Source organism: Equus asinus, chromosome 20 (assembly GCF_041296235.1).
Source record: "Equus asinus isolate D_3611 breed Donkey chromosome 20, EquAss-T2T_v2, whole genome shotgun sequence".
Classification (NCBI taxonomy): Eukaryota; Metazoa; Chordata; class Mammalia; order Perissodactyla; family Equidae; genus Equus; species Equus asinus.
The window spans coordinates 69,694,195-69,838,373 of NC_091809.1; the positions used below are offsets into that span (position 1 = coordinate 69,694,195).

At 36.1% G+C, this 144,179-nt stretch overlaps 1 long non-coding RNA gene across 1 annotated transcript; it reads left to right on the forward strand.

Annotated features, from left to right (window-relative positions):
* The first annotated feature begins 14,095 nt into the window (after window positions 1-14,095).
* LOC123278924 (uncharacterized) lies at window positions 14,096-111,835 on the forward strand. Its single transcript, XR_011496054.1, has 3 exons — window positions 14,096-14,323; window positions 49,097-49,201; window positions 109,437-111,835. It is a non-coding gene; the product is annotated as an uncharacterized lncRNA (long non-coding RNA).
* The last annotated feature ends 32,344 nt before the right edge of the window (window positions 111,836-144,179 follow it).

Here is a 144,179-nt window from a genome sequence, read left to right on the forward strand (position 1 = left end):
TGTGGGGGCAGGGAATATATGGGAAATCCATGTACTTCCCTCTCAATTTTGTTGAAAATGTTAAACTGCTCCAAAAAGATCATAGTAGAAAGCTTGGTACTTTGTTGATGATTATAAACCAGTATTTTAATGGGGAAGCGTGGTCTTGGAAAACAGATGTAATCTCTGTAACTCTTTCCAGAGGAAGCAGTCAAATGCAAAGACAAATACATGAATATATGCATTCCATCTGTATTTATACGCATTCCAGCATATATATGTTGGTTATTGATTTTTTTCTGCTATTTTCTCTCTTTAATCAATTACCTATTCTTTTCATCTTGAATTTTGCTGACTTTTCTCTGAGATAACACACAATTCTTTTGTCTTTTCACTTTTCTGATCTTGGCATCAGGCTACTCTTTACTTTCTGTCACATTCCCTTTCTTACCAGGTTGGAAATTTGAGTTTGAGGAAAGGGCAGAATTTTCTCTTAATTGGCGGATATTTGAAGTCTCCCGTATAGGACTTCCTGTTTGTGCTCAAATACAAATACAAGTATTTGTATTTATTATCTAATATTTGGAAATATTATATAAGTGATGAAATCCCACAGAGTAGATGGAATTTTGATTCTTGTGCCTAACTGTAAACAGAAAATTCCTTAAAAAGTGAGGAAAAAAATAGTAGACTCAATATAGTTTCTGAACTATCTTTTCCTAAACTCTAAAGTGTTAATTTGTATTGATTTAGTTGAGGATACAGAAGAGGATAAAGTTTCTGGTACTAATATGGCCTCTTTGGGATAAATATATTTTCAAAAGAACCCCCAGTAGGGTATAGGTTGCATTTTGAGTGTGAATAGCCCCAGAATTTGGTTTGAATGAAAATAAAACCTAGCTATAATATGAGCAACTTATACTGACAAACCACACATGAATTCTACACAAATATAATTATTAAAAATTCATATATGGCAATGCAGTAGTACTTACAGAATTTGAGTACTGGCTTTAATAATAGAGAGTCCTGGATGGAAATAACTTTCTGCTGTGTTCTGCAAATTATTTAACCTCATGTTCAGAGAAAGATTTGGCTGACTTTTCCTCTATGGGCCAGAAACCTCCTGAATATACACATACATTTAATGATATTTCCCTCTCTCTTGGTCAAATTTTGACTATTTATATTATTCTCCAGTAAATTCCCCCAAGCTCTGTGGTAATCTTTCTCAGAAAAATAAAATCTATATTGCTATATCAAATATAACATGTGGAGCTAGAAAAATATTTTTTAATATCATTATTCAAAAATTGTTGAACAGCTTGCCACTTATTGTTGCTACTGAAGAACAGAGAGGGGCTGGCCTATTATACTTTCTCAAATGAGGTAATGGAATTTGTTTGGGCATCATAATTGCAATAATGGCTGCCCCCAGAGAGATGACGAAATGGGTCAGAACACCTCCACCCTTTGAAGCAGCTTCCCCTGCGTGATTAAAACCCCCTGAATATGTCTCTGAAAAATTCAAGGTGACCCAGATCTGCTTGAATGTATAAAAAATAAATAAATCTCAAAAGCGAAAGACTGAAAAAAAAGAGTTGTTATATTTAAATGTTGTTTAATACCATTGGGAGTAATGAACAGGAGCAGGTCTCAAGTCTTTTATATTTCTTACAATTTTCTCATTAAGAAGATTATATTAGATAATATAAAGTGCTTACTACGACTCTGAGTCACATAATATACTTTAAAAATGTAAGAATTAGTTATAATAATTTGGAGCCATTCCCTATCACCCTGTAATTGCAAATTCCAATTTAGGCTCCAAATAGACTAGTAAATTTCCAGAACAGCCATCAGTTCAATGTGATGTCTCTGGGTCACAATACCTGTAAGTCAGGGGCCAGTGTCACTTCAAATTTCACCCCAGACCCAGTCCAACTCAATACGACTTGGGGAGTCCAGCTCTATACGTAAGTTATACAAGAAAGAAGCATCTCAGAAGTCCCAGTTTCATTGGAATGCAGGCATGGGGGAGCTATTAGCTCTACCTCCCCCTGCTAAATTAGCTTCTGGCTACACCATTTCTAGATTCCCCAGCTGTTTTATTAATGTTCCAGACATGCACTGGGCAACCATTCTTAGTGGGTGAAGTTCTTATGCCTTAGAAACAGAAATTTATCTTCTGTTCTTACTAATGTTCATCTTATTCTACTTTATATGTCTGAATAAGTATACTGGGTCTATGACCACTTTTGGACTCAGAGGGCCTATCATCCTTCCCTGATTCCTTGGGCCTGGGTGTATGAATCATTCCAAAGCTTGCTCATCCAAATCCCCTGACCCCAAGCCACCTGGTTTTCAACTTTCTTCCTCGTGCTACTGACTGGAGGGCATACATATTCCATGACTGAGATACAAAAGGAACTAGCAGGCTCCCCTGAGCTCTCCAGTTACGTCTGTGTACTTCAACTCAATCTGCTTTGCACTGGGATACTAACTCAGATTAATTAAAGACTACTTAATTCATCTACAGTCTGTTGTTTCATGTATACTTAGTATGGAATAACTCATGGTGGGGAGAGGTGGTGGATTATGTTTTGTACATCACTGTATCTATGACTGTATCATTAAAGATAATCTAAACCTCAATAAGCTGAATTAAAGAGGGGGGGAGGGAGTGGCTTGATATTTGAATACTCAGGCAGACCACACAGAAACCACTGCTGTGTCTTTATTGAAGATTTCTCTAGCCTCTCCAAGTTCTCTTTACTGGATGGCACTATTCCCAATGTCTGGATAGAATTTTACACACCTCACCAACAATATATTGTCTATGAAACTGAGATCTGGGAAAATAGAATTTTTCCTCTTCTAGCTAGGATAATAAAAAATCTAGCAAATAAAAGAGAGAGAAGAGAAGTAAGTTCATATTCACCAGTAATAAATCTATTATGTACATTTAATTCAATACAGACGTAACTCACAAATACCAAGGAAATTGGCTGACCATTTTTTGGATTTTGGGCTTGAAAAAAATTTCTCTTGATTTTCTTCTGATTCACTTATTTTCATAGTTAAAGAGAAAAGTCATTTGATCAAGATTCCAGATTGTCAATTCAGGACAGTCTGAAAATGTCATTCTCCACCTTAGAACCCTCAACCAACCTGGTTGTATCTGCTTTAGGAGCCCTGCCTTCTTCCTCCTCTTCCTCCTTCCTCATTGTTTCTCTTTCCTTTCCTTCTGCCGTTCGTTCTTTTCTCCTTCTTCGTTCCCTCTCCCTCCTCCTTCTCCTCCCTTTCTAAGTTATTCTCTCTTTCCTTCCTCTCCTCCCTTACTCATCTTTCTTTCCCATCTTTCCAACTTATTTTCCTCCACTTCCTCCTCTCTTCATCTCTTGCTTTCCTTTTTCTTTCTCTTATTTCTCCTCCTCCTGCTCTCCTGTTTCTCTAGAAAATCACTCACTTTGCTCTTGCTAACCTAACATTTTGGTCTTATCCAAAAAGGGATGTGAGCATCTGTCTTTCAAAGAAAGAATCAACAGCTGCATATAAATCATATAATACCCTCCACTAGTTTCAGTCGGTGAAATGTACCTGAAGCAAATACTAATGAATTTTTGGATGTTAATACGCGCTGTATTATGTTTCCAGGTGAACAATTTCTTAGCATCTGTTCGAGTTGAAACATCTCTAGAAACTCTTGCCAGTTTAATAAAGCAGTAGAAATGAATAATAATAGCACAGTTAGCTGACAGAATTAAGTAATATAGAAGAACTGCAAAACTCAGTCTGGATCATGTTTCTATAAAGCTCTATCTATTACCGGATCTTGTGGAACCACAAAATATAGGGAGACCGGCCCTGTGGCGCAGTGGTTAAGTTCACATGTCCCGCTTTGGCGGCCTGGGGTTTGCCGATTCGAATCCCGGGGGCAGACGTGGCACCATTTGGCAAGCCATGCTGTGACGGGCGTCCCACATGTTAAGTGGAGAAAGATGGGCATGGATATTGGCTCAGGACCAGTCTTCCTCAGCAAAGGGAGGAGGATTGGCAGCAGATGTTGGCTTGGGGCTAATCTTCCTCAAAAAATATATATATATAGTCACTGAAGAATCTTTTCTTTTTAAAAATAGTAGACCCTAATAATGACCTAGCATAGTTCCAAAACTGAGGTATGTTATCCATACATTATTTTTACTAATCTTTCCTTTTAAGACACAGTATTTTAATGGAAAATATTGGGATAATTTCCCAAAGATCCAAGCCTATGCACATCTTTAAAGAGGAATAAAAGCTGGAAAACAAGTCACCAAATAATCAATAACATGATACCATGTGAATGAAGAACTCAGACAATTTTTTTTTAATTTCCCATCTGATAGTAATTAACCAGAATCATGTTAAGTATTGCCAGGCATGAGCTTCAAGTCTAGGTGATTTGTTTAGTAGGAGAGTCCACTGACGGGTCTGTTGCCTACAAGTTTAAGTAAATCTGCATTCTTTATTTTCACAAAAATTTTAAACTAAAGCCAGAAAATATTAAGACAGCTTCAGTAAGTCAAATTTACCATGTAAGTTAGGGACTCCAAAGGGTTCAGGTAATTGTAGATTAGGCACTTCATTACCTAATAACCAGTTCCTATACAGCTAATAATAACCCGGCTTCTACCAGAGCACTTAATAGGCTTCATTGTTTTTCTGAGAGGTTTCTGGGCCCTTCCGTTTTGAGTATATTATCAAATGTTCATATTTGCAAAACTATAAGAAGAAAAGAACAAAGAAGTAAAGGAAGGATTTGTAGGCAAATAGCTCCTAACTACTTCTCTGTCTCTGCCACATGTTGTGTGGCAGGTGTGTTGCTGGGATGAGTGCATCCAAGTCTCAATGAGGAAAGACCTATTTGTGAATTCCAGGCATAGCTTTATTCACCATTTATGCCAGAATAAACTACTATTTAATTTTATCTAGCAACTGAGACAAGTGACAAGACATAGATGTTCCAAGTGTAAATCTGGCTAGGAAAGAACAACATGATCTTGTGAACCACAAGCAGCAATATTTTTCAATGGCTACAAATGACAGTGTAGATCAGTTGAAAAAAATCCTACTGATTGTTTTTCCCGTGTATCTTCTTTTCTCTGTTTCTTTCTTTCTGTCCCTGAATCTTTACCTTTCCTTCATCTCAATTTCATCTCTTTTTTTGTTGTGGCCCCTATTCTTTATCATGTCAAGTCTCTTTCCTTTCTTTAAAGCTCCTACCGCTAAAGTTGAAAGAATGAATATATTAACAAAATAGAGTATTGTTTTATTTTCTCAACTTGAAAAGTAGAAGATCATAAAAACCTAGAAGTTGTTCTATATTACTAAATTTTCTCTATTTACTTACACATATATGGAGCTACAAGAACAGAATCTGCCAAATATTCAACATAGCAAATGTTAATTTATTTCCCCATGGGTATGTTCCCTGGCTGATTTTTTTTTCCTTCCCAATGGATCTATGGCCTCAGTTGATCTTTATTTTTTCTACTCAGGGTTATGAGCACAAATAATCACGTTTACGCAGTGGTAAAAAGTATAACTTTAAGGTATTAAGTCCTACTCTGCTTCCTGGTTTGAAGAAGGCATCTATGCAACACAGTCATTGATTTTCAGTCGAAGTGCAAAACTTTATAAAGCTGACTTCTTATGTTACTGGTTTCAGTTTATAATACTATAAAAAATTTCTGCTCACAATTTCCTGAAGCTCACGTTCTAAAAATGTAGATCTTTAAACATCCCTACCCTGATATGTTTCTATTAACATTATATTGAATTATTTCAATTTGTTAGAGATTCAATATTAATTGTAAAATCTAAGAAATTATTGGAATTTTAATAAAAAGAAAATATATCTATTTGTAGGATCTCGATGAATTTATATTTTGATGCAGTATCTATATTTTCCCATCAATTTTTTAAAAAGTATTCACTACTAGAATCCCCATACTTTGGCTATTTTTTCATCATTCCAGCTCTTAGTGTTCAACAGGAGAACACTTACTACATTCCAGGTAATCTGTTGAGGCATTTACATTCATTTTGTCTAATCCCTACAGCAATCCTCTGACATAGGTACTATTATTTCCACTTAACAGCTGAAAAATCTGAAGCTCTGTGAAATTAAGCAACTTGATAAAATTCAAAGAATCATAACTTGAATCTGATTCTGTTTGACTCAGAACTACTTTCTGCTTTGTCTCCTTAATTTTGCATCTTGTAGCAACTTGATTGTGACTTAGATGTGGTTTATTATTCCTAAATCAATCACTGAAGGGTCAAATGGCATTGCTGTAATTATATTAGACCAGTAGTTTTCACCCAGGGGCAGTTTTACCTCCAAGAATACACTTGCCAATTTGATTAGGACAATTTGGTGTTACAATTAGTGGGGGCTGGAAGGGATCCTACTAGTATCTAGTGGATAGAGGACAGGGATGTTGCTAAACATCCTACAGTGTGTAGAGCAGCCCCATAACAAAAGATTGTCTGGCCCGCAATGTCAGTAGCACTTCTGTTGAAAAACGATGCTTTAGGATTTCAATAAATGTCTAGGTGTGCCCCTCCTTCCTAATTAGCCACTCCCTGACCGACCCCTCAACAGGGCGATATATGCGAAATGGACACTATATAAGAGAAAGCATTAAGAAAGAGGAGTCAAAGAGACTGAAAAAATGAACTTTGACTATTGACTTTTCCAAGGGTATATATTAATCAATCAATTATCTTATTTTCTGCCTTGCTTTCTCAGAAACACCTATAGTACGATAATCTCTGTGATCTTTCATAAATTAATTTAATTAATTTAATTTTTGTGGGTGGTATATAATCCCCTTTCATACTACTCCTGAGAATGTTTGAAATATAAGTGTTCTTGTCACAGAGCTTTATAAATACATGTAATTAATAGAAAATATAATACATATATCAGGCATGATGTCTTTAGGCCATATATAGACATTAAAAATTCCAGGGTGACTTCAGTGTGAAAAGTCATTCAAGTGATGCATAAACGTTGAATAGTATCTTGGGGAAAAGAAAAACAAAAAGTATCATAACTTTGTCTTCAATGTCTTCAATATGCAGCTCCTGGAATTTCCCGACAGTTCATTTCATATAGTATATTCAGAAAGTAGCCAGGAATTCCCTTTCAGCTCCACATCAGTCAAACTGCGAGTTTTCCTTTCCATCGGTGCTATCTCTTCTGCACTGTTGCATTTGATTTGTGATCCCTTCATCTCTTGTCATCCAAAGGGCAATGTCCAGGCAGTAGCATGTGACTTTCTAGCTTAATACACCAGAGGCCCTTAAATTACAGGAACAGCAGAGGTGGTGTGACCTTCTCTGGGATCTGAGGGCAGGGAAGAGCAAAATCAGAATCCTCTTGCTGGTTGTTGCCACCTTATTTTTCTTCTCTTCATCATTTTTCCTGTCTCAACCAGAGTCTTTCTCCACAGTCAGTTCACTCTCTGATGAACTCTGTTTAGTTTTCCAATATCCCTATCTATCACATCTTTGTATTGTCATCTTGATACACTGCAGTAACAAAGGCTTATATTGTGGATCTAATGAATGAAATCCTTTGTCTGGGAATTAATATCAAAACCATCTTCAGAGGGAAACCACAAAGTAAAACATTCAGACGTCCAGTTCATTACTTACCAGTAGGAAGATCTCAGAACCATATCCCCGAATTGCAAGCAAAATTAGTATATAAAAAGACTGTTTCACCCGTAATCACAGCAGAACACTATTGAAAATGAGTTGTGCTGATATTGCTGAATGAGTTCTAAGAGCTATACAAACAAGGCTTCAGGACCTGACTTCCTAGCAGTTTGCGTCAACACAGATGCCAAATATACAACTAATAGCATAAGTGATTCCAAATATTCTCGTAGAAAATTGGTACAGTGTTTAACCAACTACATTTATTTGTTGGATCATTAAAAGCATGAAGTATAGGGGCAATTTTAAACTGGTTTTATATCCAAGAAACATAATAAAAAAGGATTTAAGGAAATAATTATTAATTAAAACAATTTCAAACCTTATTTCACTAATGCGGTTTTATCTTTGAAATAAGCCAATGTATGCTATCAATCAGCAAAAAATATACGTATTAAAGTCATACTATTTACAATGCTATTTACTCTAACCTTTAAAAAATTTCCCTACAAATAGTAATGCTCCTACTCACTCTGTTTCTTTTTCCACATTCCCAAATTTAAATTTGTATCTGAAATTCTTAATTGTTCTCTTTGTCTCTTCTACTCACTTGGCTTGAAAAGCCTATATAGATTAGCCTTACTGAGCAAGTATATTTTCCATACAAAAGGAAGAGATCATTCAAAAGAGTGAATAATCAAAATGAGTTTTTATTAAATCCTTTGATAATTGAAGTTGGAAGATTTAGATTTGAGTTAATGAGATGTGTGTTATTCAGATGTATAATTATTTGGGGAAATCACTACACCAAATTTCCAGGTGCCTTAGTATTCTTGTTGGTAGATAGTAAAATATTTACAATATTATCTCTTTTCCCTTAGTTCAAGTTTATGGAGAAAAAAATTATCTAAAATTATGTTTTCTTGCTGGTTTATACTTAGTTTATTAGCATATAACAACTAATTTAATGGCAACTAAGATTGCAAACAATTTATTTCAACAACAGTTCATGGTCAAATAATTGTTTTTTCACTGTTTAATTAAACTGTAAAATGTCTTCCATATTCCTTCCCCTTTTTGCATCTGCTTTACTTATTGAGATCACTAGAACGTGCAGATAATAACAATTAACCTGTGTAAGCCAAGGACTGTTGGTAGGAGTAATAGTGAAAAGATTATCTCACTCCTTATAAATATGGAAGAAGACAGTAATATAAGAACAACATTAACATTTCCTGGTGGCAAATCACATGACAAAAACTTATATGTTAGAACATGAGTCAATTTTAATGAAAAGATTCAGTTGTGATCTATTCAATCCAACATTTATTGATTGAATTCTACCTACCAGGCATTAAACGAGATCCTGGAAATACAGAAATGTGGACAATACATTTTCAATTCTGCAAGGATTTATAATATTAGAGTAGTAAAAAGTAATTATTGGTAACATTTATCGAGTGTTTACTAAGTATTTTATGTTCTTCTAGGCAGAGAACTTTGTTAATAGAAAGAGTGAGGTACATTTGGCTAACTGTAAGTAGTTCACTGCGGCTGAAGCAAATGAAATTATTTGATTTAATTTGAGCGGTCATGAGTCAACATCACTTGAAGAACTAGATGCTGGTAGCATGTACTAACACGTATTACCATATCCATCTAAACAAACACTCACAGCAATGGTGGAGTCACATTTCAAATCACTATTTTTACTACCTGTTTTTGTTAGTGACACTTATCTATTTATACTTGAGTTAAACCAGAACCCAAAGTTCACATCCAGAATCATCAACCTGGTCTTCAATATTTGGTGGCATAAATTAGAATTATAAAAATAATATGTAAACAACAATATTTTCATATTGACACATGTTCCAAATTATACCTTTGCTGTTAATGAATGTTCCAATTCTGAACTGAACTTAATAGTCTTACACTAAAACAAAATGAAGAGCTAATCGGTAACTTCCACCCACAATGTATTTAACTTTGAGCTTTTCTCCTTTGTATAAAAGTCTGCTATAACACACTGACTCAATTCATGCAATCATGCATTTGTTTAATCTTTCACCAAGACTCTATTGCATACTTTCTCTGCATATGCCTCAGTACTCAGTCCAACACCTCAGAGGGAAATTCTTGAAAAAAAAACTTATTTTCACAAATCTTTTTAACAAAGCTCTGATTCCGGATACAAATGGAATCAGATCTATGAGGGGAGGATATTATATGAAGGGAGTAAGTACGTAAATTGTAGGGATAGTTAGAAATGACAGAAACTAGAAAGAAAGGGCAACATCATGGTCTGTTGGGAAAAGCACAGAGGTAAAATCCAAAGTTCATGTAGAATATCAATTAATGGGAACTCTGGACCAAAGAGGAAGTCTCCACTTCACTGAGGAGCAGACATATCACAGCTGTCCCTCATTAATGAGGAATTTTTGCCCTGGAATCAGTACATTTTCTTTAGAAAGACCTAAGTTGTATTAGAGGTGAAATGGAAGTAACTCCCACTCAAGGTTTGGGGAGGATATTTTTGTATCATATAATATGTGTGAGAACTAAAATATTTAGAAACTGTAACATGGTATAAATGAAAGTTTACTGACCAAAAACTAAGTGTAAAAAAAAATCATTCCATTTTATTTTAATTTGTGTCCATTGAATTTTTTAACATCATTTTGAAGTAGATGCACAAGAAGTTGCACCAATAGTATAGAGAAGCCTCTGGTACACTCCTTCAGTTTCCCCATTGGTTGCATCTTATGTACTAAAGTAAAATATCAAAAGCAGACAATCAACTGTGAGTATAGGATGGTGTCATTTTACCAGCTGTGGATTCATGTAACCACAATTCAAAATACCTGCTCAATGTAATTCCTATCCCACCATTGTATGATCACCAGGAAATCCCCCAGACCCCATCTTCTCCTTGGGGACAAAGTGTTGGACCACACATTCCGTGCTCCAACGTTTCTAGGGGCTTCCCAGAAGACTGGCTTCTGTGTTGCCTGTCTCAGAGCATGGATGGGACCTGGAATACTCAAGTTGGCTGGGAATCGCTAAGAACAAAGATGGCAGTTTGGGCTGGCATTAGCCATAGACCGTCTCCCTGGCTCAGTACAGATCAAGTGGATGAAAAACCCCAGCTGCCAGCTTCTCTTTAGGGAGGGAAGGAGCTGACCCTGCATCCAAAGCGCAAAATTTTCTCTGGGCTCATCAAATAATTGACTTCTGTCCTGCTTGTCTTAGAGCACTTATAGGACCCCAGCATACCCTTGCTGCCTGAGAGCCAGTGAGAACAAAGCTGATTCTTTGAACTCTTAACTGCCATAGTCCCTCTACCTGGCTCAGAGCAGAACAAGCTGGCAAAAACCAGTTTGGGGGAGGGGAAAATGGAGAGTTTCTATTTAACAGTATAAAGTTTCAGTTATAAAGATGAATAAGTTCTAGAGATCTGCTGTATGCCATCTTGCCTAGTTAATAATACTGCATATACTTAAAAATTTGTTAAAAGGGTAGAGTTGATGTTAAATATTATTATTACAAAAAAGAAGAAAAAACAACCAAAATCTATGCATGAAGGTATATAGTAGCTTCGTTCTTAATGGTCAAAAACTGCAAACAACTAAACTGGCCTACGTAGGTTTATGATTACTGTGGTTTACCATACCGTGGAATGATACTCAACAATAAAAAGGAACAAACTATCGATACATAACAACTTGAATGGATCTCAAGGGAATTATGCTGAATGACAAAAGTCAATCTCAAAAGGCCAAATACTATATGACACAATTTATAAAATATTCATGACATGACAAAATTGTAGAAATGGAAAATGGATCAGTGGTTTCCAGGAGTTGGGAAGAGAGTTGGGAAAGGGAGGTGGGTTTGAATATAAAAAGATAAGAGGTATCTTTGTGTTGATAAAACTGTATATTTTCTGAATCAATGTCAATATCCTAGTTGTGATAACCTACCATAATTTTGCAAGATTTTACCACTGGGGGAAACTGCATATCACAAGTACACTGAGCTCTCTGTGTTATTTCTTACAACTGTATTTGAATCTACAGCTATCTCCAAATTTAAAAAGTTCAGTTTAACAAAATGTATTGGGGATTAATCCCCCTCACGTATTCTTTGGAAGAGATTGTGTTGGATCTGTGTTAATTTTTCTTTATATATTTGTTATAATTCTCCAGTGAAATCATCTGGGCCCAGAGATTATCACCAGCACCCAGTCTGTGATAGAAGAGCCAAAGAGAAAAGCCAGAGAATTCACTGTTGTGTCTTTTCTTGGGTTCCAAGATCCCTAGCAGATCTGCCTTATCCTCTGCACCTTTCAGAATCTTCTTATGTTTGTCTTATATATAATGTCAAGGTTTTTAGCTGCACTTTTGAAGAGGTATGGGGAACAGTGGGTACACTTCAACTTTCTGGAAGTGAAAGTCCCAATCTCCTTTTCTTTCTTAAAAGCAAGAATGAGTACTATTTATCGGCCGTCTAGGGCTTTAGTGCTTTAATTACATCATCTTTCCTTTCACATTAACTTTATGGAGGTAGTAATTACATGAATAAAATGTGTCCATTTTAATGTATAGAGCTCAATGAGTTTTGACAAATGTACATATCCTTGTATCTACAAATATAGACTAGAAATAGATAATTTCCCTTACCCCCAATTCCTTCTTCGAGCACCTTCAAAGTAAATCCCCTACTTCGGGATGCAGGGACTCTCTGATCTGCTTTCTATAATTATTGATTTAATTTATCTTTTCTAGGGTTTCTGATAAATAGAATCGTACAATATATACTTTTTGTGCCTGGAGTACTTCAGTAAGAAAAATATTTTTGGGAGTCATCCACCATATTTCTGAATAGGATTCCATTGTGTGAATAAGCCATAATCTGTTTCTCCACTCAGATAATCATGGCCATTTGGGATGTTTCCAGTTCTTTTGGCTATTATGAACAAAGGTGTGCAGACATTTTTACATATGTGTATATATGTATATATATATATATATATATATTTTTTGGTGACGAAGATTCACCCTGAGGTAACATCTGTGTCAATTCTCCTCTACGTTTTTTGGTATGTGTGATGCCTCCACAGCTTGGCTAATGAGTGGAGTAGGTCCACACCCAGGATTGGAACCCTTGAGCCCAGGCCACTGAAGTGGAGCTCACAGAACTTTAACCACTTGGCTATGGGGCTGGCCTCCAGACATATATTATTTTACTCAAGTAAACATTTAGGTACATAGTTGCATCATTGTATGGTAAGTGTATGCTTAACTTTATAGGACATTGCTAAATTGTTTTCCAAAGTGGTTGTATCGTTTTACTTCAACACAGCAATGTACACGAGTTCCTAAAAATAAGCTTAATCTTATTTTTTTTTTAAAGATTTTATTTTTCCTTTTTCTCTCCAAAGCCCCCTGGTACATAGTTGTATATATTTTTCTTTTAGTTGTGGGTCCTTCTAGTTGTGGCATGTGGGACACCGCCTCCGCATGACCTGATGAGCAGTGCCATGTCTGCGCCCAGGATCTGAACCGTCGAAACCCTGGGCCGCCGTGGCGGAGAGTGTGAACTTAACCACTGGGCCATGGGGCTGACCCCTTAATCTTCTTATTTTAAAGATGTTTCTTCCACTCTCCTTAGGAATTTCTTCTTAACTGTATAATTCCTATCCTTGCTAAACTCTTTAGATTGGTAATTTGGTTATTTCCTAATCTTTTGTCTATGTGTATTCTGCCTATCTCATAGCCATTCCAATCATTCATTAGAAACTTCAATCACAAGTGCCAATCAACAAAATCAATTTATGTCCTCACTTTCTTTGTCAATTCTGCAGCCAATGGCTCTTTTTACGTGATGGCTGCTCCTCAGATGTCTTTCATGACAAGATTTATGAATCAACATTTGCTTACATAATATAATGTGAGGAGTGAAGAAAACTTTCTGTCAAAAGTATTCCTTACATTGAATATAAAGAATTGTTTTTGAATATTAAACCCTTTCACATTTCAATGATTCCATTCTAGAATGCAGATACATTTGGAAGAAATAACTAAGATGAATTAGAAGAAATCTTAAGGAGGCAGATTTTGACTCAAGGTAATTGTATTAGGATGGATTGTAACATTATCTTTTACTTCTCTTCTTTGGTTTTGCCAGATACTTATTTCTGGGACTTGTCATAAACCAAGAGATTTTAAAGAAGGAGCCACTTGAAATATTATTTATATCAAGGAAAATATATGGAAAACTTTTAATGTAACAACATTCAGGAGTTATTTAGTTAGACCCCAGAAGCCAAAGAGTCAGGATTATTTTTCTTTAGTAAAATTTTCAGCCTTAATCTGAATTTCCCTTTAATTTTGAACAGGAAAAAAAAAAATGAATGTCTGGAACGTGGTCAGAGAGTCAGGGTGAAATGGAATCCTGAGACTTCGGGGGAGCCACAGCGTTAAAGAGAGAGAAGTGTTCATGAAGGAATAATAAAGAAGCAACATTCCTCTAGAAAATGCTCTACTCCTCTGAGAAAAGGTGAAGGCTTCAAAAAGTACAAGTGGAACAAAATGAATAAAGCAGAAGCGCCTCTCCTTAGCCCTCTCTGAAGGTTAGTGTTGTATAAACCATAGTTTGCAACTTGAGTCTAAAGTGAAGAACTGTATTTTCTATCCTGGATTGTCTCTTGTGTGTTGGTTTGGCTAACAGTAACATTTTCATTTTTTGATGTAAGACTATATTAACAACTTAGCCTCTAGATATTGTGAGCATTGTTAAGTAGTTTCATGAGAAACACAGTTTTAAATTTTACAGTTCTTGGTGAGGAAGCGAATCCTTCACAGTAGTATTTGTTTTCAGGCAATGGGAGTTAACATGGATTAATGGGGGAAAAAAAACCCTTACATTTGTGGAAACTGTAAGCCATCCAAAGAAATAAACTTCTGAGTAATTTGAACAGGGAAAGTTATTATAAATGAATATTGACTGTAATAGTAGAGTTACTGTAATGGTATAAAGAAAACTCAAAAGAGTGTCCTAGGACTGAAGGAGAGTAACCAAAGAAGGGACCACATGGGACGGGGGCCCTCCTACCAGGCTGGCAATCTGACATTGTTGGAGAAGATATGGTTACGGTTCACTTCATAGTGGAGAAATTCAGTGGGTTCTTGTGCCAAAACTGGTCCACAGTTATTAAGCAAGGAGGAAATAGCCTTCTGGAATGAAGGAGGACCAAGATTAGTGAGCCACCATACAGAGGAAGTTGGCACATTGGGAGCATACATGCCAGTAGTTCCAGCTGAGATATATAGTGTCCATATTGCAAGGGCTGCAAGAAATAACCTCTGGGTTACAGGCAAGTGGAAGTTAAAAGACAGGCACATAGAAGGAATCAATGTGTCAGAAGCTTGCTCACTGGTAGCATGGCACTAGGTCTGGAGTGCACAGGGTCCACCTTGAGATGGTTACAGCAAGGTGGTTAGTGAGGGTGGGCCAGGGTCCAAGTTCACAGAGGTATTGTGCTCTTTGGTTGCATGGCTGGAATAAAATGCCTCTGATCAAGGGATGGCAGATTAAGAAGAAAAATCAGAGACACAGGAACAAAGAGAAGATGATCCTTTAAATTAATTAATTAGATTTTTGATGAGGAAGGTTGGCCCTGAGCTAACATCTGTTGCCAATCTTCCTCTTTTTGCTTGAGGAAGATTGTTGCTGAGCTGACATCTATGCCAATCTTCCTCTATTTTATGTGGGATGCCACCACAATGTGGCTTGATGGGCAGTGCTTGGTCTGCACTCTGGATCTGAACCTGCAAAGCCCTGGCCACCGAAGTGGAATGCGTGATTTTAACCACTATACCACCAGGCCGGCCCCCCATTTTTTTCATAATACTCCTCCAGCACCTCAACTGATACCAAGCTTACTGCAAAGGAAAAATGCTTAAAGGTCCCAGCCCATTATTACAAAGTAGGTAATGAAAGGATGGATTTCGAGCTGAGAGGCAGTAAATTGATAGCTGACACAAAATTAAAACAGCTTGCTTTTTACTAGGCATGTGATCTTTTGGCTTTGTAAGAGATATTGCAAAAAAAATGAGAAAGATTATAAAATGATTCTCACAGTAATGTGCATAATTTTTTTTCTCTTTAGCTTCCTTTGATCGGATATTGGACAGTATGTGAATCAATCACTGTGTTCTGATAGCAAAAGAGGACAAAAACATTACAAGAAAAGAAAACCACAAATCAATACCACTCATGAACGTAGATGCAAAATTCTAAATAAACAAAAAATGGCAAATCAAATTCATTGATACAAAAAAAGCTTAATAGACTATGGTCAAATGAGGTATATCCCAGGAAGTTTTAATTAATACTAGAAAAAAGATTCAATAGAAAGTTACCATAATACCAAGCTGAAAAGAAAACATAATCTCTTCAGTAAATACCAGAAAATAGCCTTTAATAAAATCCATGATTGTTGGTTTATAAAACCTCTCAGCAAACTAGAAATGAAGGGAACTTCTCGACCTTGACAAAAGGCATCTACAAAAAATCTTCATCTCACACCACACAATGGTAAGAAACTAAATGTTACTAAGATTAGGAAGAAGAAAGGAAGTCTGCTCTGATCACTTTTATTCAACTTTGTGCTAGAGTTTTTAGCCAATGCAATCAGGAAAGAAAAAGAAATACAAGGCCTACAGAGTGGAAAGGAAGGAAAATTTGTCTTTGTTTGCAGATCACATGATTTTCTATGTAGAAAATTCAATAGAATCTCAAAAAAACTGACTAGAACAAAAAGGTGAATTTAGCAAGGTAGTAGGTTACAAGAATGATGTTAATAATTCAACTGTATTTCTAAATATTAACATTTGGGAATTAAAATATAAAAATAATTCAACTTAAAAGAGGCTTAAAATATATATCCTTAAAAATCTGTGCATATGAATGCTCAGCAGCTTTTTTTTGTAATAGCAAAACCAGAAACAGCCCAAATGTCTATTAACAAATGAATGGATAAACAAACAGTGATATGTCCAAATAATAGAATACTAGTTAGCAATGAAAACTAATAAAGTACTAATATAGGCTATAATATTAAAGAATCTGAAAATAATTATGCTGAATTAAAGAAACCAGATGAAATAGAGCACATGCTGTGTGATTCCATATATAAATATTCTAGAAAATTCTAGCTAATATTTAGAACCAGAAAATAGATAAATGGTTGCTTGAGAATGGGGATACTGGAAGGATGTGATTATAAAGGGCCACAAGGAAACTTCTGGGGGATATATATGTTCATTATCTTGGTTGTGGCCATAATTTCACAAGTGTAAACATATCAAGTTATCAAATTATATACATTAAATACATATGGCTTAATGTATGTCAATCATAACTTAATAAAAGTGTTAAAGACAAGGAAGACACACTTTGCCAAAGAAGAAACACAGATGGCAAATAAGCATATGAAAAGATGCCTCACATCATGCACCATGCAAATTAAAACAACAGTGAGGGGCCAGCCCAGTGGTGCAGTGGTTAAGTTCACATGTCCCGCTTTGGCAGCCCAGGGTCTGTCGGTTCTGATCCCAGGTGTGGACATGCCACCACTCATCAAGCCACACTGTGGCAGGCATCCCACATATAAAGTAAAGGAAGATGGGCATGGATGTGAGCTCAGGGCCAGTCTTCCTCAGCAAAAAGAGGAGGATTGCTGGCAGATGTTAGCCCAGGGCTGATCTTCCTCAAGAAATAAATAAATAAATAAAAATAAAACAACAGTGAGATACCAGTACACACCTGTTAGAATGGCCAAAATCCAGAATATTGACATCAAATGCTGGTGAGGATGTGGAGCAACAAACTCTCCTTCATTTCTGGTGGGAATGAAAAATGATTGTCACTTTGGAAGACAGATTTGACAGTTTCTTAGACAATAAATATACTCTTACCATACAAGTCATCAATTGTATTTTTTGGTATTTATCCAAATGAGTTGAAACTTATGTCCACACAAAAATTTGCATGCAAATATTTGCAGCAGCTTTATTCACAATTGCCAAAACTTGGAAACAACCAAGAAGTCCTTCAGTAGGTAGATGGATAAATAAACTGTGGGACATCCAGACAATAGACTATTTTCAGTGCTAAAAAGAAATGCACTACTAAGCCATTAAAATACATGGAGGAAACTTAAATGCGTATTACTAGCGAAAGAAGCCAATATGAAAAGTTTATATGTATGATTCCAACTATATGACATTCTGGAAAAGGCAAAACTATGGAGACAATAAAAAGATTAGTGGTTTTCAAGGGTGGGGGTGAGGGAAGATGAATTTGCAGAACATAGAGGATTTTTACAGCAGTGAAAATACTCTCTATAGTATTATAATAATGGACATATGTCATTACATTTGTCCAATGCCATGGAACGCATAACACCAAGAGTGAATCCTAAGGTAAACTATGGATTTTGTGTTATTATGATGTGTCAATGTAGGTTTATCCTTGGTAAAAAAAAAAAAAAAAGTACCATTCTGATGAGTGATGTTGATAATGGGGAAGGGTATGCATGTGTGGGAGGAGGGAGTATTGAGAAATCTCTATACCTGGCTCTCAATTTTATTGTAAACCTAAAATTTCTCTAAAAAATTTGTCTTTAAAAAAATTTTCAGGAAAAAAAACAAAAACAAAGAAAACTAAGTATCTTTGTAGCTCCCAGAAACACCCTTATTCCTACTCATTCTTCAAGCCAATCCATGATACCTGCTTTTAGAATCCTTTCCTAGATTTCCTAGATAAATTTAAGTCCTTTTATCTCATGTTTTATTGTTCATTGTAGCTATCGAGTACTGCGATTGTCCTTGTCCTGCTTGCTCCAATGGCATTCTTGCTTTCCCTACCATATGTTTTCTTATAGCATTCAGAGTAATAAAATCAGATTATATCACTGGTCTGTTTCAAAACTGTCAATGACTTTCCTTAGCAAATGACTTAGAGTAAAATCAAATTCCTTACCATAGTCTGTAATAGTCTACGGGACAAGCTCTTACCTACATTTCTGAGCTCATCTCCTATATTTTTGTGGTGTTTACTAGTGTCAAACTTTCTTTTGGTTCTTCAAATGCTCCAAGCTTATAAAGCTTATATTGTCTTTAATGAATAGCTCCCAGAAGCACTGAAATAAGTGAATTACATTAAATATAAATTTTCTAATTTTATGGTGATTATTTACATATCTCTCTCTCATTGACCTTAAGTTTCTAAAAAATACTTTGTCTTTATATCTATAGCCTTATAAGTATCTCTACTAAAAATATTACTGATGAATACTTGAATGAATAAATATGTCATCTTTAATGTTTAATCTGTCACTTATCCTGAAAACTCTTTAGCATCCTAAAAATTGCCTTCTTGCTAGGATGATAGCAGGAATATCCAAATTCTAACCCAAGCTTTCACCTTCACTTCTTGGCACTTATAATTCAACTTCACAATTTCATCAAATTTAAGTCCTTTCTTCTGAATTGATAATTTTACTGGCTAATAGCTGTCACAGTTTCCTCTTTATCTAATTCTATATCTCTCATATCTTCATTTTTATGTTTTTAGGGATATATTTTAAAATGTCTTTAGAATTGCATCTATTATTTCTTCTATATGTAGTAACATATCATCTATAACTAGAAATATGGACCAGCATAAAGATTTTATTTCCCATTAAGGCATCTGTATAAATGAAATAAAAATAGATCTGTTTTATTATTCGAACTTTTTGGCTAACATGAACTCAATTCTATTTTGTTCTTTCTCTCCAACTTAGAGCAGCCTTTTCTGGCTTCCTTGTACTTTTCTTCATTTTCCCTCTTGCCAGCAAGACGTCTGTCTGTGATTCTTAGCGGTGTTTTTAATTTGCTTTAGGGAGAATTCTTTTTCTTTGACACAATAGGCATGCAAATTGCACTATCAGAAAAGACCACCTTTCCTGTTTCAAGATGACCCACTTGCTAACTGTCAAAATCCAGGAGTGGGGAAAGTAGTAAATTTCTCAACTAGGACCCACATCAAGTGTGGCTTCTCTTATTTTGAGAACTTATTATAATTTGTAACTCTATCTCCAACCCAGATGAGCCTGATAGCTTGCTATATTTTCATGATAGCTTCCTCTGTCAGATCTGTGATTATCGTGTACCATGCTCATTGATCTGCAATTGTAACTTCTCAAATGTCTTCCTTCTGACGGCTATGCCTACTAAAATTGATGTTTATCAGTCTGCTTTGGTCAATGACTCATGATTCTATTTAATTTTGTTTATTTATAGAAAATACATTATAAAATGCCCAATTATACAGAAATTTAAAAGAATGGTTTAATTAACATTCATATACTCATCATTTAGATCTTGAATTTATCAATATTTCCCATATTTCGGTCTATTTTTCTGAAATGTTTTAAATTAACTTTCAGGCATCATGATAATCAGCTATAATTATTTTATTATATTTTTCTAAACTATAATGAAAATTCAATTTAAATTTTCCTACATAAACATAATTTCATTATCACACAAAGTAAAATGAATAATTGTTCTTATCATAATTTAATAAAAACTCACTACTCAAATTTCCCCAGTTTTCCCTTAAATTATCACAGATGATTTGCCTTTGACTGTGGTTCTTAAAGTCACATTTAATCGAAAACAGATCCACAGTTTTCAAGACATTGATTTGTTGAAAACTAGGTGAGTTTTTCGTACAGGGAAGTTCCAACTTCTGAATCTTGATGACTGCTTTCTCATGGTGTGACTTAATTTGTTCCTCTGTCTCCTCTATTTCCTGTAAATAGGAATTAAATCTGAAGACTTGATTAGTTTCAGGTTAAACATTTTTGGCAAGAATAGTTAATAGCTGATTCTATATAGTTTGTTTTAAATTATGAATACACGTAATGGTTGACTAATCTACATTGCTTATACTGATGAGTGGGTTCAAAGGGTAGCTGTTTTATTTATTTTATTTTTATTTGCTACTTTTGTGTATTTTAAAACTTCAGGCAAGTTGTAAGAAAAAACAAATAACACACATATAAACCTTTTACCCAGATTGACCAACTGATTATATTCTGTGCCTTTTGTTTTACCCTTCTCACTCTTTATACATGTGTGCACACACACATATATGCACACACATATACACGCACACACATACATTTCAAACTTTTATCTGAGTCATTCGAGAGTAAGTCGGAATATCACACCACTTGACCCCTCAGTCTTTTACTGTGTATTTACTAACACAATGTCTTCCATATTTCACAATGACTAAAATCGGTAAATCTAACATTGAAGCTGTATTTTAGTATTTATTCCAGAGACTATGTTCAATTTTTGTCAGTTGTCTCTATGACGCCATTTGCATACATATTTTTCCGAGTCCAGAATCTACTCAAGAATATACTGCATTTGGTTGTGATGGCTCACTATTCTCTTTTAATCTAGAACAGTTTTTTTAGTCTTTCGTTATGCTTTATGATCCTGATATTTTTATTTTTAAGTCCTAGGCAGTTATCTTGTAAGGTGTGCCTTAGTTTCGGTTTGTCTGATGTTTTCTCTTGACTGTGGAGATTTAAGGAAGTCAGATTCACTCTTGAGAATCATGGATTGTTTTCAGGCTAAACTGAAACCCGGATTTTAAATACTTGGCACGTTTCATTTCCTTTTCTCTACTCCATGAAAGATATTGCTAATAAACAAAGGCCTTCTTCTCTGCTAAACCAGGTTTGAATTCAGAATCCTTCTCAAAGCAACACTTCCTACACCAAAAGAACTAAAAAAGAAATACCTATTTGACTCTTTTTCTTAGACTCTTTCTTCTACTCATATGGTAATTTTTATATGGCTTGCTTATTTTAGCTTATTTTATAGCCGCTGAATATATAAGACCCTGAACCCACAGGACAAGTGGCATTGCATTAAGCACTACTTAAATGGCGTAACTGAAGGACGATATGTTTCATAGGTTGTAAAGAAGCTCTGAAGTCTAACTGAACTGGATTTTTATCCTTTTAGGATTATCATTGTGGTAAAATAACTTATTTTTTTGAATCTCAATATTCTCATCTATAAAAGAAATGGCACTATCTTCTAAGATTAATGTGAAGAATGGAGATGTTGGACATGTCCCTAAACTACTTCAGGCATTGGGCAATTAGTAACTATTATTGTCACTTTTATTACTTGTTAGTCTATGTGCTAGGAGTTTTTACTTTGAATCCTATCTTAACATTTGCTGCTGTGACTGAGAGATGACGTTAAGAAAACCACATCAGAAAGCACATAGGAAACATACAAGCACAAGTAGCTATAGAAAAAATGTTGTAGACAATTGGAATGGTGTAGTACAGTAAACATACCGCTGACTGTGTATCTCTCCCAAAGTCTCTTACTCCCTCCACAGTTTCTTTGCTAAGCAGTCACAGTGGGGAATATTCGATGCTGCTTCTAACTCTCTCGAAGTAATAGGCATATTTCTCCTTTTATTTTCAACAACTCACTATTTTTTGCCACTTGCACCCTTTCAAACACACTGATAATATTGGTTTCCTAATCTTGAACTGTACATAGGATAAAAAAACAACTAGTAATAAAGCTGTTGCTAATATTTAGGAGCTTTAACTTTCCATTCCCTAATGCCATTTGCTTCATACGAGGACTGCCAAAATTTACTCATCCTAAAATCAATAATGAAATTTTATATCTATAAAGGACTCTATAATTCACAAAACTCTTTCACAGATATTGTTTCATTTAATCCTCAAAAATGGTTCTCTGAGGTGCTCAAGGCGAAAATTACTGTACACATCTTAATGATAAATAATCTCAACCTAAGAAATTTCAATGACTAGTCTAAAGTAACACGACTAACAAACTGATCAGGACACAATCTGATTTTCTCTAACTCCATACTCCTTGTTATTTCTACTGCATAAGGTTGTTTGACTGCTTTCTGGTTTCCTTCTTTAATTTCTTCAATGATCCATTGTTTGTTCAAAAGCGTGTTGTTTAGTCTCCACATTTTTGCACCTTTCTCTGCTTTTTTCTTGTAGTTGATTTCTAGTTTCATAGCATTATGATCAGAAAAGATGCTTGATATTATTTCAACTCTCCTGTATTTATTGATGTTTGCTTTGCTTCCCAAAATATGGTCATCCTTGAGAATGTTCCATGTGCACTTGAGAAGAATGTGTAACCTGTTGTTTTTGGATGAAGTGTTCTGTATATATCTATTAAGTCCATCTGGTCTAATTTTTCATTTAATTCTATTATTTCCTTGTTGATTTTCTGTCTGGATGTTCTGTCCATTGGTGTTAATGGTGTGTTGAGGTCCCCTACTATTATTGTATTGTTGTTGATGTCTTCTTTTAGTTCTATTAAGAGTTGCTTTACAAATTTTGGTGCTCGTGTGTTGGGTGCGTATATATTTATAAGTGTTATGTCTTCTTGGTGGAGAGTCCCTTTGATCATTATATACTGTCCCTCTTTGTCTTTCTTTATCTGTTTTGCTTTGAAGTCTACCTTGTCTGATATTAGTATAGCAACACCTGCTTTCTTTTGTTCATTATTAGCTTGGAGTACTGTTCTCCATCCCTTCACTCTGAGTCTGTGTTTGTCTTTGGGGCTGAGGTGTGTTTCCTGGAGGCAGCATATTGTTGGGTCTTGTTCTTTGATCCATCCTGCCACTCTGTGTCTTTTGACTGGGGAGTTCAATCCATTTACATTTAGAGTGATTATTGAGATGTGAGGGCCTACCACTACCATTTTATGTCTTGTTTTCCGGTTTTCTTCAATTTCCTTTGTTTCTCGTCCCATGGTTTAATCTGTTCTGATGAAGAGCTGCTACTCTCTGTTGTTGTCCTTCTACTTATCTCCTCTGCTCTTGGTTTTGTAGCCCATTTCCTTTTTTTGATTTTTTAGGAATGAAGGTTTTCCTGAGGATTTCCTGAAGAGGAGGTTTTGTGGCAATGAACTCCCTTAATTTTTGTTTATCTGGGAAATTTTTTATTTCTCCATTGTATTTGAAGGATATTTTCGCTGGGTAGAGAATTCTCGGCTGTAGGTTTTTGTCCTTCAGATTTTTGAATATATCATTCCACTCTCTTCTAGCCTGTAAAGTTTCTGCTGAGAAATCTGCTGATAGCCTGATGGGGGTTCCTTTGTAGGTTAGTTTCTTTTGCCTGGCTGTCCTTAGTATTTTCTCCTTGTCGTTGACTTTTGCTAGCTTCACTACTATATGCCATGGGGTTGGTCTTCTTGCATTGATAAAGTTTGGAGATCTATTGGCTTCTGTCAACTGAAGATCCATTTCTCTCACCAGATTTGGGAAGTTCTCAGCCATTATTTCTTTGAATAGGCTTTCTGCTCCTTTCTCCTTCTCTTCTCCCTCTGGTATACCTATAATCTTTACGTTGCATCTCCTAATTGTGTCTGATAATTCTCGGAGAGTTTCTTCATTTCTTTTTAGTCTTACTTCTCTCTCCTCCTCTGCCTGCAGCATTTCTATATTCCCATCTTCCAAATTTCTAATTCTTTCCTCCATATTATCGGCCCTACTGTTCAGTGCATCTAGATTTTTCTTAATCTCCTCTATTGTGTTCTTCATTTCCAGTATTTCTGTTTGGTTCTTCTTTATCGTATCAAACTCTTTTGTGACATAGCTCCTGAACTCGTTGAGTTGTCTATCTGAATTCTCTCTTAACTCATTGAGTATTTTAATGATGGCTGTTTTGAAGTCATCACCATTTAGGTTATATATCTCATTTTCTTTGGGATTGTTTTCTGTGTATTTGTTATTTTCCTTCTGTTCTGGAGATTTAATGTATTTTTTCATATTGCTTGATGTTGTAGATTTGTGCCTCCTCATAGAGATAGAGTTTAGTTGCTCCTTCCACTTGTTTCTGCTGGTGTGGTGGGGGAGCAGCTGTTTATACTGCACCAACCAGGAACCCTATCCACAGTTGCTAACTGGGCCTGGGCCCCTCCTCATAGTCACAGTGGTCCTTTGGATTCCCTCTTCTGCCGTGGGGGCCATCACAGGGGGGCTTCAGGCTGCTGGTGCCTACTGTTGCAGCCCACCTAGACATGCTCCCTCCTTGGGGTCTGCAATGGTGTTATGGGCTTTTCCAGTGGCCAGGGGTAGGATCACTTATATTTGCCGCTCCGTCACTGTCAGCACCCACAAAATCTCACTTGTCCACTATGGGTCGCAGCAGGGCTATTGGCATCTTCTACAGTCTGTGGTTAGCTCACCTAGCTATGCTACTTTTGTCCTGGGGTCTTCCAGCCTTGTGGCTCCCGGATGGGTGCTCTCTACTAGTGCTGTGCAGAGGCTTTCCCTGAGGCTGCTGTGAGCCTGTAGGGTTTCCCCCTAGGCTACGGAGCTGGGTTGCTGGAACTCTACCCAGCCCCAGTCCTGTTCCCCAGGAACTCGGGGAGCCCTTTGCCCTAGCCGGAGATCCTGATTTCAGTGGTAGCTGGTCAGCTGCTGCACTGCCTGATATTCTCCTCTCCGGGACCCTCCTGGTGTTGTGGATGCTGGGCGTTGCCCCTCCGCTAATAGCAGACAGAGAGTTTTGTCTGCTGCCCGGGCGGAACTCTGGAGCTTCCCCTCCGGGCCGCAGAGCCAGCCTCTGGAGCTCCCCCCAGCCCCAGTCCTCTCCGAGATCACCAGCAATCCCTAGCCCCATGGGGCGGGCAACGGCAGCTGGGGGTCACCTCACCCTCTGGGATTCTCTCCGGGACTTTCCTGGAGCTGTGAATGCTGGGAGTGGCCCCTCCGCTAATGGCAGACAGAGAGTTTTGTCCGCTGCCTGGGTGGAACTCTGGAGCTTCCCCTCCTGGCCGTGGAGCCAGCCTCTGGAGCTTCACCCAGCCCCAGTCCTCTCTGAGATCTCTGGCAATCCCTTTCCCCCCTGTGCAGGCAGTGGCAGCCGGGGGGCCGCCGTACCCTCAGGGATTCTCTCTGGGACCCTTCAGGGGCCGTGAACACTAGGCGGGATCTCCCCATCAATGGCGGGGCGAGACTGTCCCCGCGTGCTCAGGTGTGTAACTCTAGAGTTTCGCTCTGTGTTTAGGAGTAATTGCGGGGGGTTTAGGTAGGGTTCTGGTCACCTGTTTCCACCGTCGCTCCTCTGGTGTGTGCTCACTCCTGCCCTAGGTGTGTGTTGATCTTCTGTGGGCGTCCGTTGGAAGAAAGCCGCTTGCAGGTACTAGGCTGTTCGGTCGAGATCAGAGAGTTTTCACCTATCTCCACATCCTCCCAGAGGGAAGTCCGTCCGCCTTCCAATGTATAGTCACGTGGGTCTCTCAGACGTCCTGAGATGCTATCTGGATATCCTTTGTTAAGCGATGGGTGTCCAAATAATTGTAGACTTGAAGGGGGAGATACAAAGAGGACTACTCACGGCGCCATCTTGGATCCTCCCCATTGACTGCTTTCTGGTTTCCATTGGAGCTCCTGGAGCCCTAAAATTTTAGTGCCCATGATGCAATTAAACCTCTCACTGAGAACAGGTTTGAGTCAGCCACACCATTTGTGGGAATGAAAATAACAATTGGGGTTCCTTCCTCCTAATCCTTCTATCCCTAGCAATATTACATATGTATCTGTATTGTGATTTCTCTTAATCAGCTATTTCTACTATGTCTGAATCTTTGAACTCAATTCATTGAGTCATCTATCTTTAGCTTAATATCATTTCAAATGTAGGAAAGAGTTGATGACAGAAAAGAAGCTTATTAGATAAGACAGAAACTAATTCTATTTTTTTAATTTTTTTGGTGAGGAAGATTTGCTCTGAGCTAACATCTGTGCCAATCTTCCTCTATTTTTTTGTATGTGGGACACTGCCACAGCATAGCTTGATGAGTGGTGTGTGGGTCTGCACCCGGGATCAGAACCAAGGAACACCAGGCCGCTGAAGTGGAGTGCCCAGACTTAAACACTATGCCACCAGACAGGCCCCTGACTAATTTTTTTAAATCAAGAAGAAAATAACTTCTCTTACTACCTTGACTCATCATCTAGGTTACCACATCAGATCCTGAGGCTTTAAATATCATCTGTATGATAATAACACACCAAAGTGTGTCTTTACCCACAACACACAACAACTCCAGGCTTGTATGCTCAACTGCATACATGACATCTCTAACTGTATGTTTAAATGACTTCTCAAAACTAACATGTCCCAAAACCAAACTTTCAAAATATATCCACCTCCAAAACTACCCTTCTCCTCCTACTTTGTTGTACATCTCAATAATTGTCAATTCCATGTTACCACCTACTCAGGCCAAAAATCATAGGGTCATCCTGATTCCTAAATAATAGCCCATATTCAAGTTACCAGGAAATTGTTTGTCCTATCATGAAAATATTCAGTTCCCAAATCTACTTCTCAACAATACCAGTGCCACTCAGGTGCAAGTCGCCATCATCTCACTTTGTTGGAATAATCTTCTGAGATGTCACCCTCTTCCCACCCTTGCCCTCCCTGTTGGTTCATCTTCAAATCCAAACCAAATTGATCCTGTTAAAATAAAAATCTGATTATGTGAATTTTATATTCAGAAACCCCTATAGTTTTTCATTTCAGTCAGAGTAAAAGCCAAAGTCCTTAAAGTGGCCTAGAAGTTCCTCATAAGCTGTTCCCATTCCCAATACCTCTGTGACCTTACCCCCTACAACTTTTGTTCTGCTTAATTCTGTTCTGTTCATGAACATATCAAGCACATTCTTGCCTCAGGACGTTTGACGTTGCTCTTCCTTTTACATGCACTGCTCATTCCCCAAAATATGTTCAAGATTTGCTTCCTCACCTCCACGGCATCTCTGTTCAAATATCACCTTATCTGAGAAACCTTTCCTAATAATCCTACTCAAAATGGCTAATCTCACTGCCTCAACTCTCCCTATTCTTATTATCTCATCCTGTTTGTCTCCACAGCACTGTAAACTAACAGATCAATGATATTTTATTTATTTCTGGACCTGTGATCTGTTTCTAGCAGAATCATTAAAACTCCTTGAAGGAAGAATGTTTGTTCTCCAAAGTATTCCCAGCAATAGAACACTATCTGGCACACAGTAGGCACTCAATGCATTTGATTGAATAAATTAATGCAACATGATTGCATCCCTTTCATTATGAATTTTATCAGTGAGAATACAGACCAGAGATGAGTAGGTAACCTATTCAAGGGGGTAAAGGACAGTGACAGTGCCAGAACTAATAAGAAAGAAATCCTAGCTCAAAAGGACTGCTAGCTGAATCAGGCCGAGGTGTCCCCAAGCCAAAAAGAACTGCTTAGACTTGATTTAATCAGTGAAGGTCAGTGGTTAAGTATCTATTCTCATCACTTCTATTGGTTTTTTTATGAGCTGTGCTAAATTAACATTGAGTGGTACAATGGCAGTAAAAATGTTATTTGAGTTTAGTAGGTGATAGTTGCATATTAAAACATATAATAGTTGTTAAATTCCAAATCAGACAATGCTTACTCAAAGCTGACCACTATTCAGAGAGTTTGTTAATTTAACATTATTTAACCTTGAGACCATGCTGGCAAAGGAGGAGGGTATATTTAGCCTAATGATTTAGAATTTTATATGGGAAAATCTTAAAGCAGGAGACCACACACACTTTCATCTAAAAAATAGAAAAAAATTAAATTTCAAAAATCTTATGATTGCTGCTAGGAAAGGAGTACTATAAGGGACCGTATGGTGAAGTTCTCAGATGGTATAGGTATTTCAGATAAGCAGTTGTGTTCTCTTCCTGCCAGAACTTACTAGGCAAAGACACAGTGACAGCCACAGAATTCCTGACTAATCAGATGAATATGCAAATCATTTGTAGATCATGGTTAACTTGTTGGTGACCCTTAGCATCAAATATTAATTTATAAGAATAGCAAAAAGAAGATGCTATAGATATGAGAGTCAAAAATAGTTTATCCAGTAAAAAGTTACTAACCTTGGGATTTAGCAGATATAAAACTGAAAGACCATTTAAGCTACTAGTTGAAGATGGCCACATGAACTTATACAGTTTTCTCTTTTCTAACTTTAAGTTTATATTGATGGAATTTTTTTAAGGACAACAAATCTATAACAGAAAATAAGTGGGAGTGGAGCCATCAGGAACTAAGAGAATTTACTAAATGTGTGGAAGTTGAGGATAATGGTAGAATATTCTCAGAGGAAATGAAAGCCACCACCTAAAGGGTGGTGATGGAGGAAGGAGAAATCCACAGACTCTGGACTTGGAAGATGCCTGTGTGATGAAAGGCAGAAGAGAGAAGATGGGCTGAAAAAAGGATAGTTAAGTATCAACATAGCAGAAAATCAGATATTAATTTGTGTATATTATGTTCATTTGTAAAGTTGCATTAAGCAAGTTTCTTAGCGTTAAGAAATATAATCTTTCTCAAGCTGATTTAAATAGAGAAAGAATTTGTAGGAAGGGTACTGTGTAGTTCACAGAATTTCCAGGAAGGCTGGAGAACCAGAAAATGGGGGAAAAAAATGACACAGTAAAATCTTAAGAAGCCAGAACCACAGAACCACATCTCAAATGGTCTCTCAGAATAAGTTCAATCTTGCAGTAGCATCACTGAGCATTGGCTGCTGGGGCTGCATTGATACTACTGCTGGTGAAGGTTGATGATGACTCCAAGGATCATCTCTCTGCTTTCTGATTCCCTAAATCACTACAGAATCAAAACTTGATTATGGTGCAGCTGATTAGCTGAGCCTAGCTCACATGCTCTAATTGCCGGGTTACAGAGAAAATAAGATCTGTTTTTTATAGAGACCAGCTGTTTCTGCTATCAATATTTCTTTATTGAGCACAGACATTGGGTAAGCAAAGGAACAGAAAATTTAAAAGTTGAGAAACAACTAATAATTGTTAGAAGTGGAGAAGAAGTAAATGGGAGTCTATAGATAAAATTTATATGCATGTGTGTATTAACTCTATACATACATTAGAGATAATTTTATATAACTATATAATTTTATGTAATTTGATAAATATATATCTAATCAGAAACTAAAGCTAGAAAAAGGTAAACAGATAAATTTGGTTTGGTTGTTAGTCTAGGATGAAGAGTGGAGAGGAGGGAATGGATGCCCTTTCATTATAAGTGTTTGCCTACTTGACTTTGTCACATCCATGTTTTTGATAAATTTAATTAAAAAGTAATGCATTTTATCAGAAAATTATGAATTTACACAAAATTAAGGGAGATTGGACTAAAGGCTCTCCATTTCCAAGGTTCTGCTCCTGGACTTCCATGATTCTGTGGTACTATAACTCCATATCACAAGTGTAGAGTCTGCAGCAATTTCTGGAAGCCCTATCTTCTTATCTGACATTACTTGTCATCAAAGAAATGCAAATCCAAACCACAATGAGATACTTCTTCACGTCACTACTATAGCTATAATCAAGTAGTCAAACGATAGATAACAAGTGAGAATGTGGAGGAATGAAACTCTCTCAAACTCTTGTTGAAAATGTAAAGTGGTGCAACCACTTTGGAAAACAGTCTGGCAATTCCTCGAAGTGTTAAACAGGGTTAACATATGACCCAGCAATTTCACTCCTAAGTATATACTCAAGAGAAATGAAAACATATGTCCACATAAAAACTTACACAAGAATTTATACATAAAAACTTATACTATTATATGTTCACAATGACATCATTTGTAAAAGCCAAAAAGTGAGAAATCCGAATGCCCACCAACTGAAGAACAGATAAACAACCTTTATCAGTCACAGAAGGACAACTGCTGTCTGATTTCACTTATGTGAAGTACCAGAGGCAGTCAAGCTCTTAAGCAGAAAGCAAGATGGTGGTTGCCTGAGGCTGAGGGGAGGGAAAAATGGAGAATTGCTGCTCAAAGTGTTATAGAGTTTCAGTCATTCAAGATGAAAAGGTTCTAGAAACCTGCTCTACAATATGTGCGTAGAGTCAATAATGCTGTACACTTAAAATTTCGTTAACAAGGTAGATTTCATGTTATATGTTTCTTACCACAAGGAAAACAAACGTTATGGAAATACAAAGTGTTTTTTACAGAGATAAATTTGAATAGCTACAATAAAACAAAACAAACACAACTACTTGTGGTATGTCCATACAATTGAATATTTTTAAGCCATAAAAAAAGAATGAGGTATTGATACATGCTATTACATGAATGAACCTTGAAAACATTATCTTAAGTGAAAGAAGCCAGTCACAAAAAACCTGCATATTACATAATTTCTTTTACATGAAATAACTAGAATTGTCACATCCATAGACCAGAAAATAAATTAGTGGCTACTTAGGGCTTGGAGAGAAGGGAGTGCGGGTGGGATGTGTTATCTAAAAGGTATAGGGTTTCCTTTCTGACCTAATAAAAATATTCTAAAATTGACAGTGGTGATAATTGCACATATCTGTGAATGCACTAAAGACTATTGAATTGTACACTTCAAATGGATGAATTGTGTTCTTGTGGAGTGTGAATTTTATCTTAAGAATACTTTTATTAATAATAATAAATTAATTAAAAAGACAAGACACACAGCACTCTTACGGTAGGTAGTACGAACTACCTCACGGAGAAGGAGATAAACCAGCAGCCCCAGCACTTGAAAAGAAAGTTGAATGTACATGAGGATATAGACAAGGAAAAAGCAATCTGGGGAAATAATTCAGCAATTTATTAGTGATTTAACTCAAATGTGCTTGTGGTGAAAGCTGAAGATGGAGTAGCCATTGAGGCCTTAGAATAAACCAGTTCAAAGTAGCGTCTACCATCACCCGGGGTTCCTTGTTAAGAAACATGACTACCTAGAAGAGAGAAAAGTAGAAGGAGCTGCAGAGAGTTTTGTTGTCCAGAATGGAGTCAAACTGAGAACAATAAAAATATAAACAGATTATTTTCATAACTAAATAAACTGATTCTCAAGTTCATAAAGAAAAATGAAAAAGAATAGCCAAGAAAAAAAGTAATAATGGAGAATTATTCTTATAAGATATTGAAATGTATTACAAATAAAACCGTGGGGTTTTTTTTTTACAAGAAAACATCTTTATTGTGTTTCAGTGTTCTTGCATTATACAGATACCTAGTCATATAAACTTAGACTTCATGTTAAACATAAATTAAACACAAAAAACTATAAACAAATCAGCAAAACAGCTGGACAATCCCTCCAAGTATGAATGCTTATTGAAAATATGTGCCAGGACGATGAAACTGTCTTAAATCATCGTACTCTGAAAATTGTCAATTATAGCCAATGTAAAATGTTTAAAGAAGGAATAAAGGGCAAAGTGATATGGAATAAAATTCGTAAATTGATAGGTGAATGGAACTAAAGAGAAAATTTAGGGCAAACCCAACTATACAGGGATATTTCATTTTTTAGAAAATATTTTGTCAGTGTGGAAAATACATGGCATCCAAACAATTGAGTAGTCATAGAGAAAAAAGTAAGGTTGAATCTATTTCTCATAATTTCAATAGTATAAATTCCAGTTCGATTCAAAAAGTTTAAATGAAATAAAAACCAAATATATAAAAGTACAAGATGACACAATGAAATGCATTGTATTACTCTGAAGTTGGAAAGAACTTTCTAAATGTGATACTATATCCAGAGAAAGATTGATAAATTACATTATATAAATCTCAAATATATCCTGAAAACAAAAATCACCATCACTAAAAGAATTACAATACCCTGGGAAAATACTTGCACCTCATATACTTACATTCTTATATTACACTTTGCATAATACACACACACATATGCTTCATATATAGGGCTCCTTCTTGAGGTAATGGCTTTGAGTTTACTTCATCCTCAAAGATATGCAATCAGCATCAACCTACACTCACTGTTCTTAAGCAAAAAGGAAAGTTTGGGGGGTTTGGATTGGATTAGAAATACTACAAATTAAAGAGTATTCTGTTTGTAGGTTTTCACTCCTTATACAGAAAGATATTCATACATCCTATTCTTGTAATTGTTCTAGTTTATGGTCATATGTTTGAGTGGATTTAGTGCTGAATATGTTTCATTTTCCCCAATAACATAGCATAGAAATCTGCCAAGTAAATTATCCTAATTTAAAGCTTTTTTGACTTCACCCATTTTTCTCCAACGCTTAATAACTATGCTTCAAAATCTGTCTCTGGAACAACTAAGTGGTAAAAAATGCTACATAAATTTAATCAAAAATGAAATATTGCTTATTATAAAAGCAAGGAATGATTTTTGAAAGGCATGAGCTTTCAGTATTTAAGCCATTTTACCTCAATATGCATTTCTGTATTTCTAATACTGGAGCTGATTGCTAGTGGTACATTAAATGATTTCATATCCTATGTTTGTGCTCTTTTCCTGCTTGCTTTCACACCTATTTATGGTCAATAGGAAGGGTCTCTGAAAACTTGTCGTTACCAACTGAAGGAGGCTGTGGGAGACACCATGTCACATCATTAATGACAGTAGCATAGCAGGGGGCAGTTCACGTTAGTCTGAAGACAATTGTAAACCCTTAGAAGTAGGTATGCTAGACTCAAGCTAACGCTCTTCCCTTGCTGATACCCAGTTTTAGAGATGCTGATTAGTTTGACTCTTCTGGAGGATAGAGGTTAAGGATCTAGTACGTGAAGCTAGACTGACCAGCTCCAAAACTGCTAGTATTTGACCTCGAGCATATTAGCCAACCTCACTGTACCTCAGTTTCATCCTTTTCTAAATGGTGCTAATAAGTTTTTGTAATGATTAATTATGTCATTAATGTAAAATGCCTAAAATGGTGACTACTGATCATGTAAGATCAATAAATATTAACTATTTACATAAGAGAGAATGACAAGGCATTTAGCACCAGAAGACCAAGTATGAAAATACAGATTAGATTCAGAAGGTGAGAAAGTCTCTAGATTTTAAACTCTAGAGCTTGAGTTTAGATTGAAAAATTGTCATCAAAGAGGTAGCAGGTTATTAAAAGAGAATGATCTCGGGAATTACAGCAGCCTGATTTTCAGTTACAATTCTGACATTTACCAGCTGCATGGCTTTAGATGAGTGGTTTCTAACCAACAGATATTAACTTAGTGATTATTACAGTCCTAGCACATTAACAGATGCTGGAGCATAGGTCCTGTGAAGTACTTAGGATTACAATGAGCCTTTTGATTGACATTTGTAATCCCAAAGTCACATCCCTGGCAGATCTAGAGATCACTGAAATGCAACCCTAGCTACATGAATCTGTTTAAGAGCGCTAGCCATCTCTCTTGCCTTTGCACAGTTATGGGAGGGACTACTTGCCTATCACTCTGAGGTTCAGCAAAATGCAAAGAAAGAACAGCAAAAGGTGAACCAGAACCTAGGAGGGAAGATATTCATCTAATGACCATCAAGAAAAGAGAAAGATGCTACACAAACGGAATTACCCTATCAAAATATTTCATGCTGTGTTTAACATATGTTAGGGAGCTGATATACATAGAGATGGACAAGACAAGGCCTTCAATGAGCTCAGAGACTAGTTAAGTTATCATTTAGCATGCTCACCCCGGCAGACACAGGGACTAAGCAAAGTACTGTAGAAGCACACAGAGTAGAACTTCTCTTTTTAAGCAGAGAAGGCAGATGGGAATAACATGGAAGCTTATATGTGAGAAGGATTGCAACGGAAGTCTAGGGATTTTTCAGGCAAAGACAAGTAAGGAAGCTTTCAGATAGTAAGAACGAGTGTAAGGCATTGTACACAAATGGCTAGTAGTTTAAAAATGAGAATTTTCAGTGACCCGTACCTCTTCTTTTACTAAACCCCTGACCCCAGGCTACTCTAACGCTTTACAGCCTCATCAAAGGGGAATTATATGGATTTGGTCGAAACATAAGAGTGAGGTAGAGAATAAACAGCTAAATCTGAAAACCTAGGTTCGTCCAGATTGTGAAGGTCGAACATACCATTGTTTAGAGTGTGGCCTTGTCTTTTATGTGACAGGACATCATAGAAGGTACATAAACTGAAAAGTATAGCTATTATAACTGATTTGGGGCCTATAATCCTTACAGCAACCTGTATAATAGACAGTGAGCTAAAGCTTGAAGGCAGTGTAACCATGTCAGATGCTGATGCAATTGTTTAAAAGAGATGAATTCTCAAGAACTAAGAAAGAAAGGCTAGATTTAAGATAAAGAATAGATAGTAGGTCCTATTTCATTTATTCCACCCATATTCATTGAGCACTTACTTTGTGCCAGACATTTTCTAGTTTCTGGGGATTTAGCCAAATAAGACAAACACAATCTCTGCCACCATGAAACTTAGATTTTAGTGATCTGAAAGCTGAGAAAACATCTGGCACATGATAGGTGTTCTATAAATATTACTGAATGAATAGATGACTTGAATTAATTCAAAGAGATAGAGAATGACTTCAAGCTAGGGGATTCACTGAATACCGAAACCAATAACCCAGGTCAGATATAAACTCTGCATATTTACAGACAACAGAAAAGAAATAAAACTAAATAAATTCCTCTGACTCCCTTCAGATTATCCTTTAACTAAAAAACCAAGAGGGTGTGTGTGTGTGTGTGTGTGTGTTTGTGTGAGAGAGAAACAGAGAGAGAGAAAGAATTAACAACTTAAAGTACATTGAAAAGTTAGTACCAAATAAAGGACCTAGAATGTTCTCTGGTGCTTCAAAATTGGGAGGAAGGTCATTGTCTAACAAGGGAAGTTTCGAGAAGAAAATAGGATTTAAATGGTGATTGGGATCAAATGATTAAAGAAGATACAGATAGGGGAACAGTGTGATCAAAATAGTGTGGGGAATGTGGGGAATAGCCAAACACATTCTTGGGGCTGGAAAAGGAAACTAGTCTGGGGGGAAGAGGACACCAGAGAGACCTGAGAGATGCAGCTGAAAATGAAAGGAGGCGCATTGTAAAGGTGGTGTTGATTGAGAAGGAAGAGTTTTTTCATCAGGAACCTTGCTGAACTCCTTTGCTCTGTCGATTCTTAATGAAACTGACATATGGCAGAATGTGTCCTATAGGGGAGGAAAAATGTTTTCTTGATCCTCTTAGGGTCCCAGCTGAGTCTGAAAATTAAATTGACGAGGACAAATTAACAAAAGAAAAGCATATAAATTCATTTAATGTAAGTTTTATGTGACACTGGGGCCTTCATAAGGAAAGGAAGACACAAAGTAATGGTTAAACCTGAGTGCTTTATGCTAGGTTTGATGAAAAGCGGAAAGTCCTGGAAAGATATGATAGGACAAAGAATATGAGCTAAGTGTAGTAAACAGAGGGAAACTTAGCAGGGCCTGTCATTCAGATTCTTTTCCCTCCTCTTGGAGATTTGGACATTCTTTTCCTAATAGGGAGGGCACCTCTCACATGAGGGTCTTTGACCTGCTTCAGAGGAGAAGGGTGGAGGAAGGTCAGAGAAACCTTCTTGCTTCTGCCATTTCTCAAACTCCTTCAACTTAGAATATTAATCAATATGCCAAGGGGCCATATTTTTGGGTAGCTTGTGCTGAACCCTGTCAGTCTTAAATTACGTTGTGTCTCAGCTCTTGCCCTTCTCTGTTGTTTGGCAACCGCCACGCCGTTAATACCTAAAATGTTAGGGTCTCTCATTATTCTATTGCCAGAAAACGCTGGACTACAGAATGCCCAGTTACGTCTGAATTTCTAAACAATGGATGTATTTTTCATATATGTATGTCTCATGAAATATTTAGGACATACACTAAAAAGTTTTTCATTGCTTATCAGAAATTTAAATTTAACTGGATATCCTATATTTTTATTTGCGACATCTGTTAACTCCTAGAACTATGAGAGAAATTGGACTCTGAGCGGTTCTTATCTGTTAGTTCCAAGGATTTCAAATGAGAGGTTGAGTATCTGTGATATTCCTGTTTAAATTAAACCTACATAATGTTTGATATGGACTGCGTATGAAGGAAAAATTATTTTCTCTGTAGGATTTATCACTTTGTAACAATTTGTGCAGGGTTTTGTCTAATTGCAAAGGCAAGGGAAAAAATAAAACAAAAGAGGAGAAAAACAACTCAGACATTTCAGAGTGAAGTGATTTAAAAATGGCAACTGCCACATGTGACTGCCAATTCCTCTTCTCAGTGTGGACTAAGTACATGAAGGGGTTAAGTCTCAAAGCTCCCCTCAGCCTTTTGCCCTAGGAGTCTTATTTACTTTAATGGAAATCACTTTTCCAAGGCACCATGCAGGGTTCTGAAACACAGGGTTAAAGGTCATCCTGCAACTCCAAGAATAATAAATTTGCAATTTGTACTTTCCTGACCTCTAGAAATATTTTTAGGTGTTTGAGGCCAAAGAAAACAAAGCAGTGCTTTGAAAAGACTGGGGAGCTATCAATTGATCAATTTAAGTGGGATTATCTGATAATTGGGTAAATACATTGTTATTGATGTGCAGAAGGAGGAAGATGTGCCAAGAAAACACTAATGCTTAGGCCTAGATTTATCTGCTAATCCTTGAAGGAGGCAGTTTACTGAGGACATGAGTAATTGCTCTGCTAACAGATTTATTCTTCATTTAGGCCCCATTTGGGGCTTAAATCCTCCCCCTCTCTTTCAGCGGTTCAAAATGTGGCCTGAATCCCACTGCCCACAGTGTTACACTTTGCAGCCCTTCCTAGGTATGTTCAGACTCCAATTTCTTTGATTTAACATGCACCGCTATAGAAAGAGACTGGTGCTCTAGCCTGATATGCTTTATGTGAATGAACTTTCAGGAATTTTGCATTTGATTGAACTACCTGGAGAGACTTGCCTGTTCTCTTTAACCATATTTTTAACCCAATTATTTTTAAATAGAGCCCTAAGGACAATATGGCTTCATGGGAAGAGCCCAGGACTGGAAACCAGGAAATCAATGTCCTAATCTTGACTATGTCCCAAATTAGCGTTATGACCTTGATTAATCTTACTACTTTCTCTAACTCTTTCGCCTCTAATTTCTCATTTGTGAGTCAAAGGAGTACAACTGAGATTGCTTCCAGCTCAAACTATCAATGAAGGGATGAAATAATTGATCTTTATTTTATATTGAGCATGTAGACCCAAATACTAGGATTTTTTATGATTTTCACTTCTATCCTTCCTGATATAGACATATGTTATCTTTACAAGATGAACGGTACTTACGCCTTCTTGGAATTTCCACTGAGAGAAGTAAGACAATTGCAGAGAGCAGGACAATTTTATTTATCCAAAAAAATCTATATAGAATATTCCTGTAGATATTAAACTATTCTGAAACCTCACTCTATCCAGCTCACTTTAGAAACAGGGTTCTTTGAATAAAATGAGTTCCAAATCCAAATATCGAAATGCAAGTGTGCATATACACAAACAAAATATATATAAAATCTTCCCGTATATTCTCTCATGCAAACAGTAACGTCTTTAAGATTACAAAATAAATTATTCCCTAAGTGATGACCCTTTCTTTTCTTGAATTTTTTGATCTGCTTGAGCATATTTGATGCCTCAACTTCATAGCTGACCTCTCTAGAGACATCTCTGGTTATAGGAGGCAATACTCCATTGAAAACCTCTTCTTATTTATTTATTTATTTATTTATTTATAACTATGAGTCAGATTTACTAAATTTGAAATCTTTAAAGCCATCTTGATCGACAAGGCCAGATTGAGCACCACAATATTGAGGGACTTTTTCAATATATATCTTATTTGTGAGCAAAAATATGACATGACTCACATTAACTTGGAGAAAAATCAACAACAACCAACCAGACAATCTGTAAAAGAAAGAAAGAGTAATGATCTTAACCTCATTTAAAATACATTAGAGAGTGTATTAGTTATGGCATCAACTCAGCTTCTTAAGAAATATGAGAGAAGAAATGCTGTGGGTCAAACAAGATAGAAATTTCCCTCTCGAATAACGAGGTTAACAGGAAGCATAAGCAAAAGGCAGGCATGTGGAGAAGCAGCTAAGCATAGCAGGGAGCAGGTAAAGGGACACTTGTCAGAAGCCAAGTTGAGGACATCATTAAAAAGGAATCTCTGTTCCATGAGCTCATCTGAGGGCCTGTGTTGCGTTTGTCTCATTGTTCTGCATCCATTAGTGTTCCTCTTTCCCGCATAGTCAGTGCTGGCTTTCATTCCAGCCCCACATTTCTCCAGATGAAAAATGTAGAGTAGGCAGTTTTCTGATACAAAAGTGAGTCAAAAGTGTTATACATCATTTCTGCCCACATTGCATTGGCAAAATCTTAGTCACCTGGTCACTCCTAACTGTAAGGGAGCTCAGGAAATGTAATCTGACAGGATGACTGTGCGGTATACTTTTACCAAGAGTTCTACTACTATAAGAAGTGGAGAATGGATATAGGGGTCATATAGCAGTCTCTACTACAGAGATATGTCACAGTCTAATATTTTTAAAGATCCCTCCATCAATAGGCAAAACATTTTTCAATAATTCCATATGAGCTCTTCAGTCATCATGAAATCTTAGTGATAATGATAGTGTTTCAAACACTAGTTTTATACCTTCAGTTAATGAAAAGGCCAGCTAAGGACAAATACTTAAATTGAGCTCTTTCTTACCACCATGAAACATTCCAAACTAAAAAGAGGTTTGCTTTTAGGATAGTGTCTCAAATCTTCCCAGTGTCGCCAAATCTCTAATTCTTCTTGAATGCCTTTCCAAGCTCAGACACACATACTAGTATAATTGTGACTTGAGATTAATATACTACACCACAGCTGGGAAGATGTTAGACACATCTTAACCATTAGAGACTTACTGGTCCTTAGAACAGGAAAGAATCTAGCTCTAGAGATAAATTACTCTCATAGTCTTTCTCATAACATTCACGTTCCTTTCTATGCATCTGCTCCATCCGCCTTCTGTTCTCTGAGCAATCTTTATTTATATTCTATAATCCGAACTGTAGAAGGAGCTAGCCATGTTTATACAAAGAGTTAACATTCAGCAGAGCTCTTTCCTGGTGGCCATCTCATGGTAACCAGCCGAGTTATGGAGTGACCGGCTCTGGGTCAGCTGTAACTTTGAGAATAATTCAGAGCTGCTTCTGAACAAATGCAAGCTAATAGCAGAATCCCTGAACAGGCGGCAGTTCTATCTGGAAAGGGAGGTTGAACATTGAACGTACTGTGATGAGAAAAGCTAATACCGTGTTTTATCCAATATACTATTGATTTTAAAACACATTACTATTTATGTATTTTTAAGATAGAAAACAAATTCTGCTGTTTAAGACAACTCAATTTGACAGAGGATGCAGCGTGAAAATGTAGTACACCATAAGATTGATAAAACACTGTAAACACTTTATTGATAATAATAGAGATGGTAACTAGCAGTTGTGAAGTACTTACTATGTGGCAGAGATTATTTCATGTGATTTGCATGAATTAAACAATTTAATTACCATGACAATCATCTGAAGAACCTAAGATATTTAATATAACAAATTCAGAAACCTCACGTATTACCTCTCTGGTAGGTAATTATTCGTGCTTTAAAAAAAAGGTAAGGAAGCTATACTCCCTCACATAGTAGACCATTCATTTTTTTTAACACTGAATCCATTTCTTTATTCTTTTTCTCCAATTTTATTGAGATATAATTGACCTATAACATTGTATTAGTTTAAGTTGCACAACATAATGATGTGATATATGTATATATTTGCAGATGATTACACAATAAGTTAACATACATCACTTCACATAGTTACAATTTTGTGTGTGTGTGATGAGAAATTTCAAAATTTACTCTCTTAGCAACTTTCAAATGTACAATACACAACTGCTAACTATAGTTACCAGATTGCACATTACATCCTCAGAATTTATCATATAAATGGGAATTTCTACTTTTTGACTGCCTTTGACCATTTTCCCCAACCTTCCACCTCCTACTCCTGGCAACCACCAATCCTCTGTCTCTGTGTGTTTGTTTTTTTTTAGATTCCACATAAAAGTGAGATCATATGGTCTCTGTCTTTCTCTGTCTGACTTATTTAACGTATCATAACACCCTCAGAGTCCATCCACATTGTTGCAAATGGGGGCATTTCCTTCTTTTGATGGCTGAATAATATTCCATTGTGTGTGTGTGTATTTGCATGTATACACATTTTTTTATCCATTCATCTGTTGATGGACATTTAGGCTGTTTCTATGTCTTGGCTATTGTAAACAATGCTGCAGTGAACATGAGAGCACAGATACCTTTTCAAGAAAGTGATTTTATTTCCATTGGATTTCTTTTTTGCTATTGAGTTGTATGAGTTCTTTATATATTTTTTATATTAACCATTTATCAGCTATCTTATTTGCAAATACTTTCTCCCACTCAGGAGGTTGCATTTTCATTTTGTTGATGGTTTCCGTTGCTGTGTAGAAGCGTTTTAGTTTGATGTAGTCTCACTTGTGTATTTTTGCTTTTGTTGTTGTGCTTTGATGAGTCGTATGGGTCTGCCTGGGATCTGAACCTGCGAACCACAGGCCGCTGAAGCAGGGTGCATGAACGCAACCACTATACCACTGGGCTGGCCCCTAAGACTATTCATTTTTGAAGACTTTATTTCTTAGACAGTTTTTCCTCGAGCTGAACAATGATCCTCACCAATACCCTTTCAGTGGTCCCAATTTTATTTCTCTTTCTTACAAGTGAAATCTCTTGGGTAAAATACTTAAAATCTGCCATCATGCCACTGTTGGAACCCTCTTTACGATAATCTTTCCTAAGCCCTACAAACATTTCTGAAACAACATGGCAGCCTGAAGGATTGCGATTCTTTTTATCCTCCTCTACTTAGAATCCGTTGAAGCCTCCAGCTGGTTTCCAATGCTGGGTTTATAAGCCTTGTTACAGGGCTGGCTGACTACCTGTAAGACTAGTCACAGCTCAAGGATTCTCCTACAGCTCATTACTTAACCGTGTGCCACAAGGACACAAGCTGGATCCACGTGCCACCTGGGAATTTGTCTTTCGGTAACTCAACTTGCTTAAGTTGTAAAGGTTACAACAGTATCTACACTACATCAACCATCTCGATAAATATATTTCTAAATTTCATGAATTAGAGGAGGTAAAAGTAGGGCAGTGGCTATTACCTGTGGTTATCTATCTACATGGCAACGAAAGGCAAAAAACAAAAACATAACTTTGAAACTAGGCAATTTTAAGAAAAGATGACTTTTGAATTAATTAGAAGAAACTTATATAAGCAGATCCAAAGGTACCAGGATGCTTGGAAATGTTTTCCTTAAATCATTCTTACATGAGGTATCTCATGAAAAAGAGGATGATAATCTATCTATGTTTCAGAACAATTTGAAGTTGACAAAATAAAAAACCCAGAATTAAAATATGTGTTTTCATTTGTCCAAATAAATGCCACTCAAATGATTACATCTTTTTCTTGGCCTCAACTTCATAAAAGAATGATCAACAAAATAACTCTGCTCTGTCCCTAACAATTCCACAGTTAGTTAATGACTCCTTAAGATTTTATCATTTGAGTGGCATATTATTGAACCTGGTCTCCTCAGGAGGCTGGTTAGGTGATTACAGGAGTAACTAGCAAAATGCTTAATCACCCACTTTATTATCTCCCTATTAATAATAAATACCAGAAGGTAGATGTATATAATTACATTGCTAGTTTAAGAATGGCATAAGAACCTAAAGTTTGCAATATTGGAATACTAATTTAATCTGAACAGCATCACATTGGTACCTGGGACAACAGCTGTGTAAAAATATAAGAAAATATAAATCCCTGTATTTCAAACCAGGAAAACTCATTGATAAATTTGATGATGCTTAAATGAATGAAAGCTCCTCTTCACATAATCTGGAACCTTTCTAATGAGTAGTATTTCCTTAAATAAATTGTTGTACAATATTGTCTCTCAGATAATTCATGACCTTCAGTATTTGAGAAGTTCTTATTAAGATGGCTGGCTCATTTATGTCTGACACATAGGGGCTACAAACAAAGATTATTCCTCTAAAAATATCAATTTACTGGTTTAGTAATCTCAGTCTTCTGATTATTAAGTGTAGATACTACTAAGACTGAATTTTGAGTAAATATTCATGGTTCTTTCTACTGTCCTTGACAAAACAAGGCAGAATCATGTTTACTTTTCTTCTAATAAAACGAGTTACCACTAGTAATCTGTTTGAGAATGAAAGATTTCTGTAATTGAGTCCCGCCCTACCTATTCATCAGATATCCTTTTGGTCAGACAGCAAGTATTTTCTTGAACACCTACGATGTGTCAGGCACTGATCTTTGGCACAGAGGTTCTCAGCCTTTATAGGCTATGGCACACCTAAGAGAGAATGTTCACCTATGAGATATGCCTCCAATATGCAGTATCGTGAAATACCAACTGTTGCTCCATTTTTCTTGACATTCAAGCAAGAATACTTACATGTAACTGAGTATTAGTACTGTTATTATACAAATAATATTGAATATTGACCTTACGCTAATTTATATGACATGAATGTTGAGTATTTAAAATCATATTAGTGACAAATCACATGTAACACACCAAGACTTACCAGCATGACAGACACTGCTGCTCAGAACCAAACTTTTCCAAATCCGATAAGTCCAAATGTACTCCTCTTGGTCTCTCTATGTGTACCATTTCCATTCCTGCTTCCGTGACTTTGATCAATGTCACTCTTCCATCCTAAATCTCCTTCTTCTTTGTGCCAAGAATCTAATATCTATCCTTCAACTCCAAGTTCAAATCTTCTTTTATTTTCCCTAAACTTAGCCCAATTACCTCTGCAAGTAACAATCTGCTCATTCATTGACTTCCATTTTAAGAATTTATTATACGTCTATAACGTACACAGGGTGCTCTAACTGTCCCTTTGATTTGTACCAGCCAGCACCATTTAAATTGGTTTAATAGGATTTTCTTTATTCTTCTATTGAAAATCTAACTTCACTTTTTAATCACCATGATGGGAAGGATGCATACATGCCTTACATTTCTTTCTTTGATAGTAGATAGCATAACTTAAAAATATATAGTGCTGAAATTGGTGTGGATAGATTGATTTATGGTGATGCTAGTATTCTCTGTCCATCCATGCTGATATGTCTAGAAGGTAAATTAAAGGTGGGAATCCCAGCATCAACTGAGAGCTTATTAGAAATGTAGAATTTTGTAAATCACTTCAGATCTGCTTAATCAACTTTTACATTTTTAAAAGACCCCCCAAGTGATTCTCATGTATATTAAGTTTATGGAATATTGACAAAACCAAAGCACACAACTTTTTAATTTCATAGTATTCAAAATATACAGAATATTTGGTATTCAGGATATAAAATATTTACAGTATTTGGTTAATGGTATTATTCAAAAATAACTCTTTGCCTAAAAACAGAAGACAAAAGGGAAAAGGATTATTTCGTATTATTAATCCCACGTTTTGAACATTAATATGCAGTTCATATTAGCATTACACGTACACTATATAACATATACAATCCAACATATTCTTTTACTGATGTGGAAGTTAATGTCTAAAAACTGGTCAGTGACTTGTCAAAGGGCACAAAGCCTGTGAGTTACATGCTAGATTTTAGCTAGTTATTCTGTTTCATTATATTTAGTACACTTGGGAGACCTATTAGATAAATATTACTACTAATTCCATTTTAGTGACGAAGAAACCAAAGCTTTAAGTGATAAGAAACTTCCTTTAAATCATGGAGCAAATAAATAAATCAGAGATTCACACATACATCTCTGTTCTTTGACACCATGCTCTTCATTGTGCTGTTTTATGATCACAACCACCCATGGCACAGATTTCCAAAGGTATGACATAGAGAGGAAGCATGGAAGATTCAAGGAAGGTAAAGAAGTTTAATTTGGAAAAAGAAAGCCAGGAGGAATGTAGTATACATTGATGCTGAAAAGGAGGCAGGCTTCATTTCACAGGCCAAGTTGTAAATTTTAACTTTTCTCAAAATAGTACGGAATCATTTTAAACAAGAATGTGATATAAATAGTTTTGTGTTTGAACAGACTACTCTTATGGCATTATGGAGAAAATATTGGAAAGGAAAATAGTATGGATGCAAGAAGACTACTATTTCATTGCTGAACTCTAGCAAAGATTAATGGCAGCTTGGACTAGGGGATCTGGCATTGAGAAGGTGGAGACAAACAATTGAATTTGAAGACTAGAATTAAATCAGTAGGAACTGGAGATAGATTTGGTATGTTGACTAAAGGTAAAAAGAAGTCTCAAAGAAGAGTTTTAGGTCTCTGGTTGTCTATTTAAATGAATGAAGGTGTCCTTCCCTGAGATACGAAGCCCTAAAAGAATAATTGGTAATAAACTCTGAGACGACAATATTAATTTTGAAGTACATTTGAACCATTAAAGTTTGGAAGATACTTGAAAATGTAGGTCAAGGACTCAGAGGAGGCATTGAGCTAAACACAATAGTTAGTGAATTATCTGTGTATAAAATGAAAAGTATTGTGGTCCTAAGATTGAGGATTGAGTAAAGCCAATACTAAAACATTGCAGCAGAGATGAAGAGGTAGTAGACATGGAGGAAAGAAAGGAGAACATGTTAGTTCAGAGCCAATGGAAAAGCAACTCTTTTAATAAGGAAGACCTGAGTGAAGTAAGCACTGAAATATGTCCATTGGATTAAACAATATGGAGGTCATTGGAAATTGTACGGAGAGCTGTTTTGGTGGAACACTGGGAACAGAAGCCAGATTTGAATGGGTTTAAAAGTTAATAAGTGAGTAAACTGAGATATTAAATATGGAAAACTCCTCCTAGAAGTTTACTGATGAGAAAGATAAAAGGTATATTGGGGACCGGCCCAGTGGCATAGTGGTTAAGTTCTCATGCTCTGCTTTGGTGACCTGGGGTTCGTGGGTTTGGATCCCAGGAGCGGACCTACATGTCGCTCATCAAGATATGCTGTGACAGCATCCCATATACAAAATAGAGGAAAACTGGCATAGATGTTGTCTCAGCAACAATCTTCCTCACCGCCACAACAACAAAAAGATAAAAGGTATAGAAGTGCGTAAAAGATTTGAAATAAAAATGGGATTGATTTGTTTGATTGTATACATACAATGAGAGACATTTGGGAATTTCTAAATGTCTATAGGAAGGATTCAGTTAAAAGAAAATAATATTAGGGTATATAAGATAGAAAAAAAGTTTATTTTGAGTGATTCCTGAAGATAGACAAAGAAGAGGAAAAGAAGCATAGGTTTTTTGGATCCTTTGTTTTACCTGAGATGCTACCTGCTGCCACAACAATGGTTACTAGCTTGATATTGCTTGTAAAATAATTTGGTTGAGCCTCAGTTGCCTCTGTAATTGTTGATGTGTCTGATTTATGAAAAGTAACTATTCATTACAACATTTCAATGTGCCGGGCTGCAAAAACACACACACATACACACACCACATACAACTTTTCAGATTTTTAGAATAAGCCCAAATTTGGCACAGAGAATTCCCATATACAATTCCTTTGGCTTCCCCTAATGTTGACATATTACATAGTGATATTGCATTTAGCAAAACTAGGAAATTTGCATATACGTTATCATTTACAACTCATAAAAAGTTGTGTGACACTTTAGAGGTCAAAATATTGATCCAAAGTTCTGCAATTAAAAATTTGTCTTAACTAAAAGGCCTGGAATTGCAACCCCTATGTCAACGTTTTTCAAGTGTCTCTGTATAGACTGGTGTTGGTTTTTGATGATGTTTCCATAAAAATAAATTTCTTCTATTAAAGGACTGATCTTGGGGCTGGCACAGTGGTGTAGTGGTTAAGTTCACACGTTCTGCCTGGCAACCCAATTTGGGTTCAGATCCCAGGTGTGGACATACACACCATTCATTAAGCCATGCTGTGGGGGTGCCCTACAGACAAAATAGAGAAAGACTGGCACAGGTGTTAGCTCAGGGACAATCTTCCTCATCAAAAATTTAAAAAAAAGGACTAATCTTTATTCTGAAATGTATTTGTGTTCCCTCCTTTTTGTACACACATACATACATACCCTTACACACATACTCAAATGAAATAGTGCTGAGAATAGATGGTGGTTTCTCTTTGACATTCTTTCATTGATAAAATAAATCATTGGCAATAATATGCTCAACAGATTCACATTTTTTTATAGCTTTGAAAATACCCATAATTTAGACAGTATCTGCTATAATTTATCTTCTGATCCAGAATCATTTCAGAGTACAAAATGACTCTAAAATGTGGTTCTGGGTGCGATTGTGTATTTTTGTGCAAGCATGTGTTTGTAAAGAGAAGACATGTTATATAAAAATATACTTTAATGATATTCCAGAGGACCTTTAAGTATGATGTCAACTTACTGACTCTCCTAAAACTACAGGTTATGAAAACCAGAATTTTGCCTGTACACGGTAAAAACTCAGCAAATATTTACTTAATAGATGAATAAATAGAAGCACAATTTTCAGGTATTTTGTGCACTGGAATGGAGAGTAGCACAAGGTGATTAAATGTCTTCTTTTTTAATGGATCAGGAAAGTTTGTCCAAATTACGTCTCTGGAAAGGTCACTTATAACACTCTCCAGGAGGAAATAGGGAATGAGGAACATTCGTCTATTAACATCTAGTACAATACATTTTAATTTTTTGCATACGGGACTCTATTGCAGGTAACAGGAATATAGTAAACTTCAAACAGAAGAGTGAGTTTCCCAGCAATGACACATACTGCAGCGTGAACAGATAAACATGCTCATAAGTTTCCCTTAGTCCATCAAATGAAGCAGTGTTACGAGGTTAACCTTTTGGACTTTAAGAAAGGAAAGCTAAAATACTCTTGCTTATTTACCATTTTTGCTACGTTTCTTGGAAATTCTCGGAAATATATCATTCTTTTTATCCTATCAAAATTATGGTGCTTTACTTATCTCTGAAGCATTGCCAATAGCCTGAAAAGATGGTGGTTTGCTATAGTGAGAACCGATTGTTCAGTTGTTACATCTGGGGCCTTTGGAAAGCTAAATTATCAATTTCCTCTTCTTTTTATATCGTATGATCATTAGACTCCCTTTTATGGTGTGCTTTCGTTTTCCATTAAACTTTCTCATAATTGATGATTACCAGGTTATTTGTATGTGGACAAGGAGCCCTTTGTTCCACAATCATCTTTTCCCTCCAGCCTACTTTAGTTGGTGTTTGCAATATCACAGATTATCACCATGGAGATAACTATAATGACAGATATCGGAACAAATCAAATGGGAAGAGCATGGTTAGAAAGCAGAAGTGATTTTGCTTTTTAAGTGAACAGCCTCACAGTAATCAGCAATATGTACATATTTATTAAAAATATTTATATAAATATATAAAAATATTTTACATATATTTATCTCAATAAATATTTCTTACACTTTTAACTCTTTCACTAAAAGAGACTTTTGATTGTATGGCATTAACATGTATCCAAGTATACGTTCCTTTTTAGAATCTCTTTTGTATTTTTTTTTTTAATTAGTGACACAACTCTACTTGTTTAGCAAAGATAGTCTTTTCTTAAAGATCTTCCTTTATAATTCTAATTAAAAACAGAAAGTTAAGGGGCCGGCTTGGTGGTGCAGTGGTTAAGTTCGCATGTTCCACTTTGGTGGCCCAGGGTTCGCTGGTTTGGATCCTGGGTGCGGACCTACACACCACTTGTCGAGCCATGCTGTGGCAGGTATCCCACATAAACTAGAGGAAGGTGGACACAGACGTTAGCTGAGGGCCAGTCTTCCTCAGCAAAAAGAGGAGGATTGGTGGCAGATGTTAGCTCAGGGCTAATCTTCCTCAAAAAAAACCCAGAAAGTTGACATGTAAGAGTATATTTGATATTACTTCTTGCCCAGCTGAGGCAATGTGATATATTGGAAAGAGAAGATAAAGGAAGAGAGATTTGGGTTTCATGTTGGTTCCAACATTTACTAGATTTAGTAGTTTTGTAACTTTCAGAAAATCCTTTTGTATATGAAGATGAGATTAAGCTATCTGATTTTATTTATATATATCTCACAGAGAATATAATTCTCATAAATACTGCATTACGTATATTTTACTTCCAGAATGAGAGAGCAAAAACATTCCAATTATGATCCAATTATGGTCTCTCTCTGTTTCCTGCCACAGAGGTGGTAAATGCCTATCAGCCTGAGCCATTGGGTGACCATGTAGATCAGACCATCACTGGACAACTGGGGAGAGTACTTGTCAAACCATCAGTGGACATGTAGGGTGAGTAAGAAACAAATCTTTGTTACATTGTCATTGAGATTTGGGATTAAATTTTGTTATTTTTTATAACAACATTAGTAGTTACTACCTATAGCATTACATATCCCATTACATTTATAATGTACAATATAAAAAGTACATTAAGTATATCACTCATATATCTGTGCCTGTTCTTGGCTCGCCTCACTTCTTATCTCTCAGTTTTCTCAAGAGCTTTTCCTTTTTCCACGTCAGTCTGGCTGCACATTCCTGTGAAGGAGATTCTATTGACTACAGGGAGATGCTAGAAACAGTAGTAGTTTTCTTCCACTTGTTTCCCTATATAGCTGTAAAATAAAGCCTTATTATATTTGCCTTTATCTTACCAGTCAATAAAATTTATTTGACTTGCACCCATTTATTACAAAAGAGAAATAGTTTAGTCATAAATTTTATATCATCCTATCAATTCAAATGCATCAGCAAATTCTACTCCTTCAACATAAAATTTTCATTTGATGAGTTGCTCTTACTGCGGAAAATATTACTGACAAAACTGGTTTTTACTCTGCAATACTATAAGTATTAATTATCACATCTATAGGTTTGACAAAATAAAATTGTTTCATAATTATCCTTTAAATAATATTAGTAAGTTAATCTTTAGGTTAATGGATTAGCAGTACCAAATAAGGGAAAATGTTATCAGTAAAGTTTAACATCCCTAAGCATTTTAATATACCATCAAATAGTTTTTTGTTTGTTTAATGATGTGTCTAATATAACAGAAGTGAGCACTGACTAAAATAACATATGCTGGGAGCGCTCAACACTGTAAACAATGGATGGTATTGATATTATTAATAGAGTTTAAACGTTAAAGTCTTCATTGAAACATTTTGGAGTAAAGAAAGCAGCCATGGTTAACTCTCAGTGCAATCTGTAATACAGAAGTTCCTTTTGTGTTTGCAACAATGTTTGCAGCAATAAGACTGTTACACTTATCAAGAATCACAGAGAACTTGGTCTTTGCTTTCCAGTAATATCTGGTCAGAAAAAAAGACAAAGTAGTTCAGAAAGCAGAACTCATCAAATAGCTAGTTTTAGTGACTGTTTAACAAACTTGTAATTGGGTTCTCTCTTATGGAACAGAATTAATACTTTTATTTACTTCTACTCAATAAATCTTTAACTTGGAACCACTTTCTGTCCCCAACTAAGTTTCTCTGTTTACTCTTAATTCCAGAAAATACTTCAAGTGGATTTGGTTGCACATAATTTGCTCATAGAAACACTGTACTTAGGGAAGGGAGCAAGGACTGTTCCTTTATTTCACTCTCATGGTCTCATGGTTGTAAACAGTATGTGCTCCCAGGTGACAGGAGGACTGTGAGAATGTATGTACAGTTTGCTCAGGATAGTCTTCATATATACCTTTTGCTACAAGGTGTAGCATTTGTCCTAGATTTTTCACTTGTTTAAGACAATTATATTCAAGACTTCGTATTGGAAAGGAAACAAAGGAAACACATAAATAAGAATGATTCTTAAATCCAATGAGTCTATTCTTGCAAGAAAGGTTTTATGCATATCTGATAATGTCTGAATTTATCCTTACCCCGACTCAGAGAAACTAGGTGAACTTAACTGGAGAAAGTGGCAAAACAGATTAGATTCTAAAGAACAAAAAAATCCAGAATATTCTATCTGGGATATTAGTGGGAAAGGCTCTTGCTATGTCTTTTAAAAGAACTTGAGTGTTCTACATGACAAATCTTGAAGAGAAGCCGGAAGGTGATAAACATCAAATGGATTCAGAAGGTCAACACTCTAGCAGACTATATATAGCAGACTATATATAGATAGTAAGCAGGACTATCATTCTGCATAACAGTGAAGCATTAGTGTCTGAAATTTATGGCTCATGATCTATAGTTTGGCTTAAAGGGTGAGTGCCAGTGAGACAGAGAAGCAGTATGTGGAAGGGATGGGATGGGTGCAGAATCTCAGAGTGTTTAAATCTGGGATTCTAGAATCGGGTAGAACTGTTTACTTAAGGGAAGTGGTTATCAGCTACATGACTTAGGACAAGTTATTTAATCTCTCTTAGACTTTAGTTTCCTCATGTGAAAAATGAGTATATAATAATAATCCTTATGTGAGGCTTAAATTAGATAAAATACTTACAACATGCTAGGCACTGTGTCTGGCACTACCAACTATTTAATAAATGTTAGTATTATTATAGAGGGGGAAACACCATGAGATGGGACAATATATCAAACCAGTCATTTTCATGAAAGATTGGCCTATCTATGACCTGAGAAGTTCTCATGAAATTCACCTTTATGAGAGCAGTAAGTTTGAAGTAGGAAATATTTGAAAGATGAGGCAGAGTGACTCTGGTAATTAATGGAATAAATTCAAACAGAATTCAGCAGTAATTGTATTTGGTATTTAAATGTAGATCATCTTTCAATTTCTTTGCCTTCTCACTAATTGCCCTCTGGTATGTGTAAAGTATTGTAAATCTCAAGAGTTCCAATGACTCATATTGTGGAAAGAAACTTAGGATTTAATTTGGTTTTAAATGGTTTCTGAAATATGTATCTGAGCAGAGGCATAAATCAAACTCCTGTTTACCTAGACCCGTCAGGGAATACAATGGTCTAATTGATTGACTATTTAGGTTAATAGTTCATTAGAAGACGTACATACCATGAGCTAATTGCATATTTCAACACTTCATACTAAAACTAAAGGGAAAAAATTAATTTTTGAATGTTTATACGCCATTTGAAGATCTTACCGTGTCTTATGTTCTTCACATAAATGTCATGTATTCCTTTTCTTACTCAGACCTTTTCCAAACTGAGCTAACATAACCTCAATTGATTTCCCACCTCTAACTGCAGACTCTGCTTGTTCAGAAATTCTCCAGCATCGCTGCATCAATGTAACAAAGCATACCCTTTGTGCTAACCTCTGGTTGCTCAGCACTCTTGCAGGAAAAAAGCTATCAGGAAGAATACCTTTCAGTGCACATTGGTGGTATCCAGTCATCAACATACCCTCAATATTACTGATTATTTTTATTTTAATAATTATTACTTTATTATTAGCAAATAAATAATGATATTCATTACTTTACAAGAGAGAGTTTCTTCTCCATTCTTCTCAACAGTTATTCCAAATGTTTCTGGAAGTCCTCTGCATTTCCTCAAGTCCTCTGCAGCGTCCTGCCATCATCTCTCTCAAACGGTCAAGTGGCATTGCTACCTGTTTTATAGAGGAAGCAGAGATTATGCGACAAGAACACACATCACCTCCCAAATCCACCTGCACATTTACCTGCAATTGCCCCTCTTCTTAAACAGCTGTCTTACAGGGAGAGCTAACCTTCCTATTTACCCGCATAAATAATTCTCCATGCTTGTCTGTAGTCTCAACCAGGCAAGTCAGCAACTTACAGGTTCAGCACTAAAATATCTCGGGCATTGTTGACTAAATTTTGTTCCAATAGATTCACATCTCAATTTTTTATGTTGCTCTAGGTTTCCAATCTCATTTCGATGAAGATTTATTTAGGAAAAGATTAAAATAACCATGTTTTTAATCATCCTCCTAGTGTACCTAAAGTTTTATAATTACTTATCCCGATAAAATAATATTTATTGTGGATGGATAAATTATTATTGCACTCACTAGTTAATTAATATAAACTTTTGGAGCTATGTATATTTGTATTATATATGTATTTGTAAAAATCTATTAACATATGCAATCATTTATAAAAGGAGTTATTCTCTGTCCTTGAAAGAGGATCAAATATGTAAAATGTATTCATTAAAAAAAAGAAAGAAAGACAGGAAAGGAGGGAGGGGGGAGGAAGGAAAGAAATAAAAACCTTTCTCTTAGTTACCTTATTTGCAGTTACATGTCTGTCTTCCCCGTCCTTTCCTCATTAACAAATTAAGAACATTCTCAAATCTAAAGATTTATTAAACTTTTGTTAAAAGTGAATTTTCTTAAAAGACACACACCTTTGTAAATAATTTCACCATACTTTCATCATTCAAAAAATGCCTTATATAAAGCTAAATAGTACCTTCCTCATATAAATATTTCTCACATAAAAATTACACAATAGGATATATATGAATGATATAGAAATACATATCAAACAGCAGCAACTACTCTTTTAATTAAGCCTAACCATACATAAATGGCAAAATAGAAAATATTATTGGATTTGGGGAGAGAAATGTTTAGTATTTCCAAAAAGTTACTCATCAATAAAATTAGTAAATCTGATTTTTATATTTTGGTTGTCAAAAAATTCTTATAAGTTTTTTCTTATTGGAGTATGACTCATGACTTGTGAAAATGGTGATATAGGAAATGACTTCTGTTTCAGAGATATATAACTATTAAAATTTATAGCAAAAAGATTAATTATGTTAACAGTTTGAAAAGTTTATTGAGTTCTTATTTCCATGACCAATCTAACCTATTTATGTAGGGGAAATATATTAGCTGTTATGATCTAGGAATTCTGTTTCTCTTTATAGTTAATACATACTAAATACTTCATTCTAAATTATGAGATTCTATTTGTGTTTACATGAAGCAGCTTCTGGCTTTTTCATTTTATTCAGGTCAGACGTATTGTAAGATCCCTATTTCTTATACCCTTGGGTGCCATCAGGAGAGATTGATATCTGGGACCTCCATTTTCTTTATCTTTTCAAACTAATGAAGTGAAGATCTTTTGAGTTCTGAAAGGGAAATGTTATTTTAAAACCTCATCAGTTTGAAGTCCCAAAACCCTACTTATAAATAAGTATGAGGGACATAGTGTTATGAAAACAGATTCCTAAATTAACGTCATTTTGATTACTCGTCTGTAGTGGGTGTTGAGGAGAGCCACCTGAATCCCACTTCAGGACTGAGGAACTCAGTTTTTCTGCTGCCAAGGGTGTTGGCTGCTGATGCAGCACTTCTGAGTCCCTTACCAGTAAAACCATCCTCTCCATTAACTGATTGATGGGGCAATAGAAAGGTCCAGGCCATTGCTTGATGTGGGATGGTTCGTAGGGCCATCCCAGATCCAGAGCTCCCTGTAGGATTGATTGAGATCACTGTTACAAATGCATGTAGTTCAACTTTCCCTCTGCCAAATCTTGCTTTCCTCACTCCCTCACATGGTTATTTCAGAGATAACTCCCCAACAAAAACTGCTGCATGAAAATCTCAGAATCTCACAGTCTGTTTCCCCAGGAACTCAACCGTTTGTTACCCAAGGTGGTTATAGGAGGCAGACCCTACAGTGACATTTTGAAGTTGGATGGTAATTAGGAAAAAGATTTGTTAAAACATTTACAGTTGGTGAACTTGGATGGGATAATGATGAAAGAAAATGCACTGGTAAGTGTAATATCTTAGGCGACTGAGAAATACTGAAAAGTAGTAATTATAAGGACCATGGAATCATACAGCTGCTGCTGAGGCACTTGATACATTACAGAAAGACAATAAAAGGTTGAGGGTAATTAATCATTAATTTAAAACTCTTGGTTTTCCTTGGTAGGAGAACTTCCTTGGCAATAAATAAAGATATTTTTATCTCCTTTGGCCAAAGGACAAAAAGCATCAGATCAGGCCCAGGAATTTTTTATAGTAGTAGAACAGTTATGGGAGAGGTTGAATTCTCAACCTCCAAAAATTAGACGCAACCAAGGTCAGAGACTTGATGGGGAAGTAATCAAGGGACTTGGGTGGGGATATCCGGATGAAGACACCAAAAAATCTTAAGTCCTCAGATTCTCTTGAACCCTTTGAGACTGTCAAAGTCTCTCACTTCTTGTTGCTTAAGGATGATTAATCCCCGTGATATTCTGGTAAATGTTTAACAACCAGCTGAGAGAAAAATCAAACAAACAAGTCAGCAAAGCCCTGACTGGTAGCATTTGCTGATTTGCGTGATGTGAATACTCACACCATGATTGGTTTCATAACTGTTGGCTTACAAAATTCCTGGAATGTTTAACAATTGTATCTTATGAGCTGAAACAAGCCAGCTCCAGTACATCACAGGGCCAGATTATGTATCCCATCCATGATCTCTTCTCTTGACCACCAGAAAAAAACTAGACCATAACACCAAGTTAAATCGTAATATAACCTGGCTTTGAAAGTGTGTGGCTAAGAGAAGAAAGAGACTTTATCCCACATGATTTTGTCACTATATACAGTCAAGCACAGAGACTGACTGAATGTGCACAGACTAAGGGACTAGATCTAAGGATGTCAGAATGCAGGGAGATGGTCCAGAACATAAAGTTGGATAAAGGAGAAATGTATTGATATGGGAGCACTCTACAGTGATACATAGTTGGGTATCCTGGAAAAGACCTCAAAAGATGATCCTAACACATTGCTGGCATGGTCTTAGAAGTTTGGAGAAAGCGAAGACCCATACAAAGTGAAAAAGAAACTCCAGAACTGCCATGGCAGACAGGGGAAGAAATGATCAAAAGACTCAAAGAGATGGACATACCATACATATCACACTAAACGCAGTAAATTTTTATGTCCTATGGAAAGATCCAGAAGACATTCTATTTAGCAAAGTGCTAGGAGTGCACTCATGAGAGGGGCATGTGTACTCGAGAAACTGATTGGTGACTCTTCTCTGGAGGCCAGGGATAATGACAGGAGATGCTTTTACAACAGTGGGCTCTCTGATAGCAATAAGGATCAAATAGGATTTCAAAATAATAGAAGCCAGATGATGATGCTTAATTGACAGAAGCAAAGTTAATGTAATTATTGAAATAAATGGCAAATACAGATTGGCAGCCAGGGTGTCAGACCCACAGAAAACTGTGGAAATGCTTTACGGAAAGCATGGTAAGTACAATGGAGGCCTTGAAAAGACACGCACTCTAGGGCTGGGAGCTAGAGGTGGTGTTGATAAATACCAAGAAGATTCAGAGGCCTGCCATATCAAGGAAGGTTTTGGAGGTCCAGTGATCTGGGACTTCATAGAACATCATCTTCAAAATAAAGCACAATGCCTAACAGACCTTTTCACATTCTGGAGACACCATATTCTACCCTTTGGAATCTTTCCCAAACCAATTTACTGGGAGATATGAAAGACTGCCTAGGTTGAGTGTGAATATGGCTCTGGACACACCTAGACTGATGCAGTCTACCTCACAGGCCGTATGACTTGGCCGCCTGTATAGTGTTAAATATATTTGTTTATGGGGAAAAACATCTTATGGAACTTATGGCAAGTACCAGCAGAAGAATCACAACGTAAACTTTTAGGCTTCTGGAGCAGGACAATGCAATCTGTAGCAGATCATTTTACACCACACAGAAAATAGCTTGTGGCATTGATTTGGCCCTGATAGAGATGGAGTGCTTGACCATTAGACATCAAGAAGCCATGCAGCCACGCTGTCCATCATGAGACGGATTCTGTCAGACCCACTAAATCGTAAGTTTGAGCAAGCCCACAAATATCCTTCATAAGATGGAAGAGTACTTCTGGGATGAAGATCACACATAGCCAGAGACCACAAATAAATTGCGTGACTAGGTAGCTTGAACTCCCCTATTATCCACCACAATTACATCTGTGCCTTTCCTGAAATTCACACATTTGGCCATTTGGGAAGAGGATTCCTTTATGAACAGCTAATAGAAGAGAAAAAAACTAGATGTGGATCGTGAAGGGTCAGCTCAATAGAAGACTAAGCTGAAAGAGACTGTGGCTGCACTTCAGCCTGATTTATGGATGGCTTTGAAAGACAAGGGTTTTAGGGAATATCTTCTCAATAGGCAAATCAGCAAACCTGATCAACCAAATTGTGTTGAAAAAGGAATACTCTGAGGTAACAATATATGAAAACTCATGGACGGTGTGCAACATCTTGTCTAGTTACTATAGGGCTTGGAAGCAGAAAAATTAGGAGGTTGAAGTAAAAATGTTTTGGAGAAGATGCATGTTGATGGGTCTATGGGAGTGGGCATGAAGCATCTATCATGGAAAAGGTATTTAATATCCACGTAAACTAAGTGTCTCAACCAGTTGACATCAGCCAACTCTGACATCTGCCACTCCAGTGCTGGCACACTAAGCTTATGAACAGAATAGCCATCATGTCAAGAAAGGAGGATATTCATAGGCCCACTAGGATGTGCTCCCACTGACTAGATTTCTCTAGCTATCCTGCAGCTGAACATCCAAACTTCCAACAAAAAGGAACAATGCTAAACCCTACAAATGGCCCCATTTCTTAATGAAACCAATCAGCTATGTTGTGGCAAGTTGATTAAATTAGATGATTTCACCCTTAAATGTCAATAATTCATCTTGACTATATTCAGCATAGGTTTGTGTCTGCCTTTCCTGCCCTCCAGTCTTCAGTCAGCACCACTCTCAGACAACTTAAAACATGTTTGATCCACAAACAAATGATACCACATAAACTCATATCAGACCGAAGGATCCACATTACAGCAAAAGGGATGTGGCAGTGTGTACATGACCAGAACATAGCCACTGGTTCTATCTATGCACACTGCACCATCCAAAAGCTGCCTAATGGAACCTGATAGAACGATAGAATGATCATTTACAGGTACAGGTGAGGTGCTGTCCTGGAGATGGCACCTGAGAGGAACAGAAGCCGTCTCCTGGGATGCATAATTCTTCCTAAATTGATAATTATTGGATGGTGCTATATCCCCAATATGTAGACTCTATGTTCAGGGAATAAATAGATATGAGTAGGAATAGTCTCACTTATCATGACTCCCAGTGACCCACTTGGGAAATCTGTGCTTCACTCCTCCACAATTCTAGGCTCTGTGCCCGGAATAAAAATAGTCTGGGGACAGAAAAAGAGTCCCACTAAACTATAATGTATGGAACTCACACAGTTACTTCAGGTTCTTTATGCAAACAGACCTATAGGGAAGGAAAGGATAGGAGTTACCATCCCGGCATGGGAAAATAACTCTATCATAAGGAGATAGAACTGGTATTAGGAAGGGAAGTTTTGGTTTGTCACTGTATCAGCTGGGGTTAAACCAAAGAAATAATACCATTAGGACATATATATTAAGAGATTTGTTGTCAGGAATTGCCTTCCATGTTTGTAGGGGCTGGCTAGGATAGACCCAAATCTGCAAGGCAGGCAGTCAGGAAGGGCAGGATGAAAATCTTGGACAAGGGTTGAAGCTGCTGTCCACAGGTGAAATTTCTTCTTCCTCAAGGAAGCCTCAGCTCTGCTTAAGACCTTTTAAGTGATTGAATCAGATCCACCCAAAATATTGAGGATAGTCTTCCTCACTGAAAGTCAACTGATTATGAACGATAATCACATCTGAAAAATACCTTTACAGTAATGTCCAAAGTAGTATTTGAATAAAGAGCTGAGGACCTTAGTCAAGTCGACACATTAAAAAGACCATCACAGCCACCTTCAGTCCATTCAGGATTGAAGAAGGGATTTTGGTAATGGGTTCAAAGCCATGGATGAGAATTACCCTCAGTCAAGGGAAGCTGCTTTGTCCAAGGCTGTGCTCCTTTTCTGGGGGTAGATTTCATCCAGTGACTAGTCCTTGTGGGGATATATGGTTTTGGAAATCGCTGTGTGCAAGAATTTTGAGGAAATCCTCTGAGAAACAATACGACTAGGAGACAAAGGAAGTAGGATTAGGAAGAGGGAGAGGTTGAACTGCCCTGCAGTGACAACAGTGACCTTAGTCACTGAGTCAGGCTAAATAGTGGAGCATATGGATATGCTGATTGTAAGGAGTTATTGAAAAAAAATCATTTATTAAATGCTCTGATTTTGGTGAGAATTGTAAGCCTGTCCACGAACAAAGCCTCATAGGTTTATAAATTTGCTCACCATTCTTAGAATCTTGGCCAGTAGATTCTTAATAAATAAATAACTGGTCAAACAGTAGGTAAGGATGGTGATGCTCTAAATGAAATAAAATGATATTCACTTTCTAAAAACCATTTTAAGACTCTTACCATAATTCCCAATTTGAACTTGAGAGCAAGCCATAGGGTTAGTGTTCGTGGAATACATACCAAGTAAGGCAGACAGGTCATAGAGGAAGAGTCCAACCAAATGGTTTCCTCAGTAACAATCTTATCTATAAAAGCAATATTTCCCCTGCCCTCCTCTTTTTCTTTGACAAAAAATAAATGTAAGCTACAATACTTTGAAGTTAGCAGAATCTAATCTGAGCTTGATTCGTTATGACAGACAGTGGGTGGTATAAATACCAGGAAAGATGCGATAGTCATGTAAACTGACAAATCCTTAGCTTTGGCTCTAAACTCAGATGTCTCCCAGCTGACTGGCACATCCCTGCACTGGGATTTGAATCATATGTATCTCTCTTCAGTAAGCTCAGGAGAAAAGCTGTCCTATCCTTCATGAATAAAGATAAGCACTTTGATACAATTTCCTTCCCCTAATGCAATTCATTAGGCCATCCTAAACAGAGTAGCCACCTATTGTGTTCTTAGAAAACTATTGACCTGTTCCATGAATTATATGTGCATTCTTTCTGCATATGGCCGTGTCTTTTAGTTTTCATAATGTAATGCCATATTTCTCTAACTCAAATAAATCAGAAAAAGGAACAGAGAGGAAATCTTAATTTAAAAATCATTATTAGGAACAATTTAATCCACTTGAATGGTTTGCATGGCATAGGATTTTTCTCTGGCTGAGCTCTAAATCTTAGACATCTTCAAAGTCATCATCAATGTCTTCAGGCTACAGTTGTAATATTTTGAGGTCACCATTCCATAATAGTCCATCAGGACAAGTAAGTAGGTGCTTTCCTGGCAAAACACACGAAGAAGCAATGATTCACCACTGTCAAGAAGAGCTATAGAATATCGAGAAAGAGGGTGCTCTTTTATTTATTTTTGAATGGTGTTTAGGTGATTTTCAGGAAACCAATGTTAACTTCCATGAAATACCCATAAGACTTGTCAGAGAAACAATACTATTAAAATTGCTTTAACTGTGAGGAGCTCCTAAGAAAGAAAAAGAAAATTATAGGCCAATAATTAATATTACATGGGGAAGTTTCAGGGAACTATAAAGTAGATTTTATAGAGCTTAGGGAATAGCTTCCGCCATGACAATTGCTATCAAGAATTTTATGACAATATGGAACCAAGTTGTAAACTCCTCAAAAGCAGAGACCTTGAAAAGTCTCCGAAGTGCTTCTCAAATTGCTTATGCTGAGCTGGGTCCCCCATTGTTCTCAGAGCAGTCACCATAAAGCAATGTCTTGTTATTCACAGGTGACATATCTCCCTACAGTTTTGGTTATTTCCAATGTGAGCAAGATTTGACCAAAGACTGGCATTCCTTCGCCTGTAAGCAATTGCCCTATAAAGAGAGACTCTCCTCAGGAAACTTTAGCCACTACCTTTGTCAACCTCAGCTCAAGGGCATAACTCTCCTCTGACCTTCATAAACCATACTTCGCAAAAATCTCCTTTCACATGTAAACCAAAACTAATGTACAGAACCTCTCCCTCTGATGCACGACACATGAGACAATTCTGTCCACCTCCTCCAGAGTAACCTGGGATTCACGTGCAGCCCTTATGCAAAAGAGTATTTTGTTTTGTTTTGTTTAATGCCATCTTGATTCAATTTTGAAGCCCTGGTTAGAGGCTCGTCAGTACTCTTCTTGAGCAACTAATTAAGTCCACACCCAATCCCTTCCCTCCCACAGTCCAGACCACTGTGTATCACCCCAATCTTCCCAAGGCCAGGCCCCAGACAACTAGGGAAAGCCCACACACCCAGGAACCAGAGAAATTATTCAAATTAGCCAATCCACAGGGAGCCTGAAAAACCTACCTAACCGCCTCCACTTGCCATGTATAAGCTGCCCCTACAATTTCAGCTTGCTGTTATCCTGGCCCTGGGTAGAACTTCCTGGGCGTATGGTCCCGGTTGGTAGCCTTCCCTCCTTGTAAGTAACTAGCCATCAAAGGAACCTTTACATCTTGTAAAACAGCCTGCCATCAACATCATAAACCAAAATTCAAAGGCAGCCTTTACCCTGCCCATAATGCACAGACACATTCACCCAGTCCTCTGCTTCCAACCTGAAACGCCATTATGGTAAATATGTTTACATTATTTATAAGATTTTCTCATATGAAATTGCTTACTTATAGTATACCACTGATATCTATTGATCCTATTCATTGTTCTACCCATCATCTTCCTGTGGAAACTATATAGTTTCATGCATCACTAAAGATAACCTTCTGGATAAATACCACAAAGTTCTTAACTTTGGTCTCTTTCTTCAAGACTTAACACTCTCTTCTACTCTCTTATCCTAAAATTATTACATGGCACTGCTTTATCCTAATTCTCTTTTCTCTAATTTCTGTTCCTTCAATATATTTTTCTGTTATTTCTTCTTAATTCTAATAGGTGGATATCTGTGAGGTTTTCCATAAATTGTTGAGTATCATTCTCATGCAACAAATAGTTACTAAAAATTTGCTACGTGCCAGACACTTTACTAGGCAGAAGATATGGCATTGAAAAAGAGAGCCAGAGTTTCTGCAGTTCGCAGTCTGATGAGGAAATCAGGGATTTACTATCAATGCCCATTGCTTTGGCAATAGCGTCTCTCACACCTCTTACCTTACTTCTTTATAATTCCTAAGCATCTCCATTTTATTTTCCCCCAAGTTATATTGTATACATTTGTTCACTCATGCATGCATTTACTCATCATTCCTTCTCTTCATCAGAAGTTTTTGTAATCCTTTTTTTCATACTCACAAATAAAGCAGCGCTGCTTTTTTACTTTTGGCCTTTGTGAACTTACTGTCCTGCCTATACATCCTGTGATGCCCTTTTTGCATATCTTTATTCGCTCCTCATTCATTTTTTTCTGTCTGAAATTAGCTTCCCTCTGTCTTCTATCTCCCCATGTTCAAATTCTACAAAACCTCAAAGGTTTGGTACGAAATGCCTTTCCTTATAACTCTTCACATTTGGTCAAATGCTACACACACTTTGGGACTTATCTCTTCCTCCTCTGAAAACCAATATTATGCTCTAGATCATTCATAATATACTAGTTACTTCATTTTTAATTAAGGCGAGTTTCCGTTTGTGTGAATGTGGGTCAGTCGATGTGTACATGTCTTTCTTGCATATCTGTCTCTAAGAACAAGATGTATCTGATTCTTCTTTATTCGTCCTCTGTGAGAGATGTACACAGTGACAGATATTGAATATTGCAGATTTAGTTGGTACTCAGTACATATTTGTTGAGCAAACAGATACATGGTTCTCATTATTTTTTCACTTTATTCCAAATCAAATTGAATTCGCAAATGAGAATTGGCTCCTATCAATCCTTACAGCTATATTTCACACAAAAAGAATTTGTCATGTGAGCAATGTTGGTCACCTATGTATGTTGCACTTATTTTGTTTTACATCTTATGTTACAGAAATCAGATAAAATAAATTAATATTTTAGCTTGTTTCAAAACTCTTATGCTCCTCTTCCCATTTCCACCAAAAACTTTTCCAGAGAGGCCAATCTCCATTTGAAATTGTAAAATTATGATGTATCTACCCAGTGGAATGTTATGTGTCTATTAAAAGTGATAGTTAGTAAGCCTGTGTATCATAAACCCGTGACACATGTTTATGGTATTATAATCAAGGAGATATATGTACAAATTTCACAGTGTGCTATATTACAACTATGTAAAGAAAATGTCTAAAAAAAGGTGGATTTATGTGTAGTTTTTTATGTCCTTTCTTATGTTAGCATATTTATGATGGGATATTACTTTTATATGTAGAAAAATAAATGTTAAAGTAATAGCAATGCATTCTCACTGTGAAAATAGACCAATTGTACTTTTCAACACACCAAACCTTTCCCATGGTAAGCTCATGTTTCAGAAAAGAATAAAGCAGTAAGTGGAAGTGTTGGGACAGAGATGTATTATTAGAACCTTGAAAATGAGTTGGGCTTTAACATTTTCAAAGTGCCCCTTTTTTGACCCTCACAACAACCTCCCCAGGTAAACAAGACAAGTGTTTATAAAAGTTCTTAGTCTACAAATGAGAGAGCAGAGTACTCTGGACAGACCTCTCAGTTGCGGTTAGAAGATTCAGATTCTTGTCTTGATCCTGCCATGAACAAGTTATTTGAATTTTTGACACCAAACTAATTTTTTTACTTTTTCTAGAGTCTCTTTTTTCCTTGTTTGTGACATGTGGGACAATGGTTCTTCAAGTATGGTGTATGGACCCTTGGGAATACCCAAGACCCCTCTAAGGGGTATGCGAGGTCAAAAGTATTTTCCCAATGATGCTAAAATGCTATTTTCCTTTTTCACTGTGTTGACATTTGCACTGGTGATACAAAGCAATGGTGAGTCAATCTGCTGGTGCCTTAGCACAAATCAAGGCAGTGGCACCCAACCATACTAGTATTATTGTATTTATCACCATGTTTTTGACGAAGCAATAAAAATTAATAAAGTTTTCAGTTTCTATCCCTAAATACATAACTTTTAAAATATTCTGTCTGATGAAATGGTAAGTACACATAAGACACTTTTGTTGCCATACCAACGTTTGAGGACTGTCTTGAGGAAAAGCAATTGGGCAAGTGTGTGATGTGCAAGTGGAAGTAACAGCTTTATTCATGGCACAACATTTTGGCTTGAAAGAAGAACTGACTTACAAACTATGTTTATTCAAACTTAGGCTTTTGGTGGATATTGCGTTGAAAATGAATAACGTGAGATTGCCACTTCAAGGAAAACCGTGGACAGTGTTTGTCTGTGATAAAATTAAGATTTCAAGCAAAGATTAGAATATTGGAAAGGGTGTATCTGCTACTGTGATCTTGGCACCTTCTCAATGGTTAGAGACTTTTCTGATGAGATAAGTGGTGCTATCAGTAAATGTGATTTTTAAAATATTGTATAGTTAATTGTGTCAATATTTGGAAGCTATGCATCACTACACCAAACAATATTTTCTAAATGACCAATGCAGGAAGTTACAAAATCATTTACCATGAAAGAAAAGCCAATGGATTTAAGGTAAAAAGGAAATATTATATGCATATTGATGTGTATCATATTCCACATTGCAACTATTCTTTAAAATCAACTGCCACTCCAGTTTTGGTGTAGCATCAAAGGAGAATATCCACAATTATCTCAAAAAGTTCTTAAAATATTCCTCACATTGCCAACTAGATATTTGGATAAAGCTGAATATTCTTTGTATCTTTTAATGAAAACAACCTTGCAATAAAATTAACACAGAAGCAGGTATGAAAATCAAGCTTTCTTATTAAACCAGACATTAGAGATTAACAAAAATAAGAAACAATGTCTCTTTTCTCACCATAGTGGAAAATGTTTATCATAAAGAATATGCCATTTATACTAACAAGTTTACCAGGTTAACAGGTTTATGTTAATGGCTTTATCAGGAGCTGGCAAACTACAGCTCATAGACTAAATCCAGCCTGAAGGCCATATCTAGCCTATTGGCTATTTTGGTAAATAAAGTTTTCTCTTGACTAGAGTCACACACATTGGTTTACATATTGTCTATGGCCTTTCGAGCTACAACAGCAGAGTTGAGTAGTTGCAGGAGAGACATTGTGGTCCACAAAGCCAAAAGTGTTTACTATAGACCCTTTACAGAAAAAGAGTGCTGATTCCTGAGTTTATTATTGTTATCTTTAAATAACTGAATACATATCTTTTTAAAATTTGTTTTAATTTCCAAAATCAAGAGATTTAACCTCATGTAAATTAAAGTTCTTTAAAGTTCTCAATAATTTTTAAGAGCATTAAAAATTGAGTCCCCAAAGGTTGAGAACCATTTCTGTAAGCAAACAGAATAAATCTTATCTTTCAGAAACACCATAGGTACTCAATAACCACGAGTTTCCTTTCCAAAATATTTCACAGTCCTTAGACTGACTGCGGACAGCCCTGGTAGTTAAGATCTGGCACGCTCACCACTGCGCCTGGATTCATTTCCCAGTCAGAGAACTACAGCAACCATCTGTTGGTTGTCACACTGTGGCCGCTGTGTGTTGCTAGGATGCTGAAAGCTATGCCACTGTATTTCAAATACCAGCAGGGTCACCCATGGTGGGCAGGTTTCAGCAGATCTTCCAGACTAAGACAGACTACGAAGAAGGACCTGGCCACACACTTCCAAAAAAATTGGCTGTGAAAACCCTGCGAATAGCAGTGAAGCATTGTCGCAAAGATCAGGCAGGGTTCTGCTCTGCTCTCACTAGGAGTAGGATCTATTGGATGGCACTAACAAGACTGACTGTCCCTTGACAGAGGCCACTGCTCCTCTCTAGGTCATAACTTGTTTCTGATTCCAGAGACCCCTTCTTCTTTTCTCTCTTAGGGTGGTGACAGCCCTGCTGTTATTTGCCCTGAGTTCCTGGACTATCCCTGTAGTTCCTTCAAACTCCACCTACGTCTTTGATATTAATCCTTTTGATAGTAATCTCTTTCTTCGATTCTCCTAATTTGAATTTGCCATATATATTTCCTTTGGCACCAGAACTAACTAACTAAAAAAAAATATATATATATATATATATATATGTTTACATTCATCTTATTTAATATAACAGCTATGAAATATGTATCTTTTAGTTCTCATTTTACAGAAATGGAAAATAAGGCATAAAAAGCTGAAATAGTTATCTCTAGGACATTGAGTTCGTACGTGAAGCCAGGATTATAATGCAGGCGGTCTCACAACAGAGTTTAGGCAATCAACCCAAATAACCGTCACTCTATTAAACAGAAATTTTACTTATTTTTATGTCATCCATATTATTACCCTTAAAAATAAATAATTGGCTTTTTTCATGATCACAGTATTAGCATCAGCAACATACATCAGCAACTCATAACTATATTTTTCAGTATCTGGATGCTCAGTGTTACGACTTTGCATTTTCCTTGTATTACTGGTAGTATAATAGAGCAAGAAAAAAAGAGCTACTGAACATAAGTTACTTCAGCATGAACTATGGCATCTGCGATAGCAAAATATTTGTCTTTGTGATCTGATATGGCTCTCATGGTTTATTACTAGGCCTGAATGTGAACTTTTCTACTTCCCATATTATTTCAACTTCTATCTGCAGTATTTGCATGCTACAGCAAAGCATATTTCACCCCATCAGTGTTTTGTTTTTATAAGTATAACTAACATTGCTCCATAGGGTGGAGGGAAAGATGAACAGCTTATTGATTTGTAAAACACAAGGGATAGCGTCCCTTACTGCACTAGAAAATGAAAACTCTTGAGCTGATTAAATGCCTCACCATAAACCAAAAGAGCCATTTATCATTTCAACTGGTGTACTGCCCTATACCAGAAATATGTGTGCTTCTGGAAGCTAAGGTGTAAGCAGCGTGTTCACAGGGAAATCTCTGTGCTTTCTCCTGACAGCATCACGACTTTCTTCTTTCCCATTACATTTTCAGTCACAGTCATTTTAAAGTATAAATTCTAAGTGAACACCTGAATGTCTATAAAATATGTGATATTCACAGAATCATTCTTCATATCCTCAATTTAACTCAAAATACTTTTAAACATAGGGCTAGAAGGTTGCCTTTCCTCTGCTGTGATTTCAAGGGTCCTAAAATAGCTCCTTATTAATTCCTCCCACATTCCTCACCTGCCAGTTTTCTGAATATTTCATTCTCTAACCATAAGGCAAAGCCTTTCCTCCCACATCCTGAACTAAAGCTAAAAATGCAAACTCCTTAGAAGAAGAAACACTATAAATTAAATTCATACTCAGGTGTCAATGACTGATACAAAACTATTTCTTGGGGAGTGAGTTTTGACATGAGCAGAGTCCTAAAGGAATCCTCCAAAAGGGATGGAAAGTAGAGGGCCACTGAGTAAACAAAAGGCTCATAGGAAGGGATGTCTGGGGTCACCTCCATATTGTGACATGCCACGGTATTTCTAAAACTTGAGCAGTGATAAAAAGACCTAGTATAAAGTTTGTTAAAATCCCAGATTCCTGGCCTCACTCTAGAAATATCAAATCAGAGTTTCCAAAGGAGAGGCCTGAGAATTTTATTTTTAAGTTGTGTCCAAGAGGATTTATTTAATCAGGCAATCTTTGGAAATGTTGATGAAGTGAGAAGGATGGGAAATGTAACTGTTCTCACTCAGCCATGTGGTTTTGATCCTGCTGCTTAACCTCTCTTTGCCTAAATTGTATTACTAAAACATATTGGTAAGAATACTGACTTCGCATAGTTGTTATAAGAATTAAACAGGGGCTGGCCTGCTGGCGCAGCAGTTAGTTTCACATGTTCCACTTCAGCGGCCCGGGGTTCACTGATTTGGATCATGGGTGCAGACTTATACACCATTCACCAAGCCATGCTGTGGCAGGCATCCCACATATAAAAATAGAGGAAGATGGGCACAGATGTTAGCTCAGGACCAGTCTTCCTCAGCAAAAAGAGGAGGATTGGCAGCAGATGTTAGCTCAGGGCTAAACTTCCTCAAAAAAAAAAAAATTTAAATGAAGTAATACATATAAAAGTGCCTGGAATCCAGTAAGTACCCAACAACAATTCTTTCCCTTTACCTCTGTCATACTTTGTCACAAATTAGTGTATTTACCAGGGCTGGGCCTGCTTCTCCAAATTCTGTGGAAGCTTAAGCATTCATAAGAGGCTCTCCAAGGCCTTAAAATACCAAAACTGTTCATTATTAACTTGTTACTTGAGATGAACAGTATCTCTAAGTGCCAGCATCTACGTGATCATAACACAGTCCCGCCGGCTTCAGTTGGCCATTGTAATATGCTTTCCATCTTATTTTAGAATAGGAAGAAGCACAAAATAACAGCATGTGAAATTTGAGTCACAGTTGATCGACTCTTTGAGGGTAGATTCAATCTATCACTTCCTTTTGTATTTTCTTCGGAAAAATTAAATGAGAGCTTCAGAGAACACAAAAGAAAAATCTAAATAAATGCAGGTGAAAGTCCTGCCTTGTGTGACTTAAGAAAAGTCCAGCACAGCCAAAAATAAGCTCTTGAGCTTTAGATTTAGAAATTGTTCTAATCCTGGCCCTGATGAGAAAAGAGGCAACATCCTTGAACCATTGCTTGCACAAAGCAGGTATTTGGGAAAGTCTATTGATAGATTGAACAGACAGGAGGAATACTAATCAGTTTGTCACAGTGGCCCATTCTCTTAAGAAATCCCATTTGACCATGTAATATATTTAGTTATATGCACTTCTTCTATTCCTTAGCAGATTTTAAGCTCCTTGAAAGTAAAAATGTTGAATTCATCTTCGTATCATCAATTGTAGCATCTTAGTCATAGTAGATGCTCCATGAACTTTGTTGAATTGATTCAAAGTAGCCTACATAAATTTATTTTTTCTTTCCCTTACTGATTTTTACAAACTGTGCATTGTATCAATTGTGTTTAACAGGCGCAGTTTAATTCAACAAATACTCTTATCTGGCCTAACTTTTTTTGTTTCCTAACTACAAACAGAAGCAGTCAGGGGTGTTCTGTTTATAACACAACTTTCCAAATGAAAAGCACATTATGCCAGATATGCCTCCTGTTGGAACCTGGTGAAGCTAAGGTGACGTCTCCAGTCTTCTGATATTTATTCCACTGTGATATTTATTTCATAATGATATGAAGCATTGAGATAGAAAACCCTCTGGAGAGTTTGCAGATGCTCCCTCTTTAGAAGGGAACTGGAGGAAATAAACAAATACGTGTGCCTGCCACATTCCATACCCTTTAATAGATATTTACATATATATTATGATGTTACATCTTCACTCCAATCCTAAAATGTAAAAATGATTATCCTCATTTTGCATTAGAGAAAATAGAGGCTCAGAGAAGTAACTTGAATCAAATTACATAGTTAACACTACAGTTGAGATTGGACACTTGATCTGCCCTGTTCCTAGAACAAATCTCTTTCCCCGCAGGACGTAACCTCTAAGTACAGATTCGAATCACACCGGAGGCAATACACAACCTTCAGTAACTCCGCCAAGCCTTTCTATCTCCAATTCTCATTATTTTCATAAGCAACTTGTGTCAACTCATCTAATAGGTTAGCACTTCTGCTTTTATAACTTCCCTTTCATCTGACCTTCGGTTTTTGAAAAGCACCATTGCCAAGCCTTTAGACTATCTTTCCCTTTCCTGTCTCTTAGCTCCTATTCCTCTAGACTTTTGATGCCAAGTTAGAGTATGTAATTCATTGAATGAGCACCTGAATGTTATCTATTTTCAAATATTTTAAATCCAATGTGCTTAATTTGCTTTAAGCAACCTAGCATTGTTGAGAAACACGTCTACATTAACTGTAAATGAAGAGATATTATGTAGACTTCCTTCGGGTTCCTTTTTTCCCATTTCAATGTAGTGTATTTATCTTTGAGGACAGATTTGCTACTTTGCGATTTCGTCAGTTCTTTGAAATTGAATCTACTTGTGAACCAAATGTGAATTGCTTGACTAATAGCCCATTTGGCCAATGATATAGTCAATTTTGGCATTGAAATAGATTTCAAATATCAGAAAATGCATTTCCACAGTTAGAGAAATAAATAGGATGGCACACTTTTTTGCTAGTAATAAAGTTCAAGAGGTATTCACAGAACCGCCTGAATATAAAGCAGGGAGAGAGTACCTACATTTGACAGTTAACACAAGGTAAATTAGAAATATTTTCATGTATAAATAGAGTAGAATTACAATGTAAAACACAATCAGAATTCCATTAAAAGTATGTTTGTGGTAATAGTGGGTGGAGTGGTGTTGAAACGAAGGCAGTTCCTTTCCAGATTTTGTTTACTGTAAGAAAAAAATCTTGATTCTAATGATTAGTTAGCTTTGGAATTTATAAATAGTTTCTATAGCTATACCTGATGGCTTTTCCCCCCAATATTTTATATAAGAAAGATGAATTGAGACTGATAAGAAAATAATTCTGTATACAATAGTATTTTTATATGCCATCTACCATAGTCAGTTTATGCCATAAAATAAAGCATTTTCACTCAACTTCAAAGTTTTCAGCTCCTCTTTGATAATGACGCTTGAACCAGGGTGCTGAAGAGAAGAAGCTCTATGAAGACTTCAAAAAGGTCCTCTCTTGGGGGAGGCCATGTTGCTTTTTCCCATATAATCTTCCCTGCATCCAAATCACTTTTCTAAAGAGCCATAGGAATTTATCTTTGTTTATATGCTATAGCTTTCTGCCTTATTAATCAAAGAGTTCCATTGCTATAACTCTCCAACCAGCAATATTCTTTCTTTGGAATCTGTATTTTTATGTACCCAACACCTGTTAGACTCAATTTCTTTGTTGGAATTATCATTTTTAGGGCTATAAAAAGAGTTTTTGAACTTTTTTTGGTGGAAGGAAGCAAGCTGCTGATTTGAACCAGACTTGAAAATAGATCTTCCATTTTATTAACACCATAATACTTCCCCTATAGCATTGTTAAGCATCACTCGAAAATACAATATGTTGGAATTCCTTATTTATCACTTACTATGTAAGTTGACTCAGGTTTATCTGTGAATATGACACTGTGAGGAGAGAGTGACTTCACCCAACTGGATCTTCTGGTTTCAGGAATATGACTTTTTAAATGTGGCATTATATTTCACGTAACAAAAACATAGTCATAGATTTACTTTTGAACTCTGTGCTCGGGAAAAAGAGACAATGAAGAATGTGCCATTAAACATCTTTCTCAATCTATTTAGAAACATGTTCCCTCCAAAATATGCCCCAATATTCCATGCTATTAAACTTCGATAAAAATACTGACAAGTGAAGCAGGAGAAAATCAACAGCAAGATCTTTAATTCTGCTTTAAGCACATGAGCAGATGTAGCGGGGAGGAGTCTAGACTGGAATAAGTTCCAGATGGGGTGCCTATGTTAATAAAACTCTCTGAAGAATCAGTGGTAAGTGAAATCCCAGCTCTTGGAGACTGAATACTTTCAATTACTCTACTAATAAAACAATTGATAAGCTCTAAGATTTTGACTGGCATGGGTTGTTATTTGTAATGCAATTTGAGCCATGAGAGCAATTAAGAAACTCAAAATTGGCCAGAGAACAAAAGAGTGCAAAGTCATTAGAGTTTAAGGAAGTTAAAAATTTATCCAGTAAAGTAATTTTTAAAATGACTAAAGAAATCTAGAAAACATGTGACTTCATTATATCAAACATAAGTTAATGTCGAGGCAGGCCTAGAAATTACTGCCAGTTCCATGGCGAGGATTAGACGTTCTAGATTCATTTTAGATAAATAATGTGCATGTATAATTAATTTTAATCCCAAAATAATCATTTACTCTTTGATTTACTTATCACATCTAAACCCTAAGTATTTCAGGATGAAATAATATAACAGGTAATACACTAATTATTCATCAGTCTTATTTACTTTGTATGTCATTGAGCTTTACTTTAAGCATTTTGATAGTTTGATGCATCATGGACCTCAAAGGATTAATTTTTCCCCAAAACATGAAGTTTTGATATTTTCTAACTATTTTTGCCTTGAATAGAAAATAAAATATGCATTTCCATTTGATGACATTGATAATTTCAGTTTCTACAATACTATTCTGTCGTATCAAAAAATTAAGTAGCTTAAAAGTGAGCCTGGGGGATTCTTTTTAATTTTATCTCCAACTATGTCACAAATATTTTCTATACTTGCACAGATCTGGCTGCTGCCTTTGCAGCCACATATACACACACACTCACCTCACACACACACACACACACAAACCCTACTGCTCCCTAATCTTTCCAGTGGTAGCCCTAACATTCTTACCCAGATATATTTATTGTGATTAAAGACGTTGTCTTCATGTGGTACCTGCTGTAATGAATGTGTGTTCCCTGAGAAGGCTTGGCATGCTGAGTTGTTAGAGTATGTCAATATAAAATGAATATTTTGCAAGAAATCGAAGTCTTGGGCCTATAGCATGAGCATAAAAACTATCATGGTTTTCTGTGTTGAGGACTGAGACTTGTGATATTTTTCTTGTTCAGGGGAATGTTTTAGTTGGGCTGGGCAATGTGAGGTGGGCCCCACTGGAGGAAGCAATAGGCTGTTTAAGTACAAAGAATGTGTTGAAAGGAGGGGCCACAGCAATGACTCTGAAAGAAGAGTACAAAATGTTAGGCTGGTAAATGGTGCTCTAACAGAGGCAAGCCCCTATTTCACAATTTTGTGACAGGCTGGTTGTGGCAGATACTGTTCAGAGCCTTAAGTCTTTAACCTCTTCTGACCCTAAACTGCCTGGAGGTTTCCCACATCTACAAATACAAAACCTCATAGATTCTCTCTCTTTAAATCTTCCACATCTGCCTATATTTTTTCCATACCTATTGCCAAATCCTAGTCCTGAATATCATCAAGTTTTAACAGGATTATGCCAACACAGTCCTGAATGGTCTTCCTGCTTCTGTTTTACCAAATCTAATCTATTTTCTACACTGTTGTCTCCTCAAATAAACTTCTCCCTTCAAGACTAACTCCCAAGATGATCCATGAGTGTATGGGAAGAAAATATTAGAAAGTCACTTGATTTAATTTTTACAAGCATATAAGAAAAATATTATATTTACTACTATTTGATGTCCACACTGACCTGGTTCTCCCACTTGGTTTCTCACACTGTCATATGTCACTTGCATTAAGCAGGTATTCTGCAGAGAGGATAGACATTCAACATTGAGGAGTCCCTGGAAACACAGTGCCTTCATTCTTATTTCCCTTTCATTGTGTTGTCACTAACACAGTATACATGTTTCCATTAAATGGTTACAAGGCTTCTATTGCCTAATTTTACGTAAAAATATCACCAGATGTGGACAGATGGTTTAAAGGGTCTTTCCCCAGAGCCACGTTGTATTAATGAAGTAAGCAGAAGCAACCACAAGAAAAAAAATAGTGGAGGCACTTTTATTACTCCTTGTGAGCTCTTCCTCAGCTATATTACAAGATGGCATCAAACAATGGTAATTTAATCATCTCTGAAAAAATGAGTCCAAAAGACCCCAATATTAGTAAGACTATTTTAAATATGACTTAACCTTCATGTTCATTAACAAGGAACCTCACTACAAGTGTATAATTTGCCTTGAAATACTAGCGACTAACAGGAAGAGGCCCAAAGGATTAGCAAGACATTAAAAATTATTATTTAGTTGAACTTTATCTCATTCTTTGTTAATGCACACTTTAAGTGTTTTATAATGTATGCATTTGTGAAATGATATATGTGTAGACACATACACACACACACAAGCTATTTATTGAGTGAGAAAGGTCAAAATGTTTTACTCATTGTGGTACATGATCAGAAATATTTAAATACCACAGTCAAAGTTAGAGCGATGTTTCTAAAACACAATTATGATCATATCATTTTTTGCTTAAAATATGTACATGCTTATCCAATTTTTCGGGATGAAATCCAGACTCCTTGCCACAGCATTCAAATCCCATTTCATGGCCCTGTCCCTGCTTACTTCTCCACCTCTATCTTTCACTTCACACACCAAATACTGCATATTTTCTTATCCCTGCACATCATCTCCCAATGCTGAGCACACACATTTTCTACACTTTGGAGGTACCAAATTACACTACAAGCTTTTGTATTTGATGTTTTTGAAATATGTATTTGTTTAGCTAGTTGAGTCAGTGGACACAAATGGCCTTGGTATAGTAAAGAATAGTTTGCTCGCTCTGAGATTTCAGCATAAAAGTGGCAGAATATTAGCAATAATATTAAGTGATGGGAGGCTAAAGGAGTTTCTACTGAACTTTCAGTTCCCTTCAGCCTCTGCGTTCTCTTGATCCAATGCTACTGTTCCCTCTCCTTCTTTTCAACAAGTTAACTGCTATCTCATTTTCAGATCTCAACTTGCGTGTCACTTTTTCTAGGACGCCTTCCCTGATTTCCCCAAGACCTCTCTTGTGTGTTCCTCTGGTGCCTTCTTCTTACGCTCATCATGGCACTTGTCTCCAAATCAGGCTGTGAGCCCCTATCAGACGGTTTACACGTCTGATTCACAATTGTATCTCTAGAACCTAGCATAGCGCCTTGAACATAGTAAAGGATTAATTAATATTTATTGAATGAATAAATAAGTACAAATTTAATTTCAAGATTAAGCAGGGTCAAAAATGAGAATACAAAAGTATTAATTTTTCCTGCCACCCCCCCCTTCAAAAGCCCTTCCCATTTCCAAACACCCCCTTTTTCTTCCCTATGACTTCTCTTCCCCACAGACATAAACTCAAATCTAACTCCAATTCAGAGGCCAATCAACCACCTGTAGTTATTTACCAATAACAAAAGGAGTACTTCTTCTGGCTGTTATTTGACGAAAATAATTTATACAACATTTTCTATTTGCATAGCACTTCATGTGCACTAAATGTCAAAAGGAATGTATATCCGTGAGAGTGGAATGGCAGGTTACAGGACTGATATCTCCAGACGTGTACCCCTTCCTGAGATGCCTGCAGGAAGATGTTCACAGTGCTTACTCACAAGCCTGTCCCTGGCGAGTAATCTGTGCATTCTGAGAATGGGTTTTGTCTGAAGTAGGGCAATAACACTAAATAACCTTTCACATTTGTAAGGCATTTTACACTAGTTTTTCTTGGTAAGTGTCTCATTGAATACTAATTACAAGTCTTTCAAATAGGCTGGGAAGATTCTTTCTCCCTGTCTTCTCTTCCTCTTCACGCATACACACACACACATACACTCACACACACGCACATACACACAATTTAAAGTTGAGGGAAATAAGGGTTAGAATTTAAGCCACTTGACTCTACAAACAGTAAGAGTTAACACTGCGATCTTTCTGCTTCCTAATCCAGGGTTCATCTCTACGCATCAGACAAGCGAGTCATGGCCCCTTTCTCTTCTGAGCCAAGCAGCTTATGCCACTAGAACTCCTTTTCCTCCCAGCTACCATATGAGCGTGAGAAAAGTAGGACAGTGCACAGAACAGCCAATGTCAACCATGCTCTATAATCGCAGAGAAAATGTTGTGCTGATTAGTGGGAGGTGGCAGCTTTTCCACGCTGCTCTGTCCACGCTTAGATGTTGTCCCACAGTGACAGTGAAAGCCTTGCTCTAGAGAAGAATAACCGCCCAATCTCTAACTTGTGACAGTCCAAACAAGCGCAAGCTGTGACATGCTCATCCATTAGAAACTCTTCTTACATCTTAATCAGGCCAGGAAACTGCACGGAAGTTGTGAAGACATTAGTATAGTTACCCCTTTGTAATTTCAGAGAGAATGAAAACAGCAGCAAAACCTACAATTTAGCATCTTCCAAAGAAGGAAAATAGCTGCAGTTCTTTTTCATCAACTGAATCGTATTAGCTCTGTTGACTAAAGCTCACTAGCATATTAATCATGTTTTAAAATATCAGCCCAGGCACTGCCCTATTCATTTTTTACACATTTGATTCATTCTCTAAGTAATTCTGTGCATGTCCATTTCACAAGTGAGAAAATTGAGGTACAGTCAGGTTGTCCATTGAAATTTAGCTAAGAAGTAGTGAAGATTCAAACTCAACTCCCTCTGACGTCCAAGCCCATCCTCTTAAGTGCGCTTATATATCCTGTTTTACATGCAATACGATCATGGACCTGATTGTAACAGGGAAAATTGTTTGGCCCAATTGAAAATTGTACTCAATGGATATATTCACCCTAAACTAAAGATAATTCTAGGAGTCATTTCTTTCCTCAAAATTAAGTATTCTAGCCTGTGAGCAGACTTCATGATATAAAGTGTGTACCATGAGGGTCAACGGTTTTCTTTTGGTTCTGACAGTTGGATTTTCTACAGTGACACTGGCCCTGCCTAACTGAGCTCTTCACCTTGCCCTCAGACATCCAAGCCCTTTGTCTTGAAATATTCATCTTTCAGATTTTATTCATCCCTTGGCTACAGCGAGTAGAAGTGGCACACAAAGGACACAAAGTCAAAGGACTCAGTCCAACTTTCCAGAGCAAAACAGATTTTTTTCTTCTAATTCTTACTGCCTCTATCATCCTGAACACCTTAGCACCTGAGGATTTCTGGTCTATTCTCTGATGGTGTTTCCTTCACTCTAGTTCAAGACTTTTGTGTTAAGACTTCTATCTAGCCCCTGGCCCTTTGCAGTTTTGGTCACTAACTAATATATCTAATGCAATTCCTAGATTTCCATTTCCCCTTACCTCCTACTTTCCTCCTGCGTTCTTCTTGATGAATCAAACTCAATAGAAAAAGCAGAGAATGAGAAAGATATTTTGAAGGCGTAATAGTACACAGAAAATAATGTAATGAAAGTTGTTCAATATTAGAAAAAAGAAGCTTTGTGTTTGTTATGTTTGCTTGTTTTTGTCTGGTAGATCTTTCACCCTAAAGGTGCTAATGGATCTAAAATGCCTTCTGAGAAAGATCTGCATCTGTTTACAGAATAGATATAGGAGTGAGACACAGAGCCCTGAAGTCTTGTGTTTCTCTGCTAGACTGAAGGCATGATTCAAGGAGAGGCTTGAAGTAATGAAAGAAAGAAAGGATTCTGAAAAATAGGGGAAAAAAGAGAGACAAGAGAAAAGAGCTCATGGATTTTCTTCTGAGATGATTCAATGGAAACAGTAAAAAAGGTGTTTTGTGCCATCTCCTAGAGTCTAACTGTATCTGTAATTGCAAAATAGTACAATTATTATTTTTCAGGTAGAGATCTAGTCACATTAAATATACTCTAAATATGTAGGCCTCAATCATTATGCATAAATTGTACATTCCTTATCACATTTTGGAAATGAAGAAACTAAGTCTTAGAGAATTAAAAAACAAAACAAAAAACCCAACACATAGCCTTTAAGTGGTAGACTGAGGTTTGACTATACCAATGCTTGTCTCTGAATCATTATTCTACTCAGCCACTCCAGTTAATCTCCACCATCCGTTTTTTTATACAACACAGATATTCTTTTGTAAATTTTATCCTTATCTACCACTTTTCCCCAGTCTCTTCAACTTAGAAATGATTGGTATATATCATCATTCTGGGTGTTTTGTGTGCATATGTGTATGGAAGAGAGGAGCATGGGGAGAGAGACAGCACACATGCCTAAGTGAATGGGGAATCCCTGGAGTTGTCAACAAAGTGAAAGTCATATCCAGGAGTCCGGGCCAATGTAGAGGGAAATGGGAGCCACGGTAAATTAATCACATGCTTAGACAGGCTGACTCTGTAGTAGGGACTGACGGATATTAGGAAGTTGTGAGAGCATTTGCAAAGATTTTCAGTGTCATGTTTTTATTTCCTAGCTGCTTGTAGAAAAGGAAAAGCCCAGAGTTGAAGTGCCTTCTCTGTATCAAAAAAGTGACCCACTTGTATTTTCTTCAGAATAGGGTGAATTTTGCTATCCACCTCCCAGAGGAAAGAATAAAGCACTAGCAAAACAATTTTACCTATTCTTCTACTAAGTGTTGTTCTCCTACTAAACACTGGAGGAGACAATCTCTCTATTCAAACCTGTGTATTATTGCTGATTTTGTCTTTTTTATGAAAGGCCTGACTTCAACCAATCCAGGTAAAATTAAAGACGCATTCTATATTTTCTCTGTATTTCTTTTTACTTTAATAATCATATTTTCTTCTGAAAGAGAGCGAAACAAGTGTCCCTTTCTTAGTCTCCATCATTTCAGTTTCAACTTTTAGGTTAATAATTCAAAAGTGTTTCTGTGCTGACTATAGTTTTACTGTGTGTGTGATAAGATAGGAAACATCACAAACATAAGACCAACTTGGGTCATTCAATTTATTTCCAGAAATAGCAAGGCATGACTATCTTACTATGGGGATCAATCTTTGGGTTCAGGTTGGAATTTTACTGACTCTCTTTAGCAATGTATTCCACTTTTTTTACTAAAATGTCAAATATCATCCTTAATATCTAATTTCAATGTTTTAAATTTAGAGGATAAATTACATTTTGTTTCCAGCTTTTAAAATGCTTCATCCACTCTAATTAATCCGAGTCTCTATTTTATCACTTTTTTGAAGAGTGAATACTTGGTACTAGATACCAAAATAACAAATACATTTAATGTCTAAAAAACCTAATTTTTATCAGAAATATACCTCTTTCAGCTTATTAATCAATCTCTACATCATTATCTAATACACGGTATATTTTACTTAATTATTTTTCATATTATCTGAAAATAAACTCAATGACATTAGGAAATTTTTGTACGAGTTGTCTACTCTTGTGTCCCTTGAGCAAAGAATAGTGCTGGGCACATAATAAAGTAGTCACTCCATAACGTTTTGATAGAAGAATTGATAATATTTATTGAGTCCTCACATGTTATGTTAATTGATAAGGCACAAACAATGCCATAGATTGTTTATATTCATGAAGAGAAAGCACGTAATAAAGATTACTTATAATCAATATTTACTGAGCTTGCTGGCGCTTTACTTGTATTTAATAAATTAAAAATTAATTCTCAAAACAGTAAAAAGGCTATTTTTATTTAGTAATGTCAAGTAGCCTCTATAATTCTTACTGAGTCTGGCCTGCTGTGCCATATGGTCACACTTAGATGCTACAGAAACTAGGAAATGTAATTTGCTATTGTTGTTGTGGCTGTGGTTGAAACAGAGCTCACTGCTGCCCCCGGCAATATTCCACAAAAGTGGAATTGGGTTAGTGAGGGAGAAGAGGAGGCTGGATACCCAATCGCTCAAGCCCTGCCTCCTCTAGAAGTGTTCTCCCCTTACTCTAGCTCATGGTGACCATTCCATCCCTTAACTTCTGTGTGGATCATACAGATTCTTACTTTATCTCACACTGTCTTGTAAACACTATTAGTTTTGTAACAGTTTATTTCCTGAAATAGACACTATTTGAAGCTTTTGCAAAAGAGATGATACTTGAGTGCAGCCTTAATTGCAAGGAAGGATTCTCATGAAACAGACAGTGTAATGGCATGCTTACCTTGTTATGTCAGAATTTCTACCGAAGGCCCAAAGATGAGAATGTTAGTCTATAATTACTCTCACAAAGGCACCGAAAGATAGGTCCCCTCAGGACTCAAAGCTATGCAGCCGATTGCTCCTTTGACCCTTACCCTGCCCCATCCTGCTGTCAGACAAACAGGCTAGGTATTTGAGGTAATGAGCTGTTAGCCTAAAAAAGTGCTTTGTACAGTTTCCTTTTCGACTTTGTAAGAAAGGAAAGAAAGACTCCTTAAAGCAAGTGAGAGGACTCCAAGAGAACCCATCAAAGATCCTAAGTACATGAAAGAAGAAAAGTTGGGCAATTCAATCCCCTTCTGGATGCTTGTTTAATTACTCCAACTTGGACAGTATTCCTCATTCTGTCACCAGAGCAGAACATCATAATTTCCTAAATGAGCTTAGCATATGTCTGCCGGAGTTTGAGGGGCATACATAAGCATAAAAGCTAGTACCTGCTTCCTTCCTGAAGGATTTGGAAGCAAGAATTTGGCCTGACAAAGACATGAATTTTCATTGATGAAGTGGATCTATAAAAGTGGCTAAGCTTAATGCAACCTGCTCAAAAGTGTAGCTTGTGGGGATGCCAGGAATAAAACTGTTACGTGTGAATTACCAGGGGCAGGTGGTAAGTGGAGCTTGCAACAGGTCATCAGAAAGTGCATCGCATGTCAGGAAAATAACTACATGTATAATGAAGAGGTCCATGTGGAGCCTCCAAAGAACCTCATCAAATGTGCCTCATCAAAGTGGCAACACTGAGACTATGATCAGTTCAGTCATTATTACTTAAGAGAGAACTTCAGCTGCACCAATGGTGTAAGACTTCTTGCCTTTGCCATACTGCAACCTTGGAACAGTCAGAAAATGAAGAAGGGGAAAAGATGGGAAAAGAATGAAAGAATATACACCTTTACTTTCCCCAATGAAGGATTGCAAACAATAGGTCAGATCTGATCTCAAGGGAGTGTATAAGCTCTGAAATAGATACAAAATTGAACTTTTGTTTTGAGTCTAAATTTTGTGATGCCTATCAATGAGTCTTAACAAGGGAAATGAAACTGTTGCTATAACTAAAAGTTATCAGAAAACAATGGGAACTGTCTAAGATATATCACTGAATGTGGAAGGATTATTCGACAGAATGTATATGGTTAATGGAGGGAGAAAATGAAGGGGTCCTCTATTTCCACCTCATTGAGTTCTACATTTTCAAAAAATGGCTACATGTGTATATGAATAAATTGACACTATTTGTTCACCATAAAAATGGATTTTCCATGTATGCCCAAGCATATGCTTTCCTCTCATGCTTTCTGCTTCACTTGAGGCCCTGTCTCTAATTTCATCACCTCCCGCTTATTTATCTTATAGAGTTCATCTCAAACACCACTTTATTCCTGAGGGGGTCCTTGATTTCTACTACTCCTCACCTCGAAACTTTTACTTATGGTATCCATCATTTCCTTCACAATTTATCACGCACTTAGTTTTATAATCTCCATGAGGTGTAACTTTGAAATAAAAAAGAAGTAATCTCTGTCATTAAGGAGCTTGCAGTCTAATGAGGAAGCATGCGTATAAACAATTTCAACGCAGTGTGAAAGTGAATACACACGAGGTAAAGTGTTGACCTACAGAAGTTATTCTTCTTTACTGGGGGCTGGAGGAGTGTGATCTCACAGGAGGCAAAGAGTCAGCATTGAAGAGAGGTTCAGATAAGAAGATGCAGGATGTGGATTCTGATGGATGTCTTGAACTAATTAGAAACTCCCTCTTGCTTTAACTTAGATCCTGTCTTTTGAATAAAAAATTTTCTCCCTACTTGAAACTATTGAAACAGAATATAGAAACAGAACATAATCACATGGAAAATCCTTAGTAATCCAAAGCCATGTAATGCAAATTTTCAGCAGCGTAGAAGATGTGAAGGAAGAAGGGGAAGTTACTTGGCAGCAAGGCAGAAGAAAATTAGACATGAGAGGTAAAGTTAATCCACAGGAATAACAGAGCACTGGAGTTAAGTTTTAGAACTTCCTTTTTCTAAGAACCGTAGAGTGGTCTCGAATGCAGAACCTCACTATAGCTCCTGTCCCTATGCAGCCTGGTATTTTTCCCTCACCTACTCTTGAGTACTTTGAGATGTCTCTAAGGTCTTCAAAATTTGTCCCTCTTCTTTAGCTGTATCATGTAGGTTCTGTTTCTTGGGTATAGAATACAGTAACAGAAACGTAAAAAACTAAATTAAATTGAAAGTTGCATTTGAAAATAGAGATCCAAACTGTATGTTGGTAGAAAAGAGAAAGCTGATATATTTTAAGTATTGTGAGGATCCGTAGTGTCTTTTTCACCTTTATTTTTTTATCCTGTATGTATAGAAAAGTATCTTACAGATTATAGTTTCTCTATCCATGTTTATTAGAGTTTAAGTAAAACTATTAGTGAACATATTTGTGACCAGGTGCTATAGAGGAAGTGAAGATATAATAACAAATAAGATGGAATCATTGTTTTCACAAACTTACTATCTGTCAGGAAATAAAAACACAAAATAGATAATTTCAATGTAGGGCAAGCGCAGAGCTAGTAGTAAAATCTAATTTAACTTCTAGGGAAAATAAATGTCTGCTGCAGAAAGATAAAAACCAGTTCTAAAAAGGTAGGCTTTCATTTATTTGTTTAATGCTGATTTCTGTTACTTGTGAATTTTTCTCAATTATCCTTCTTACTCACACTTTTTAAGGAGAAGAGTTTACTTCCTCAAAGAGTAGGTCATACAGCCTCAACTAGTGGTTGCATGATCTTGTGAATACATTAGTGAGAGAATTTGAATTTCCTTAAGAGATATATGAATAACAAATTGGGTAAATTACTTTCCATCTGTGATCAATCTAGCCTTATCCATGTGGAGGAAATGCATCAGACTTCTGTTCTTCCCTTGGGCTTGCTCTCATGATCCTGGAGAATGGGAGTCAAACCAAAAATGTCCATCAATTTCATAATGCCCATGAAATCATCTACAGAGTAGTATGAATATTAAGAGTAGACATAGAGCAAAAACTGACCTCAATCAGGGTCTCATTATGGGGACATGATACAAGTATTAATTTTGCCTCTGTTTGGCTCTCAAGAATTCAGAATAGCATAATTGCTTTAAATACAGAAATAGTTTAATATGGGTTGTGTTAATATATCTTGTAATTTGAAGGCTTAACTAAGTGACTTTTAAGTCTCATTCTAGCATGAAATAAACCTATAAATGCTAGTTAATATCTTTCAAACTAGATTTTTGGGAGGCTCCAGGGGCTATTGGTTATTTTTTTAGAAAACACCAAGGAACGTGTTTTCTTTCTTAAGGGCCCAAAACAAGTCGATAATAACCTTTCTTACATTTCTGCTTTTTATAATGGTGGACATTTCTGTATAAATTTATGAATTTAAAGTTGCCAGATTAACCCACAGATTTTATTCATAAATCAGATGACAAAGGATTATTCACAGATAAAATCCTCTTTGAAATCAGCTGAAAAATGGATTATCTTTGCTTTTTAACAGTTTTTCAAGGTATAAGTGGTACACAAATAACTTCACACATTTAATGTCTCCAATTTGATGAGTTTGAACATATGCAAATACCCATCATACTGTAAAGCATAGTCAAAGTAATAGACATATTCAGTACGTCTTAAAGTTTCTTTGTGTCCCTTTGTTTTTTGTTTTGTTTTGTTTGTGGTAGAATGCTTAACATGAGAATTACCTTCTTAACTTTTGAAGTGCACAATACCATATTATTACCTATAGGCACTATGCTATACAGCAGATTTCTAGAATTATTCATCTAGCACAACTGAAACTTTATACCTATTAAACAACCAAGAATACACAATGGAAAAAGGATTGTTTCTTCAATGAATGCTGCTGGAAAAACTGGATATCCACATGTGGAAAGAAAAAAAAAAGAAAGAAAGAAACTGGAGTCCTACCTTATACCATATACAAAATTCAACTCAAAACAGACTAAAGACTTAAACACAAGGCCTGAAAGTGTAAAACTCCTGAAGGTTACTTTTGTTTCTAACTTTATTGCAAACTTTTAATTTAATTTAATTTATCAATAGAAGGCCCACCAGGGGAAATAGCTATCAGCAGGTTGAGGGTACCATTCCTTAGCATATTTTCCCTTTGTGTGTACAATACTGAAAGAAAAGTTTTTTTCTACTTAGCTTTTTTTTAAAATGTAATTTTAAAATTATGTTTATTACAAACCTAGTTAGCTACATGGATAGATCCCCAAATGTCCAAACATATATCAGCTCAGGGAGATAAAAGGAAAATGAGGTATATAGAACATTAATTAAAGTTTGGATCACTTGAAGGCTCTTTTTAATCCTCAATTTTTATTTAGCTTCCATTCCTCCATGGCTTTATACATTTTGGGTGGGAAATGGTTATTTTTTATGCAAGTCAATTAAGCTCAGTTTAATGTTCTTCACAATCAAAATCAGATGATAAAATATCATTGGGGCATTTACAGTTATGATACTGTATTAAGCCATTACCAGCGAGGTCAATTGTTAGAGTTTCTCTCCAATTATAAAATATTTCGGACCTAAAATAATTATCTTTCTCTTTTTTACTGACTTATACCCATGTCTGTACATCTGATTAAAGTATTCTAAATTAGAAAAAGAGACATAACTCCTTTGATGTGTTCTTTGAATTTCTCAGTAAAGTATAAAGCTAAACTCTTTAAAACCTACCATGTGACCTACATAAACTAAAACATTTTGAAATTCAGAGAAATCGGAGAAATAATTATTTGAGACAAAAAAAATAGTTCGCTCTCCTTTGGGAAGCTATAGAAACTCTGTTTCCTCATCAGAAAAAAGTTGTACATTTAACAGATAGAAGATATTTATAAAGTTTTCTTTTCTGAATACCTTTCAATAAAAGATAGTTGGTCTTCTCTCCAGGGTGGAAAAGTTCAGGTTTTCTAAGTTTCACAACATAATTATATCAGCTGAATTGCAATTGGAGACTGGAAACATTGGAATTACTCTTTCTGGTTGTTATAATGCCATTCTCTGTCTCTTATAAGTATATCTCAGTACATAATTTCAAAATATACATCCAATGGATATTAAATAAGATATTACAGATGGAATAAAAAAAGTTTCTGGTCAAATAATGTTAAGGCAAAAACTATGGTTCATTATTACAGCATTTCTCAGAGCCTTTGATATCATAATATAGTATGTGTCCTACAGTGGGAGTGGCAGAGAATAATATACTGGTATGCCATCTTAAACTCTGTTAACCTGGAATAAATATTGACATTTGTCTAAAAATACTACTCTGGATTTAAGATCTAAAAAAAAACTCTAATTATCATATATACTCTGATACCCTCTACAACACTGCCACTGAAACCCAAAGAAAAAGATAGATCTTTTTAAAAGTCCATTTGGAAATTTTTCAATACATTGCTCTATTGGCAAAAAAGTATGGCATCCACAGACACCCCAAATGAAGGGAAAGCAGGAATCCTGAGGTGCAAACCAGCACTCAGGGTAGCTTTCCACATGGTACCTTCAGTTTCAGCTTTAGTGTCAATACAAGACATTGATGAAAGAATGTTAAGCCTTAAATGTGGAGTATCATAGAAGATTCCCACAAAAATCTGTTGAAGGAGGCAGTAGGATATTGGATAGTCTCAATCTTTATGTTGGACACAATGGGAAAGAGTAAGTTCTCATGGGAGGTAACAATATCAAGCTAGTCCTTAAATGAGTTTTTATCTGAAATTTGGAGTATTTATAAGGGTAGGAGAGAAAAAAAAGATAAATTATCTTAAGGTAGTTTCCCCAGTACCCTGGAAAAAGGAAGGGAGGAAGGAAGGAAAGAAGGTCATTAAAAATGATACAGATAATTACATCAAAGTAATTTAATCTCACAATCAAAAGCCACCAAACGAATGAAGAGAAAAAGCCACCACAAGGAAAGAAAAGCAGAAAAAACAAAGACAAAATATGAGCCACAGATATTTTAAATATTGAAATTATCAGTCATAGGATAAAAAATAGAAATGTTTAATATGTCTAGATAAATCAAGCTTATTGAAAACATGAATATGATACATGAAGTTTCTAAAATGATTGGACATGTTTGAAATAATTTCCAAGAGAATTTATAAAAATAAAAAAATTGAAAATCTGGGGCTGGCCCCGTGGCCGAGTGGTTAAGTTCGCGTTCTCCACTGCAGGCGGCCCAGTGTTTCGTTGGTTCGAATCCTGGGTGCAGATATGGCACTGCTCATCAAGCCACGCTGAGGTGGCATCCCACGTGCCACAACTAGAAGGACCCACAACGAAGAATATACAACTATGTACCGGGGGGCTTTGGGGAGAAAAAGGAAAAGATAAAATCTTTAAAAAAATGTTGAAAATCAAAATTTAAAATGATATGGACAGTTTAAAATAATACATTTCACTGAAGCGTGAAATATTTATTTGGAAAATATAGCTTAACTGTTACATGGATTATATCACAGAAAGATGAAGAACTTAAAAAATTTAGTTTTAATATGAAAGAGTGGGTAAGAAACATGAAGTAGAGAATGTGAAAGCCCAATATATATATAACTGTAAAAGGCAGAAAAAGAGTGGAAAACTACAATAGGAACAAAGAACAAGGGCAACAAATAGAAAAATAATGAGTATGATGGCTGTTAATTCAACTATATCAATAACTACTTTGAACATCAATGGTCTAAATGTACCAATTAAAAGACAGACATTGTCTGAGTAGATGAAAAAGCAAGACACAACTCTATGTTGTCTATAAGAAATCCACTAAATACAAAGACACATATAGATTAAAAGTAAATGGATGGAGAAACATAGTCTATGCTTACATTAAGCAAAAGAAAGCAGAAGTGGCTATATTAATTTTAGAGCAGATTTCAAAGTAAGGAAAGTTATCAGGGGTAAAGAAATGCATTACCTAATGATAAAGGGGTCAACTGTCCAAGAAGACATAAGAATCCTTAACACGTATGTGCCAAAAACAGAGTGTCAAACTAGGTAAAGCAAAAACTAATAGAACTGCAAAGAGAGATGGATGAATCAACTATCATAGTTGGAAATGTTGACAGCCCTCTATTAGAAATGGATGGACCTAGAAAGCAGAAAATCAGTAAGGACATAGTTGAGTTCAACAACACCATCAATCAACAGGATATATTAGACATCTATATCTATAGACTATGTCTATAGTTTACTTCATACAACTACAGTGGAATACACGTTTTTGTTAAGTTTTCATGGAACATTCACCAAGGTAAACTACATTCTGTGCCATAAAACCTATGTTGACAAATTTAAAAGAATAGATATCATGCAGTGTCTGCTCTCAGATTACAATGGAATTAAACTAAAAATAATAACAGAAAGATAACTGGAAAGTCTCCACATATTGTCGAGATTAAACTACATATTTCTAAATAACACATGAGTCAAAGAAGAAACCTCATAAGAAACTAAAAATATTTGAACTAAATAAAAATGAAAACTATCAACAATTACAGGATGAAGCAAAAGCAGTTCTTAGAAGGAAATTTATAAAATCAGAAGCATATATTAGAAAAGAAGAAAGATCTAAAACAAACAATCTAAGTTTAAAATATAAGAAACAAGAAAAAGAGCAAATTAAATCCAAAATAAACAGAAAAAAGGAATAATAAGAACTAGAACAGAAATTGAAAACAGGAAATTGATAGAGAAAATCAATGACCAAAATCCAGTTTCATGAAAAGATCCATATAATCAATAGGCCTCTAGCCACACTAAAAAAGAAATAAAGAGCGAGGACATAAACTTTACTAATATCCAAAATGAGAGGGAGACATCACTACAGATCCTATGGACATGAAAAGGATAATAAAGGAATATTCTGAACAACTGTATGGTCACAAATTTGATAACCTAGATAAAATGAACCAATTCCTTGAAGGATATAATTTGCCAAAACTCACAGAAGAAAAAATAAACAATCTTAAGAACTTGTATCTATTAAAGAAATTGAGGGGCTGGCCCCGTGGCCGAGTGGTTAAGTTCGTGCGCTCCGCTGCAGGCGGCCCAGTGTTTCGTTAGTTCGAATCCTGGGCGCGGACATGGCACTGCTCATCAGACCACGCTGAGGCAGCGTCCCACATGCCACAACTAGAAGAACCCACAACGAAGAATACACAACTATGTACCGGGGGGCTTTGGGGAGAAAAAGGAAAAAATAAAATCTTAAAAAAAAAAACAAACAAAAAAAAGAAATTGAATCAGTAACCTTCTAAAACAGAAAGCACTAGGCCCAGATGGCTTCATTGGTGAATTCTACCAAAATTTAAGGACAAAATTTATGGACAAAATTATACCGATACTATACAGTCTCTTTCAGACGACAGAAGCAGAGGCAATACATTTCAACTCATATTATGAGGCCAGCATTACCCTAATACCAAAATCAGAAAAAGACATTATAAGAAAACTAGAAACCAATATTTCTCATGAACATAGATGAAAAATTATCAACAAATTATTAGCCAATCAAATCCAAAAAATGTAAAAAGATAATTATATACTACAACTAAGTGGGATTTATCTCAGGTATTCAGGACTAGTTCAACCGTCAAAAATTAATTAATGTAATTCATCACATGCATACAAAAATTGCATGATCATGTCATTAGATGCAGAAAAAGCATTTGAAAAAGTCCATCACTCAGTCATGATAAAACCTCTTAGCAAACTAGGAATAAAGGAGAATTTTCTCAACTTAATGAAGGCTATTAGCAAAAAATCTACAACTAATATCCTACTTAATGTTGAGAAACTCAAAGCTTTCCCACTGAGATCCTGTACAAGGCAAGGATATTCCCCTCTCACCACTTCTTTTCAACATAATACTAGAAGGCAAATTTAATGCAATAAAACAAGAAAAGGGAATCAAAAGTGTACAGATTAAGAAGGAAGAAATAAAACTGTCTTTGTTCACAGATGACATGATCATCTATGTAGAAAATCTGAACAAGTGGACAGAAAACTCCTGGAACTAATTAGTGATTACAGCAAGGTTACAGGATACAAGGTTAATATAAAAAATTCAGCTGCTTTCTTTATACCAGTAATGAACAAGAAAAATTTAAAAGCAAGAATACAATATTTACATTAGCATCCCCCAAAATTAAATATTTAGACGTAAATCTAACAAAATATGTACAAGATCTACATGAGAAAAACAAAACTCAGATGAACAAAATGGAAAAGGAATAAATAGAGAGATATTTCATGTTAATGGATATGAAGACTCAAAATTGTCAAGATGTCAGTTCTCCCCAAGTTGATCTATAGATTCAATGCAATCCCAATCAAAATCCCAGCAAGTTATTTTGTGGCTATTGAGAAATTGATTCTAAAATTTGTATGGAGAGGCAAAAGACTCTGAATAGCCAACACTGCATTGAAGGAGAAGAACAAAGTTTGAAGACTGACACTACCTGACTTCAAGACATACTACATAGTTACAGTACTCAAGACATCGGTGAAGTACTCAAGACATTGGTGAAATACTCAAGATATGGTAAAAGAATAAACAAATAGATCAATGGAACAGAATATAAAGCCCAGAAGTAGACTTACATAAATATAGTCAACTGATTTTTGACAAAGGAGCAAAGGCAATATGATGGAGCAAAGATAGTCTTTCAACAATTGGGGCTGGAACAACTGGACATCAGCATACAAAAATATGAATCTAGACACAGACCTTACACTCTTAACAAAAACTAACTCAAAATGAATCACAGGCCTAAATGTAATAAGCAAAACTATTAATCTCCTAAAGATAACATAGGAAAAAACCTAGATGACATTAGGTATGGTGATGATGATATACAATAACAAAGTCACAATCCATGAAATAAATAATTGATAAGCTGGACTTCATTAATATTAAAACTTTCTGCTCTGCAAAAGACAATGTCAAGAGAATGAGAAGACAAGCCAAAGATGGAAGAAAATCATTGCGAAAGTCACATCTGATAAAGAACTTACATGAAGAAATCTTAAAACTTAATAATAGAAAGCAAGTAACCTGATTTAAAAAATAGGCCGAAGAAATTAATGGACACTTCACCACATAAGATATACAGATGGCAAATTGTTATATGGAAAGATGCTGCACATCATATGTCAGGAAAATGAAAAATAAAACAACAGTGAGATATCACTACACATCTGTTAGAAGGCCCCAAATCCAGAACACTGACAACACTGTATGCTGACAAGGATGTAGAGCAGTAAGAACTCTCATTCACTGCTGGTGGGAATGCAAAATGATTCAGCCATTTTGGGAGATAGTTTGGCAGTTACTTACACAATTGAACATACTTGTGCCAAACAATTTGGTAATTGTTCTCCTTGATATTTACCCAAAGGAGTTGAAAACTTATGTCCACACAAAAACATGCATACAGATGTTTATAGCAGCTTTATTAATAATTGCCAAACCTTGGAAGCAACCAAGATGTCCTTCAGCAGATGAATGGATAAATAAACTGTGGTACATCCATACGATGGGATATTATTCAGTGCCAAAAAGAAATAAGCTATCAAGCCACAAAAAACCATAGAGGAACCTTAAATGCCTATTAGTAAGTAAAAGAAGCCAACCTGAAAAGGCTGCATACTGTATGATTCCAATTCTATGACATTCTGGAGAAGAAAAACTATGGAGACAGTAAAAAGATCAGTTGTTGTGGGGGTGGAGGTTAGTTGTGATGGTAGGAGAATAGATGGAACACAGAGGATATTTAGGGAAGTGAAAATACTCTGTGTGATACTATAATGATGGACACATGCCATTACATATCTGTCCAAACTCATATGTACATCAACAGTCAACCCTAATATAAACTACGGCCTTTGGGTGATGATGATGTGTCAGTATAAGGTTCATTAATTGTAACAAATGTGCCACTCTGGTGGCAGATGTTGATAATGGGAGAGGCTATACATGTATGCAAGCAGGGGATGTATGGGAAGTCTCAGTATTTTTCCCTCAAATTTGCTACGAACTTAAAACTGCTCTAAAAAGATAAAGTCTTAATTTAATAAAATTAACTCTGAAAGAACAAGGATAAAGGATGATAATTTGCTAGAAAATCATAAAACATCAATCATGAAAATCAAGAAGCCCAATGAATTCTAAGCATGTAATTATTAAGAAATATGTCTGTGTATTAATCAAACTGCATAACAAAGACAACAGTAAGAATTTAAAATCAGTAAGACAAAAGGATAAATTACAAGCTGACTTCTCAAAGGTAACAATATAAGCTAAAGAAAGGGAAACAATATCTTCACGGTGCTGAAAGAAAGTAAGTATCAACCTAATATTGTACAACAAACAAAGCTAGTATTCAAGAAGGTGGGTGAAATAAAGACATTTTCCAACCAGTAAAAGCTAAGAGTTTATCATCAATCAATTTTCGCTAAAGAAATGTCTAGTAGATGTTTTCAGCTAAAGGGATGAGGATCAAAGGTAGATCTTCTGAGAAGCTAAAAATTACATTGAACAAAAAAATTGGTAAATGTGTGAGTAGACGTAAACAACGCCTGTATTAATGCTTTTTTTGAGATTGAAATTAATGAGAAAGCTAAAATACTGGATAATGTTTGGTAAGGTAGGTATTAGAGTGACAGTGCTCTTATTTCCTTGTAATATTTTATAGAAGAGTAAAGAAATTTGAATAAACATTAGAATTTTTTAGGTATATAAAATGAAATATCTAGAATAACTAACAAATAAATAGAAAGAGAATGTAATGTTAGACTACGAAATGGAAAAGAATGGAATAACACTGCCTATCTCCCAAATAAAAAGAAAACAGGGTGGGGAGAAACATCTTTATCATCCAAAACAAGGCAAAATGAGACAAAATAAAAGTGAGAAAACAGATAAATTGAAAGCACAAACTAAGAAGGTAAAAATTAATTCAAGTATATCAGCACGAAAAAGTGAAACTGAACTAAGCACTCTAGTTAAGAGACCATTGGCAAATTATGTGGCAGGTTTGAGTTCACCAAGAAGAGAATTTGACATGGTGTTTATCACAAAAGATGTTTATAATGGAAAGCCCTTGGGGACAAGAGCCCTAGAAAGAAGAAAGCAGGATTGGGCACAGCAGGAAGTCAAGTTCAATGCAGGCCCAACGACAGCCTTGGCTAACCCCACAGGGAGCACCGGAGCTAGGACAGCCCTTCTGAGTTTTCCTAAGTTGGGTGGTGATATCCAGGACTATACGAGCAGTCACAGGAGGCAGGCCATCCCAGAAAGGGGCATCACCTTAGGTTCTCTGCCACCTAAAGGACTGACAAAATGAATGTTTAGAATATTATTAATTGCAAGGTATGGTTTTTATCTAGAACCTAGAAAAAGAGGAGGAAAAAAAGTAGCAGAAAAAGCAAATAAGGGTAAAAGCAGAACTCAGTAGAAGTTAAAACAACAAAAAGAAAGGGCAAATCATAATAGAACATCAATGAAACAGCTGGTTCTTTGAAAAGATCAATAAAATCGATAGACCTCCACCAAGATTGAGAAAGAAAAGAGAGAAGATGCAAACCACCAATATCAGGAATGAAACTGGAATATCACTACAGACTCTGCAGACATTAAAAGAAAATAAGTGAATATTGTGAACAGCTCCATACACATAAATTTGACTAGTTAAGACTCTGTGTGATTGGTGGAGAGACAGACACACAAATCAGTGGAATGGAATAGAGAACCAAGAAAGACAGCCACATAAATATGCCCTGATTTTTGACAAAAGTGCAAAAGCAATCCAATCAAGAAGGAATATGGTTTTCAACATGGTGCTGAAGCAATTGGATATACACAGGGGGAGAAAAGAACATTAACCTAAACTTCATACCCTATACAAAAAATTAATTCTAAATGAATCACTAATTTAAGTGCAAAATGTAAAGCTATGAAATTTTCAGAAAAAATGTGGAAGAAAATCTTCAAGATCTATGTCTAGGCAAAGAGTGATAGACAACATCAAACCATGATCCATAAAACCATGATCCATGATATACTGGACTTCATCAAAATCAAAAAAGAAAGACTTGGGCTGTGCAAAAGACCCTGTTAAGATGATGAAAACCAAGCTACAGACTGGGAGAAAATATTTGCCAACCATAAATCTGACAGAGGACTAATACCTAGAATGTATAAAGAGATGGACAAAACTGGGTAAAATGAGAAAGTTTCTCACTCTGGTGGCATTATCTACTTGAATCTATGACGTCGTAGATGTACCTAGTCACAAGCAGGGCACACTGATGGTTTTGAGTCTCTGGACCTCCTGGGACTCACACAGCTCAATATTTGCAGTGGCTTCCATCTATATCAGTATTAATAGCTCTCCCTAGTTGGCAAAAGGTTTTGATTATTGTTTAAAACCATGAACTGCTGTGAACAGGAAAATAGGTCCATATAACAGGACAAGAATATGAGGTATAATTATGCATATCTTTGAGGCAGAAGTAGCAGTGGCAATGACAGGAGAAAACTGATGAGACTTTATAGAATCAGTTATTCAGAAAACTTACATAACTTTATGGTCTGCTGATAATATAGGTAAATGTATTAAGATAACCCTTTGTGTTGACGTAGAAAAATGAAGAGACCACTATGAATGGACACAAGAAATGACAGGTTAGGTGTAGGGCATGCGGGTATATCAGGGAAGCTTAAATTGGATGCAAGACATGCAGAGCAATGTAATCAATTATGTGTGCTGTTTCTTGGGTTTCTTGGGCCTTGCTGGCTTAGACATAACTTCTCATCCTTTAGTCTGTAAACGATACAGAAAAGACCATAATAAATGCATTGAACACTAACTAGTAAGCTTACATTTAAGATGGGAATCCTCCTGCCTTCTCAGGCTGGCCTGTAACTCAGGGAATCACTACAAGTGGAAAGCTAAGTTAAAGTTATCATGGTAAAGTCACCCTGCTCTGCGACTTTCAGGGTAAGATTGGCCCCTGGAGAAGATTATTTACAATAAAATATCTACTATAAAATTTACAATAAAATATCTGAAAAATTCCATATCACAACCTTCTGTATGGTGACCGTGAAAGTATGAGGGGTTAGAAGGATTTGCTGCACTCATGATTTTTGTGTATTTGCTTCTACTGTACTTTGCAGATATTTTCCTGATAAAGAATAAGAGCCAAATGAGCCAGCCCAGATGGCCTAGTGGTTAAAGGTCAGTGCGCTCTTCTTCAGCGGCCCGAGTTCAGTTCCCCGGCACAGAATCACACCGTCCGTCCGTCAGTAGCCATGCCGTAGTGGTGGGTCACAGAGAAGAACTAGAAGGACTTACAACTAGAATATACAACTACATACCTGGGCTTTGAGGAAGGAAAAGAAAAAGGGAGAGAGAGGAAGATTGGCAACAGATGTTAGCTCAGGGCGAATCTTTCCCAGCAAAAAATAAGGAGAGCCAGACAAATAAAACATATTATTTTTCTTGATCTTTGTTATATTCAAGCAGAAAGCTTATTCTTATAAAGCTTATAAGGCTTATTCTTATAAAGATGAGTATAACCAAAATTCTAGGACTAGCCTATAAATAAAGCTGAAATGTTTTTCAATACTCCCATCATCATTCATTTATGCATCTAACACATATTGAGGACTTGCCATGTGCTAGGCACTATTAAAGGCACTGGAAGTTATTCAGTGAGCGAAATAAAGTACTCCCGTGGACTTACATTCTAATGGGGGAAGGTGTTAACAAAGAAATATATACTATGTCAGTTGATAGTACCTGCTATGAATAATAGTAAGAAAAATAATAGTAGTATTAATAAACACTCATGTAACACTATACTCCGGATATTGTTCTATGAGACAGACACTATTAGTATTTTCACTTTATAGAGGAGGAACATGAGGCATAGTGTCTTGGCCAAATTGATAGTTATTAAATGGCAGAGCTGGAAATCCAAGGAGATTGGCTCTAGATTTTGTGATAGAAACAACTAAACCAGATTAAGGGGAATCGAAAGAGCTAGAGTATGTGCTATTTTATATAATGAGATCCCTAGTGACAAGATATTTGACCAGAAATATGAAGGGACTGTGACAGTAAGCCACACAGAAGTGGCTGGCACACAGGAGTAAGGGAGAAAAACGGCAGGAGTGAAAGTCAAAGAGAGTGAGTGGAGGCGGCAAGAGTCAGATCATGTGGGCCTTAGAGGCCATAGCAAAGTGTTTTGAATGAGAGGGGGTCTTTAGAGTTTTGAAGAGAAAAGTGACATAATCCAGCTTAAGCTTTGAAAAGACTGCCTCGGGAGATTATACAGTCAATAAACAAATATAGAAGTAGTGAGACCGCTAAGAAGACTAGTAGAACCATAATTCAGGTAAGAGATGGTGTGGTTTGGACTAGGGTGACAGCAGTGAAGGTGGTAGGTGGGAAGTGGTCAGGCTCTAGATAAATTTTAGAGCCCATATGAATAGGATGTGTTGAAAGAATGGCTTTGGTAAGTGAGAGAAAGAGAGCAGTCTAAGAAACTCTAAAGGTTTTGGCTTGAACAAGTGGAAAAAAATGGAATGTCATTTACTGAAATGTAGAATAATAGGTGAGGAAAGAGGTTCAGGAGTCTTTTTTGGAAACATCGAGACTGATGGGATTATTGGGTGTGCAAGTGGAGATGTTGAGTGGGCTGCTGAATTTTCACATCTGGAGTTCAGAAGAGAGAATGAGGTTGGAGTTATAAATTTCGAAGCTATCAGCATATAGACCCTATTTAAATCCATGAGACAGGAGGATATCACCTAGGAAGTAAATGTAGACAGAGAAAATTTAAAGTTTTGTTGTGGTTGATGTTGGGTTTATATAGAAAGAACTACACCAGTTCATAATTTAGGGACCAGGCCAGCTGGCAGCAGGGTGCCCATGTCTGAGCATAAAAAGAGAATAAAAGCACCTTCTTCCTCTTGTTTCAAGACGTACTGAGCTACCACAGCACCTCTAATGAGGGCACGTCGGTGGTGGTATGAACAGGAGAGAGTCTTCCACCCACCGAAAAAGAGAGTGGTGGTGGTGCTGACTGCCACACAAAACGATCTTTGCTGGAGAGTCAGATCTATTTTAATAGGATAACACAGATCGATTCAAGGATATAGGCAAGAAAATCTGAGATTCTCAAAAAGATTGGGGAGATAGATAAAGTCGTTTCTCGGGACAGACTCCACTCTCTAAGAAATTGGCAAATGAACATCACACAAAAAATGGCTAAAGCCATTGTGATTTAGAATATAATGTTAATGTAAATTCAGTAATAATCACAGCCTATGTGATCTCTAACATTGTTTGCAGTTAACACAAACTTGTTAGTGTCTTTAATTTCTACAATTCAAAATTCTCATTTATAGCAATTTACATTTCGTGCCTAACTTTGTTTGTATGCAGTTTTTCTAACTCATTGTAGACAATGTAGAAAGATATAAAGATATCATCTGATTTTTTTTTAAGATTTCCTAAATTGGTATGTGTGATACATTGATACTGCTGTCCTCTTTAAATATTCCCTTTGATCTCCCATTCATTGATTCATTTTTCAAATAAAATAGAGACCCAGTAGTAGAATAATTTCCTGAGTTCATTCTGTGTCACGATGACAGCATACAATGGTAGAAGATTGTTGCTGACGGTCAGTGGGTGAAGGCAGGCAGGGGAAGGGCCAGTCGCAGACCTCTACTTCCGTCCGCCTGCACTGTTGCAACGTGCATTGCAAAGAAGCTTTGGCTTCACATTTTTATTTTTAACTCTTGCAAAAGAAGTGAAAGAGCTGCAGGTCTCTGGGCATGTAGAGTTCAGTGTGATGGTTCTCTAGTAAGAGGTCCATTTACCTATACCCACCCAAGGAAACCCTGCGTTACATAAAACCCTTTCGTTTTAATGGATCTTCAACTTGTTGAAGGTTTTTCTCCAACATTCTCTTTTTGAAGCCCAGGCAGTGTTACCGATGAAGGTGTTTTCTAGTAGTGATAAATTAGGATAATAAAAAGAAAATAAAAGGTGAAAAAAGAGGAAGAATTCAAAAGCAAAGACAAGGAAGAAGCTAATACGTATAAAGGCAGAGAGTCCTAGAACTCAAGAAAACTGGTTTTCTAGTACCTGCTCTGCTGCTAATTGTGTGACAATGAGCAGGTCAGGAAAGCCCATTAATTTAGTATAATCTGCCTAATGAGGTAAATACATGAAATTTGAGAGACTTTATAAAATTTTTTAATAATATGGAAATGCTAAGTAGATTTATTCAGGGCATAGCATAGTAATACAGGTAAATTACTGTCTTAAGAATAAAAGCTAAATATTTTTAACCAGCATATTATCTACTTCCTTTAAAATTGTTAAATAAGTTAAATATTTAGAACAGCCTTGTTCTGTTAATTAGCTCATTAACCAATCAATTAGTAAGAAAAGTCATTTGTTTTTTAATTTATGTATGTTTACTTGTATCTTGATAAATGAAGTGCCCCTGCAGGACTTTGACCATAGATAAACATCTCTCAGCAGCATAGCCCTTTCTCCGGGATGTCACATCCACTAGGACACTGTTATTCATTTTGTAGGTGGCCAATTAGGATTTCTTTAATTAGTGAATAAATCAGTAATCTATAAAGCACTAACAACAGAAGAGTCTCTTTATTGACAATATCCTAAAAACATTGCAGAGCCGCTGCAAACTGTTCAGAATCCCCACGTTCAACTTTTTATTTATTCTATACATTTCTTCATTTTTAACTACATAATAAGCTCATCAAAAGCAAATGAACAGTAAAAACAGATTCTAAATATTATTGACTAAAAATTACATTTTATGAGACTCAGACTATGACAAATACAGACAAATATAGATTATGACAAAATATAAATGCCTATGAGAACATAGAAACTCTCCCTTAGGTAAACATATGTGTATTCAAAAGTCTGTAATTTTCACTTTCTAAAGTATATTTTATCACTTAATAAGAACTAAAAATTCTATGTTTCATTTAGAAAATGCGCCAAATTTTAGAACTTAATTTCAAATGATGTCAGTCTGTGTTCAGAATAAATCAAATAAAGCTGATTGTGGCTAAACATATACATATATATATATATACATACTTATATATATATTTTTTAGTCTAGCTATGTTATTAGTAAAAGCAGAAATGTCCATGGAAACTATTAACCTGTTTGTTAAAAAACGGTGAAAGAAGACAATTTAGGTGGTACAAACAAACTTTAACACTTCATGAAGTGAACAGTCTCCTTTTGGAGAAGAGCAAAATGGGGTGGAAGAGAAGAAGCTTCTGTGGGAGAAAAAGTAACGAAAAAGGAAGAGAAAAATACAAACTATCTGTTTGGCTGGGGCCACCCAGTTGACCTCGTTTGGGGTGAGAAGGCCCAGAGTTGGCTTGGTGTTTGGGCATAGGCTGACTGGTTCTACCATGTTTCTGGTCAAGTGGAACATTTTCAGGGACACAGAAGTTATCTAAGTTTCAGTTTGCTGACGTGCCACCCTGGGTAGGAGTGGCTCCATCTTGGACCTAGAAATTTATTTCAATATATGCATATGTATATAATATATATCTATGGCACCTAAGTAGCTTTTTGAAATTGGGACATGCAGAAAATATTCCAGGTGAGAATCAATTTAGCATTGCATTGAGTCCCATAGTGGACAGAAGGAACATGATAAAATTCTTAATTATTGCATACTCAGAAACTCTATTCTTTTTCTTTTTTTGTCAGATTGGCACCCGAGCTAACATCTGTTGCCAATCTTCTTTTTTTCTTCTTCTTCTTCTTCTCCCCAAAGCCCCCCAGTACATAGTTGTATATTTTAGTTGCAAGTCCTTCTGTTTGTGCTATGTGGGACACTGCCTCAGCATGACCTGATGAGCTGTGCCATGTTCACGCCCAGGATTCAAATTGGTGAAACCCCAGGCCTCAGAAGCGGAGTGTGAACTTAACCACTTGGCCAAGGGGTGGCGCCTATTCTTTGTTTTTGATCTTCTTTAGAACGCATGCTTAATCGTTCTCTCAACTACAATATCGTTTCGTCAACTTCTGTCCCAACCCCTTTTATTTCCTTTTAGACTAAACATCCCTTACTGCCCCTTTTAACATTGTAACCACAAAGATGGAGAGGTCATGGAAGTTTTGCTTGCGAAAGGCAGGTTTTGTCCTGGAAACTAGCCTTCAAGCTGGGAGATGACCCACTTGCTGGCTTCAGTAGTCATACATTCTCGTTTGAAACTGAGGATTTCTCTTGGCAACAACAGAACACTGTACAGTGATACAAAAGATATTATGGGTTAATTAGGCTTATATAGGCCAGCTGGTCACCTAACTAGACTTTATAAAATTGATTTCATGGGTAAAATATTCTGGGATTTAAGCCTATTATTTTCAAATAAATTCTTGTAATATCACACATTTTCCTGATGGGGTCTGCTGTGTTGGCATTATACTGCCACTCCCTTTTATGATAAAAAGAAGGTTAAATTATAAATTCTTACCAAGTATAGAAAAGTATATATATGGAATCTAACACTTTTCATAAACACTAATTTGCTTATCAGATTTTTTCATTGCTTACCTGATAAGGAGCAAATATCTGATGGAATGGAAAACAGGACAGCTGATATTTGAAGAATCCTGGAGAAGGGGATATAGAAAAGAAAGGAATAAATTTTGTATGGGGTACGTTTTAAGAGGATGGAGTTAATGTGGCGAAGTTGTAGCAGAAATCACTGGGCCAAGTAAGAAGAGAGGCTAAAGGAGAGAAAATGAGTGAAGCCTGGTGAAGAATACTTTCACTTGCTTAAAAATCTTGTCTTGAGCTAGTTTTGCTACTTTGTGTCTAGTCTATGAAGCCTAATATTAAATAAATATGCAGGCTGGTATTAGGTGTGTTTTTTTTCGGGTTTTTTTGGTGAGGAAGATTGGCCCTGAGCTAACATCTGTTATTGATCTTCCTCTTTTTTTTTTTTTTGCCTCCCCAAAGCCCTAGTACAAGTTGTAAATTCTAGTTGTAGGTCCTTCTAGTTCTTCTATGTGAGATGCCACCTCACCCCAGCGTGACTTGATGAGCACTGTGTAGGTTCACACTCAGGATCCAAACCGGCGAACCCTGGGCCAACAAAGTGGAGCATGCGAACTCAACCACTAAGCCACTGGGCTGGCTGAAGCCTGGTACTAAACAGCTAGTATATTCTTCCTATGATTCTACCAGCCACAGAAATATCTCTTATATTGTCAAAGCATTTTCTATCTTCAGTTATTTTCCTCGATTTCTAAACTTAAATATCCCAAGTTAATTTCTAGGCTGATGATTTCTATGTTGACTTTTCAGATCACGAAAATGCTGTATGCATTTTTAAAAACAAATTGCTAAATTAAATGTTCAAAATTTGCTTTTACTTCTTTGCACCAGATGATGAATCTGGTAAAACTACGGGAGCAATTAAATCCTATTAGACTATTTAATAGTATCTCAGTGAAAGTGTTTCTGGCTTCATCATTTTAGTCATTTTAAACTCATTTGGACAAATCACCAGGGAATACACTGTGAAGAGCTGCCTCCTGGCAGTGGACTAAATGGCCAACTGCATCAGGACTTTCTTTTCCGTGATTTTGTTACAAGTGACAGCTGTGTTCCTAGTGCAAAAATAAGAACTTAAAGCCACCCACAGAGTTCTCCCCCAAAATAACCTATTTCCAGGAGATCTGAATCTGAAATATAAGGGTTTTTTGTTTTTTCTTATTTTTTGTTTTCTAAATGAGCACTGAAATAGACATACTTTGACATCCCAATGTTTATTCATATTATAAAATACACATTTCACAGACTGTAGGATGGAGAGAATCAAATCCTTGGGATTTCTAGTAGCATAATATGCCCTGCTAGTGGTTGTCACCTAAATCCCCTGGCAATTCTCAACTCAGATGACCAAGGGAAGGTGTGTCAGAATCTGCGCATGCGTCTCTGTGAGGAGGGGTGGCCGTGTGGGCAGTGTCTTGTCTGCCAGCCCCACTGCAGGTTAATAATTATTGCTGCAGATTATACAACTGCCAACCAAGACGGCTGTGGTGACTTTCCCTTAATACTATTTGTTTCCAATTCTTTCATCTGAACTTAATAGAATATACGATTGCTTCTGATGAGCACAGTTATTAGAAAAAGAAGTAGATTTTTTTTAACTGGCATTAAATCTTGAAACACACAATAGTTTTAAAAAGCTAACATATTAAAGCATCTCAATGCAATTTACAAATGATTGAGTCAATACCAGCTCTTCTACTGTTTTTCTGAACAAATTGAGCCGCCAATGTAAGCAGTCAGTAATACTTCAGACACAGCCTTGGGAAGCCCAATCTATCTTCCTCTGATAATAGGAAGTTTGGAGGTTGGTATAAATCCAGAGTACCTCCATATGGATTGGCTGGTACCAGATAAAATGTGTCTTTAAATAGATGTTTTTATGGTGGAATTGCTGGTAAACGCTACTAATTATGATTAGCTCCAATATTTCACTGCTCTGTTTCAATATTTCCATATTTCATTGTCCTGCTAATCTGGTTTCAAATCTCTCTGTGTCCATCTGCTAGTTCCTTCCACACCTTTCTTGCATTACTCTGGCTCCCTTAACCCTACTCCAAAGTATCAATTTGTTTCTTGACTGTCATGGCAGGGAGTGAGATACTTAATCTCTGTAAAATGGGGATGTGACTAGCACTTGCATCATTGGGTTGTTATCAGATGAAAGATAATGATGTGCGTTAGGTACTGTTAAAATTAAATACAAATTGGAGACCAGACTTGAAAATTTCCTGAGCACACAAAACCATTTAAGCCACATAAGTGAAACTTAATTTAGCTTATTCTGCAAAACAAGCAAAACTTAACTTGGACTACTTCTTGCAAAACGCCTTGATAATCATAAAAGAAACATAAGTCATCTTCCTAAAAATGACACAAGATAATCACTTTTAACCAATCCCCTGCCATCTAGAAAGCCCATTGTAATAACCAATCGTTGTAAAGGTTAAACAACTTCCTCATTTTCACTTTATAAGCCATCCTGTAACGTCATGCCCCTGAGCTTCATAGCGGTCTTTGAATTTGAAGGCTCCTACTTTGTGCACTGATTTTTGTGCAAATAATAAGCTTTTACTAATTACTATTTCAATGTGCAGTGGTTTTACTTCTGGTGTTTCTAAAATGTTGAAAGTGCTTAGCACAGCATCCTGCCACTGTAATTGCCACAAACAAATGTTTGCTGTTATTAATATTATTTTTGGCACAATAATACTATTCTCTGTGCATCTCCATCCTGGCCTTTGCAGCATTCACTCTGGCATCCTCTCCACCTACACTCTTTGTGGTGTCTCTGCTGAGCAGACCTCACCAAGGTTCCCACCATTGCCCCCTTGAGTTTCTAATCATCTAGCTACCTCCTGCTACCTGATTCTTTCTTGGACTTGGCAGGATTCTACTCATAGTTCCACTGTTAAATCTCACTTGTTTGAGAGGGAAATGGTAGGCAATATCTAGCTTTTTACCTAAATGACAGGCATGCAAATGATATAGATTTTAGATATCATTTCATGATTAATGGTCACCGTTAAATGGAGTACATCTCTGTTTTTGAGTTTATATTCTTGTCAGGAAAGCATTTATGCAATCAAAAGATATATTTTGAATGTCTTCTTGGAACTTCAGACCTTATCAGAATGTAATCTCAAATATAAAGAATAATCTGTTTGTTTAATTGAAATTCTATTTAAGAGAGGTTTAATGATTCTTGAGCTGTGCTGTCCAATATGGCGGCCACAAATGGCTATTTGAATCTAAATTTAAATCAAGTAAAATTAAATGAAAACAAAAATTCATTCCCTGAGTCACACTAGCTACATTCAAGGGTCAAATCACCACATGTGGGTAGTGGCTACTGTAGGGGAGCAGATTTTGCCACCCCATATGTATCTATTTAACTTGATTGTTTTTAAGAAAAAAAGATTCAGGAAGAAACTTTGACCTCCCCCTAAACTGCCTAAAAGAATTTAAGATAGAAGGCCTGATCCAGGAAGGAGCTTTCACTGTAGATAACTATAGTATAATATGAACTGGGTGTGGTGGACAGGGAGGAACCTAGCAAGGCCCATTTGATCAGAGTCCTCTCCAAATCTCTTAGTCTTTGCATGACAAATATTTGTTTATGAAACATTTGCTTTTCCATCTCCACATGAATTGCCTTCCTGTCCTTTGAATTCCAAAACAACATCCTCCTTTGTCTTTAGCTGAAGATTGTATTTAAGGTGGTGGCTTCAGCCATTGTGGTGAGTTATTCAGTTTTTCTGGGATTCTCACATGTATGCAATTTGTTAGATTTCTTTGATTTTCTCCTGTTATTCTGTCCTATGTCAATTTAATTCTTAGACTAGCAGAAGAACCTAGAAGGGTAGAGGAATATTTCTCCCTCCCCTCATTCCACCCCATATTAAATAGCACAGATAGATATAGAACATTTCCATCATCACAGAAAGTTCTATTGGACAATGCTAGTCTAGAGAAATGTAGCCAATATTCTATTCTAATCTATCTAAGGTAGAGACCTAAAAACTCACAGTATAAAACAGACATATGGCCAAACGTAAAAGAAACTGGACTTAAAGTTGCCTGTGACCTAGCAGCCAGAAGGGACACCAAGTACCTATGCCTCTAAGTGTTTGGGTATTTATTTCCCTGGGGAAATCAATTGAGTTCGAGCCATTGAAGAATTCCCTGTCAAGCTTATGCTTCTTGATTATGAGGACCCCCACTTATCTGTGTCAGCAAGCCTGTTTATGGCAAAAATTAGAGACCTTGAAAAGGCATCCACTTTATCTGGAGATTTGTGGTCTGGATCAAGAGTTCCTCCTTGTTGGCACTTCATTGCTGCAAATACTGCCTGAATTGTAAGCTATAAGAAGAGGTGACAGCTGTCCCAACAAATCCATCAATACTGGAAAAACATGGTCTCCTCAACCTAATTACTTAAAACAAATTTTTACGGAGTGAAGTGTCTAATGATCATCTCAGTCAACCCAGAGAGCCTTGGTGATGCTTCCCAGTATCAGGGTGGTTATTCAGCCTTTAAGGAATTATGGCATAGGTCTGCTCTGTTTGGTCAGTGTTCTTGCCATACTGGTCATTAAATATCATCATCTGAATATCATCCTTGCTCAACAGCCAGTTTGTAGAATCCTAAGTTGATTCCTAGCTTTCCTAGATTCACTGATGTAATAATGTGGATTGGCCTGCTTTGTTTTGGAAGTCTGGAAATCAAAATTGATACTTAGAAAAATTGAAGACATTCAATCAGGTTTAAAAATGTCAAACTTTTCCAAAATAAGATAAAGAATGAATGCCTTTTCTTAGTAATTTAGAGAAAAATAATGCTATTAAGACAATGGAATTGGAAAACAACATCATGCAGGGTTTGAAAAGTCTAAAAACCGTGCAGCCGATTAGTCCTCCTTTGAAAACTCCTTTTTATTACATCCTTCTGGTTTAAATAACTTAAAAGGAAGTGCACTCTCTAAAAACTATATTCTCCCAATTAAGAAGATAGTACACTATATTGTACAAATTTCAGAAAACGTAGAAATGTGGCAGCACCATATATTAAGATGTTAATTTGCATATTGTTCTTAAAATATTTTTCCACGTCTTATTTCAAGAGAGCAGTTAGAACTCTTTGTTCTTCCTTACTCAGAAAAGATTTCTCTTACCAAGCTGAAAGCAGAAGTTGTTTGCAGATAATTTTCTTTGCTGGATTTAATTTTTGGAAAGTCTGAGTTCCCAGGGCAAGAAGTTACTCTTGGAAAATATGACAGATGGGTGCTTTTAAGAAGAAAGAAGTGGGCTCAATGGGCCTAAGATTATGTAAAATGGGAAAACAAATGCAAGATCTTGGGATGGCAAGGGATTGGGCCACCTGACGCAGTTATCTGCAGCACCTGAAGAAAAGGCAGCAGGTCTAGGGTGGTGCGGGACATAAATGAGATGTTACCATAGTTTAAAAATCTTCTGAAACCACAGGAAAAGGTGCTCTCAGCATTCAAAAGACTATGGAGACTTATGCAGTGGATGTCTCACCGAAACCTGGGACCAGAAGAGATTCTCAAATTTGTTATGCCAAATCTTTTACTCCTACCTTTGTATACTAAACTCCATAGGATCTTCACACGACTTGTGGTAGGAGAATGGTGACAATTAGGGGAAAAAATTGAGATAGAATTTCCTTTTTTTTTTTTTTTGAGGAAGAATAACCCTGAGCTAACTACTGCCAATCCTCCTCCTTTTGCTGAGGAAGACTGGCCCTAAACTAACATCCATGCCCATCTTCCTCTACTTTATATGTGGGACGCCTACAACAGCATGGCTTTTTCCAAGAAGAACCATGTCCGCACCCGGGATCCGAACCGGCAAACCCTAGGCCACCGAGAAGTGGAACGTGGGAACTTAACCACTGCGCCACCATGCCAGCCCCTAGATAGAATTTCTTATTAGCCAGGAATGGGGCCTGGAGTTAGATTCCATTTAATTAAAATAAATGATATAACATTTTTTTCATATTTGCATTTGTAGAGTAAAATTTATATACTCTATATACATACAGACCAAAAATCTAGATATTCGTGGGTCTAGTTCTATTCCAAGACTAAAACATAATGAAAAGAATTGAAAATGATAAAGAGTTGTATTGTAGAGATGGATATAAACTGAAAAAATTAAGTGCAGTTCCTTTCATAGAAATGTTTCTCTTTTAGTTGTGTAATGAGGACAAAAAATATATGGCAGGACTAATGCGTGAAGAATCTCTGTCTTTTTTACGTATCCTTTGGCAGCTATTAATAAATAAAAGCAAGTTTGAATTTCAAAGTATGCTCTCCCAACCCAGCTTGCATTTCCATATTTTTATATGTATAACAAGGAGCTACTTAAATAAAATTTTACTTAAACAGTTAAGTTCATTTTTGTGGAATTATTATTACTTGAATAATTCATAATTTGGTTCAGCATAATGTATTTAGAGAAAAATGCATATAATTCACGCTTTGTTCTTCTTCCTTTTCTGTAGGAAATAGCAGCTCTAAACTTCTGGCAAACTCCCAATCCTTCCAATTGGTGTTCCAATTCTGGAAATATTAAAAAGTTCAGTACTTGGTTCAGACATCATGTAAAAAAAATCTATCATGGGATAAATGTATATGTTAGCAGGCTGAGGATGGTTCAAGCTGAGTAAACTGGAGAGTCTCTCACATGCATCCATCTACATCAGTCTTTTAAAGCTAAAGGTCTGTGCTCTGACTCATTCCACACTGAGCAAAGAAGGTGAAACCTCTCTTCCTTTGCCCAACAGAAAAAAAATAAATTTCCCTATGTATTAGTAACCTGCAATAAAAAAAGTCTGTGCCCTTTAAAGTAAGTTAACTTTTCTCTTTTGATACTTAAATACTTAATTTCAAAATGAAAACTGGACTCTGAGCAAAATCAGAACTCCCTCTAGTGTTCAGAGTTGCTCGGCTCTACTATGAAAAAAATCTAAGAGCAAGCTTAGAAATGTTCCCTGTCCTTCCAACTGGACAACTAGCTTAGTTTCCCTATTTGGCTCTATATTGCAAGCATGTGGGGAGACCCTGGCAATTAGAGACTGACGAAGAGGCTCCCAGGCAGACTCTCCTATGACCTTGAGCCGAAAGCACCAAAATGCCAATCTTGGCTCGTAGAAACAACTGCCCTTCTCTTTGTGCATCTTGATGCAAATGGAAAAGGGCATGTTGGTTCCACTCCAAAGAGCAAGTATTAATGCTATATAGCTGGCAGGAATTACCTTCCTTCTTGAGACTTTGAGTTCCCTGGTAGCATATGTTATTCATCTAAACACAGCTGATTTCGCATGTTACAATTATATAATGAGCATATCAGCTAATGATGCCCCCCATAACTCCTGAGTTAGACGAACAAAATTCCCATCCTCCTTTGTCTTTTTTCTGCTTTGTTCTGAACCTATTCTCAAGATAGCCCCACCGTGTTTTTAAAAGGAAATTCCAATTTAGACTTGTCTGCTTCTCCAAGCCACTGTGGTGTTGTGACTTGTCAGTGCTCACTATGAGGGGAGACAAGGCAGAGAAATTAATAAAATCATCCACGAGGAAATCTATGCAGATGTATTCACCTTGAGCCAAATGCTGCTGCTGGGTTTCCTAGGAGCTGAGTGTAAATTGCTTGAGGGGTGGGCAAAGTGGGAGCTTTTTGAAGGTAAAATGATGTTGATGGACTAGCCCCCCTCAGGTTTTTGGCTATGGTTTTCCTAGGTTCATTATCAGGGGCATCTCTGATTTTTCTCCCACAGTTGTTCCTTTGTTTCCCTGCAAGCAGACATTAATTTTCACATCTCTAGTTTCTTAACATCAGCAGGACATAATGGTACCAGATATTGACACTTCAGTTGAAATTGCAATGATGCTTTCTTCCTGAACCATGTTTTAAGAGTTTGGGTATTTATGTATTGGTGGAAATGTTGTTATGCCCGATTTTTATCTAAAAGCATTTAAAAAATCTTTAATCAGATGATTCTAAAGTTTCTCCAGTGTGCAACGATATAGATTTGTGTTATTACTTATTTAGGAGCAATGATATAACGGGCACTAGGCAGAATATTAAGTGAAATAAAAACTATTCAGCTCACAGAAAGCAGGGCAAGAGAGGTTTTGGAATACATGTGGCTTGACAAAGAATCATTTTAAATAATTAAAACTGGCAAACAATTTGATTTCCAGTGAGCATGAATCTCTTCTCAGGAAAGTTAGCAGAATGACAAGCATGAATTAATATTCTTAGTGACCGTCTATATCTTTCTAGGAAGTCTGGATTTTGCTCTGAGGTGTCCTGAGTAATCTGCCTTTCTAAACCTTTCCATGCCTAGGAAATATAATTCAGATTGGTGTAAGTTTTTCCAAGTGAAGCAGGGTCATATTAATAACTATCCTCGAAAGACAAAAGGAGCTAAAGAAACTTGAATTGAAGACCAAGGGGAAATGTTAAAAAGAAAGAAGAAATTCTCCATGCTTTGCCTCCAGTGTGAGCATAGGGTTGTTGTGAGGATTAAATTAGATAAAGTGCTTAGCACGATGACTGGCACATAAATTTACAATAAATGCAAGCTGGAATATTAGAATGTCAATACAAATCCCTTTTCCCCTTTGTACCTTCTTAATTTGGAACCCGTGTGCACAAAATAAGTAGGGAAAAAATGTCAGCTATATTTCTGATAAGCTAAAAGGTGAATGTAGCTTTGACGTGAAGGCAAAAGGACTTGCAAGCATTATCTCCAGGCCCTCTACGAGTGGGTACTGTGGAAGCACATTCAAGGAAAGTTTAAGTGCACAGAATAGATCTCCTTACCCAGGAAGGCTGTCTCACACTGGTCTGGGGCAGATAGGAAAGGAGTAAAGAGTATGGATCCCCAGTGATTGCAACAGTTTAACAAAATGACTCACGAACATGGATCAATGAATTTCACTCACCAATTTGCTGGAGTGTAACTCTAGTCAAAATTCATCCATATAGAAATGTCAGGCTAAAGGGAAATAAGGTCCACTCCCCAACATTAACTATTGTTATAATTTATTATTATTACTTACTACAAATTTACAATGGCTGTTACTTGCTTATTGAGCTAAAAACTTAGAAGTAAAGAAAGCAAAATATGTGAACTCAAGGAGTTTAGTAGGAACTATCCTTGGAAGCAAGGAGGATCTAACGTTCCTGTTGCATATATTTCATTAAGATCATTTTTCACACCATTTGCAAACAAACTTTTTCCTGCTTGCTGTCTTCCTAATATACCCGTCAGCTGCATGCTGCCAAGATTCATGGTCCCGTAGGAATTGGTCCCCACCAATGTGAGTGAGTTCCCAGAGCAAAACAGAGTGGACCTTGCTTAACACTGGGGAGACCTTAAAGTCAACGTGTAGAAAAATGGCCAAATGCTTTCATTTCAGAGACAAGAAATTCTTACCATTGACCCCTTTTACGTGGGGATATTCAATTCTATAGCAGAAGGGTAGGGAGAGTCGCTGGTAAGAGTAGGAAAACCACACTGTTCTTCAGTCATTAACGCACAAGGAGATTCTGTTTGTAGTGAAACTTGAGTGTAGGAACTTAAATAAGCAAAGTATTTAGAGTAATTTGGGTTAAATGAGGAAGAGAAACACATGGAGTGGAGGATTCTCTAAGAAAGTGAGAGAAATACAGCAAGGAGGCAAGAAGCTGACTCTAGGCTTTGTGGTAGGGAGGAAGTAGGAGGAGAAGGCATGTTAAAGTGGGTGGAGCACTCAAAATGGAAGATGAATCTGTTTAAGTGTGACCAAGGGAAACAAGAATAACTTGACTTGGCATTCATTCATTTACTCATTATTGTGATAAAATACACATAACATAAAATTTACCATTTTAACCATTTTATACTACACAATTCGGTGGCATTTAGTACATTCACAGTGTTGTTCAATGGTTGCAACTATTAGCTCCAAAACATTTTCATCACCCCAGAAGAAAACTTCCTATCCATTAAAAAGTCACTCTCCATTCTGTACTCCCCTCAACCCCTGACATCCATGAATCTATTTTGTGCTTCTATGGATTTGCCTGTTCTGGATATTTCATCTAAATGAGTGTATGGATTGAATTGTGTGCCCCGAAAACATATGTTGAAGTTCTAACTGCCGGTATCTCAGAATGTAAACTTCTTTGGAAACAGGGTCCTTGCAGATGTAATTAAGATGAAGTCATTCTGGAGTACAGTGGATCCTTAACCCGATATAACTGTTGTCTTTATATACAGGGAGAGAATGCCAAGTGATATTACAGAAGCAGAGACTGAAGTGCTGCAGCTGCACGCAAAGGAATGCTGAGAATTGCCAGGAAATCACCAGAAGGTGGGAAGATGCCCAAAAGCATTCTCCCCTATAAGTTTCAGAAGGAGCATGGCCCTGTCAATACTTTGATCTCAGACTTCCAACCTCCAGAACTGTGAAACTATGCCTGTTGTTGTTTTAAGCCACCCAGTTTGTGATACTTTGTTACGGCAGCCCTAGGAAGCTCATACATGTGATTTACAATGTGTGGTCTTTTGTGTCTGGCTTCCTTCACTGAGCATAATGTTTTCAAGCTTCATCCATGATAGTGCATGGAGGAGTATTTCATTCTTTTACACGGCTCACTAGCATTCCGTTGTATGGACATACGACATTTTGTTTATCCGTTCACTAGCTGATGGACTAACCTGACTTTTTAAAAAACTACTCTTTAAATTGCACGCATGTAATAACTTTAATTAATATCAAAGATATGATGAGGTATAAAAAGTCTGAGAGTTAAAAATCAGTGCACGTAAAAACTAAATCCTGGCCGCACTAACTAGAATTTATTTGAGGTAAGGCATTTCATCATTTTGATACTCTGTATTTTATTATCACAATGGAAAAAATACCTGCCATGATTCCAGAATTGTTTTCAAATGAGTCATCTTAATAATTCTGCTTAAATCTAGTGCTTCTTAAACACAGAGCCATCCTACATATCAGAGTTGGAACACTCCTACTCGTTCACTCTATATGGAGCTCTGTCTTAGCACTCACCACAGGATATTGTAATTGCTTGTATATTCCTATCTCTTCCCTTTAGACTTTGAGAGTAAGTAGGATGTCTCATTCACTTTTTATCCCTTTGTATGCATGGCACATAGTGGGTTCTTAATAATTGTTTCCTGGTTGAGTGAATAAATAAATGAATTAGCCCAGTCTGCTTTCCTCCCTTAGGAAGAATATCATTCAACCATTTTCCTGAGCATAACATCACTTGACAGCAGTACAAACCTTAGACCCACACTAGCCTAGGAAGCATTAATGGTCAACTTCAAGATTGAAGGGGCTGAGCTGTGCTCACTTCTTAGTATTTATGGCTACAAGAGAGAATGTCTAATTAACTTTACCTCTGAGTTTTCCCTTTGTACCTCCGCATCTCTGCTTCAGTTTGTTTATTTTTAAATTAAGGTCAAATATGTTTAGCCTCAAATACACACTCGCTTTTGAAATTCTTATTTTTCCCCAAACCACCACATTTTAAAGAAATAGTAAATTAATCATTAAGAGAACACATAACTTCTTTCAGATTGCCTAGAAATTCAATGTCAGATTTGAATAAAAAAAAAAAACAACAGTAATAAAAGCTGTTAAGTCCCTGGGGTTATGATGAGCTTAATGCAATGCACTCAACATTCATTGACTACCTACTCTGTGCAAGGCACACGGATAGATCGCATGTGTGGTAAAAGGACAGGTATGACAAGACCTTAGTGCCCACAGCTGTAGACAAAATAGGCAGCTACAGAATCAATCACAAGTCAAGACAGAATAGGCAGAATATAGTGTATGTTTGGGTGGCACAGAGGCAAAAACAATGTATTCTGAAGGCCCAGAGGAAAGAAGTTTTAGTTCTCAGTAGAGGAAAACTTTAGAAAGTAAAACTTCAAGGAATAATATTTGAGCTGACTCACTTTGAGATATAAATGACCAAAAAGTAATTTTTATTAAATGCTTGCAATGTTCCTGGTTCTCAGCTAGAATCTTACATACTTTAACTCATTTCTTTAATCCTCACACCCATGCTTGGAGATGAGACTATCATCACCATTGTACAAATGAAAAAGCAGACGTTCAGATAAACTAAGTAGATTTGTCTAAAGTCACATAGTTTGAGGAAGCAGAACCAGAATTTACATCTGAGTGAAATTTATAATAAACTTCAGATTCCTAGGTTTGTTTCCATGTTATCTCATAGTTCCTTGACCCAATGATAGAGTTACTACACCTCTCATTTCTCTGGAACACTTAACAACAGTCTCATTGAGAGAGAAAGTATATGATCACCCTGCCTAATACACCTCAATGAGCAAGAACAAAACCTCCTCTGGAATCTCCCAAACGTGCTGCCTGCCCGGTATCATTTGGGAGGTGGCATATTGATTTAAGCATATGACCTGACACAAAGTACTTCGACCTTCCTTCTCCTCTCATCTCCAACTTGAGAATCTATTTTGACAAAAATCAAACAAATAAATTGTATATGTATCTGTGTGCATGCGTGTGTGTATTCTTTTCTTTGATTGAACATGGGATAATTTATCGTCAAATCCTCTTTTTAAACTTTTTTTTTCTTTCTTTTGAGGAAGATTAGTCCTAAGCTAACATCTGCTGCCAATCCTCCTCCTTTTGCTGAGGAAGACTGGCCCTGAGCTAACATCTGTGCCCATCTTCCTCCACTTTATATGTGGGATGCCTACCACAGCACGGCTTGCCAAGCAGTGCCATGTTCGCACCCAGGATCCAAACCGGTGAACCCCGGGCCACCGAAGTGGAACATGTGAACTTAACTCCTGTGCCACGGGGCAGGCCTCTCAAATCCTCTTTTTGAACAATGGCTCTGATCTTAACTGAGGCTCCAAGACCAGTATTGTATTCAGAATCTGACCTGGTGTTAGAAGAGGAAAATGTAGCCTTCAATTCCTGTGTTTCTCCAGCCAAAACTCTGTTAGGAGACATTTGTCTGGAGAAAGGAAGAAATAACTCAGGATAAGTTTTGTAAATAGTGACTTCCAAACCAAGGGTGTTTCACCTCTTAATTCCAGCTCCTTTGAAAGGAATGACAGAATAGAATCCTTTTTCAGTTGATAAACATTCTAAACTACTAACAGTATGTGTTTTAAGTACAGAAGAAAATTAGAACTCACAGCAGTCCTATAGGAGCTACAACTTTTAATAATACACAGTTCAACATTATGAATGGTTGAAGCCACTTTTATGAGAAAATAAAGAAAAATGCCTCTCTCTTTTAATGAAGTTTTTTTTAGCACTCACCAGTAACTACAGTATGATTTCTCTCTAAATGCTGTGGTCTGTAGAAAGATTGCCAAGTCTCTCTTCTATAACCAAGACAGACGTCACTAATCAAGCTTGGCACAATTGCTGAGGGTGCCCATCGCCGAGAATCATCTTTATTAAACCAGGTGTGTATATGTGTGTGTGTGTGTTTGTGTGTGTAAGACTGAAACATTTTATCATGACCTCCTTATGTATGCTCTTTTCTCCTAAAGGTCAGGGACATTGAATTTTTATGTAGGAATTTTTCTTTTTAAGGATTCTTTAGTTTCCAAAGTGATTTACCAAGATACATTTACATATGGATTCTACTGCATTCAAAATATATTTGCTCATACCTAATATTTAAGGACATTATGATATATAAAAGAAAGAATGCATATGTATACCACAGATAATGTTAGTGATCAAAAAGATTTCAGAAAACTGGAACTGGTAAAATGCTTCTTTGAATAGTAATAAAGCATATATTCAATGGGACAAAATCTGTCCCATTATGAATTCAGAAGGCACACATTATGTCTAATTGTATATTAATATTCTTGAGGACAATTTAAAAATTTTAAGAGACTATTCACTAGTCAGCTAAATTTTTGAAGGTTTTCCTCTTTTCAGAAACAATACAGCATAGAGGAGGATGATAGCTGGTGTTTCCTTGCATGCATGCCTCTTTCCATTGATGGAATTAATCTCAGTAAAACATTTTTAGAGCAGCACTTGTGGGTTGTAATGCAGTTTCATTGTTATTGATAATCATTGTGCATTACAGTGGTGAGAAAAAATACATGAAGGAGAGTTAATTAGCAGACCGAACATGGGTAGGTGAAGAAACCTTGACATGTGTTAGCATTTCCTCCAAATGGCTATATGACCTATCAAGTTCACAGTGTTTAATATATTCCACTCTCTTCCAAAAATATATCTCCTTTGTAATGGCTTTGGGAATAGAGGTTTATGTAATCATTGCATATTTTAAGATTTTGTAGGGGTGGTCATTTTTTAAATGTAAGCTAGCAGTGAAAACTCCAGCTAGAGATGGAATCTGTCATATTCTAGTGTTTAAATAAATCATCCAAACTTGTCTCATATCACTGGGAAGTGTTAGAGAAAACATTTATTTGGCAAATAAATTAGTTGCTTTAAAATATTGAGTATGAAATGAAAATGTACAATTGAGCTATTCTCCATATAGAAACAAAAACAAAAGAGGGAGCCCAATAGTGTTATTAATAGTATTGAAACTTCGTGAAACGAACACCACAATCAAGATAATCAGCACAGCCATCACCCCCAAAGTTTCCTTATGTCTCTTTTTACTTCCTTCCTGTCTTTCCTGCCCCTGCCTATCCAGAAGAAATCAGTCATCTAATTTCTATCTTTAGTTTAATTTATAAGTTCTAGACTTGTGTATGAGTGGAATTGTATAACATGCATTCTTCTTTGTCTGGCTGATTTCATTCAGAGTGCTTATTCTGAAATCCATCCATGTAATCATGTGTCAATAACCCAGTTCTTTCTGATGGCTGAGTAATATTTCTTTTAATGGTTTCATCACAACTTGCTAATCTGTTCACCTCTTGGTAGATATTTGGGCTGTTTCTGAGTAAAGCTGCTTGCTATGAATATTCACGACCCAGGTTGATATGGGCATATTCTCTCATGTCTTTTGAGTAAATATCTAGATGTGGAATGTCCAGGTCTTATAGTGGGCACATGTTTAAATTTTTAAGAATTTTTATTTTTTTTTACAAAGCAGCTTTACCATTTTACATTTTTACCAGCAGTGTATGAGAATTCCATTTCCTCCACGTATTTACCAACATTTGATGTAGTCAGCTGTTTTGTTTGTTTGGCCTTTCCAGGGGGAGTGTGGTAGTATCTCCTTGCATTTCTCTCATGACTACTGTGATTGAATAAGTTTTCAGGCATTTATTTCTCATTCTTATCCCTTATTAGGTAGAGTCTTTATTTTTTTGTTTTGTTTATTTATTTTTGTTTTTGGTGAGGAAGACTCACCCTAAGCTAACATCCGTTGCCAATCTTCAGGTTTTTGTTTTTGCTTGAGGAAGACCAGCCCTGAGCTAACATCTGTGCCAATCTTCCTCTACTTTGTATGTGGGATGCCTCCACAGTGTGGCTGATGAGTGGAGTAGGTCTGTGCTGGGGATTTGAACCCACAAACTTGGGCCGAAGCAGAGTGTGTGGAACTTTAACCACTTGGCCACAGTCCAGCTCCCTAGAGTCCACATTTTTTAATTGGCATTTTTGTCACCTTATTACTAAGTAATGAGACTTCTTTATATATTCCAGATAAAAGTCCTTGGTTGGATATGTCTTGCAGATCTTTTTTTGCAGTCTATGCTTGTCTTTTCATGTTCTTAACAGGTTGTTTTGCAAGTGTAAAAAAATTTAATTTTGATAAAGTCCAATTTATAGTTTTTCTTTGATAGTTTGTATTTTTATATCACATTTGATAAACCTTTGCCAAGTTCCAAATAATTAGTATTTCTTCCTATGATATTTTGTAGAAGGTTTTTCATTTTAGCTCTTACATTTAGGTCTATGACTCGTCTCTAGTTTATTGATGTATATGGTTTGCAGTAAGGACCGAGGTTCCTTTCTGTGGGGAACGGGGTTCTACCTTCCCCATTAGATTGCTTTGGCACCTTTCTTGAACATCAATGTACCCTATCCCTGAAAGGATACTTCTAGACTCTCTATTCTGTTTGATTGATCAATTTGTCTATCTTTGTGCCGACATCAATCACTCTGTTTTAATTACTATAGCTTCATAACTGGGTTTTAAATCAAAGAGTGTGTCTTTCCACTTTGTTCATCTTTTTCAGATTTGTTTTGTTTATTCTAGATCTCTGCATTTCGATATAAAATTCATAATCAGCTTTCCAGATTTCTACAAAAACATTAGCTGAGATTTTGATTAGTATCACATTGAATCTTTGGACGAGTTTGGGGAAAATTAGCATGTTGACAATGTTAAGTCTTCCAACCCATGAATATCATATATCTATCCATTTATTTCTTTCTTTTAAATTCTCTCACGAATGTTTTGTAGTTGTCATTGTGCAAATCTTCCATATCTTGTCAGTCTGTCTCTCAGTATATTTTGTTTTTAATGCTATTGTAGAGAAATTTTAAAAAGTAAATTTCTGTTGTTCATTGCTAGCATACAGAAATACAACTAAATTTTATTATTGACCTTGTGTGTTGTAACCATGCTATATTCACTTACTAGTTCCAGAAGCTTTTTTATAGATTCCATAAAATTTTCTACACTACCATTTTGTCTGTAAGTAGGCAGGTATACTTCTTTCTAATTTTTTCTTCCCTCTTTTTCAGAGAAGTTTTGGGTCATCTTTTTATGATTATATTTCATCTTTGTTTTTGACTTGTTAGAATAACTCTTTCTTTTGCTATTTCAGTTTTTTATTTGAGGTTTATTATGAAAAAAATTAACTTATCATAGTCCACTTTCAAGTAATATTACATAACCACGTATAGTGTAAAAACAGAAAACAGTATCCTTCCATCTATCCCTCCAGGCTTTGTCTTATTGTTTTCATAAATTTTATTTCTACAGATGTTTTAAAGCCTAAAGCACAGTAAATTTACAGTAAATTATAATTTCTAAAGAAATTAAAATTAGAAAAAATTATTTTATATTTTCCAACAGTAAATATGTGTTAATAAATAAATTTCTCATATTCTTCATTTCTCTGCATAGGTCTAAATTTCACTCTGGTATAATTTTCACTTTGCCTTGAAAATTTTCTTTATTGCTTTTTGTATTGCTTATTTGCAGGTGAGGAAGTCTTTTCATTCTATATGCTTAAAAAAGTCTTTGGCCTTCATTTTTGAAAAACATTTTGTTGAATATAGGATTTTAGGTTAACAATTATTTTTCTTTTTTGATACATTAAAGAAATTGTTTCACTGTGTTTTGGATTGTGTTGTTACCAACAAGACATCTACTGTCATTATTATTATTATTATTATTATTATTTAGAGATATCTTTTATTTTTGGTAAGGGAGGCTGGCCCTGAGCTAACATCTGTTGCCAATGTTCCCCCACCCTTTTTTCCTCACTAAAGCTGCAGTACATAGTTGAATATCCTAGTTGTAAGTCCTTCTAGTTCTTCTATGTGGGATGCCACCACAGCACGGCTTGATGAGTGGTGTGTAGGTCTATGCCCAGGATCTGAACCTAGGAACCCCAGACTGCTGAAGCAGAGTACATGACCTTTGCTATGCCACTGGGCCGGCCCTCTACTCTTATCTTGAAAATATGTATCTTATCAATGAAAATATGTATATGTTTCTGTTAGCTGCATTTAAGTTATTTGTTTTAATCACTAGTTTTAAGCTATTTGATTAATATATACGGCCCATTGTAGCCTTTTTCATATATTTTAGATTCTGGTAAAATTCTTGATGCTTGGCTTTACTGTTTTCATCAAAATTAATATTTATTTTTTAGCCATTATTTTTTCAAATAAATTTGTTTTTCTGCTCTTTTCCTTTTTCTTTTGGGGACTCTAATTATGACTATATTAAGTCACTGGAAATTGACCTAAAGCTCACTGATGCTCTGTTCAATATATCTCTGTTTTTTCCTCTTTGTATTTCATTTGAATAGTCTCCATAGCCATGTACTCAAATTTACCTGACTTTCCTCTGTCAGTATCCAATCTCCATTAATCCATTCGGGGGTACTTATCATTTCAGATATTGATTATTTTATCTCTAATAATTCAATTTGAGTCTTTGTTATATCTTCTGTGTCTCTCCCTAATACTCTCAAGCTTACTTCTACCTTCCTGTATTTATGAAATATAGTTATGATAACTGTTTTATGTGTCTACTAATTATATAGAGCCTGTCTTTCTTGAAAACGTTGCTAGTAATTTTCCCCTCATTTTGTGACTTATTGTCATGCTGTCACATAATTTTTTATTGAAGTCAGATATTTTGCTGTTTACATTTTTTGCTGCTGAGTGCTTTTGTATTTCTATAAATGTTCTTGATCTTTGTTCTGGGATGCAGTTATGGTACTTAGAAATAATATGATCCTTTTAGGGATTGTTTTTAAACTTTGGTTGGACCAAAACAACCTTTAATAGAAGACTAATTTTTTCCCACTACTGAGACAATATCCTTGTGAGTATCCAATGTTCCTTAAATTATGAGATCATTTCATTTGGCTACTGGAAAAATTAATTATTCCTTGGCCTCTGTATATGACAGGGATTTTCTTCTACTCTTTTCTTATTTTTCATTTCCAGCCTCAGTTTTTTTCTCTCATACATCCACTGATTGGAGCTCAGTCCAAGTCTTAAGGGGGACCTTCTATAGATATCAAGATCTCTCTCCAGCAGTTCACTTCTCTACAGCACTCCTCCAGGTGACCTTCACCTGGCTCAGCTTCACCAGGCCCCCAACACAGTCTCCTCAATTCCACCTGGTTATCCTGTCACTGTGCTACATCCTGGAAATTCTCCAGCCAGTAAGATGGAGAAACCATAGAGCTCAACTCATTTGTTTTTCCTCTCTTAGGGATCACTGTCCTGAGCTTCTTGAGTTGAAGTATCCTATCTCTTGATATGCATTTTAAACTAGAAAGAGAAAAATATACCCACTAAGAAAAGAAATAAGATTATGGAGAAACGCTGAAAAAGATGGAGATATTAAAGCCATATTATTCCTGAAAATGAATAATTTATAACTTTGTTCTACATTCCACACCTGATCTATAATGCGTGGACACAGGACATACCTTGCTATTTGTGAAGGGCCTAAGAATAATGTAAATTAAAATAACAGGCAAATGTGCTCAAATAAAAGATAATTCATCTTAATAGGGTTTGGGAATGCATTTCAGAGAAATGGAAGCTATCAGTCTTGTTATCCTTCCTTTCTCACTTTAATATGGCAATGCAAACTCTGTTAAATCCAGAATGAATATAATTATGATCTATTTTAGATGAATCTGTCCATGCAAATAAGTGCTGTAATGATAGCTGTTGTGAGAACTCATAGAGATATCTAGATGCTTCCTGGTTTTACAAAGAGGAAAGACTATTGCATTATGAACTAAAAGTGATAGCTACCAAAACACTTCTAAGAGATCATATCTAATTTTGAATCATTTTGTTCAAATGGTTCAAAAATAATAATGAAGGTAACACTGTAGATAGTATATAATTGTTGTGTATGAGTAGATTAAAAAAATATGAATAACTGTCCAGATTTGGGTATATATGATAAGATAGAGAAGATGTGCCTGATAAATAGCATTCATGAAGTAGGGTGAGGTAGGGAAGACAATGATGCTAAGGGATATTGACCAGAAGATATTTAGGGACTATGGACCCAAGACAGAGTATAGGAAAAGTGAGCAATTCCAGAAGAAGAGCAATTCATGGTGAAGAGTCTAAACAAAGCCTTCATGACCATGGCAGGGAGAGGGAAAGGGAAAACATTGTGAAGTACTTCCATAGCTTTCTCCATAATGAAGTGGTATTCCCCAGAGTTGTTTCTGACCTGAAGAAAAGGTATTTCTTTTCCTATAGCCCCTTCTATCCTTCTTGTGTAACCTGAGGGTGGAAGAAAAAGCTAAGAAACACTTGTGAAGATTATAACCCAGGGACACAGGTCCACTAAAAGACTGAGATTTAATCATAAGATTGTAGAGTGCTTCCCTTCTCCCACACCTAACCACCATACCCATAGGGTTCTAGTATAAAAATAGGGTATTGTAGCAAAAAGAGCTCAAAGATACAGGTGCTACTTAGGAGGAGTCCTTAGGGAATTCTCAAGACAACAGGAGGGACAGAAAATGATAATTGAAGAATTCTAAAGAATTTGAAGGCTGTGGCACTTACAGCTATAGCAAGTATTAAACATAGAACTCCTATTCTGATTAACTTTAACACTCATAGCAAAGGCCTATTTATCTCGGTTCCTTTAATCTAACAAAGCATGCTCAGCTTGCAACCAAAAATTACCAGGCACGCTAAAAAGCTTGGAAAATACAGTCTGAAGAGACAAACTATACATCAGAACCTGAATCAGATATGATCCAGATTTGGAGTTATCTGACAGGAAATTTGAAATAGCTGCTTAATATGTTAAAGATTCTAGTGGAAAAAGTACACAACATGCAACAACAAATGAGGGATGTAAGGAGAAAAATGGAAACTCTAAGAAAGAATCAAAAAGAAATCCTATAAATCAAAACATTGTAACAGAAATGAATGCCTTCCATGGCTTCGACGGTAGTCTGGGCGGGGCAGAGGAAAGAATCAGTGCTCTTGAAAATAGACGTTAGAAACTACCAACTGAATTGAAAAGAGACAAACAAACAAACAAAGAAAACAGAACACAATATCTAAAATCTGTAGGTCAATTTCAAAAAGTATAAAATATGCATAATTGGAACAACAGAAGAAAGAGAAAGCTGAGAAAAATATTTGACGCAAAAATGACTGAGATTTTCAAAATTAATGACAGACACCAAACCAAAGATCTAAAAAGCACAGTGAACATCAAGCTGGAAAAATGCCTAAAAATTTGTACCTAGGAATATCACATGCGAAATACAGAAAAACAAAGAGAAAGAGAAAATCTAGAAAGAAGTCAGATTGAAAATATATTTTACTATGGAGGAACAAGGATAACAATTTCATCAATTTTATCACCAGACTATGCAAGCAAGAGGAAAGTGGGAGAAAATATTTAAAATATTGAAAGAAAAAAATCTAGAAATCTCTGTTAAATTATTCTTCAAAAGTGGAGGAAAATGAAGAGTTTCTCAGACAAGCAAAATCTCAGGGAATTTATCACTAGCGATTTTGCCTTACAAAATCTTTAAAAAGTCCTTCAGAGACCAGGATAATGCTATAGGTCAGAAATTTGGGTCTACATAAAGAAAGGGAGTCAAAGCATTAATAATGATAGTAAAATTTTTTTTGTATTCTTAACTTATCTAAAATATAACTTTATTAAAATAATAATAATAACAATGTCTTAGGTGATTATAGCATATGGATGACAGCAATGACATCATGAATGGGAGGGAGGAAATAGACATACTCTTCTATAAGACCCCTGCCCACCTGAAGTACTATCGTGTTGTTGAAGGTAGGCTTAAATTAGTTAAAAATGCATGTTGAAAACTTGATGGAAATCACTAAAATGTTTTTAAATGAAGTAAGTTTAGTATGCTATGAGAAGATAAAACAAAACCATATAAAATGCTTGATTAAAACCAAAGAAGGTAGAAAAAGAGGTGAGAAAGTAAACAAAGAACAAACACGGTAGATATTAATAAAATCAACAATCACTTTAAAGATGAATGGTCTAAATACACCAATTAAAAAACAGAGACTGACAGAGTGGATTAAAAAACAAGACCCAACTACGTGTTGTCTATGAGAAACCCACTTTAAATATCACAACATTGATAGGTTAAAAATAGAGGAAAGGAGAAAAATATACTATGTTAACATCAATCAAAAGAAAAGTAGAATAGTAATATAAATTTCACACGAAGGATTTTTCAGAACAAGGGAAATTATCAAGAAAAATGACAGACATTACATAACAATGAAGGGGTCAATTTTCCAAGAAAAGAAAAATCCTGACTGTGCATGCAACTTAACAACAGAGAGTGAAAATATTTGAGGCATGATCTGATAGAACTGCAGGGAGAAGCAGACAAATCTGCTATTATAGTTGGAGTCTTTAACACCCCCTTTCAATAGTTGATAGAATAAATAGACTAAATAAGCAAGGATGGTGTTGACCTGACCGGCACAATCAACTTGATCTAATTGACATTTATGGACTATTCCATCCAACAACAGCAGTATACACATTCGTCTCAAACTCACATGGAACATTCACCAAGACAGACCACACTCTGGTCCAGAAAAACATCTAAAAGTAGAAAAATCAAAATCATACAAAATATGTCCTTAGAGCACAATAGAATTAAACTAGAAACCAATAGGAGAAAGATATCAGGAAACTACTCAAATATTTTGAGATTAAATGATATACTTCTAAATAACACATGGTCAAAAAATAAGTCTCAAGAGAAGTTTTAAACTATTTTAACCAAATGAAAATGAAAATGGAGCTTACCAAAATGTGTGGGGTTCAGCAAAATTTGTAATTAGAGGAAAATATATAGTGTTAAATCTACATATTAGAAGAGAAGAAAGGTTTAAAATCAGTAATCTAAGCTTCCACCCAAAGGATTCTAGAGTATTTAAGCCAAGGAATCAGAAGTAAACAAAAATTAGAGTAGAAATCAATGAAATTCAAAACAGCAAAATAATTTTTAAAAAGCAATGAAACAAAAGACTGGTTCTCTGAAAGGATCAATAACATTAATAAATTTCTAGCCAGGCTAGCCAAGACAAAAAGTCAGGAGATACAAATTACCAATATCAGAAAAGAAAGTGAGTTTATACTACTGATCACGTGGACATCAAAATGATAATCAGGCACTACTGTGAGCCACTGTGCCCACACATTTGAAAACATAAATAAAATGGACCAATTTCTTGAAAGATGGAAACTACTAACAAAGAAACTCCAAACTCCAATCTCTGTCTCCTCTACTCTTCAAGGTATTGTGCTTTTTGAGGGCACAACTTCCTTACGGCAATGACAGAAAATAACCTCCAGGGAGAAAGCTAGGTTGATGGTGGAACACATGTCATTTACTTCCCTTCTTTGAGGAATTACAGACTTATGTGTCCTGTTGTCCTATTTCTGAAACAATTTGTTGTCCATATTGTGTCTATTTTTATTGTTGTTTATGGCAGGAAGCTATTCCTATCCCTGTTACCATCATGGCTAGCTTCGGCAAACATTTAATTTTATCTGTAACACAATCTTGAATTTATATTACCTGTTTACCAAACTCAAAGTTTTTTGTTCATCTACACAAAAAATCATTTCCCCATTGAAATGCAGAACATATAGATCTCTTTCTCTGTTTTTTTGTTTTCAATTATATTGTATTCTTAGTACTATATGATACTTTATTACCCGTAATTCAAAATGTTCTTTCTCTGTATGGGAAAATATATTCAGAGAAGTAAATTGAGTTTTCCACATTCATGTAATCAACTAGAACATAAAAAAGTTGGGATGTAAATCAAACTTTCTAATCTCTTTCTCTTCCCATTGCATGGTCCATTAAAAAAAATAAGAAAGAATAAGAAGTAGAAATGAAGAGAAACAGCATTCCTTTGAAAAGGAACATAAACATACTTGTAAATAAGAATCAATAGAGAATCTTAGCCAAAAAGCATTTTTGTGACAGTCCATCTATCATTTTCCCCTACCATCTTCTAGATCATTGATTTCAGAATGACCACCATGTATGAGACATCTCAAATAAGTTAGGTTACTCACTCAGTTGGTTTGACAAGTTTGCATGCCAGGGTTAACAGAGAAAAATGGGGGAGATACGGCATTTGAGATTGGTAGGAGAGATATTTTGTAATTTTTCAAGTCATGAGCACTAATACTCAGTTTTACAGAAATATGGTAGCTAAAATAGAATCCTCTATTATTTAGCGTTTCTCTTTAATTAGGATTTGAGAAGCATAAACCATAAAGACCTGCTGAAGGGCCTCCACTTCCCGGCTGCTGGTATGCCTGCCAGCCCCTGCTCTCTAACAACCCATCCTATCTTTCTTAATACAACCACTTAATGCTGTTCCCAAGATGTTTACAATTTAGTAAGTGAAGCTACAATATGCTTGAGTGTAGAAAATGACTATTTATTTTACCAAACTATTTGAAATTTCTCTAAAGGATAGTCTTTCCCTTTGAAAAGCATCCTCAAGCTTTTAAAAATTTCAGGAACATAGCTCAATCTCATGTGCAATAATAACCTCCTTCTGAGTTTGCCTGTCCTGGAGGAATAGGAAGCTTTGGCAGCTGCCTCAGCGCTCTGTGATCATGAGGAACTGTGTCACACTGCATGCAGCTGTCTGAAGTGCTTTCCCTTAATTATGACTATTGATTGTCCTCACCCAGCTCCATTGAGAATTCTATTTCCATATATAGTGCTAATCACCCTTCTTTCTTTGCTGATTTAAAGAACAGACAGATGTCTGCTCTTAGGCTCCATACAACCGACCACGAATATTTCCCTAGGCTTTTGCCAGAGTCCTCCCAATATATATCTCATTTGACAGAGTTTGCATACATAGTATTTCCACAGGCAGTCCTACATTCACACACTGTTTGCTCACCCGTTTTTCCTTCCATTCATGCATTCAAGGATAAATTCTAGATTAATTCAGTTGTTTTTCACGAGTTGTTTCTACTTTTAGCTTTTTTCATTTCACTAATATCACAAGACCTAGCAATAAAAATTAATAATGCCGTCAGAATTTTTCCTCTTGATAATTATATTTTAGAATACAAATAGCATTTAATTATCTGTGGGATTTGCTATTCATTTCTTCCTGAATGATTTGTTCCATCACTACATGTTTACAGAATATCATGGATGTGCCAGGAGGTATTAGACACAATTTCCATGTTTAGAAGATACTCTAAGGCCTAGGCGGGACAACCTTGAAAATACACACTACTCTTTATCCAGACATGATTTAAGAAACTGAGATGTGCTTTTTCAAATAATCTAATATTGTCGTAGTCATATAGAAATACATTTTGTTAAATTAAAATTCTGTAAAGAGCATGCTTACCTGGTTTTGCCCACTCTGAACAACAGAATCTTCATTCTTATTTTCAAGTAGTATACACTGAGGACATAAATCTGGTGAAAACCATCCCCTGTAGAATCTCTTTAATCTCAAGAAAAACAAAAATGTCAATCAAGACATGGGAAAGTTTCACTATGGAATGACAGACATATTCAGTTTAAACTCTTATTGTCAAGTAGTGTCCACCAAGGACATAGACATGGTGAAAACAATCCCTTGTGGAATTTTTTTAATATCAAGGAAGACAAAAGTATTAGTCAAAACATAGTAAAGCTTCATTGTGGATGAGAGATATATTCAGTTTCATATAAATTAGTATAAAAAGTTTAGGTTAATGGATATTAGTGGATACTTATGTTATTGGCCTTCATCTGTAGAAAGCTGACCCCTGACTCCCTCAATACACGTGCTCATGGTGGGCACGAGCATGCTCTTATTTTGTCTTAGCCACTATCTACGATCAAGCCAAGGATGAGCAATGGACACAAGTGGGACAGAATCCTTCCCCAGGATTTTAGAAACTAAAATTGAGGATAAGAATTTTATCTCTGTCTGGTGGCACAAGTTCTATGAGGTAAGACTTGACAACTCTCGGAAGCCATGATTCCTGCCATGTAGAACAGCTTCCCTGTAATAGGAGCTATGAAGCTAATATATAAAGAGAAACAGGTAAGAGCCAGAGAGAGAGAAAGGAGAGAGATTGAAAGGCAGAGAGACAGAGAGTGCCCTTCAGCAGGCATTTAGTTACTGGGGGCAGTCATTGTGAAGCTAATCCACATTCCAATTTTCTCCTTAGTTGGCTGTTTAATCTTCTTTCAATTATCTTCTTTCCATAAATTTCTCTTATTTTATCCATGTTTATTTTCTATGGAACATCTTTTACTATTTAACATTCTATGAAACATTTTGTTCAACGGTGTATACCCAATGCCCAGAATAGTGCCTGGCATTATGGGCACTCAATAAATATTTGTTGAAAAAATGAAGAAAAGACTGACTGATATGTGATATCCCAGTATTCTTCTAAAAACTCCCTTATAAGCTGGTTCATATTGGTTTTATTTCATTTGCATGCAAGAGTTTTGATTAATATATATAAAAAAACCTTTAAGGAGGTATATTCATTTCTTCCTCTTTAAAAAACTACTAAGAAACTCCATTCACTGAGGTAAAATCAGGGATTCTCAAAGTGTGGGTTAATAGAACTGGAGTTATCATTCAGGATAGGCTACATTATGCTGTGAAAGAAAAGCAACTCCATCATCCTGTTAGTATAAAAAATTGCATTTCTCGTATATACTATGTACCTAAAGCAGGGCCTTGGGAAGACTCAGCTCATCATAACACTTAGACAAGCAATCTCAATACATGCTTCTAAAGTCACTGAGGCAGTGGGATTAGGGAATGGCAAATTATGCCCTAACTTCTAACATTTCTACCCAGAAGGAAGTCATGGCACTTTTACTCATATTTTCTTTACAAAAGCAAGACATGTTGGCCATGCTTAATTTCGAAAGAAGTTGGGAAATACACCTACCATGGGCCTAGAAGAAATACAATAATTTGTGAACAGCGAAATGAACACCAACCTAAGATTCAATGGATGCATTTCCAGGAATTTGGAACTCCATATGTACGTGAAGCATCACTGTCAATAACAGAGATCAGCACACTATGGTCCATGGGCAAAATCTAGCCTACTGCCTGAATTTATAAATAATGTTTTATTAGAACGTAACCACACTCATTCATTTGTGTATTGTCTATACCTGTTTTCACATTACAATGAGAGTTGAATAGTTTAAATAGAGATGATATGGCCTGCAAACCTTAAAATATTTACTGTAAGTCAATTTTCTGCTTCACATTGTGGATTTTCTGCTATTTTAAAATTGTGTTTTAACTGACAAGTTGTAAATACATGTACTAAAGTCTCAGTAGTTTTTACCATTTACTATATTTCCAATCGATCGATGTGGTAAAAAAAAATTTATAAAAGAGTTCTTTGTTTCTTAAAAAGAAGTAGAAATTAGTAATAACTAGGTATTCTGGAATAATTTCTTTCTTTTCTCATGTGGATTCTGCTTCTTCTGGAGTCCTATGATTGTCTCTAAGTGACCCAAAAAGTGATAAAAACTGACTGAAAGGATCTTTGTCTCCAATGTTTCTCCTAATACTACAGCTCTGTATCAAGGGTCTTATCCAAAATATAACTATTAATACTGAGAATTAACATATCCTGAACAGACCACTTGTGAGACAGTGTTTTAAGCATGTTCCTTTTGATATCTCTTTTAATCCTCTTCAAGAGGCTCTGCCTCTAGCACCATGGAAATGGACAGAGACATAACCCAAGGAAGGCCAATGGGAGTTACCTCTCAGGGATTAACATGAGCACTGGGAGCAAGTCTCTTTCCTTCTGAGATAAGCTTTAGGAACCTGGTAAGCCTAGACCTATGGTGGGGGATTGTCTTCATCAGTTTGTGCTGCTATGACAGAATACCATAGACCGGATGGCTTAAACACCAAACAAACACTTATTTCTCCTGGGTCTGGAGGCTGGGAAGACCAAGATCAAGGTGATGGTCAGTTCAATTCCTGGTGAAAGCTCTCTTGAAGATGGCTACCTTCTTCCTCTATCCTGTCATGGGGGAGAGAGAGAAAGCAAGTTCTCTGGTCTCTTATAAGGATACTAATTTCATCATGAGGATCCCACCTTCACAACCTCATCTAAACCGAATATGTTTCAAAAGCCCCACTTCTTAATATCATCACATTAGGGGTTAGTTTCAACAATGAGTGCAAGTGAAAAGAGAGAGCCAGACACAGTCCTGAATACCTGGTGTCAGCAAGTGATCCAGCACATCTGATCTGGGTTATCTTACATTGAACAACAGGAAACGCTTGCATTTTGCTCCAAGCTTCTTCACGTCTTTTGAAAATAAAATATTTCTGGGAAAACTAAAATGTTAAGCCTTGAAGAGAAAGGAATTTCTTATAATTTTTTCCTGATTGAAGATTTGGACATTGAGAAAGAAAAGAGCTCCTGATTCATTGCAATTAATCTATGAAAGACTTAAATATTATTTTTGGTTTTTTCTTTTTTCATTAAATGCATTAATAGTATGACATGTCTTAATAAGATGAGATTTTGAGAGAATTTTAATTGCTTGACTTGAAAGATAATTAATTGCAGTCATCCAAACTTGGTGTAATGATGAGGAGAGAGGTTTGGAGATATGGGCCAGTCTTGCAAGGTTTATCGAGAAGATTATAGTGTTTAGAATCAGATAGACTGCACTCACTAGATGGGCAAATTGGGATAAATTTAATTTCTCTGGACTTCAATTTCTTATGTAACTCATGGAAATACTATATATAAATGTATGGCTATTACTTTATATAATGCTAAGCCTCAGGTTTTTATCTCTTTAATGTAGGTGACATAATGTAAGTACCAGGTTATTTTGAAGTCTAGATAAAATCTTGTGTGAGGCATCAACATAGTGGCTTGCATATAGTAGGTACTCAGTGAATTTTTATTTTATCTCCTTTCCTGTCAAAAGGCATCACAAAATAGTAGTTTATCCTATCTCATTCAAATTCCCCAAGTTTGAAAAGTCCTTAGTTTTAATCGGAATTCGTTTCTAGTGGCCCTACCACTTCTCACAGAGATTCCGCGTGGTAACTCAACCTTCATGGGGATTAGCAGTTTATAAAGTGGGTTTGCAAATATTACCTTAGGTAGTAGATTCTGTTATAGTCCACATTTTACAGACAAAGGAAATAAAATCAGAGAACTGGTCTCTAATCTAAATATAATCTGATGCTTATGTTGACATTGGGGAATGTTGTAGCAATTGTCTTTCTGGTCAATTGTGTACTTTTTAAGATCCTTGGTAAATACTTTTTTCAGGTAAATACTTTTTCTCAGATATTGCTGATGCTTTTGAAGAAAATTAACTTGCCTAATTGATTTGTAAATTAAATTTCTTTCTCTTTTTTTATTTTTCACAGTTAGCAGTGTTCCTAACATAATTCCTCTCCCTCAAGCTTGGAAATTTCTTCTGCTTTTACTTGGTTGGTATTTTTAAAACAATGCATGTGTTTGCAATACACTGAGACCTCTGGCTCAGATAACAAGACTTTTCTCATGCATATGGAAGCAATTAAATAAAAAACACTTCACAAAAGTCTTTTTACATGAGGAACTTGAGATTCACACATTTTTCATAAATTCTAAACCATGCTTTTGGTCATTTGTTTTTCACTATTTCTCCATAGCCATTTCATCCAGTCCATTAATCATGGTTTTTTAAAAATCTCTGAATTTCAAATGTGTTTGACTTTATCTTTTGATAATGAGGTATCCAGAACCCAGTTTATATTTCAAGAAGAGTGTCAGATATACAATAAAAATAAAATACTTATCATTTAACCCATTGTTTTAATTGATGCCATGCTATAAATATAAAATAATTTTAACTGCATGCTTTAAGAGATTTTACTTCTGGAAAAATTGAATCATAGAGATTAGCCATGAGCTCTATGATAGAGGTTTTGAGAGCTCCTTATATTCTAAAACAAAACTTGAAAAATATTGGGATTTACCTTATGGTCATAACCCCAACATTCTTATTTTAAATTATTATTAAAGCATAATTGACATACAATATTATATTAGTTTCAGATGTGCAAAGTAGTGATTTGACATTCATAAACAATTTCAAAATGATCACTACAGAAAGTCTAGCTACCATGTCACCGTGCAAAGTTAATATAATATTATCAACTATATTCCCCATGGTTGTCCATTACATCCCCACGACTTACTTATTTTATAACTAGAAGTTTGTATTTCTTGATCTCCTTCACTTTTTTGGCCCCTGCCCCACCCCAGTAACTCTCTTACCCTATAGCAACCACCAATATGTTCTGTGGGTATCTGAATCTGGTTTTTGTTTTGTTTTTGTTTTGCTTCATTTGTTTGTTTTGTTTTTAGATTCCATATATAAGTGAAATCATGCAGTATTTGTCTTTCTCTGACATATTTTACTTAGCATAATACCCTCAAGGTCCATCCATATTGTTACAAATGGCAAGATTTCATTATTTTTCATGGATGAGTAGTATTCCATTGTGTGTCTGTGTGTGTATATATATATATATATATATATATCCCACATCTTCTTTATCCATTCATCCATCAGTGGACACTTAGGTTGTTTCTATATCTTGACTATAATAAATAATGCTGAAATGAACATAGGGGTGCATGTATCTTTTTGATTTAGTGGGATTTTTCTTCATAGATACTCATTAGTGGAATTGCTGGATCATATGGTAGTTCTATTATAAGTTTTTTGAAGAACTTCCATCTGTTTTCCATAGTGACTGCACAAATTTACATTTCCACAAACGGGTGACAAGGGTTCCCTTTTCTCCATATCCTTGCCAAAATTTGTTTCTTTTCTTTTTGATAATAGCCAATCAGGTAGGTATAAGGTGATATCTCATCATGTTTTGATTTGCATTTTCCTGATCATTAGTGCCAGCATTACCCTGATACCAAAACAAGACAATGAGACCACAAAAAAAAAAGAAAATTGCAGGCAAATACCCCTGATGAACATAAATGCAAAAATCCTCAACAAAATATTAGCAAAACAAACTTAACAATACATTAAAAGGATTATGCACGATAATCAAGTAGGATTTATTCCAGGGATGCAAGGATAGTTCAACATCTACAAGTCAATTAATGTGACACACCACAGTAACAAAATGAAAGATGAAAACCAAATGATCGTCTCAAGAGATGCAGAAAAAGCATTTGATAAAATTCAACATATGTATTTGATAAAAATTCTCAACAAAATGGGTATAGAGGGACCATCCCTCAACATAAAAAAAGGCAATATATGACACACCCATAGCTAACATCATATTCAATAGTGAAAAGCTGAAAGTTTTTTCTCTAAGATCAGGAGTAAGACAAGGATGACCACTCTCCCTACTTTTATTCAACATACTATTGAAAGTCCTAGCCACAGCAATTAGGCAGGAAAAACAAATAAAAGGCAGCCAAATTGGAAAGGGAAAAGTAAAGCTGTCACTATTTCCAGATGACACAATAACATACATAGAAAACCCTGAAGATTCCACCAAAAAAAAGTTAGAACTAATAAATGAATTCAATGAAGTTGTAAGATTAAAAATTAATATATACAGGTTGGTGTCAAGATGGCAGCATAGGTAGATTCTGAACTCACCTTCTCCCATGAACACAATTGGAACAATTACCCCTGAAAACTGGATAAAAAGAACCCCCACAACAAGGGACAGTCCTTATTGAAGTGGAAGAGGCAGAAATTCCTTTATGGAGAGGAGAAAAAAGCCACCTTTGTGAGCTGTGGAGCTTCACAGTTGGCTAAGAACAATCCTAAGGCATGCAGCCTTCCCCAGAAGAGTTGGGAGCTGAGAGGCAGGAGTGTGACTGCTATAGGCATCCTTCAGACTCAGCACAACTGAGATGAGTGTCATAATATCTGGCTTTGCTGGCTATTAACTACAAGGGTGAATACCCCTACGAAAGCTATCAGATATAAGCAGAAATTAGCGAGCTCTTAAAGGGCCCATGAATAAATTCACTCATTTTGGAAAGCAACCTAAAATCACCAGAAACACTGTCCTTGCTTTTACTATTTTTTTTTTTAAGGAAGATTAGCCTGAGCTAACATCTGCTGCCAATCCTCCTCCTCTTTTTTTTTTTTTTTTTTTTTTGCTGAAGAAGACTGGCCCAGAGCTAACATCCATGCCCATCTTTGTCTACTTTATATGTCAGACACCCACCACAGCATGGCTTGACAGGCGGTGCATAGGTTCACACCCGGGATCTGAACCAGTGAACCAAAGGCCACTGAAGCACAATGTGTGAATTTAACTGCTGTGCCACTGGGCTGGCCCCCTACACTGTCCTTTCCTGAAAAGAGACTCACCTGATAGGTTCTGGGCACATCTCAGTGAGAGATATGACCACTCCAGTGATTGAGACATTGGTGACAGCCATTATTGTGACCTAGTGCAGGCATGCTGACACAGATGCTGGCAGATGCCATTGGAGTTCTTCCATTGGCCTAATAGCCCAAAGTCTGTCCCACCCACTACAGCACCAATTTAATCCAGCTCAGCCAGGGCAGGCAGCCTGCCATAGGGACTGGCCTCACTCAACAGCAAGCCCTTGGGCAACTTGTGGGCCTGCATAGACTGAGTGCCTGGATCCTCTGCAGGTAGGCAAGTAGGTTCACCTCTGTGGCACAGGGCATGCATAAGAGGGGGTGGAGTGTGTGGGTCATTGGTGGAGTGTTGCGGCCCTCTGCAGTGGGGTGACTGAATACACTTCAGGGGGTGGGGATGTGTGCATAAGCCAGGACTGTGTTGACAGTGTGACTAGACCTGGGGACCATGGGGCTTGTCAGTAGCAAAAGACATTTGCTTCTCAAACAGCCACAAAGGGGATTGGCCCCACCTTCCAAAGCCTGAAACAATTGGATATGCCCATGCCTGAGACAAGCCCCTCTCAGCTGCAATCCTGAGAGAGCTAATGACAAACTTGTAAGCCAGAAGCCTACAGCAATTGTAAGCCACTGAACCTAGTAACTGGCCATCCTGGGGCCCTTCTCACTTAGAAAAACTGCAACAAGAATGTGCTGTTAGACCTTGCAGCCAATGGTGCTGGGACTCCCCAAAGCCCCAATAAAGTGACTGAAGAGATCATAGCAGCAACATACAGCTGAGCATTGCAGCAAGCTGGCCAAAGGACAGTTGAGCTTCCCTGGGAACCTACAGCAAGAGCAACCATGCCACAACAGATGGACACATGTAATCCACACAAGGGTCACTCTTGGAACATTTGGAACTGGTGATGAGAGGGAAGCACACTGCTGGGACTCTTAAACCATCTCTTACATAAGGTCACTTCTCCAAGATCAGGAGACATAGCTGACCCACCTAATGCATAGATATAAGCACAAAGCCACCAAATGGGGAAGCAAAGGAATATGTTCCAAGCAAGGGAACAGGACAAAACCCCAGAAAAAGAACTAAATGGAAGAGAAATAAACAATCTACCTGACAAAAAGTTCAAGCAAAAAGTTATAAGAATGCTTACTGATCTTGGGAGAAGAATGGATAAACTCAGTGAGAACTTCAACAAAGAATTCAAAAATATAAAAAAGAACCAATAAGAAAGGAAAAATACTACTGGAAATGAAAAATTCACTAGAGGGACTCAATAGCTGCATAGATGATAAAGAACAATGGACCAGAGAGCTGGATGAAAGACTAGAGGAAATCACACAAGATGAACACATAAAAGCAAAAAGAATTTAAAAGAATGTTAACAGTCTAAAGAAGTCTAGGACAAGATCAAGTGCACTAACATTCATATTATAGGTGTCCCAGAAGGGAAAGAGAGAGACAAAGGGACAGAGAATCTATTTGAAGAAATAATAGCTGAAAACTTTTCAAACTAAGGATTGAAACAGACACCCATGTATAGGAAGTGCAGAGAGCACTAAAGAAGATAAACCCAAAGAGGCCGGCCCTCACCAAGACACATTATAATTAAAATGTCCAATATTAAAGATAAAGAGAGAATCCTAAAAGCTGCAAAAGAAAGGCAATAAGTGACATACAAAGGAAACCCCATAAGGCTATCAGCTTACTTGCCAAAAGAAATCTTACAGGCTAGAAGGGAGTGGTATGATATATTTAAAGTGCTGAAAAGAAAAAACCTACAGCCAAGAATACTCTACTCAGCAACCATACCATTCAGAATAGAAGGAGAGCTAAAGAGTTTCCCAAAAAAGTAAAAATTAAAAGAATTTATCACCAAGAAATCAGTTCTACAAGAAATACTAAAGGGACTTATGTAAGTGGGAAAGAGAAGACTATGAATAGAAATAAGAAAAATATCAAAAAAAGGCAATAAAATAACTGGTAAAGGCAAAAACACAGTAAAGGTAGCAGATCAACCACCTATGAGGATAATATGAAGGTAAAAAGATAAAAGTAGTAAAATTACTTATTTCAATAATAAGAAGGTAATGGATAGACACACAAAATAAGAGGTTAGATATGATATCAAAAACATAAAATATATGAGGAAGGGAGTAAAAGAGTAGAGCTTTTAAAAGAAGTCAAACTAAAGAGAACTTCAACTCATTATATATTACTATATATGTTTATTATTATATATGAACCCCATGGTAATCACAAACCAGAAATCTATTACAAATACACAAATAATTAGGAGGAAAGAACCCAAACATAGTACTAAAGAAAGCCACCAAACACCAAGGGAAGAGAGCAAAAGAAGAAGAAAGAAACAGAGAAGAACTACTAAAACACCCAGAAAAAATAACAAAATGGCAATAAATACATATTTATAAATAGTTATTTTAAATGTCAATTGCCTAAGTGCTCTATTCAAAAGGCATAGGGTGGTCAATTAGGTAAAAAAAGAAGATCCATATATATGCTGCATACGAAAGACACACTTCAGACCTAAAGACACAAACTGAAAGTGAAGAGATGGAAAAAGATACTCCATGCAAATGACAAAGAAAGCTGAGGTAGCAATTCTTATATCAGACAAAGTTGACTTTAAAACAAAAACTGTAACAAGAGACAAAGAAAGGTACTACATAATGATAAAAGGAACAATCCAAAAAAAGGGTATAATATTTGTAAATATCTATGCACCCAACATAGGAGCACCTAAATATATAAAGCAATTATTAACACACATAAAAGGAAAGACAGTAACACAATAATATTAGGCAACTTTAACACTCCACATACACTGAGGGATAGATCATCCAAACAGAAGATCAATAAGGAAACATTGGCCTTAAATGACACACTAGACCAGATGGACTTAGTGGATATATACAGAACATTCTACCCAAAACCCACAGAATACAGATTTTTTTCAAATGCACATGGAAATTCTCCAGGATTGATCACATATTAGGCCACAAAACAAGTCTCAATAAATTTAAGAAGATTGAAATAATACCAGGCATCTTTTCTGACCACAAAGGTATGAAACTAGAAATCAACTACAGGAAGAAAATCAGGAAAGCCACAGATATGTCAAGATTAAACAAAATGCTACTGAACAATGATTGGGTCAATTAAAAAAGCAAGAAGAAATAAAAGATACCTGGAGACAAAGGAAATGAAAGTGTGACATGTCAAAATCTAAGGGATACAGCAAAAGTGGTTCTAAGAGGGAACTTTATAGGAGTAAAGGCCTACCTCACAAGAAAAATCTCAAATAATCTAACAGTGCACCTAAAAGAACTAGAAAAAGAAGAACAAAAAAGCTCAAAATCAGTAGAAGGAAGGAAATAATAAAAATCACAGCAGAAATAAAGGAAATAGAGACTTAAAACTCAATAGAAAAAATCAATGAAACCAAGAGCTGGTTCTTTGAAAAGATAAACGAAATTGACAAACTAGACTCACTACGAAAAAAAGAGAGAAGGCTCAAATAAATAAAATCTGAAATGAAACAGGAGAAATTACAACAGACACCTCAGAAATATAAAAGATTTAAGAGAATAATATGAAAAGCTATACACCAACAAATTGGATACTCTAGAAGAAATGGATAAATTCTTAGAAGCACATAACCTTCCAAAACTGAATCAAGAATAAATAGAGAATTTTAATAGACCAATCAACAGTAAGGAGATTGAAACAGTAATCAAAAACTCCCCCAAAAATAAATGTCCAGGACCAGACAGCTTCCCTGGTAAAGTTTACCAATCATTCAAAGAAGACTTAATATGTATACTTCTCAAACTCTGCCAAAAATTTGAAGAGGAGGGGGTGCTTCCTAACTCATTCTACGAAGCCAACATTACCCTGATACCAAAACCAGACAAAGACAACACAGAAAAGGAAAATTACAGGCCAATATCACTGATGAACATTTACGCAAAACTCCTCAACAAAATACTGGAAAATAGAATACAACAACACATTAAAAAGATCATACACCATGAACAAGTGGGATTTATTCCAGGGATGCTGAGATGGTTCAGCATCTGCAAATCTATCAACATGATACACCACATTAATGAAAATGAAGAATATAAATCACAAGATCACCTCAATAGATGCAGAGAAAGCATTTGACAAGCTACAGCATCCATTTATAATAAAAACTCTGAATAAAATGGGTATAGAAGGAAAGTACCTCAACATAATAAAGGCCATATATACAAATCCACAGCTAATATCATACTCAATGGAGAATAACTGAAAGTTATACCTCTAAGAACAGGAACCAGACAAGGATGCCCACTTTCACCACTCTTATTTGAAACAGTATTGGAAGTCTTAGCCAGGGAAATCAGTCAAGAGAAAGAAATAAAAGGGATCTAAACTGGAAAGGAAGAAGTGAAAATGTCACTGTTTGCAGATGACATGATTTTACATATGGAAGACCCTAAAGAATCCACTAAAAAACTTTTACAAATAATAAATGAATATGGTAAAGTTGTGTGATGCAAAATCAACAAACAAAACTCAGTTCCGTTTCTGTACACTAACAAACTAGCAGAAAGAGAAATTAAGAATATAATCCCATTTACAATTGCAACAAAAAGAATAGAATACCTAGAGATAAACTTAACCAAAGAGATGAAAGATCTGTACGCTGAAAACTATAAAACATTGTTGAAAGAAATTGAAGACACAAAGACGTGGAAAGATACTGTGCTCTTGGGTTGGAAGAATTAACATAGTTAACATGTCCCTTTTTCCTAAAGCAATCTACAGATTCAGTGCAATTGCTAACAAAGTTCCAACAGCATTTTTCACAGAGATAGGGCAGAGAATCCTAAAATTTATATGGAACAATGAAAGACCCCCAAATAGCCAAAGGAATCCCAAGAAAAAAGAACAAAGTTGGAGGTATCACACTCCCTGATTTCAAAATATACCACAAAGCTATAGTGATGAAAACAGCACGGTACTGGCACAAAAACAGACACATAGATGAATGGAATAGAATCGAAAGCCCAGAAATAAACCCACACATCTATGGATAGCTAATATTCGACAAAGGAACCAAGAACATACATGGAGAAAGGAAAGTCTCTTCAATAAATGGTGTCGGGAACACAGGACAGCCACATGCAAAATAATGAAAGTAGACCATTACCTTATACCATACACAAAAATTAACACAAAATAGATTAAAGACTTGAATGTATTACCTGGAACCATGAAACCTCTAGAAGAAAACATAGGCAATACGCTCTTTGACATCAGTCTTAGCAGCATATTTTCAAGTCCCATGTCTGACCTGGCAAGGGAAACAAAAGAAAAAAAATAAACAAATGGGATTACATCAAACTAAAAAGCTTCTGCACAGCAAAGGAAACCATCAACAAAACAAAAAGACAACCTAACAATTGGGAACAGATATTTTCAAAGCAAATATCTAGTAAGGGGTTAATATCCAAAATATGAAAAGAACTCATACACCTCAACAACAAAAAACCTAACAACCCAATTAAAAAATGGGCAAAAGATCTGAACAGACATTTCTCCAAAGATAGACGATGGCCAATAGGCACATGAAAAGATGTTCAATGTCATTAACTACCAGGGAAATACAAATCAAAACTACAATGAGGTATCACCTCACTCCAGTCAGAATGGCTATAATTAACAAGACAGGAAACAATAAGTGTTGGAGAGGATGTGGAGAGAAGGGAACCCTCATACACTGCTGGTGGGAGTGCAAACTGGTGCAGCCACTAGAGAAAACAATATGGAGAGTCCTCAAAAAATTAAGAATAGAACTACCATATAATCCAGCTATTCCGCTGCTGGATATTTATCCAAAGAACAGGAAACCACAAAGGCATAAAGATACATGCACCCTTATATTCACGGCAGCATTATTCACAACAGCCAAGACTTAGAAGTAACCTACATGCCCATCAAGGAATGAATGGATAAAGAAGATGTGGTGTATATCCACAATGGAATACTACCCAGCCATAAGAAACAATGAAATTGGCCATTTGTTACAAGGACGGACCTTGAGGGTATTATGCTATGTGAAATAAGTCAGAGGGAGATAGTCAAATACCATAAGATCTCACTCATAAGTGGAAAACTCAATGACAAACAAACACATAGAAACAAAGACTGGATTGGTGGGTTACCAGAGGAGAAGGGGGAGGGAGGAGGGCAAAAGGGGTGATTAGACACGTGTGTGTGGTGATAGATTAGTCTTTGGGTGGTGAACATGATGTAATCTACACAGAAACCAAAATATAACGATGTACACCTGAAACTTATATAATGCTATAAGCCGATGTTACCTCAATAAAAAACAAACAGAAAAAAAAACCAAAATAAATATACAAAAATCTGTTGTGTTTCTATACACTAATAAGCAACCATCAGAAATAGAAATCAAGAAAATGGTCCCATTTACAGTTGCATCAAAAAGAATAAAATACGTGGGAATAAATTTAACCAAGGAAGTGAAACACCTGTACACTGAAAACTATAAGACATTGAAAAAGAAATTGAAGACACAAATAAATGGAAAGATGACCCCAACATTTTTGATATGCATTTCCTTTTGTTTTAACACATCCCAAATTTGTTCTCAGCCAACACCTTATCTCCGAAATATCTAAAATTTCTTCTCTTATTGATCTATTCATCCTCTTTAAAGCCCCAAGAAACCCAAAGCCTTCTAGGATCATAAAATCTTTCAACTTCTGTGGCCACCATGCTTCATGTCTTAGCTCTGCTTTTCAACCCAATGTTCTTCAGACTCTCAGGCCTTTTCTTCCTCCACTTCAACATTTTGTTTGAACAATGATATTTACTAACTGCTTAGTGTATGCCAGATATTGTGTTAAGTTCTTTGCTTGCATTGCCTTTCTTTTTTTTAATTTAATAATAATCCTGTGAATTGAGTGATGTTGTTCTCCCCTTACAAGCAAAGCAAACTGAGACTCAGAAAGATTGAGTTGTGACAGCCAGGCTCCAGTCAGGAAACAAAAACTACACCAGTTATTTTAAAAGAGAGAATCCAAAATAAGAAATTATTACCTAGGCATAAATAATCGTCAGGTAGGTAACTGAGCATTAAAAAGGAACACTGAGGTATCACAGAGGTAGCAATGACAGGAAGCATGAAGAAGAGCTGAGACTCATTTTTCTGTAACTTCTGCTTGGCAGGTGCTGGTGTCTGTGAACTCAGAGAAAGTGTCTGTAGAGAGACCCAAGCCTCTAAGGCAATATTCCAGCTAACCGATGGTGGTGGCTCTGAGTGTTGGAAAAACTGCAAATTAAATTCAACTGCTTCTAACTGAATTGCTACTGTCACAGTGAAGAAGCTTTGCTGGTGAGGCAGATAAGCATAGAAAACCCAACAGCAAGTAAACTGGGTGGAGAATATCCCTGATGTTTCCTCCACCCTTCCATTCTCCAACCAGCATCCTATTGGTAGAGCCTTCCAGGAAGCCAGATGACAAAAGATAAGTGTGGTTTGCAGAATCCCAGCCTCAGCAGCATGAAGCAGAGTATAGAACAGTGGATTCGAAGATGAGAAACAATAGCTTAATAACTAGCATAGTCCACCTGTTTGCCTCTTCAGAAACCATAATACCCTTCAACACATATTTAAATTTCTGTAAGTTTACAATAGCAACTTTAGATTCCAAACAACAAGATGGAACAGTCTTTTGTTTGCAACCTTTCCTCAAAGTGAAGAGACACAAAGTCAAACAGTCATTGTTTTCATCATTTTCATCTTTGGAAAACAGTCACACTATCCATCTTAAAGTTCTGTTATTTTCCTTCTCAGTTCAGGCATAGTCCCATTGCTACATTTTTTCTGCAGCAAAATGAGTACTTTGATCACAATCAATTGTATAAAGAATATCTTGACAGTGACTATAGTACTTTGTAAACGCATGAATGACAGTGCTGGTAGAAGCTTCATGGGCAACTCCATATCCACAATGCTTGTCTATTCCAGTGAGGAGATCAGAAAGCAAGTGCCATACATCCCAGGCTTTGTGGTTTTCATAACCATTCACCTCTCTGTCTCCCGTAACAGCTTTCCTACAACCAGGATCTTCTTTGATGCTCACAAGAAACCCCAGGACAACTCCCCCTGCCCACCCACCCCCAGTCTTGTAGTAAATTAATGAATTTTTTCTTTGGGAATCTGTCTAGTATACTATTTAGGGCTCATTTTTTAAAAATTCAAATCATATAAATGTCTTATTCTCCACAAAGTGTTCAGGACACTTTCTCCAACATCTAGATTTCCCATGCTATTCACTTAAACCCATTGAATCTCATTCTCATCTGGCCAGTAGTCTGTTTTCATCAATGTCTCCAGTGTTTGAATACTAACTGTTGCCAGAATACCAAGTTAGATATAACTTAGAAAGTTCTTTATTTTTGTAATATTATTTGAACCTCTTCTCTACAGCTCCCATTGGAGTGTTTATTTTAGCTGTTCTCACTAAAAACTTTTCACAAAGGCAGAACTACTTAGCTACATCAACAAGAATCTAACCCCCTCCCTCCCCTCACCACCAACATTCACTGCCTTTCAGTCTCCTGTCTAATCTTCCTTACACTTAGGGCAATGGTCATTCACTTAAGCAAATAGTATCCACTGCATTTCAAACTTTATAAATATACATATTCTATTTACTCTAAAATTTTATTTTAAATATAGAAATATACCTATTTAGCATATAAATATACATGTTTATATTATAAATATATAAATAGAGAATATAAATATATATTTAAAAAAAAATTTGTATTACACTGGATACTATTTGATTAAGTATGACTGTTGCCCTAAGCATAAGGGAGATTAGATAGTAGGCTGACAAGGCGGAGAATGTTGGTGAGAGGGAGGTGAGGGCCGTGGGCTAGGAGGAGATTCTAATTATATATATATCTTTGAAAACAAATATCCCAAAATATTAGGAGCGATTATAAATTTTTAAATTATTTTATGCTTTCATTAACTTTTAAAATTTTAAGAATGAAAATATTTTATCTTCCTAATAATAAAAAATATAAATTCTATTTTTGAAGTAGTGTAAGTTAATGTCATCAGCCCCAGTATCACGTATCGCATGAAATGACTCTCATCACCAAGAACAGCAATACTGTGTCTATATGTTACATGAAAAGTAGCACCCAAAAGTATCAGACTACGGAGTAAATTCATTACATTGTGCAATCATCAATTGAAAAACAAATTTATTCATCATCCGTCGTGTGCTAGTCATGGAGTAAGTGTTTAGGATTCAAAGACACCCGTATTTTCTAGGGGCTCAGACTATAGTGGAAGTCAATCAAATAGATTACAATACACTATGAGTACATTATTATGAGTAAATTATGAGATATTTTATGAGTGTTCTTAGAGAGATGTTAACAAAACGATTTGTAAGCCAGAGCCTGGATCCTGACTTTGCATCTCTCATGGATGTATAACAACTTTCTGACTACATTACTAAACAAACAAATTTTGAATCAATATAATGATATTGACATAATTCAGTGGACTCACTGACTCTTACCTCTCTCCTGTAACATTTTTCTTGCTTTCTTGCACCATCAAGTAAGCACCAAATTCAGTCTGTTTGACAGTATTTTGTCTGGCTCTGTCTTAACGAACCTCTATTTTGAGGCTAAGACTGTGTTATTGATGGTGAAGAGCATATAAATGTATAAGAAAAAGGATGCATTCTCAAATTTGCAGCTGAGGAGAAAAGGAAAATATACCTGCCTGAGTAGGCAAAAAAAAAAAAAAACAAGAAAAACTAGAGAATCTAAACTAATGTAAAATTATGCGAAACACACTGCAATTTTAACATTGTAAAATTTGATTTAATCCTGCTGCTGAACTAAAATTCATGTTTTCATTTCCCTAGGGAAATACAGTAATTTTAATTTTTGATGTTCATTTTGAATACTGAGTGGAAAATACACATATGATGTAAGTCTTCAAAAACAATTTGATTGATGATTCCAATTGCTAGGTATTTTACCACATTTAAGGGTTTTTAGAGGTCTTCTTTCACTAAGAACTTTCAAAAATCATTTAAAGGTTTACTAATTAATATTCTTTTTATACTGACCTCTATAGTATCTGAAAGCTTTGATACAAATCCCTTAATATTTTGAGATGCTATTGCCTGACTTAAAAGCAACATAGAGTGTTTATCAGTGATCTATCACATTTTTTAAAAATCCATTTGTATCGTGATTTTTTCTTATTGAGATTCAAATATTTGGGTAAATAGATAAATGCGTTCTGCATTTTTCATTCTTCTTATCAGTCTTCTCTTAGCACTTTTGGAGAAAAATAAAATGTAACATTGAAACACCCTTTATTCCCTAATACAGTGATAGATAGCAATATCTCATCTGTGATATACTAATAGGTGGTTTTTGGCAGGGTAGTTAATTTATCTAACCCTCACTTTCTTAATCCATAAACTGATAAGAGTAATGGATATTTTATAAGTCACTGTATTAATGAGTAATACATGCAAAGTATTTTGCACATTGTCTGGAAAATAGTAATAACCATCCAGTAAAGTCAGCTTTTTAATTTAGTATTATTATTATGATTATTATTTTTGGTTGATTTCTCTATTATGAGTACTTTATTGGTAGTTTAGAGTAAAACATGTCATGCCATTTTCAAACACCTAGGGTTTCAAATAAAGCAGAAAGAATAAATGATTTATAAAGTATAGTAATGAAGAAGTAGTGTGAACGTGGAATTACACATCACACTGCCTTTGTTTCTGTTGGATGAGTAACAATCATGTGCCCTTTGCTAGGGTAGAATTACTGCCAGCTAAATTATAGTTGGCAGAGAGCTGCAGCTGCATTCATCCACATCGGAGGGAAGACGCCAACTGCCAATGGAAGAAGTAGACCCACAGTGGCCAACAATCCCGAGACTTTTCTTTCTACTTTAAATTCCCTTCCTGCCTACCTTTCACTTCTTTTAGCTTGGCAGTGATTTTTAATTGATATCTATATATGTATAATAATGTATGTCATACTTATATATGACAAATTTCTTTACTTGGTATCAATCTTCCCAATTAAAGTTTTCCTACTTTAGAAACGATACCACTGTAAGGAGAGGAAAGTATTTGTTTTAACTATTCTTGAAATAATGTAGTAGGTAGTTAAAGCAGCAGCCTCCCCTGAGTAATTTTAACTCTTAAGTCACTGCCACAAGCATTTATTTTATAAAACTATTTTAAGGGCGATGTCATCAACGGGACTAGAAAAATATGCCTTGCATTGTCTTATACAAAATGTTCATTTATCTTTAAGAGCCTTTAAGGGTTTTTAATTGTAGTCAAGTTTTTTTTCTTAAATTTGTCTACTAGGGCACCTTGCATAATGCCTGGCACATAAAGTGGCCTCAGTAAAAACTTCACTGATTTCAAAGTAGACAATCTCTTCCATTTATCTATGGAATTTCTTCCAAATAAATATTTCATCTGTTATAGATATTAGACTCATCAATGTAAGAAAAAGTTGTGTTTCTTAATAAAAGTAAGGCACAAGACACAGGATATCTAACTTAGTACTGGAGATTAGGTGAGAAAATGACTCAGACTCCGCCCCTTCATTATTTCATCTCTCTTTTGGGTTTTCTTGACTTTAGTATCATTCTCACCATCAATTTGACCTCAAAGATATTGCTGCTCCCACTTTTCTGCTCTGAACCTGGAGTGAAAAAATAAATTCCTTTAGTTTATCTGATTTAGCTCATTTTATTGCGATTTTTTTTAATTCAGTAAAATACCAAGGAATAGTCAAAGAAAAATAGATCCAAAACATGTTAGTAATGGGCACAGTTATTCTTACAGACTATGGAATTTGTTTAAAATTTAAAATTATTTCTCATCTTGTGTTTGAAATACCATTCCATGTTCTAGTATATTCCTTTCACGAGTAAGGGAATTTTAACACCCTATTGCTAAAGCATCTATCTAAAAGCAATTTCTTTTATGACATTCCCATGTGATTGTCTCCTGCAATGACATTTTGCTTTAGATATTTCCACGTGCCCTTTCTATAAGAGTATGGTTATACCTTTAGAGAACAACCATATATTCACACAATAAGTATACAATTTGCAGATATACACACACACACACAGAGTAACACAGGGATCATTTCTCTCTAGTAAACTGATAATATACCATTTTGAAATAAATGACCACCCCTTTGTGATACACTTCCCCTCCTTGCTTTAGTAATCTTCCAAGTCCCTGACATTCATTCCTTGAAGATTCTAACACTTGTCTCTCTCCCCCTCCATTATTAATCCTGCTGTTGTTCTTTGCTAAACCTATGATCCCTCCACAAGATAAGATGCCTTATCTTGGTCATCAGCCTCCATAGTCACACTCTAGATCATTGTTTTCAAGGTGCATGTCATGACCTTTGGAAAGTCACAAAATCAGTTGAGCATATCATAATCAACATTTTAAAAAATAGAATGTAATAGAATAGACAATATCTAAGATTTTTCTAATGCTCTAAGGGTTAATATTGTTCTGTGAAACTTTTTCATTCATATATATGCACGTATGTTTAGGAAGGGTATCTTAATGTAAAATATTGAGTGTTCTAAAGCCTAAATACTGTTTCATGTTAAGACTTTTGGGACACTATATTTTTTATTTTGGATCACAATAAAAAAATTTGAAAACTACTATTAAATAAGATGTCCTTAAACAGAAACATACATA